The 123,207-nt window shown below is 45.9% G+C and overlaps 3 protein-coding genes and 1 long non-coding RNA gene across 8 annotated transcripts in view; 1 reads left to right on the top strand and 3 right to left on the bottom strand.

Annotated features, from left to right (window-relative positions):
• Positions 1-4,718: 4,718 nt before the first annotated feature.
• Positions 4,719-22,111, top strand: SUMF2 (sulfatase modifying factor 2). 5 transcript variants are annotated; one of them, XM_075589922.1, is made up of 11 exons: positions 4,721-4,885; positions 6,276-6,423; positions 7,892-8,006; positions 11,170-11,214; positions 11,611-11,761; positions 13,051-13,106; positions 13,197-13,321; positions 13,542-13,593; positions 15,515-15,599; positions 15,904-16,060; positions 21,783-22,111. In XM_075589922.1, the coding sequence occupies exons 1-11, from the start codon at positions 4,819-4,821 to the stop codon at positions 21,877-21,879; spliced, it is 1,098 nt and encodes a 365-aa protein (XP_075446037.1). In that variant the 5' UTR covers positions 4,721-4,818; the 3' UTR covers positions 21,880-22,111. The 5 variants fall into 5 exon arrangements, with proteins under 5 accessions (XP_075446042.1, XP_075446037.1, XP_075446038.1 ...); XM_075589926.1 differs by lacking the exon at positions 4,721-4,885 and adding an exon at positions 7,094-7,151 and having other exon boundaries at positions 6,388-6,423; XM_075589925.1 differs by lacking the exon at positions 4,721-4,885 and adding an exon at positions 7,091-7,151 and having other exon boundaries at positions 6,388-6,423.
• Positions 22,112-32,672: 10,561 nt separating this feature from the next.
• On the bottom strand, positions 32,673-89,704 carry PHKG1 (phosphorylase kinase catalytic subunit gamma 1). Its single transcript, XM_075589940.1, has 10 exons — positions 89,542-89,704; positions 78,467-78,629; positions 75,409-75,584; positions 51,461-51,515; positions 42,932-42,997; positions 37,808-37,971; positions 35,833-35,923; positions 35,132-35,285; positions 34,808-34,933; positions 32,673-33,855 (listed from the first exon to the last, which is right to left on the bottom strand). The coding sequence occupies exons 2-10, from the start codon at positions 78,547-78,549 to the stop codon at positions 33,604-33,606; spliced, it is 1,167 nt and encodes a 388-aa protein (XP_075446055.1). The 5' UTR covers positions 78,550-78,629; positions 89,542-89,704; the 3' UTR covers positions 32,673-33,603.
• Positions 89,705-92,011: 2,307 nt separating this feature from the next.
• On the bottom strand, positions 92,012-100,432 carry CHCHD2 (coiled-coil-helix-coiled-coil-helix domain containing 2). Its single transcript, XM_075589947.1, has 4 exons — positions 100,270-100,432; positions 97,014-97,263; positions 95,204-95,366; positions 92,012-92,451 (listed from the first exon to the last, which is right to left on the bottom strand). The coding sequence occupies exons 1-4, from the start codon at positions 100,317-100,319 to the stop codon at positions 92,441-92,443; spliced, it is 474 nt and encodes a 157-aa protein (XP_075446062.1). The 5' UTR covers positions 100,320-100,432; the 3' UTR covers positions 92,012-92,440.
• A 14,522-nt stretch (positions 100,433-114,954) lies between these two features.
• LOC142489348 (uncharacterized) overlaps positions 114,955-123,207 on the bottom strand; it is a 13,421-nt gene continuing 5,168 nt past the window's right edge. Inside the window, exon 2 of the long non-coding RNA XR_012799845.1 lies at positions 114,955-116,367. This is a non-coding gene — a long non-coding RNA (uncharacterized LOC142489348). The remainder of the gene's footprint in view (positions 116,368-123,207) is intronic.

Below are 123,207 nucleotides of genomic sequence, written 5' to 3'. Positions count from 1 at the left end.
CTAGAAATTCCCTTTGCCCTGCATGTCAGACCTGGTAGCTACAGGCAGTGCCGGGTTTAAGTCCTCACAAGGCTCTAACAGTGGTTAAGATACAATTATGTTTCTTTAATGTTTCACTTCCCCAGCAAGTCTAGCCTTGTGCTTCTCTAGAAGTTGCTAGAGGATCACATGCCTAGTGGTGTGACCAAGTGGCAACAGTTAATCTGCCCAGATACTGGAGCAGAGTGTTGGCCATGCCTTGAGTATTAAGGTGGGGACCCACCCTTTTTATACCCAGACCTCCAGGGACCCAAAGATCTTCAGACCCCAATTATCATCAGGGAGGTCTCCAGGCTGCCCTAGCCTGTGGGGCAGGTAAAGCAGCCAAACACCTTTGTATTGTTTTCAGTCAGGGACAGTATCCTAATGTTAAGGGCCACAAAGAGGTGTTAGACATCTACATTGTTGTAGGAAGAAGTTAATTCCCAGGTTTAAGTAGGGACCTGGGGTGGATTGACCTGTACTCACTTGAGGTTTAAGTAGGGACCTGGGGTGGATTGACCTGTACTCACTTGAGGTTTAAGTAGGGATCTGGGGTGGATTGACCTGTACTCACTTGAGGTTTAAGTAGGGACCTGGGGTGGATTGACCTGTACTCACTTGAGGTTTAAGTAGGGACCTGGGGTGGATCTATGCTACGTTCCATCCTAAGGCTGCGCTTATAGACCTGGCTACTGCGACGGGACCGCGTGACGTCATCCGTCGCCGTTGTAATAGCGATTCCTGCTTATAGTGCAGGAGACAAGAGAGGGCGACCGGGGGGCATGGCGGAGGCATGGCCGTGAGCGGTTCGCCCTCATTGGCTGTGCCGCTGACGTCACGTGGCGATTGCCGAAAAAATCAAATTCTATTGACTTCAGCGATTTTGGTTGGGCCGTCGCGCCCACTATAGGCGCACGCAACGGATTACATCATCTTGTTTTGATGCGGCGCACCATCGCCAGGACTATAAACCCAGCCTAAGGATTTAAGTAGGGATCAAAGATGGACTTGCTATCAATGCAAGAGATTGTGGATATGTATGCTGTATGGATGCTGTATGTATGCTGTATGCTGTATGTATGCTGTATGTATGCTGTATGCTGTATGTATGCTGTATGCTGTATGTATGCTGTATGTATGCTGTATTGATGTACAGTATGCTGAAAACAAGTTCCGATTGTTCTGGACTATGCTGCTGGTTCTGAATAAAGACAAGTTACAAAGTATAAAAAGTTCCTGGCGCCCTCTTCTGTTCACTGACTCCCCTTACACAAGATGGCACGAACTCACCATCTACTGGAGATGCACAAGGTAAACTGCTGAGCTACTACACCTTTGAACAGGTATAAACACTGTCAAAACTCCAGAGACTGGACTATCTTCCTAATATTACAAATACATTTTTGAAGTGAAACTTCTTTAGCGGCATTAGTGTATTCATTGGAGAAGGCAGTCAGTGGTGACGGAAGTGACATCACTCCTGGCACTTCCACCAGGAGGAGTCAGTGCTGGACGGAACGGGGAAACACACACACACACACAAACCCCCACCCTGGGCCACCTGGCCCCCACCCCCTGTCGAGTGATGCACCTCCACCACCTTCCCTCTTCAGTTGAGACCTCCACCGGTGAGAGGAGGGGCCGAACCCCCCACACACTGACACACTGACTAACACACCCCACCTGTGATTCGCCGAACACCGCCCCCTCGAGGGATGCGCGCCCCCACCCGTGAGCCGCCAAGCACCCCTTCCCCCCCACCCCCCCGTGTCCCCGTAGCTTCGCTGGGAGGCTGGCTGCAGCAGGACACACATCCGTGACTGCTGCTCCATCGGGGGGAGACTCAGACAGAGCCACCCCCATGTCCGCAGCTCCGCCGGGGGTGGGGGGTGTCAGGAGATAGAGGGGAGCAGGACACAGAGAGACACACACACTGACTGACACACACACAAGGAATTCGGTTACTATAAATATAAAAGTGCAAATAGCTAAAACATGCGTTCTAATTCAAACTTCTTTGCGTTTTGGCACTAAAATTGTGTTTTGATTTTTAGTTACAAACATCACCATTACAAATACAATTTCTGTGACAAAACAGTGACAAAAGACAAAGAAGTTTCACTTAAAATACGCGTGATCGGCACACACAGAATTTTTTTTGTCTTATTGTAACCCCCTTCCCACTCTCACCCCCTTCACTTTACCCGCTGGCGAGTGTTACCTGCGGTGGGGTGCTGCGTCTCCCGGCATTCTCCTGCGTCTCTCATTCAAACTCGTGTCTCCCCTGCAACACATGTGAAAATGGCTGCGCCGCGTTGCCATGACAATGGGACGCTCTGTGCCGTTTTGAAGTCGGCATCACAGCTGACGAAACGCGTTGGGTATACGTCATCATGTTGACACTGAATCAGCTGTGTGAGGAGTTCCCCTTGGAGGAATAGGGTTGGTGTGAGCTGTTTCCTGCTGGAGTTTTTCCCTGTGGAGGATGTGACGGACGAACTATTGAGCCCTGCCGTTCTATATTCAGCACACACCCGTTACTAACACAGAGCTTCACGGCATCGCTGTACAACAGCGTTTAATACATTTACCAGCAAGGATTTCTGGCTCGCAATATATCGGTGCTAGCAGATTTCAAGTATATATCCGGGTTCCCAAATCAACTCCATTCCATTGCGGAGGATCCAGCTGACGGGCACGATGCTGACGTTATTCCCGAATCAGCATACTTGGCTTCCCCGCTTTAGGAGTACGAGGGCCGGTACATCTGCACCACTGATGAACTGTTGAACCGGTAATATATCCATCACATCTCCATTCGCCACACGGAATGTTTACGGGACTCTGGTTGGAATACACCTGGGAGATCGCGTGGGGTTGCAGAGGCCCAGCATTCTCCCCCAAGGCATTTAATTTAATGCCGGGGGGATCCCGTGAGGACTCTGCAACTCTCAATTTATCGGGATTCAGAAGCGTGGTGATAACGCCGCGGGACCATGTGACATTACATGACCCGTCGCCGTTGCAACGCGGAGTCAAATGACGCCGCGGGGTCACAGCGTGATGTCACATGACCCCGCGGCATCATTTGATGCCGGAAAACTAGCTGGGGGGGCGAGCACCGGGGGGAACAGACAGGGGGGGCGCAGCGCCAATAGTTTGCGCACCCCTGGAATACACCATACAGTGCTGATAATTGCTAGTCATTCACACTGACTTTAATCTCTGCCCCAGAGACATTTGAGCCCACAAGGCTATATACATTCTCCTCCTCCCATTATGGAGATCCCAGCCTCATTTAGTGTCTTACTGATATCTCTTTAATTATATGTATTTTTATTGTGTTTTATATCTAGTGGACATAGGATGTCCTATTTTTAATAAATTGTTACATATATTTACGCACTAGCAGTGTGTGCTTTTCCTACTCGTTTCTACACATATATTATATGTGAGCAGGGCAGTTGGCACTCTGGTAGGTAAAGTTATAGTCTTGGTGCGTGTCACATAAAAATAATATGGGTATACGTTTCCGATGGTGAGACCGGAAACCACGAAACAGCACTCAGTAATGTTATTACTTAGTTATTACCAAGTGCTGTTTCGGGATTTCCGGTCTCACCATTGGTATGAGCATTCGTGAGGCCGCGATTTTCAAATTAGCTCACACCAGGACTCGAGTTTACCGTCCGGAGTTTCCAGCTGATCGCCCGTTGAGACTCACGCCGTGAGATCTTGCAAGTGGATCACGATTTCTGGAACCTGTTGTGGAATGCTGCGGACCAAACACCACTACTAGGGCTGCTTTCTGTTTCCACTGCTGGCAGTGATTATATCATGAGACGCATATTTTTCACCTACACTTGTGAGTGTATTTGTTTCCCCCCCTCACTCCCATCCCTTCATTAAATGTAAGTTTTATACGCCATGGGGCTTGCGCTTTCTTTTCTGATATATAATGTTCTTCAGTATTAGATGATACCTTTTTTATTTGGACCAATTTATCACCAATAATCAGATTTATTTAGAAGTATGCTGATTGTGTTTGGTAACTGCCAGGCCTGACATCTAGTCCACAATAATAAACAAATGTAGTCATGTCATTTTTGGAGAGCTCCGGTGATAGTTTATGTATAAAGATGCACCGTTTCGCGTGAATACCTCCCCCTTCAAGATGGCGGCTTCTCGCACGCGAACCCTCGCTGTATTACCTCCCCCTGCAAGATGGCGGCTTCTCGCACGCAAACCCTCGCTGTATTACCCCCCCCCCCCTGCAAGATGGCGGCTTCTCGCACGCAAACCCTCGCTGTATTACCCCCCCCCTGCAAGATGGCGGCTTCTCGCACGCAAACCACCCTCGCTGTATTACCTCCCCCTGCAAGGTGGCGGCTTCTCGCACGCAAACCCTCGCTGTATTACCTCCCTCTGCAAGGTGGCGGCTTCTCGCACGCAAACCATCGCTGTATTACCTCCCCCTGCAAGGTGGCGGCTTCTCGCACGCAAACCCTCGCTGTATTACCTCCCCCTGCAAGGTGGCGGCTTCTCGCACACAAACCCTCGCTGTATTACCTCCCCCTGCAATGTGGCGGCTTCTCGCACACAAACCCTCGTAATCTCCCCCCCTTCAAGATGGCGATTGCAGCTAGTCGCATAACTACAGCAGACGTTTCCCCCCGGTAATATGGCAGGAGATCAGTTTCCGGGTCAGTCAGGGGGCGGGCTCATGGCGGAGCTGGGCTGGGGCTCTGGTTCCTGGTTGGTCGGGTTGGGAAGGCAGAGGTCCCCTTCCCACTGAAGATGTGCAGTGGTCTGACAACTGTGCTGCTGCTGTCCCTGGTTGTGACTGGGACCCGGGCCTCGCAGGGTGAGTGCTGCAGAGGGACAGGACCCTCAGTGGTGCTGCAGTGTCCTGCAAATCCATAGACAGGCTGCTGCGTGAGAAACCATCAGTTATTAAACAAGAGAAGGACTTCAGATTCATGCAGTAAAGTGCATTGTATTGTATAAGGGCCAATAACCCACATTGCTGACATTTTGGGTTTATTATGAGTCAAATAAAAGTGTACAGATAGTCCTGTCTATCCAACATTTCACTTTATAAAGCATGGCATATCCAACTCTTTACAATGCAACCCTATGGGCCATTTTTCGACGCCAGAATGCGTTATCCAACGCTCACCGCCACTGGTTAACATGGGACTCACTTTACAACGGTTTCACTATCCAACGCTACTACCAGAACGGGTTCCGTTGGATAACTGAGGACAGTCTGTATATTGAACAGTTAATGGGGACTCTGTGACATGCCACTGAATTGATTGCGTTTTGGGGTTCACAGGGAGTTAAAAAAAAACAGACAGAGGGGCAAGTGTGAGAGGAGGAAGAAGAGGATGCTAAAAATACTTATTTTGCAATCGGCAACGATAACATAGAAATCATTTTACAATCTATTTCAATAAAGACTTTGGCAGCACCAGTGATCTAAGTGTATGTAGAAATTGTATTTCAAATCACTATTTAAAAACAATACACTATATATAATTTAGATTGCTGTTACATGAACAGCTGTGCTTTTAAAGCAGCGGTCCAAGCTGCTTTAATATGTGCATCAATACAATCCACAAAAATGATAAGTAATTAGCTAAGTTGCTGATCCGTTCTTCTGTGATTGATTGATTGAAGCTTTGACTCAGGTTCACTAAATGGCTGTCAGTGCAGCAGAAGAGGACCAAAGATGCAAAGTTCTGTGGGGGAAGATGATGTGACCAGGCAGTCACTATATATAATTGGTGCTCTGCTTGAGAGACGGCAGGGCTCAAAAAGGGGTGTGCCAGACCTGTTTCAGAAGTATTTCTCATAGTACAGAACAGATTTTTTTTTTTAAACACCTGAAGGATATTCTTTGGTCTGCAGCTTTAAGCATTACAATAATAAGAAATACTAATCAGACTGTTGTAGATGGATGTTAGAGCATAGTATCAACATTATATAGCAATGTGTTTATAGGTAATCTAGAATCAATATTGATTGATATAAACTGGCCTTTTGAGGCTTAAAATTGCCAGCAGACAAGTCATAGGTTGTGTTCCTAGATCACCTGCACTACGTGTTACCCTTGTTACTGTGTATAGGTGATAGGTAAGAAGAACACACAAGATGCACAGTGGAAAACCTGAGTTTAATACAGCACGTTTAGTAGACCTTTCAGCACCACAGCCTGAATTATATCCATATATCCATATAATTCACCACAGGACATGAAGAAGATGGCAGCATGGTGCAGCTTCCTGGGGGAAAGTTCCAGATGGGAACAAATGCTCCTGACAGTGAAGGTCCAGCCAGGCAGGTGACAGCGAGACCCTTTGCTATTGACAAGTATCCAGTCACCAACAAGGATTTCAGGTAAGGGTTAACACAGCTAATGCTCACTTATGATGAATGGTGCGCAAACAGGGTTGTGTGTAGACCATATTTGCCACAAGTCAGATAAGTCCCATCAATGTATCCACTCCTTATTCCTGGAGCGTAAGTAGCACACACATGGACTTGAGAAATGGGGGAAAAAGTGAATGTGAAGGATGATCGTTTCGGTCCTACACATGGACCATTCATCTTGAGGAATGTCCATGTGTGGGACGGAAACGTTGATTTGTTTTAGTTGCATTTCACAAGTCCATGTGAGTGCTGCGTATGTTCCTGTGTTCGTCACGCTTTTAGCCAGCTGAACACCAATATTTCATTCCTTGGAGTTAGAATTTTAACAAAGACCACTTCTTATTCCCACCTTCTTACTAAATCAAACTGACCATTCAAGTTCAACTCAGGAGGTGTATTTATTGAAGTGTGTGCAGTCCTGTTATCTGTTGATCTACTACAGCGGTATATGTGCTAAAGTTAGATAACTATTGCTCATTAATAGCCATTCAAATGAGTAACCACTATCATGTTCTAATGGTTATAACACCTCAATAAATATACCCCACCACATTTAATTCTGATAGTGAAACGGAGGTAAGGTTTTCTAATAATCTCATAACATACATTCCAATTATATTTCTTTGGTGTCCAGCAGGAAATCTGATCCATGTCTTGCGTGTGTACGCTGGCTATGCTGAAACAAGAGGATCAATGTGAGACGTGTGTGTGTGTGCGGACAATAAAGATTACTTGGATTTAACGTTCCTTCAGAAAATAAAATACAAAAAATGAACTTTTTGTTACCATTATACCTGCTGGGTAACTCGAAAAGTAAAGCCAGATACCCCACCACAACTAGAATAATGATGACGATACCAATGTATCTTATTTAGAGAAAAGCAAACTGCAATCTGTGTGGTTTTTTTTGTTTTTTTTTCTCACTGAAATCAAGCATGGGGATCCTTCATTGTACATAGGAAACCAAGGCAATAAAAAATGAAATAACGTTGGTGGAACCCAGTAGTTTTTAAGGCGCATTAACATTTTTAAATTTTTTTTTATTTATTTGTTATTGTTTATGCTTTAAAAAAAAAATTTCATCAATTTTTTTCTATTGTGAACTTATCTATTAGTTTTCTATTTTATGAGAAATATTAATATAAAAAATAACTCTTGAGTGGACTCTTAGACAAGGCTTCTGCTTTGTAACACATTGTTGCCCTTTGACGAAGCAATGGATTAAAAAAAAAAAAAAAAACTAGTATGTATAGTATGTAGTAATCACATAAACAGGAAAACATAAATTACCCAGAGGCCATCACTTCTAAGTGATATATCGGGATGCCCTGTGACGGACGGTAGTGAGTCACAAAACAGACATTGGTACAAGTTTGCAACCCTGAAAGTGTAAACCTGCCAGAAAAGAGCACATCATCTTATTTAATCTTTCCAGGGACTTTGTACGGGCAAAGAAGTACAAGACTGAAGCGGAGGCGTTTGGGTGGAGTTTTGTGTTTGAGGATTTTGTATCAGAAGAGCTAAAGAAGAAAGTGACCCAGAAACTGGAGGTGAATTTAACACTCTGGATGTGGGCTTATTTATTCGATATAAAAATGTTTTACCAGGAAATAATACATTGAGCGTTACCTCTCGTTTTCACGGATGTCCCGGGCACAGAGTTATGGTGGCAATACATGAAATGAACAGAGGTTATACGTTATATTTACAGGCATTTCATGGACAGTTCGAGAATATCATTATGGGCGTATGTAACTGTTATAGACCAGATTGTAATAATCTGCATAATATATACAGTGTAGTGAAGTATGTATATTTGCCTTAATTGTTAGTCTTGCAAATCCCTTTAATATTTTGTGATACTGCATTTCTCAAATTACAATTGCAATATACCTCAGGATGGATGGATTTGTAAGCAAACAACTTCTTATTTCGTATCTCTTTTCTGTACTTCACAAGCATAGAATGCCATAATATTAATCAGATGTAATTATACAAAAACCTTGGCGATGGACACAAAAAGAGATGAAGGAAAAACCCTACCTGCAGTTTAGTGCAAGGAACACAAACTTTGAGCAGAACATGCAATCTTTTCTTTATACATTAAACTGTTTTTCTTTATCTGGCACCAGTTTTTAATAGTCTGTTTATGGCTGTTTTCAATTAAATTTGACAGTGGGTCAGATCTGGTTCCCTGTTCTGTTCTTTCATTCCATGCATGAGCAATCCTTTGATCACAGGAGGTAGCTGCCACTAAGCAAATAGTCTTACAAGTTAGATCAGATGTCTTCAGTAGATACTGATTGGTCAGAGTAAACATTTTTTTATACTGATTCTGCTTCTTGATTAACCTTACGTTGGTGACAAAAGATGCTTTCTAATTGGCTGCTGGTTTTCTTTACCCAGCCTTGCATAGTAAGCAATACTGTAGAATTAGATTCCTATTGGTACAATTGCTATTTTGTACATGCTATCTCTGGTGACCTGTTGCAATTAGTCACGCTTATTTATGGCTGCTTTTAGGTTCTAGCTTGAGTTATTATAGTAAGAACAGGTGGCATCAGAAAAGTGCAATCCCTCCAATTTTGAAAAGTATATTTTGTTGTTCATGTCTCCATTTATGTAAAACTTTAAGTTCTTTACATTGCAGAGGTATCTCCTTGATTTATTTATTTTATTTCTGGGGATAAAACAAAATGGCTATATCGTTGGAAATGATGGTTTTGATTCAATGGCTATAAAATACATTCTAATGAGAGAGGAAATCTAAAACTAAGCAATAAATACTTTTTGGCTGCATTTTAATTCCTGTGTCTTTGTCGTACGTTTTTGGAGAGGTTAAACCTAGAATAAGATATGAAGGCCGAACTTTTGCAGAATTCTTTTGAGAGCAACACTTACGAGGAGAAAGCTAATCAGAAACATCAAATTTTTTTTTAATTAGATTTTCATAGGTAATGAAGTATAAATAAGGAGGGAGGGAAACCAAGCTTACAACATTATGCTCTTTTACAAACAGGGTAACCATTTAGTTATGTTCAGAAAAATAAATACTGTTAATATTTCTTCAATCCTAAAAAAAAAAAAACCCCACAATTATAAAAGAGGGGGTGGGGAGGTCATATATGCAGAAACCGTGGAGGGGACGGGCGGAAGGTAGGGTCAGAGGGTTGCAAAACACCAGGGATGAGTGTTGGAGTACATAGAGGGTGTCGGGTAAAATCATGTTCTCTCATCATGTTCTCATGTTCAATCACGAACTCTCAAGAGTTCTCCACCAGTAGCTCACGTCTCAATTGGTTTGTGTTTTAGCCTCTTTATTTGAATCTCTTTGGTTATAAGACAAGGGGTCGTCTTATCAAATGAGCAAGGGAGCATGTTTTTCTAACCACGGTTCCCATATCCTCGTAAATGAATCGGTTGTGTCGGTTTTTCCAAGCTTAATATATTTCATACTTTTTCTATTACCGAAGGTAGCTTAGGAATGGGGTCCCAGGCGGCTGCTACAACACATCTCGTTTGTGATTTATTAGTTTGCTATGTTTAAAAGAAGGTGTTGTCGGGTTTTTTATGTAGCAGAGCTACCCATGTAGAAGGATGCACTGGGTAACCTAAAGTTGTACTGATGAGCTGAAACACATCGTAGGGAGGGGATTCGTAACCGTGGTCACAGCACTCCACACAACCAACGCTTGAAAAAAGTAAAAAACTTTATTTAAATTCCGCAGTGAGCATACAAGCACCACTCTGACGCGTTTCGTCTATGGAAAGACTTTTTCAAAGTACTCCATGGGTTGAGTACCCAAGTGTTCCTGAAACACATCGACCCGTAGTTTTTGAATTACCGGGTGTTGCCACCAGATGTGGGACATGGTACCTGCCTGGTTACAGCCCCAGTAGCAGAGCGGTGAGATCTGCTTCTTGTTTTTCTGTATCCTTGATGGGGTCAGATACCACCTATACTGCAGTTTATAACTATTTTCTTTTATCTATGTGTTGATGGATATTCTGGAAATGGTGTCCCATATATTTGACAACAACTGCAGCGCTAACTGTTCCCGCATGTCCTCCCATTTTATTACGTGGTGATGTTCAATGCCGTTTGTGGAAGGAAGTAAGGCGGGATAAAGTGATGAGATTAGGCCTTTTTTTACAATGAGTTTGACCTGCATGATCTCACAAATTGAGTATTCTCCTGTGGTGCTTGTATGCTATACTGACTAATGAGGAAATGTCTGGTTTGTGCATATCGGAGAAACTCACTGTCGAGTATATGAAAAGCCTCTTTCAGACATGCAAAGGATTTAATCCTAGAGCCCACCAGCAAATCTTGAGCTCTGGTAAATTTGTTTTTAGTCCACCAGGGGGAAATCTGGGTTTCCTAATATTGGCAGCATGCTAGAGTAGCCTGTTGTTATACCTCTATCTAGGCCTTCTCTATCCCAAATTTCCAGAGTGGGCTATTACCGGCAGGGTTTGACTTAATGTTAGTCTGGATTTTCTTTTTAGCCAAATTATTGACAAATTATTGATGTAGATAAATATTTGTACATTATTATACAACATTTACACACAATCATTAGGGATTAACATCCGGGCAACGCCGGGTCTCTCAGCTAGTCTGTTATAAAAACAAACTTTTTTTTTTTTATAGATTTTTATCATATATTGTTTTTTATAATTGCTGTCTTTTTTTGTTTTTTTTGTGTGTAGTCTGCTCCCTGGTGGCTCCCTATAGAAAGGGCATTTTGGCGTCAGGTGAGTACTTTCTGCCTTGTTCTATCCAATGTTATTAGATGGAGGGGATGCAAAGCTTGCTGAGGAGATCCGTGTTATGATAAACCTAACTTGCTAGAATGTATTTCTATTCTACAATACAACGAAGCTCTTTAAAAAGGCTGGCTTTTGCCAGTGCTTCTTGCAACCCCTGTGCTGCTAAGCCATGCATTGGAGCCTCTCCAAGAGCTCAAGGTTTTTATTCACATTCCTTGATATAAAAGCCTGAGTTACTCACAGCTTCTGATCATGGAGGGGGGGGGGGGGTTCGTCCGACCTTGAGGGGAAGGAAAGTGAGGCGGGCAGGCAGAGCCCAGTGTGCGACCTCCAGAATGTAATGAAAAGGGAACCTTGAACACTTCTTGTTGCTATTTCCAGCCAACTGGCCCAGGTTCGGGCATTAAAGAGAAGCTGGATTACCCGGTGCTACAAGTGAGCTGGAACGATGCACAGGCCTTCTGCGAGTGGCATGGGAAGAGGCTGCCCACTGAGGAGGAGTGGGAATTCGCTGCTCGGGGAGGGCTTCAGGGTACGTAAGAAACCTACTTCAAATGCCTATTTTATGAGCGTGTGTGTCAATAGATTGTTGCAATTTGTTTATTACTGGTCTAAATAATTATACCATACCTTTTTATCTGTGTAAATCACTAGAATATTATAATTATATAAATACACAAATATTCTTTGTGGGGGGAGAAAAAAAAATATATATATATATATTATAACATTCCCCAATTAGACATTCATGTCATGGCAATGGCACAAGGCTGAAGCCTTCGTATGATGGCTTAGGTCAGCAGTGCGCAAACTGGAGGGCGGGAGATTTGTCTGGGGGGGCGAGGGCGGTGGCAGAGGTCCCGCGCTCCTCCCCAAGGCATTTAAATGAATGCCGGGGGATCGCGTGAGTCCTCTGCGACACTAAAACTTACCGGGATTCAGACGCGTCTCCATGGCAACGCTCATGTGATGTGGCGTCAAATGACGCAGCGGGCCACGTGACCTGACGTCACCTGACCCCGGAGCGTCATTTGACGCTGCTGCCAAGTAGCAGGGGGGGGCGTGAGACCGGGGGAGGCCAGTCAGGGGGGGCGCAGCATCTAAGTTTGCGCTCTCCTGGCTTAGGTATCTGTTTGGCTGTAAAGAGCTGGGTGTGTTATGTGGTTGACCCAAAGAGGCGTATTAAAACTGCATTTCCACCAATACACCCAGGTGTACAGGTATTAGAGCAGTGTTTTTGAACCAGGGTTCCTAGGAACCCCTGGGTTGCCCAGGTATCCCTAAAATGTTCCCTGTAATTTTTAAAATTGTACCAAATACAGAAGAATTTAAAATGTATCTGATGTCAGACGCGCTATTAGAGAGGGTTGGGGTTCCTTACAATGCATGTGATCTCAGACACGCTATTAGAGAGGGTTGGGGTTCCTTACAATGCATCTGATCTCAGACACGCTATTAGAGAGGGTTGGGGTTCCTTACAATGCATCTGATCTCAGACGCGCTATTAGAGAGGGTTGGGGTTCCTTACAATGCATCTGATCTCAGACACGCTATTAGAGAGGGTTGGGGTTCCTTACAATGCATGTGATCTCAGACACGCTATTAGAGAGGGTTGGGGTTCCTTACAATGCATCTGATCTCAGACACGCTATTAGAGGGGGTTGGGGTTCCTTACAATGCATCTGATCTCAGACGCTATTAGAGAGAGTTGGGGCTTCCTCAGAATTTGACATAGGGGTCCTTAGCCAAAAAAAGGTTGAAAGCCACTGTATTAGAGCAATCATAACATTGTAATCTGTAATAACCAAACTGTACTTGCAGACAGAGTGTACCCGTGGGGGAACATGTTTCAACCGAACCGCAGCAATCTGTGGCAGGTAATATTTCTTAATCAGCTGCGTATGCGATTTCCTGGCTAGGTAACTCCACTCTTAGTTCTCACTCCCCCATTGTTTTTAACAACATAGGTCCATATTTCCAAGCAGTCTCCTGCAATAAGACACCCTTTGACCCTGGAAGATACTGATAGCCAAATCAAGCGAATGTCCTCGGGCAGAAGACTGCTTCCTAAATATGAGCCTTCATATTTCAGGTCTGTCCGTGTAGTTTTATGAATAGTGCACACACTGTCAGTAGTGCAATGCAAGAGTTTGGTAGCCAACAAATACTGGTTTCTGGCAACAAAGCAATGTTTAAGCTAACGGGCACATAATATTGTATGTACTTTTAGATAGAGATGAGCAAAACCGGGTATGTAATCACTGGATGGATAGAGATGGATACTCCTTTTTTTTTTTTCTTTCTATTATTAGCAATGATCAATCAATTGGGAATCTGGATGCTGACACACCTAGTCTACTAAGGGTTTGTATAAGGAATTAGAAGTCAGTCCAATGTAATGTTTCTAAAGGTTTGACAGTAAATAACCACGTAGGGTTTGTCTCAGTATAGAATTTATTCTGCCTCTCACAAGCAAGGAAACTGCGGGACAGGAATAAACGGATACAAAGAAATTATATGAAAGCAATCAAACTTATACACTATTCATTACTATATAATTCTGATCATATTATGGTTATGCATTTTGGGAAACACCTCTTAGTCCAATATTATAATTTCAATAGTTCACTAGAGTTTATTCTTATGTCTGAGACACTAAAGTGTCTGTTTTCTGTTCTGTCCCTCCTTGTCTGGTATATTGCTCATCTTGACCGTGCTTTTACCAGTTTCCCAGCTCTGTTCTATCCTTATCTTTGTTTTACATTGCACTCGTCTTACTGAAATATGTTGCAGATACGAGGGGCCTATGAAAATGTTAGAATACTAGTGTAAGATCTTTTCTGCAAATAGAAATTACTAATACAGGCATACCCCGCATTAACGTACGCAATGGGACCGGAGCATGTATGTAAAGCGAAAATGTACTTAAAGTGAAGCACTACCTTTTCCCACTTATCGATGCATGTACTGTACTGCAATCGTCATATACGTGCATAACTGATGTAAATAAGGCATTTGTAAAAGGCTCTATAGTCTCCCCGCTTGCGCACAGCTTTGGTACAGGTAGGGAGCCGGTATTGCTGTTCAGGACGTGCTGACAGGCGCATGCGCGAGCTGCAGTTTGCCTGTTGGGCGACATGTCCTTACTCGCGAGTGTACTTAAAGTGAGTGTACTTAAACCGGGGTATGCCTGTACTGAGCTAAAGCAATCACTACACTAATAATGTGTGTGTATGTGTACACACACACACACACACACACACACACACACACACACACACACACACACACACACACACATATCTATATGTATATATATCACACACATACACACACACCCTTTTATCATGCAGTCCGTCAACGCTCTCCAATTGACAATCACAACTCCCCATAACATTATATTCCAAATCACAAGGCCCTTTAAGATTTTTTTTTTTTTTTTTTTTTAAGAACCAAAATCCCAGTATTTTTTTATGTTTGACGAAAACCAGAACACTAAGCCAAATGCCCATTTTTCCAGTTATATTATAGTCTCATGGTTTTTGTGATGTTATTCTGAGCCTTTTCTATGCTTTAATATTATTCTATTTTAGCATTTTACTATTTACTTTGAGTTCCTTCCAAAATTTGGTAACAATTCGAAACAAAGCGGGTTGTGGCAAAATCCAAAACATTAACAACTTTTAGAAACTGAAACCAAACCACGAGAGTTGAATTGCCCAGTCTTACCTTTACATCTATTTTGCAAGACCAAGGCTGCTGTGTGCTTATACAGTATGCTCCATGCATTTTACAGCAGCCCAAGGATTGCTGAGCTTAATATTATCTATGCTTCCCTGATGGTCAGAATGTATTTGTGTAGCCTGGATTTTCATACACTTTTAATGTCAAAATGTTGGGACTTTAATAGAACACTGGGGTAGGTGGGGGGGGGGGGTGGTTACCTTACAGGATCTTCTTCTCCTAAGAGAGGGTGTTTCATTAAAAATAGAGGAGAAGGCTTTCATTATAGCACAGTATGAAACTACTTCCCAGTTTGCGATTTCCACTTTTTCTCTCCTTGGTTAATGTACTATTTGATTTATTTTTTTCTGCAATATTCATTACTTAGCAAGGCTCTTCAAAAGCAAATGTGTTTACTAAATGTATCCCCCCTCATTCGGTGCATGATGTGCTCTTTTTTGTCTTGCGTGATCTCCTTCACAATACTATGCACATACAATGACAGCTATGGCAGTTTCTGTGTTCTCCTGGTGAGGTCTCTAACAGAGTGACTCTGATGCAGGGAAAGTTTCCTGGGCTGGATGCTGGAGAGGATGGATATCATGGTGCATCACCAGTAGCTGTGTTCCCTGCACAGAATGATTATGGTAAGGAATCTGCACCCCTCTCCAGCCTCTTTTCCTGAACATACTAACCCTTCTTTAAAGGGGCAGTCCCTCCGAGTACTAAACTGGACCAATGGCAAAGAAGTGTCCGATTTGATACCTTTTTAAGAAATGTTTTATAACTAATATGGCAAGTAAGTTTGATAGCGTCATTAGATTCCTGTTGTGTTTCCAAGGCAAAAAGTTATCCGTCACCGCTATTTGAAGAATTAGTCAGGATTACTCTGTGCTAGGGTTACACCAGTAAATGTGTATGTGTGCCATGACGCTGTAACGTGTATAACAGGCCTGTATGACATGCTGGGGAACACGTGGGAATGGACAGCCTCAGAATACACGGCAGCTGGAGAGACGAAAAGGCAGAAGATGTACGTCCTTCGTGGGGGTTCTTGGATTGACACGGTGGATGGTTCCGCAAATCACAAAGCTCGGGTAACCACCAGGTAAGAGTCTGTGCATCCACTGAGTGGTCCTGACCTCTAGTGATTTTCATCAAACCACTTTTCCTTTTGGGGCATGAAATACCAGAGATCAGATGGTAAGCTCTGCAGAGAGGGTGTAGTGCTGAATTCATTAGCCGTGTAACGTTGCAATTCATGTGAATACCTATACCCAGCTAGTGTTACTGTGTACTCCACAAATCCAGTATATTAAGATGCAGGTACTAATCCTTAATTTTATGCCATGCTCATCCTACATAAACAATACTTACAAAGCTTTTGAACTACATAATACTGGCATGAATGCTACTGGGTGGGACCAATGTATGCAATTGCAAAAAGACCCTCTAAGCTTTATCTAGTCGGCATGGCAATTCAGTGTAATGATAGACCTTTCCCTAAATCATCATGAAAGATGTTGTTTTTTTTATTATGCTACTGTACATATTTAGACCAAAAACGAGACCCCTGCCACCACACTGATATAGTTATGCAGTTATACATTTTAATCTGTACTTATCAGCTGAGCCCCCAAGCCGCACGTTTCACTTTTCCGGAGTCAGACTTACATTTGCAATGTATGTCCTGTACAATCCCCACGTGGAGGGAGGACTGCATCAGTGGGAGTGATACACGTATGAGGGACAGATCTTATACTATATTAGTGAAAGCACTGTATGTTTGCCTGCCTGCCTGGATGTCCGGTGTCCCTAGGGGAAATCTCATTGGTCCCTTGGCCCGCCCCCGCACACCTCTCATTGGCCTGAGGCGGAGTGACGGGCCAAAGGACACACACACACACAGGGAACACAGGGACACACACACACACAGGGAACACAGGGACACACACACAGGGGGACACACACACACACACACACACACGGACACACACACACACACACAGGGACACACACACACACACACAGGGACACACACACACAGTGACAGACACACACACAGTGACACACACACACACACACACACACACACACACACACTGTTACATACATTAGCGGGGCTCACAGTGTTAGCAGCACCCGCGCGCACCTCCTCCTCTCCCCGTGTCTCCCGCTCATTCACCCCGACCCCCCCCCACCCCCCCGGCGCCGCTACAGTCAGCGGGACACACACACTATTATTACCCCTTCAGCGCCCCCCCCCCCCCCCCACCCAGTGTCAGCGGCCGTGCGAGACCCCCCCTCTATATCTCCCACCTCTCCCCCCCCACACATATACATGCCCCCCCCCCCTCCCCGGCGCTACAACTCACCCCTCCCCGGCGGCGGAACAGCCAGTGGCCAGGCAGGCTGCCTCGCGGCGCCGAGTGCCCAAGATGGCGGCGCCCGGGACACAGCGGGGGAGCGGCCACAACACGCTGCCTCCCGCCTCAGATCCACGTGGGACCTGCCGGATGGGTGAGTGAGCGGCCTTCACCTCCCCTCCACCCCCCCTCCACCCTCCCCTCCAGTGTCCGTGTCTCCCCGATACCCCCCCCCCGGCGCCGCTACAGTCAGCGGGGGAGCGAGCGAGCGCCCGGGACACAGCGGGAGAGCGGCCACAACACGCTGCCTCCCGCCTCAGATCCACGTGGGACCTGCCGGACGGGTGAGTGAGCGGCCTTCACCTCCCCTCACCCACCCCTCACCCCCCATCACCTCCCCTCACCCCCTTTCACCTCCCCTCACTCCACTTCTCCCTTCCACCCCCCTTCACCTCCCCATTTACCTCCCCCCCTCCACCCCCCCTTCACCTCCCCTCCACCCCCCCTTCACCTCCCCTCCACCCCCCCACCTTCACCTCCCCTCCACCCCTTCACCTCCCCTCCACCCCCCCCCCTTCACCTCCCCTCCACCCCCCCTTCCCACCACCTCCCCCCCTTCCCACCGCTTCCCACCGCCTCCCCCCCCCCCCTTCCCACTGCCTCCCCCCCTTCCCACCGCCTCCCCCCCCCTTCCCACCGCCTCCCCCCCCCTTCCCTCCACCTTCCCACCGCCTCCCACCGCCCTTCCCACCCCCTTCCCCCCCTTCCCACCGCCTCCCCCCCCCTTCCCACCGCCTCCCAGCCCCCCTTCCCACCGCCTCCCCCCACCGCTTCCCACCGCCTCCCACCCCCCCTTCCCACCGCCTCCCACCCCCCCTTCCCACCGCCTCCCTACCCCCCTTCCCACCGCCTCCCCCCCCTTCTCTTCTCCCCTTCCCCCCCCGCTCCCCTTCCCCCCCCCCGCTCCCCTTCCCCCCCCCCGCTCCCCTTCCCCCCCCCGCTCCCCTTCCCCCCCTCCGCTCCCCTTCCCCCCCTCCGCTCCCCTTCCCCCCCCTCCGCTCCCCTTCCCCCCCCTCCGCTCCCCTCCCCCCCCTCCGCTCCCCTTCCCCCCCCTCCGCTCCCCTTCACCCCCCCTCCGCTCCCCTTCACCCCCCCTCCGCTCCCCTTTCCACCCCCCCCTCCGCTCCTCTTCCCCCCCCCCCTCCACCTCTTCTTTTTCCCCTTTCCCCTCCCACCCCCTGCCACACTTCCACCCCCTCCTCTAACCCTTCCCCCCCCTCCTCTAACCCTTCCCCCCCCCTCCTCTAACCCTTCCCCCCCCCTCCTCTAACCCTTCCCCCCCCTCCTCTAACCCTTCCCCCCTCCTCTAACCCTTGCCCCCCTCCTCCACCCCTTGCCCCCCTCCTCCACCCCTTGCCCCCCTCCTCCACCCCCTCCTCCCCTTCCCGCCGCCCTTCGCCTTCATGCCCGCCTTACCGCCTCCCCACCCCCGCCTCTGCCTTTCACCCGCCCTTACTCCGGCCGCCTCTGCCTTTCACCCACCGCCTCACAGCCGCTGCACGCACTCAACAGACACCCGCCACACTCGACACATACCTGCCGCCACACACACCTGCTGCCTCCCGCCCCTACGCACCGACATCACTGACCCACCGCCTCACACCCTAGCAGGACCCCCACTCACAGACAGCACTCACAACCCACGCGCCAGCCGCCGCCTCACACCCTTGCAGGACCCCCACTCACAGACAGCACTCACAACCCACGCACCACCCGCCGCCTCACACCCTAGCAGGACCCCCACTCGCACACAGCACTCACAACCCACGCGCCACCCGCCGCCTCACACCCTAGCAGGACACACGACTCAGATTTTTACATCACTTATGCCACCAAAATATACATTGTACTGTGGTGTGGTTACAATAAACCATTTTTATACAACATCGTATTACATTTTCTTCCATCTTTCTTTTCAATATTATTATCCAACCTTTACAACAAACAGTCACCTATTGTTCCACGATTTATAAATAATACTACCTATTACGCATTTACATCCCGGGCAACGCCGGGTCTCTCAGCTAGTGCTCTATAAATATGTATCTGTGCACTTCAGGCAAACCCAGTATAGACTTCCCTAGTGAGAATCTGTAGCATAGGCTTATCACAGAGTTCTGTTATCAGTGAGATCTTTAAACAATCACATCTTACTTGTTACTTCTGACACATTTTATCATCTTACATGGTCCCTAGGATAGCAGTGGGCATGTGTAAACCCGAAGGGATCACCCAAGTCCATTTCAGTCCAGTGTTCCCCACTCGCTCTGACCAAAGGCGCAGTGGAGAGAGAGTTTGGGGGGTTTGTCCCTGACAAAAGGGGAAAGAGGGTCCCCTAATGGTGCAGCCCATTTTTTCTGGCACTAGTGGTGGAAGCTATAAATGGTTGCATCTCAGCACACTCACATGTAATGAAATTAGGTAGTTGAAGTAACGTCCATCTTGGTTCTGAGATGATCCACCCATGTACCCTGTCTTGGCACTTTCACCTGTAGTTCTCCAATTGGTAGTAAGGGCGATCGCTTCAGGAATTTACACCACACTGGTTTACTCCAAATATTTTCCTCTTTATTGTGTACTTTACCAAGGTGCCAAAATCATAAATGCCACATTGTGTCGGGGGTGGGGCACACCTCCACCTGATGAAGGAGAACTAGTGGTAGGCCAAAAATGGGAGGCAGCCCACCTCCTAAATATAATTGTGAAACCCTAACCACAGTAATCTGTCAAATGTGATGTGGTTTTCTATTGAATATTTTATGGTGGAATTACTTATTCAGATACATTAACTCTGTTATGACGGGGTCGCTGGGGCGTATGTGAAGGTCACACACGTTGCTCTGAATAGTTTGGGTAGAAGTTTAGATGGACGAACGCTGTTATAGAGTGTTCATTCTTTTTCTGTACCATAAAACTTATGTTTTCTTTAAACTCTTGCTCTCCAAGGCCTTCTCTCATCCCCTTTGTATATTCGCAGCTGTTATCTTGGAAAGCATCCACAAGTTCCTTATCCCACAGTTTGCTCATATTATGCAGAAGTATTTAAAATGGCAAAAGCAGGGACGAAAAGATAACCGAACCTTTTAGTAAAGGCAAACATGTAATGAAGGTGCTTGCCTGCGATGCAGTGTGGTTACAATAAATGTGTATTTCTTTGTACACTGCACTCTACAGATATAGCCAACGTTATTGCAAATTGTGGGGGAGGAAATAGAGCAATAGCCCCGCCCCTTTCTCTGTAGCATCTAATTTAAAACAATGGCCGCTTCTCCTGCTGGGGCATTGTGTATGCCGGGCTGCAGCATGCCACGGGTTGAAATAGCGTTGGCTACATCTGTACTTATCATAACATTATTTAGAAGGAGCCTGACACTGGTTAGAAAAGTGCCGCTTTTGCAGTCACAATGACTGTTTCTCTCAAAAGTACCTCTGACATGCTGTAACACCGCTGAATAAATTAATACACCTTCGTTACTTGAAAAACTTATATTCTCTTTATTTGCCTAATATAAATCCATTGCTCTTGTGTTTTTCTTTGTGTTCATAATGTACAGTACATTAATAGTCTGATCAAAAACAACTGTCAAAACAAACTTTAGTTTCCACGCAAAGCGAGACACGTTTATGATTTCTTTTCGGGGTTGTCGGAGCCTGACTCCTCCCTTCTCCAACCTGCATCCACGGTGTAATTTGCACACACTGACAATCGCGCGACAGCGTGCCTACAAATGAGACTAAAACCCATTAATGCACGCAGCCTTTTATAGCAGTAATCCACCCAGGGGCCTATAGGAACTGCACTCCTATAATGTTGGCATTTAGCCCACTGACCATGTCCTGCTCTTTTAAAAATCAGATTTAATAAATAAAGGTTTTGGAAAGGACAAGATATCTCTTAAAGGTGCAGTCCCACCTTGAACCCCCTCCCCCTTTTTATATAGGTGAAAAGCAGGGGGTGCCCAGAGCTGGTTTCCGAGATACAGGAAAAGGTGCTGCCGGGTACTTCATGGAGGTTTAAAACCCCTGCGTGACGTGGGTTATGGGAAGCCGCAAACGGATGATGCAGGAGACTTGAACCTCCATGTTATTTTCCCTGGAGGGGAGCACCTTCCCCGCTATGTATCTCTGGAAGCAGGGGGTACCCGGAGTTGAAATTAATGCGGTTCTACGCCAGAGACCCCCTGCTTCCTATCTATGTGAAAAGAAAACAGATTAGGCAGAACTGCTCCTCCTGAAGTAAAACAGAAAAGATGACCAGTGAGCTGCTGCTTTAATAAATATGTCCCCAACTGTTTAGAGACTATTTCATTGCAAGTGGAGTCACCACTCCTCTCTGTCTTTCTATTTCAAATCAGCAATGGTGCAATGTAACCGTAATCACCATGTTTTGTTTTTGTGCGGCAGAATGGGGAACACCCCGGATTCAGCATCCGACAACCTGAGCTTCCGATGTGCACGAAACACCAGCCCAACAAAAGCGCAACGTAAAGTGGACTTGTGACGAACCAGCTACAATAACTAAAGGACTACAGAGGGTTTCCCTGGGAGACCAGCACAGACACCTCTCACACAACTGGCTGGTGGGCGAGTGGTGCTTCCCTGCAATATAGCCCTCCGCTGCCAGAGGAACAGCATTGTAAAGTGGTGCGGAGTAATAGGGCGCTATTGAAGTCAACAATATAATATTATTTCTGTTTAAAAGCAAGCTACATCCCAATTAAAAAAAAAACTAAGTTGTGTTATTACTAGTAATTACGGTTTGAGTTTAATATAACGAGAGGCATAAATATTCAAATGTTAAAATATACGAAGTAATCAAGGTAAATTATAGCAAATAATGCACGTGATGATCTTCCTCTGTGTGCTGCCATGCTCGGTGCTGGGCATTTCCATGCTGCACATCAGTCATCATGTCATTTAGAGACTATTTGATTACCACAGGAGAGCAGTGTTTAAAAGGTTGTGATTTTAATCTAAACATGTTATTTTAAGGTAGCAATCCAGGGTGCCCCAGCGCTAAAAGAAGCACTACATGCGGCATTGCGTTTTGTTGTGGTTTTTAATTACAGGATTGAAATAGGAGGTCTCCGGAGCTAAACTGTGTTCATTTCAGCTCTGGGGACCCCCTGCTTCCAGAGATACCATAATAGGGGGTGCCAGTACAGCTGTGAAGTTTTAAACGTAGACACTAAATCTTCAGCGGTAAGTATCTTGGACATGGAGGGGGGTGGGGGGCAGAGCTGTAGATGGCACAGGTCCAAGGACTGTCCAGTTAATAACCCCGTATACTAAAAAAAATGGTGAGTTGGGAGGGGGGTAGGGGGGAAACAAAAAAAAAGCCGCTGACATTACTTTCTTTAGAGCAGCAGTCTTTGCTGATTGCCGTTTAGTTCATCATTCCATGTATTTTTTTTAATCCGATGTTTTTGAAATGTTGTGGCAGGGCAGTCAAAATGGATGTCTCTCCAGAGCCCAATGCAGTATAGAGGTTACCGTGGTAACCTCGCTGGCGAGACGTGAATCAATGATTTTTAACAAAATCCTAACAATATTGGAGTAAAAGGGTTAAAAATAGTTATGCCACCTTGTTTATGGTATTTTCCTGTACCATAAATGGCATCACCAAAGAGGCAACAGGGCAGCCCCCTTCAATATGCTTTTAAAAGAAAAAGTGGGCGACTATTTTTTGGGGCTATAGCTTGCCATGTAATAGGCCTCTAAGCAACATTGACAGGTACTCCAAATAAATTAATCACCCACATCATGACAGCGACAAGATGCTTTATAGCCGCTCTCTGCATGAGGCCAGGCCTTCCACCCCTCCTACAAATGAAATATCTGGTACACCCTTAGGCTGCGCTTATAGTGCCGGCTACGGGTGACGTCACCCGTCTCCGTAGCCCTTGCGAAAGTTGTACTTTGAGTTTTGGAGATCGTCTCTGGCTACAAGGGGAGTGACGTCAGGCAAGGGGGAAGGCAGAGGGGCGGAGACGAGAGCAAGGGGGAAGGCAGAGGGGCGGAGACAAGAGCAAGGGGGAAGGCAGAGGGGTGGAGATAGGAGCAAGGGGGAAGGCAGAGGGGCGGAGACGAGAGCAAGGGGGAAGGCAGAGGGGCGGAGACGAGAGCAAGGTGGAAGGCAGAGGGGCGGAGACGAGAGCAAGGGGGAAGGCAGAGGGGCGGAGACGAGAGCAAGGGGGAAGGCAGAGGGGCGGAGACAGGAGCAAGGGGGAAGGCAGAGGGGCGGAGACGAGAGCAAGGGGGAAGGCAGAGGGGCGGAGACAGGAGCAAGGGGGAAGGCAGAGGGGCGGAGACAGGAGCAAGAGGGAAGGCAGAGGGGCGGAGACGAGAGCAAGGGGGAAGGCAGAGAGGCGGAGACGAGAGCAAGGGGAAGGCAGAGGGGCGGAGACGAGAGCAAGGGGGAAGGCAGAGGGGCGGAGACGAGAGCAAGGGGGAAGGCAGAGGGGCGGAGACAAGAGCAAGGGGGAAGGCAGAGGGGCGGAGACAAGAGCAAGGGGGAAGGCAGAGGGGCGGAGACGAGAGCAAGGGGGAAGGCAGAGGGGCGGAGACAAGAGCAAGGGGAAGGCAGAGGGGCGGAGACGAGAGCAAGGGGGAAGGCAGAGGGGCGGAGATCAGAGCAAGGGGGAAGGCAGAGGGGCGGAGATCAGAGCAAGGGGGAAGGGTGAAACAGAGAGGAGTTGTAATTTCTGTTTGTATGCTGAATTTACTTTCACTTTAAATTACGGTTGAATTTACTATTTTAAAGTTGTTAATATAGTGTGTTTCACTTGACAGACACACAATCACACACACGCACACACACACAATCAGGGCCGCCAACAGAAATCATGGGGCCCAGGACAAATGAAAGGAGCAGGACCTCCCCCCCGAACCCATAGCGCCCCTACCACGAAAAAAATATTTTTAGTCCACAACTTTTACTTAACTGTTTTCTTCTTATTGTAATACGGAAAAAACATAACAGTGCAATCTGTTTATTTTTATATTTTCAACAAAAGACGGGACTGACTGACTGCGTGGGTGGCTGAGTGACTGGGTGAGTTGGGTGGTTAACTGCCTGGGTGGGTGAGTGACTGGGTGACTGCCTGGGTGGGTAGGTGACTGTCCTTGACCGGGTGAGTGCTGCTTCCTTGCCCGCCAGATGCTCCCCCCCACCCTGCCCCCGATATCTCCGGGGATGCTGCCTAGGGTGAGAGGTAGGCTCGGCGGGGTGAGGGGAGGGGGGTGAGGGAGGTAGGTGGCTGGGGGGGAGAGACTGGCGGGCTAATTCCGTAGCTGCTGCCTGGGGCAGGAGGCGGGCACAGGGGGGAGCTGGGTTGGTGGGCGCGGGCTCCATCCCACAGTGGGAGCGGGGCAGCAGGCCGGACACCCTGCTTTCCATGCTCATGCGCACTGGGACCTCGGCTCTGCGCATGCGCATGGGAATCGCCGGCTTTTTTTTTTTTTACTTTTTAAAAATAAATAAAACGGGCACGGCCGGGCCCCCTGACTCACGGAGCCTGGGACCCCAACCCCGGCAGACCCCCCAAGCTGGCGGGCCTGATCCCTCGATCTCTCTCTCTCCACACATCCTCTCTCTCCACACATCCTCTCTCTCCACACGTCCTCTCTCTCTCCACACCGCGCGCACACTCATCCCCCCTCTCCCTACACATCACACTCATCCCCCCTCTCCCTGCACACACACACACATCCCCCCTCTCCCGGCATCAGTAGCTATCTGATTGGTTTATAGCCTGTCACATGGTGAGACCGCTGTAAAAATCAAATTCTACTGACTACAGAGATTTATGTTGCGCCTACTATAAGTGCATGCTACAGATTCAATGCATTTGTTTTGGTGCGACGTCGCCGTCACTATAAGCGCCGCCTTAAAATGGAGAAACTGACAGGTATACTCATGGACGCCTCGAATTTTGAGCAGTCTGGCAACCTTGGCTGATTTTACAGGCTCCTCTCGCCCGCCCCTTAATCAGTCCACTGTCCTGTAGGGGTGCCCCATAGAGCACCAGAGCGCCTCCCCGCAGTCATGCTACAGGTACAAATGTAGGTCTTATTTTATATGTATTACGATTGTTTCTAATGGTTGTAATGTATCCCTATAACCTCACCAATGTCCAAAATTGCTGTACCCCTCCCTAATCACCCTTCTTTCTGTCCCTCTTACCTTGTCTGACTGCTAAAATCAATAAAACATTTGAGTGAGAAAAAAAAGTAATCCATTACATACATATGTGTTTTTTTTATTATTATTATTTGTAGGGAAAACTGAATTAATTTATACAATACACAAGTCAGACTCAACAAGCATCATCCAAACCTGGTTCTTTTTTCATCAATGGTATAATAAAGCATCTGTTGTTCTGCAATGTGTCACCAGCCCGGCTAGCAACAAAGGGGTTTAGTAGCCTGTGTCTAATGCACTTTCTCTGTTCTGTGTATGAATGCAGAGATCAGTAGGTTGGCACTTGGCATATAGTAGTGTGACCCAACGCACAGCAAACATTATATACTTTATGCATCAAGTGTCTTCCATACCCTAAACACCCGGCGATGAAGGGAGCTAGGTACAGAATCCAATTTTTATTTTTTTTAAAAGACGTTATCTTTACTGCACCCAGAGTTTATTGAACCCAATGTTTATTTTACTCTTCGCCTGAAACCGAAATGTAAAAAGTAATATCTGGAGCAGGGAGTTGTTCTAACTGCAGCTTAACCAATTTATCATTGTTGGTAGTTTGAACATTTACCTAATCTATCATAAAAAAAACAATTTAACACATTAAAGCAGCACCCCTCCCTTCCAAAGTTAAGTATTTGTGTTGACCTTTTATGAACGAGGGGATCCTGCAGAGACTCTCCAACGCCTTGATGTTAACGTTTTTATCAATGAATATGAGTACTCGTGCACCTCACTCCATAAGGTAAAATGTGGGAGAAAATTGGATAGAAACTAAATTCTAATAAATGAAGGAACTGCCATCAAGTGAATAAATAGAACACAAGACAGGAATCGCCAGTGCTACATCCATTATGACAAATGATATAGTTAAATACTTATCCGTCGCTCTTCTCATAAGTGAGGGTCATTTAGTCAAATTCTTTGGCCAAAGTCTTTCTAAGCTTATGCCCTTTACAAGTCCTAACACTATCTCTGGGAATGTTCTCTTTACCTCTCTGGTAGAGGCAGACGTCTGCTCATTCACAGCTGCATCACATGATCTGCTATTTAAAGGTGGGATGGGCGAGCTTAAAACGCGTGCGTGCATGTTTTCGGTTCATTTACCCAAGGTGTCCACCTGCAATATTTCTTCTATTATCTTCCTCTTTAGATGTATATGATATCATTTAAATGATCTTTTTGTGATGTTTTGTATTCATGATATTTTTGGCTTTGTAATATGATCATAGTAAAAGTATCCTGACCACACAATGTGATTTTTGTATTCAATAAATATTTTCTGGAATATTTGCTGGTGTCTTATCTTTATTTTTGCCTCGAGCTCCATTGAACTTTCTAAGTGTTTTACTTTTAGCCCTACTTGCAAGGAAAAACGAAGATGGCCGGGGGTCACCCAGCCAGAAGCTACAGTCATGTCAATATGATGTCATGGCTTTCTATTGGCCGTCAGAGAGAGGCTTACCCCAGAGGCCATTTGGTTACTCCCAGGCAAGAATTAATGTAAGGGAATATAAAAATGAAATATCTCGGAAGCCGGTCGGTCACTGTAACTCGGAGTGATGCTGTTCATTAAAAATAAAAAGGTAGTAAACAAACAGGCAGCACAGATCAGTGTTTTCATTTAACCACTTGTATCCAGCTTTGGCAGCAATACATTGCAAAGCGCAGTGCTCCTCTGGCACTCAAGGTGTCCCCTTTTCTCAGAGTGCTGCATTGATCTTGGCATTTGGAGACTACCTATTAATTGTATACCAGATAGTAGGAAATATTTCACCCCCCTTTGAAAGGTTTCAACACAATGTACCTCAGAAAACAAAAGCGCCAAGACATTGATTTATATTTAGTGATCAAATTACTCTAGTGTCCGTGTTATGTTACTTAGCACAGCGATGACGACAAGTTGGTGGTTACAGTAACCGAAACACTTTAACATATTAAACTGCTTGTTTGGACGGGTACATTATACTTTTGTGCTGATTTTCAGGAGCTAGTACTTTAAGACGGGTGGGGAACCTTTTTTCTGCCAAGGGCCATTTGGATATTTATAACATCATTCGCGGGCTATATAAAATTATCAACTTAAAAATTAGCCTGCTATATTTGGTCAAACATTTAATTAAATCACCCCTAATGTGATGGCTGGAACTGCTTCTCTTTGGTGAGGCGTGTGATGTTAGCTGGTATTGATGATGTTGCTACTCGCAACTGCTTTTCCAGGTTTGCGTCGGTCAGTGTGGAGCGCAGTCGACTCTTTGCGATGGTAAGTTTTGAAAACTGCTCGCAGCAGTAAGTTGTTCCGAACGCAGATGCATATTTCAATCCATGTCTCCTCAAAGTGGACACACTACACACACACACACACACACTCAGGGAGAAATCGGAGCTGGGGAGTGGGGGGAAATCACACTCACACACTCTCAGACCCTCTAACTCATATACACTCTCACTCTCAGACACTCACACACACGAGGGGCCATCGGAGTAAGGGGGGTGGGAGAATTCGGAGCAGGGAATTCGGAGCGGGGGGGGGGGGGGAAATCCCACACACTCGCACACACGGGTGGGGGGGAAATCACACACTCACACACACAAGGGGGGGGAATCGGAGCAGGGGGGGAAATCACACACACACTCTCTGACACACACTCACTAAGACACTCATACACACGGAGGAAATCGGAGCAAGGGGGGGGAATCGGAGCAGGGGGGGGAAATCGGGGCAAGGGGGAAGCAAAGGAGGCATGGTGCAGACTTACCACTTGCTCCATGCAGGAAGAGGCGGGCCTCGCTTTGCAAGCTCGGATAGAGCTTGCTGCGGGCCAAAAAAAAAAATCTTGGCAGTGTGCCAACACGCGGCAGCCAATGAGGAGGTGGGAGTGCCAGCACGTGGCAGCCAATCAGGAGAGAGGGAGGTTTTTTTTCCTTTCTTTCTTTGTGCAGGCGCATCGTGAGCGAGCTAAAACCTGTCACCCAGTGGTAACCGGGCGACGGGATTTATCGAGGGGCACGGCCGCGCAGGGGGCCGGACTCATGGGGCCCGGGACGCCTGCGGTTGCCTTGGCAGGGCCAGACCAAATTATATAAGGCCCGCGGGCCGGACGTTCCCCACCCCTGCTTTAAGCTGTGATTGCATGGTAACCCTTTCACTGCCAAATGGGCATGAAGCTATATGTGAGTGAGAGGTGCCTGCACAGAGCACGAAGGTGTTGGTAAGGACGGCAACATTTATAGTTACATGGTCACTTGGGATATTAGATGGGTCGGTAAATCCCAATGTCTAGTCACATGTGCATATGGAAGAAATGTGAATTTTTAAAACGCTCTGATTACTAAGTGGTAACAAAGTCCTTTCATTCTGAATGGGGTATAAGGTGTTCCAGAGCTTGTCAGTAAGGCTGGAGTGGGCAAACTTTGCATGCTGCCCCCTCCCTCCCCCCGCTCGCACCCCCTGACCCTGCAGCGTAATATGATGCCGCGTCGTTGGAAGCCCAGGTGGGTTCGAGGCCTCCCATTTGTCCTATTGACTGGTATCATTTGGCACTGTTGCGTGCCCTGGAGGGAGCGGCGGTGACTTTGCTGTCGGCGTATTTGTTTGCGATCTGCGCTACGGAGGAGGATCAAACAGTCCCTGCTGTAGCCGGGAAGGGTTAGTGCGTCACGTCCGGCAGTGACGCCATACCCGGAAACCCGGAGGGCTGGATACAGTCGGTCTCTAACACCTGAGACTCGGAGGAGCTGGTTGGGGAGGAATCCACTAACCACTCTATATCAACAATTGGAGGTTGGGTGAGCTCATTCAGCAGTGGCTCATTAACGGCCCGTATACACTCCCCCCTTACTAACTTTTCCATCCCCCAACGATCTGTGCATTTATCTGGTCCTGGAAAGTTTGATCTTGCACCGGGTTTATTTACCTGTTGTTATCCTTTTGACTTTTTTTCTGCAGCAGCCGGCTATGATCGCCGCTCATCAGTGATTCCAATCATATGGACATTATTCCAATACTGATTTTATTATAACATTTGTTGTTTATTGTTCATTTTGTGTTATATATTCATTATAAAGTTGTCATTTTGCCATCACCCGTTTTGCTGCGCTTCCCTATTTTTCTTTTCTTTGAGTTAGAGGCCTCGCTCGGTCCCCCGATGCCTTGGGGAAGAGTGCGTGACCTCTGTAACTGCCTGCCCCCCAGTTTGCGCATCCCTGCCGTAAGGGAGGAATTGCATTTGTTTCAGGGTCACGTCCTTGTCATACCTTTATTCTACCACTGAAGGTCAGTCAGAGTCTGTGTGTATATAAAATCTCCAGAGATGTCACCTTCCAGTGCCCCAAATCAGGGCCATTTTGGAGTACCAGACCAAGTCAATCATACAAATTAGACAATATAGACACCTTTTTAATGAAACAGTACTGACTCTGTGAGTGTCTCCATTGACATTTCCGAGACTACTGATGCTAAAAAGTAGTGAGACACAGTATAATCAATACGTGGTGAAATATCTGAATCTCTAAGTTGTCAATGGCAGTGTTCTCTTTGTGCAGAAAAAATAAACACATTTTAAATGCCTGTGACTATTGTTTTTTTCTTTTCTTCTGCAGTACTTTAAAAAAAATTGCATGTTAAAGGCGTCTCAGAGGTATCGACAAGGCTGTTTTCTTTATACAAACTAAGAAGAATCCTTCCTGTGGCTACCAGAATAAGAATCGGAGTGTGCATAATTCAAACGTCCTCTATTTTTAGCACACCCAGGTTGATCATGTACCTGCAGTCCAGATCAGGGTCCTGTGGTTAACCACTGACTCAAAATGTGTTTGCCATGTAATAGAAAACCCATTAGTAACTATCTATTAGTCCAGTGGTTGCCAACATTTTGTTTTGGTTTAAGAACCCTATAATTATATTGTGAAATACTGTAGAACCCCCCACCCTCCCTAATAGCGAGTATCAGATCCAATGTAAGGAACCGCAACCCTCTCTAATAGCGTGTGTCAGATCACATATATTATAAGTGTAACGGTACGACCCCCACCCAATCTCATATTGGCCCCTGTGGGTGTAATCTGTCCCCAGTTACATGTGTGTGTCATGTGGTGCACCTGCTGGCTCACAGGACTCCTGAGTCTCCCGCTTGTTGTGGTTGGGGATATCACCATGACAGGCGTCTGAGGTAGTATTCTGAGTCCTACTCACATTTGGTACAGCGCCTCCACCCCATCCAGATCCCCACGATAGCAGGGAGGAGTTTCTGACGGGGAACTCCTGGGTGCACCTTCTCCCTGAGTAACTCCACGCACAGGCAAGAAGGGTCTTTTCATAGGCATCTTTATTGACATGTCTTTTGGCAGACTGCCCATCACAGCGGCCGACACTTAGCCGCACATCTTGTAGTGGCCCTCCATTCAGAAGATTCCTCCTGTACTCTAATTAAGTTGTCTTTCCACCTCTCCCCTAAGGGAGACCACCAGCTGTGCCAGAGCCCTGGACACAGTGTGTAATCAGATTGTCCCTTTGCCACTCTGACAGACAGACTTGAACTGCTGCAGACACTTAGTGACACAGAGGTGGGTCTTTCTGGAACCTATATATTACACCTCACTTCCTAAAGTTAGTGGTTCAGTGCAAGGTGTTCATCCTAACAGTGGACACACAGCATGCTGTCACTTCCTTTGCTACATATGACACATCACAGGGGCTTGAGGGCAAACCTCCATGATCACTACTGGCAACCCTGCCTTCTTACCAGGATTATTGCCAGCAAGAGAGAGAGATCTGTACACCAATTTTACACATGGCTACATAAGGAACCCCAACCCTCTCTAATAGCGCGTCTGCGATCAGATGCATTGTAAGTTCTTCTGTATTGGTACAATTTTGAATTGACCTGAAGATTGCAGGGAATCCTTTAGGGATTCCCTGGAACACCGGTTTAAAAACACTGTTAGGCCCTCATCAGCTATTAGTTTTGGACCTGCAATGGGGCTAGATTTCATTTCAACAGTTCGCTGCATTCCATTGTATACTTAACATTAAATATTCAGCACCTGTAGTTTTTGGGAAATTAACTTCGGAAGGAAATGTACATTTTGCAGCAAGAGGGCTTTATAAAATACTCAAAAGGTAAATGTAAATACAGTAGTCCAATGTGGCCGTTCGGGATGTTTTAGTCCAAAAAAACTAGAGAGATCAAGAATAAACTACATAAAATAAGGCCATAAAAGCACTACTGCCTGAAGCTCAGGGCCGGCTTGTAACTTGGCAGGGTTCGGTGCTGGGGGAGAGTGCGGGACCTCTTACCTTGTCTCTGGGAATCTCCTCCTGCTCCTCATCTCTGCGGCGTCACAGTGTCATGGCAATGCGTTGCCATTTGACTTTTCGGCATCATTTGACGCTGTGTTGTCATGGCGACGCATCATGGCAATCAGAAGATGCTGGAGAGAAAGTAAAAGGCCCCGCGCTCTCCCCAGGCAATCAGTTTAGATGTTTTGGGGAACAGTGCGAGGCCTCTGTAAGTGCGGGGCTCAGTATGACGGCAACGATGGAACCACTACCAAGACCACCCTGCAGAAGCTAAAAGCACAGTCTCTAATGAGCAATCAATCCTTTTTTTATTTGTGTAATAAAAATAAATAAAACAAGACAACTGTGCTAAAATATTTTATACTTTTCGGCAGCAGGGAAATAATTATTCTGCCACAGACAGAAACACGAGAAATGTTTTGCAAGAATGCCATGTTAAAACTGGCTACATGGATACTTCTAAATATTGTGTAAATTAATTTGGAATTGAAAGGCAAATAAATGATCATGTTTGTTTAGCAGCAAATCTTATGTAAGAAAAGTGAGGGGTTAAAATACAAACGTGTGTGTGTAATTATATATATATATATATATATATATATATATATATATATATATATAATCAAAAAATAAATAGATGATACCGTTCTGTGGCTAACGAAATGCTTTTATTTGTGCGAGCTTTCGAGATACACTGATCTCTTCTTCTAGCGATGTTACCTTCGCCGGAAGAAGAGATCAGTGTATCTCGAAAGCTCGCACAAATAAAAGCATTTCGTTAGCCACAGAACGGTATCATCTATTTATTTTTTGATTATTGAAGCTCGGCTAACACGGTACTGATACCTCTACATATATATATATATATATATATATATATATATATATATATATATATATAATATCTCTGTATATCCTAACTGTAGGCAATATAATCCAGAGAATTTAAAAAAATTCTGTGATTTTATATTAAATTATCAATCCTGCAGGTTATTTTTTTAAAACACTTAAGTAGTTATACCCTGGAATAAACCCTGACTCTAGAGATGGCTAAAACTATTTTTCGGCCTACTTTAAACCCAGTGGGGGTTTCTGCAACTTCCTGGACTGAGAGGCAATCGTACAAATCTATTTATTTTTAGGGTGACTTGGTGAAACGTTTGATTGAAGGGTCAAAAACTGTGTGCATTTCAATGTCTTTTTTGTTCATACTCGCCACTATTTCTTGAAAAATGAAAGTTAGTGACAAGTAAAGATGTTTTGTGGTTGGCAGGTTTTGCCGAAGTTTCCGTTTTGGAACTTCTTTGCCAGCTGCGTATGTTCAACATTTCTCAGGTTTGCCAAGTTCTGCACAAGTTTTTGCTCATATGTCAGTAAAGCTGACATATCAGACAGCGCTGGTGCTTGGAACACATACATTGGGTGTGTGTTCCCCTGACATTGCTGTTACTGATTAACTTGCTGGCAGGAAGTGGCAGCCAGTTGTTCCTCTCTGGGAAATCTGTGCGGTGGTAAAACTTTAATATAAAATAATCGTCTGTATTGGAGGGTTCTCCTAATGTCGTGTACCAAGAGCCCCTGCGGCTCTATGAAGAGTAGGCCTGAAGCATTACCACATGCATTTTGTCAACTTCTATAGCATAAATATATTTACATACACACACTTCTGTATTCATGTTGCCGTTGTTTGAGGGCTGGAGATCGCCTGACTGTTAACATCCATCAGTTTAAGACATCTCGGTCTCTGCTGCCAGGGACAGCAGCATGGCTTTCGCAGTGTTCTCAAATAGTGCCGCTCTGTTCTGCTGTTCACCCTTCTTCACCCAGTGTCCATAGATCCTGAATGCACAGGCATCAATCAGCTTCCGGATGGGCTTAATGGCATAGGGATCCCTAGCAATGATCTCAGTGGTCACCGGCTTCACTCGGCGGTAGTAGTGGTAGATTCGGACCGACGCCAGCACTGTCAGACAGACCACCTGTGAAGAGATGATATCTTAGCCCTTTCATTCTCCTGAGACGTGTCTTTGGCAGAGAAAGAGGAGCGCTAAATCAGAAGCTAGAGGATTGTAGGTTTAGGTGTAACGTGGAGTAGTACTTAATCACTGAAAATGGATCAGTGGGTTCAGCCTGCCAAGAGAGGTATTGGAGGCTAGTATGGTAAAGGGAGTGAGAACTGCTTGGTGTAGATCCCAAGGTTACTATGAATAATGGGGGACAAAAAACAAGGATCACATGTGCTTTTAACACATGGGCAGGCTTGCAGGTCCACGTGGTCTTTATCTGCCGAGACTGCGTATATTGTTTCTATTGCAGGGCTGAATTCTATATGCTTTTGCCTGCCAAAGATTTTGTCTGGGATTACACAGGGATATTGTAGCCAACAGCAGGAGTCACCTCGCTGGCCCAGCACTTTGTGAGTGAACAAAAGGATTACCATCCGTTTGGAGTATTTCTCTTCACATTGTACTGCACTGTGTCAAATGTATGCATGCATTGCTGTGATGTCTCCATTGCTGCACCTAGGCTCATGGCCAGTGTTTTATAATTACTTCAGAAATATCACGGTGTGAAAAAGGAGCACTAATCCAGGCAAAATAAGGGGATCATAAGAGGACGACAGGCACGCACCAAGGAGGTTTAAAGTTGCTGGCACTTGGATGTACATATTTACCACATAGTCCTTCATATTGCCTTAAAGAGTACCATTTCATAGTACAATAGCCACACTTGTGAGTACTGATGCTTGTCTCACTAGGCTGAAAATATACCTCAATACTGAGTTTGTACTTGAGGTGCCTATTTAACCCCATTGTACAGTATGCTGTCCCAGTGGCAGCTGCTTCATTACAATTACTGTGGAGAAGGCTCTTACTTGCTGAGCACCATTCCCATTTTTCTGGACTTTACTTTTTTTTTATAATTACTTGCCTTAAATTTCCTGTAAGGGCTGAAATGGCGCACTTCCTCCACTACGTATTGCTGGAAAAAAGGATGAGCTAGGGCCTCCTCTGCTGTGAGACGTCTGTCCGGGTTCACCACTAAAAGTCTGGCGATCTGGGAAATGGAAGAAAATATTTCAGTGTCTTCCTTGAGATGTGGAGATAACGCTCTGTGACTGCAGACCCATATCCTTCTGCTACATGCATCAATTCACATATCATGCCCAAATCTCAGGGCAATGTAAAAGGGGTGGGATAGGGTTTCTGCAGCCAATTGCTACCCAAGTTATCACAGCTGGAGGTTGAACCGTACCAGATCTTTCACTGTGTCTGATCGATCGTCCCACTCTGGAGAGCCAAACTGGTAGTCTCCATTCATAATCATCCGTAACATCAGCATCTGCTTCCTGTGCCAGAACGGTGGGGAGCCAGCCAGGAGGGTGTACATTATAACTCCAGAACTCCACCTGCAGTGGGCAAATAGTCACCATGCAGCTTTTAGATTTGCTGTTTGTTGTACCAGTGACAAGCTAACAGCTAGAGGATCCTGAAACACATTGCAGCATATTTTAATACTAGCAGGAAATACAAAAGGAAAACAGACTGGTGCCTGATTGTTTTGTTATAATAATGTTATAATACCACCCAATTATTGATAGTGCACCTGTATAAGAAAATTAGGAGGCCTCCCAAAGCTTGTACCGTTATATTAAGAAGAACATCCCACGATTAAAGACATCGAAGCTTTCAATTAATCTGCATTTCTCTTTAACTCTTTCGTTGTCAAGTGCCAACATGGCTAATGACTAATACGTTGCATTAATATTATGATTTGCTAATAATACAACAAGTGGCGAGTGTGTGACAGTCACATTACATAAAGGAAAGACCAGACTGTTTCAGGGCTACATTACTTTGTAGTGTGCGTGTGGTTATGGATATACCTGATCGAAGACTTCAGGTCCTCTTTAACAGAAGGAGTACAAAAATAAATAAATGAATGGTATGACTTACATATCCACTTCTTTACCATATCCTGGGTGGTATTCATCCATGGAGCACTGCAAGATTTCAGGGGCCAGGTAGCCTGGAGTACCACATATTTCTAAAAGAGGGGAACGTTTTAAATGACTTTAGACCCTGCTGAGTATATGGTGCTAGCACCAGGATTCACTAACAGTATGGGTTAGGCCCGTAATATAGTGGGCGCGCGTGCCTGTGCAAACGCTCGTGCATGTGACGCACGCTATTTGTGTGTACGGTCCGTGCTGCTGTGAGTGACAGGCTTTGAAGGTACTGTGTGTGTGTCACTGTGTGTGTGTGTCTCACTGTGTTTGTGTGTCACTGGGGAAGCTGTGTGTGTGTGTTTGTGTGACGATGGGGAGGATTTGGCCCGGGATTAAAGGGGTTACACCCCAATTGGCCACCCTCTACCCTCACCTGGGAAGCAAGGGGTTAACTGGACTGAGGTCCAGTAATGTGTTTTTACCTCGCTTCAATATCCAAATGCTTATTCCCCTGTGTAACTGTATTGTGTTATCCTAGTGTCTGCACCACGCACACACTGGGGCTTAAGGGGTTAATGAGCTACAGTTTAAGAAAATACAAATGTGGTGTATCTTTTCAGAAATATCTGAGCTTCAAAAGGCTTGATTGAAGTTTGGGTGTGAAAAGGTACAGAGGGGGTTTGGTGTATGTTAACATATATTGCTGGGAGACAGCTAGGAAAGGAGGTCTGGGGCATTGGGTGTGAAATCTAACACCAGGTGATAAATGTCCACTACCCAGGGGTCCCTGCTTCAAAGGATGTATTGATGGGGGGCAGGGGTGCGGTTACGCTAGGAGATATCAGAATGAGTGACCATATTAAATATAAGAATATTATGAGATGTCCTCGGCTGAACATGCTAAGAGTTACATATGTGTATTCCTGGGACTGATTCGCACATAAGGAATACAAACACCTGATGTTTAGCCAGTTCAAAGAGACAGATATTAATATCTCTCTTAATTTTAGTATTACACGGTAATATTTAGTCTCATTGGGAGCGTCATGCGTGTCGAAATGTATTAATATGTCTCGCGTGCCAGTAAGTATACTGAACTGAAGTTATGAAGTTATTTAGATAGGAAAAGCAGTTTGTAAACGTCCTTGGGTGGGAGGAGTTTTACTCTGAGGAAAACTGTCAACTTCACCGCTGATTTATGAGAGGGGTTGGGTTTAGGTTGTGTTCAATGGGAAATAATTGTATAAGAACCAGGCTCAGCCTATGGCTATTGTCTTTCATGTCTTTCGTGTCTTGATGATTATGAAGATTGCTGTATGAACTGCCAGTCCAGATGGGACTGTTTCATCATTCCATTTTAAGTAAGTGTCCATATTTTGCCTGTTATTTGTATATCTTGTGTGTTCACCTTTATCAAGGAATAAATTCTATTTTATCATATCTAAGTCTCGTACCAGTTCAACCCAGTTATATATATTTGGTGTGTATTATTAATAGCTTGTCACAAAGCTCCCGTCAGTGTGTATATATTAAAAATAAAAAAAAAGACATGCTGTGAGAATAAATTATTTATTAATATTGTGCACACAAAAAAATACATACACACATACATCCACACATATCCACACATACATACATTGCAGACACTGGGCGGTAGCGGCGCGAATCCATACTTTTCTGAGTCTTCCCACCGACCGCCGGGCTCCACGCTCACTGCCGTGCGCGCGTGCGGCCCTACCATACAATGGCTGGCTTACCACAGACAATTATAACTTCCGCGCGCGCGCCCACTATATTACGGGCCTTATGCACTACGACCCTGCGTTAACCACTCTTTACTCTTTTGCTATAGCTGAGATATAATACCTCTGGGACTGTATGTCACTTTCCACATTATTTTGCTCTGTAAAGCCCCACCGGGACAGATGCTATCAATCTGTTCTCATGTTTATGAAAGAGTTTGAAGACCTGGCCCGGCATACCTTTCAGCTTTTCCCCCTCACGGATTTGACAAGAGAAGCCAAAGTCGGTCAGTTTGATGTTCATGTTGTCATCCAGGAGAATGTTCTCTGGTTTCAGGTCTCTGTGAACAATGTTCTGGGAATGGAGGCAGGAGACGACTTCCAGCAACGCGCGCATTATCTTCCTAGCACCCAGAGGAGAAGGCAGAGTTTAATGGCTTATCTAGACCTGGCTGAGTCTATGGTGCTAGCCCTGGTCATTAAACTGCACTGTGTACCTCATCCATCATTAAAATGAAAATGTACCTCATCCATCATGCAGGGAATACACTTATCCAGCGGTGAGCAAACTGGGGGGCGCGAGACTGCCTAAGGGGGGGGGGGGGCGCAGTTTACAGAGGCCCCGCGCGCTTCCCGAAGGCACTTAAATTAAGTGCCGGGGGAGCTGCAGGGCCTCTTTAAACCTTTAATTACCTTGGCTCCACACGCATCGCCATAGCAACAAGGTCATGTGATGTCACATTGCTATGGCAATGTGACGTCATGACGCCGGAGCCGAGGTAAGTGGGTGGTGGGGGGGGGGGGGGGGGCGGGGGTGAGGTGACCATCGGAAACAGGGTGCTGGGAAAATGTTTGCGCCCCCTTGCATTTATAAATACATTAAAATACCTAAAGCAGCTGAGTAAACAATAATATATATATAAAAAAAAAATATATATATATATCTATATATATATATAGATATATATATATATATAGATATATATATCTATATATACAGTGTTCGACAAATCACCCAAAAATCTACTTGCCCAACCAAAAAATCTACTCGCCACCTAGTCCCACCCCCAACCCTGCCCCTAGTCCCGCCCCCAACCCTAGTCCCGCCCCCAACCCCGCTTTAAAATAAAATATATAAATAAAATACATTTAATAAATTCCTAGTCAGAACAACATTCGTTTTTGACATAAATATATTTATTGTATTACATTATACTACAATTAGTCCATGTTACGTGTGTGTGTGTGTGTGTGTGTGTGTGTGTGTGTGTGTGTGTGTGTGTGTGTGTGTGTGTGTGTGTGTGTGTGTGTGTGTGTGTGTGTGTGTGTGTGTGTGTGTGTGTGTCAATATCGATCTAGAAATAAAAGCCAGGTGTGAATGACTAGTTTCCTGAACACCTTAACCAGTGTCTGGACGTCCCCGCTTCACAATATCTAAAGCAGCAATCCCGCCTGGGATCTTGATTGGGTGGGGTGACTGGGGTGATTGGGGGGGTGGGGTGATGTGACACTTCTGGTATCCTACACACACACTCCCATACACACACTCTCTCCCATGCACACACTCTCTCCCATGCACACACAAACACTCTCCCATGCACACACACACACACTCTCCCACGCACACACACTCTCCCATGCACACACACTCTCCCATGCACACACACTCTCCCATACACACACAAACACACTCTCCCATACACACACACACACTCTCCCATATACACACACTCTCCCATATACACACACTCCCATATACACACACTCCCATATACACACACTCGACAGGGGGAAGAAGAGGAAAGGCAGCGCGACCGAGCACCACCACCACCACTCACTGCCCCCCCCCCCGCGACCATCTCCCGGCCTGCTCGGAGCGGAGACCAAGGAGGTAAGGGAGGAACACCCCCGCTACCATCTCCAGCCCCGCGCGGGGATCGGGGAGAGAAGGGGGGGAGGACACCCCCACTACCATCACCACCGGCGCGAGTATCGGGGGAAGCGGGAAGTGGCGCGGGACCGGGGAGAGAAGGGGGGTACACCCCCACTACCTTCACCCACGGCGCGAGTATCGGGGGAAGCAGGAAGTGGCGCGGGACCGGGGAGAGAAGGGGGGTACACCCCCACTACCATCACCCGCGGCGCAAGTATCTGGGGAAGCGGGAAGTAGCGCGGGACCAGGGAGAGAAGGGGGGGGGGACACCCCCACTACCATCACCCGCCCCACGGCGCGAGTATGGGGGGGGGAAGCGGGGAAACACCTTGGCTTGCAGGGACGGAGCAGAGGGGCCAGAGGATTAGAGTACTTACTCTGCAACATATCTCCGGCCAGAAAGAATGGCCGCTCGTTGGGGGCGGGCTCATATAGAGCCTGGCCGCGCGCCCACACAGCCTGGGAGCGCGCACCAATCAGCTGTCAGGTAGGGGGAGTTTTTTTATTTTCAGGCAGCGCGAGCCGGGAAAATTTCAGCGCGAACAGGGAAAATGTAAAAAAACAAACACGTGTGCTGCTTGGGCCAATATTTACTCGCCCGGAGGTTAAATCCACTCGCCCCGGGCGTGTAAATGTATAGGATTGTCGAACACTATATATATATATATATATATGATATCTGTACCGTGTTAGCCAATCTTAATAATCAAAAACAAATACCTCGCCAGGGTATCTCCTATTTTGTAAGGCCTGACACAGCTATACCTGCATAAAACTCTCATAACCTCTATAATGGAGGGAGGTTTGTAGATTTCAATTATTAAACAATTTGGAGGTTTGCGACCCCTCCTCCCTGGTTTTTAAGCTCACTCATCCCACATCTAAATGACTGGTCATTCACAGGTGCATGACAAGACCTGTTTTTAAGACAGTTCTCCCCCATTAGAGAGGGTAGGAGAGCTTATGCAGGTACAGCAGTGTTAGGACTTGCAAAAAAGGGGATACCTTGGTGAGGTTTGCAAGCTTAAAATGCTTTGGCCAAATAATGTAACTAAATGATCCTCACTTATAAAAAGAAAAGCGTAAGTATTTAACTATATTTATATAGCGCCATTAATATACATAGATCTTCACAGCAGTAATACACGTGACATAATCATATAAATAACAAATAATACATAATGGTAAGAAGTGCTTCAGACATAAAAGTAACATTTAGAAAAAGGAGTCCCAGCTCCGAAGAGCTTACAATCTAATTATAATTTGTCATATTAGATGTAGCACTGGGGCTTTGTCTTTTGTTGTATACATGAGGTTGCAATCCCAGTAGAACTCCTTTTTGACACAAATATATATGGTGTGGTGGGTTTGCGTTCTGTGCTTGCAGGGTCTGTGTGTTTGGACATTTATTTTCAACTTAAATGCAGCCAACACATTCAGTACAGAAGGAGGTTAAAGAGAGGTTGGGGATATTTGCACCAACGTTTCAGTTACCTGGTCTCCAGTTTTCAACGTAGCCCTGTTGTGACAACCTTCATGCAGTGGGTTTCAATTTGGTAATGATGTCAACTGTAGAGCTCCTACATACAGTGTCTTCGTGTAGCCCAGTCAATGTCACACTGGCCTTGTGGTGAAGCTTGAAAAGTGGCGGATTGATGGCCTGAGATGTGATTACTTCCATGATATACAGTACCTACTCTTCAGCATACTTTACTGAGGCTTGGACACTTGGTCCCCAGAGACTGCATTATATTATTTGGATCATATTGGGTATGCTCAGCCATGTGGATAAGTGTGATATACATGTTGTATTATCTTTTGCTGTGATTACTTTGCTGTGACAGTTTTTTTTGCCTATTATTTAGCAAAATACATGTTTTCAATTCCCTTTATTTAGTGCATTTACTTTTTTTGAGTACTGGAGTACAACGACATTTTATTTGTGGACTGGGTGATTGGGGACGCCCAGAGATCCATGCACCAGAGCCTGAATACATATTCCTTACTCTCTGTAGCTCTAACCGAGAGCTGGCCAATGTTCTATACCTAACACTCGTGTTGAAGCATCTCAGACGTTTACTTTCAAGGGTTAGCAAGATCCTTGGGTGCAGTCTAGATAGTGTGACCAGAGTTAGTTTCATACATTTACCTGGAAATTAGACAATCTCTAAAATTACATTTCCCTTCCATCAACAAGGTAACTGTCAACTGCTGCGAGATCCGCAGAGACACAGGAACTTCAAGGGGGTGGAGGGGAACGTTTGTATTAGATCTATATCTATATATGCTTCTATGCTATGTGTTTCGTCAACACCCCCGCCCCTCCCGCAGTGTTTATGTCTGAACAAAGGAATTTCCAAGCCTAGCCCAGTCCCTGCATTGTCCCAAATGCATACAGCCTTTGGCAGGAACCGAATGGCAGCCAAAGTGTGTCCACCGTTTTCTGCCATTAACTGCTGTTTGGTAATGTTACAGCTACAGTACTCTATTACTTCTGAAACTCACCAGCACTCTCTCCCCCTGTACCCATTGCCTACTTACCCTGCCTATAGATGGTTCTTGAGGTAGGGCCTCTTCTAACACATTGAAGGTCTATGCTACCTCTTCTAACACAAATGGTATCCTCTCTGTAAATGTTACTTATGCCCATTATCATATCTCTCACGGTACATGAAATATCTGTAAATTGAATGTATAACCTTTGTTCATTTAATGCAACCATTTGTTATTATAACTCTGGCTTTTCTTGTCTGTCTTGTGTACAGAAACTAACTCTGTAACTAAATAATTGTAGTTGTTGTTGCCAAACTGACTGTAAAGTATGGCGATGCCCCCTCAAGTGGAGGTCTGCATTTACTTAAAAAATAAATGATGATGTTTGTACTGGAATTTATCTTAAACAATTACCTTAAAAAAGGAAGACTGTTGAAATGACAGATCGTCATAGTGCAACAAACATTTTGGTTAAGTAATTTGTCAGTGCCCTACTATTTACTTCATGCGTTGATGACAGGCGGCTCTCCAGTAGTGAGTACCTATTTAATTCTAGATTTCCTGGCTTTTAGTAATAACTGTAGAGTGCACAAGCTTTTTTTTTTTTATATATATATCATTTTGCTAAAGCTTAAAATTACCACAGCATTACTGCATCCACACCATAAACACAGCAAAAGTCTGCTAATGCACATCTCAAACGAGTAATGCAATAAACATGGTCTGGTTTACAGGTCAGTGCTAACAGTAGTATCCTCCAGTGTGATACCATCTCTGCTCCCTACCCTTGTTATCCCACTTATCCCACTATTCATCGTGCCGTGAGTTGATGCACAGGTCACTATCCATTCAACGGTGTAGCAGTGAGTTACTACACGAGGTTACCATTTCATCCACCCCACTTTCCACCACACTGGCTAGGGGAATTGACCTCTTACCTTGTTTCCTTCTCACTTAAGGTGACTTGCTCTGTGAGATAGTCAAACAGCTCCCCTCTCTTCATCCTGCGACAGAAAGAGAAGCGGAATATTATTATGCAGAACCATTTACAGTATTTACGTTCTCTGTATACAAAAAGTAAATGACACCAAACAATCTGTGTATCACGCTTTGGCCAACGACTGTAACTAAATGACTCTTACGTATGAGAAGAGAGACAGATAAGTATTTCCCTATTGAATGTGTCATATTAGATGTAGCACTGGGGCTTTTTGTCTTTTGTTATATACATGAGGTCACAATCCTAGTAGCGCTCCTTTTGACACAATTATATACGTTGTGGTGAGTTTAGGTTCCGCAGGGGTTCTGTGTGATTGTAAATTTCAATTGGTAAACAATTGTTTGGAGGTTTGTGCCTCCTCCTCCCTGGTTTTATGCTCACCCAGCACATTTTTATATACAGTAGCAAGTCTTGTGAATGATCCGTCTATTAAGACTTCTTCCTCCATCAGAGAGGTAAAAAGAGCGTGTGCAGAGATAATGTTGGGACTTGCAAAAGAGGGGATACCATGGCGAGGTTTACCAGCTTAAAATGCTTTGGCCAAATAATGTAACTAAATGACCCTCACCTATATGAAGAAAGACAGATAAGTATTTAACTATATGATTTGTCATGTTGGATGTCGCACTGGGGCTTCCTGTCTTTTGTTATACACAAAGTATCCCTGCCCCAAAAACCTTGATGTTTGATTTCATATACAGTCTGTGACCCAGGGTAGAAAAATACTTTTTATTAAAGTTATTATCTGTATAGCATCAACAATAAGCAAGAGAATATAAAATGTAATCGCAATATATGTGCATTTCTGTTATGTGTTTGTGATGCTATATGTTTTTTTACCAATTTTAATTTCTGTCTGCAAAGAGACAGTTCTAGCACTTTACAGGTTACAGTGAGAGAGAGACAAACACTGCCTTGTGTTTTGTCAAAGTTGCCTGTCAGCTGAAATGTCTGTATGCCTTTCACAGGTCAAGCTTCTTACAGGGTATGGTTTGGTGTTATTGTGCAGAACAAATAGTGACTGCTCACATGCCGTTCTGCACATTCTATTATTTACATACTGGTGACCCAGCATTCTATCTGCTTATGGTTTACCTCCCTTCCTCACAATTTCACCAGCAATGCCCTATATACTCAGGGGATTGTTTTGTTCTTTAATATATTTTGTTCTCAATTTATCTGAAACTCCCCCCGAGCAAAAACAGATGTTTTCTTATAACTCGGAATCCTGGATTCATGGACATTTTGCACAGATTTCCTAGGTGAAGCAACTATGTATTGGGACCGGTCATACCTTGCTAAGGAGTATTGGTGGTTTAGACTCTCCTAAAATGTCAAGTTATTAATGAGCACTAAATTGCACCCTAGAAAGCAGACTAAGCAGAATGTAAAAATAACCGGCACAGATACATTTAGCTGGCCAAAGAAAGGTTACAGGGAAACATAAGCTTGCAGAAGCTGCCTGTGAGAGGGTTGTGTGCGCAGCTGCTACGTATATAAACATCTGAATGTAAGCTGCTTCAAACAGACAGGTACCTAACAATACTAAGAACTCCACAGGGCAAATTAAGCATGACAATTTGGCATTGAGCATCTACACACATTTTCCAGAGCCCATGTAAAATCCCATCCATAAGCCCTTGGTCAAAGATTATTCATTGCACTGCTGATGTGCCTAAGCTAAGTCTTTGAGATTTGGTATATATTTCGGAAGAGAAATGCAATGGAAGGAATTTCTAGGTTTGCCACCTGACTTCTGATCACATGAAGAAGTTTATCCAGGTCGGGATTAGAAACTGGTTGGTTGTTGCAAAAAGCCCAGATGGTCTCAAGTGTCCCTTATGAGATGTGGTATGACTCCATATCGTCATGAGATTTCCCTCCAGTGCATGTTTTCTAACATTCAAATGCACAATAGTCTGCATTTCTTTGGTCGGTGAACAAGGCCTAACATCTGTTGATGACATCGATGTAGATTGGCAATGTTATGGGCTTTAGTCATTAAATAGCCGTAAGTGATAGATAATGGCTATCATACTGTAGAGTACGGTTATATCAACCATCACAATCTCAGAAAACAGTCTAGCTAGAATCTCCTGGCAACCAAGAGTCAAGGAGCTATTCTGAGAATCGAATAATTTAACCTCTTCATTAGCTGTCTTAAGAGTATAAAGATTGTTTTATTTATAGAGTATAAAGATTTGACCTCTTTGTATACTTCTCCGTATGACCTTTCAGCAACAACTTGCATGAATAAAGCCACTCTACCTCCCATGATACTTACAACGTGGCTCCAAATGAAAAAGACACTGTCCCAATATAGAATTGATAAGGTTCCATTTTGTGCGCGCTATACATAAGGGGTTAGCCTTTTTGCTAAGCATGTTCTTTCATTTCTGCCTTGCAATGGGGTCTGTGTAAGAAAACATGAAGGTTTTTGCATTGCTTATATTGCAGGCCTGGGTAATCAAACAATTAAAGAGATACTTTGTTTTCTCAAAACAAGAGTTCTGTAACTAATTTTCCCTGTTTACACTTAAGTGACAAGGGAGGGGTGACTTGTTCCAGGTACTCCAAAAGTGTTATTGTGAGAGATGCCATTTTCCTCAAAGGTTATCAAAAAGACATTGCTACCTCTATCAACAGGCTAACAGGAAGTGTTACTTCTAAGGGCTGAAGGACATGTGTGACTTTGCAACACTGCGTGGCTGAGTGCGCGTGCGCGGGCCTCCGTCTGCTGGGCAATGTGTGATCATCCCCAGCAGATGGAATGTTCCGACACACCACGCCCCCACGTGACGCACTCAGCCTCCTACCCTGAGGGAGCAGGAAGCCTGGGGGTGTGAGCAGCGGGGATCGGGGGTGTGAGCAGCAGGGACCGGGGGTGTGAGCAGCAGGGACCGGGGGTGTGAGCAGCGGGGACCACGGGTGTGAGCAAGTGGTGACACCGCTATTAGAGATCTTTATTGTATTATTGCAGCTCTGAGCATTATGTCTCCTCCCTCATGTACACATCTCATTTCCATGTTATCAGTTCACCGTTGCCCTTGCTCACACCGGTGAAAAAAACTCAACATACAAAGTCTCAGAAAGTTAAACCTTGACCCTTTTTGAGAGACATTGCAATCAGTGATTTTTCTAGTGTTTCTGTTATTGCTTTAATCATTTGCTGTAGTCCCGTCCCCCGTCCCAATTTCAGCAGCCAATCAATGAAAACGCCTGCACATTGATTGGCTGCTGAAACTGACGTCACGCTGCTGCAGCCTGGAATCACAGATTTGAAAGACTCCCGCTACAGCAGAAGCGCCGCCGCCGTGCTGCACAGCCAATGGTAGTTTCAACAATGAACACTACCATTGGCCGCCAGGGGTCGGTGACAAACGCCGGTGTGTGCTCCAGCCTTTAGTATGCAGAACATGACCAGAATCGGTTGTCATTGCTTATAAACTACTAGATAGCAAAAGAAAATACAGCACAGCCATAAACACTCACGATTACAGCATCATAGGTTTCCCACAAAAATATTCATTGTAAATGCAACATCTTGTAGTGAAATTCAAATGCCTTTTTAGTTTTCAAAGAACAAGGCAATACATCAAAAACACAACGTTTCAGGTCTAGACATGGCATTTCTTCAGCTACTCGAACACCACTATGACAAATAGTGGATAGTGCATTTCACCCTGAAGGTTACAAAGTGGCTTATTACATTTAATATATGTACAGCCGGGTGGTTCCCCTAAATTTGATGACGCTGGTACCATGATTGTGGTAATTACTGGGAGAGAGCTATTGAGTCTTTTATACTCTTTGATTTCAATTGAAATCAAATAATTCCCCTCTCCCAGACATCATAAAGGTCATACAATTGTTGCATCGCTAAGGGACAGTGACAGACGGCTGTCAGGACAGATCCCTACAGGCCTGTGAGCGGTGTTGGCACAGATCATAAGAGAAATTGGGTATAAAGTTTCAGGTTTGATAATTACATTTTAGACTCATCTTGTAGGATACACTCTATGTGAGAGGGTCACATCTTCTTCCCATACCCCCCTGGAACATTGTATTTGAGATGCCAGTTTCGTAACAGCATCATTTGGTAAAGTATAGCTTTCTGATTAATTCTCTCTTATTTTAAACTGTCTGACCTTACTTGTACTGTATATCATTTTGTATTCTTTGTATTTAAAGCACTGTAACTTTTCTTATATAAAATGTAATCTGTGAAAATTAAATATAGTACTGTCTGTGAGCTACAACTGAACTATTTTACCATCCTGTTATGTTAAGGGTTTTAGTTACATGTGTATAGTCTAAGGGACCAGGGACCTGGGGGTGTCCATGCCCATTTTAGTGCCCAGCAGGATGGTGAATAATACAGCTTAGCAGACAGTTTATTGCTAATCCCATTAATACAACAAAAAAACAAAGAAGCCCAAAAGTACATCCAATATGACAAAAATACACAGTGAAATAGACCTATATATCTCTTGAAAAATGGTCATTTAGTTAAACCTATTGGCTAAAGCATTTTAAACCTGCTAGCCACATCAAGGCATGACCAAATATTGCAGGTCCCAACACTGATTCAAATTCTTATTTACCTCTATAATTAGAGGAAGAATGATTGCATTGGATCTGTCCCAACCAGCTGCATGAAAAAGACCTGCTTACTTGGAAAGTGGGGAAAGGCGAGCTTAAACCCTGGGAGGGAGGGGCCACTAACCTCCAAAACAGCTGAGACCAGCTGGACAAAGTTAATAAACACCCAGATACCCAGTGAGCGCTAAGAAACCCCCAAAATTACCACATAATATATATATGTATATAAGTGTCAATTGGAGTGCTACTGGGCATGTCAAAATGTATACAATAAAAAAACAAAGAAGCCCAAAGCTATATCCAATATGACAAAAATACACAGTGAAATACTTATATATCTCTTGCAAAGGGTCATTTAGTTAAACCCTTTGGCCAAAGCATTTTAAGCCTGCAAGCCACATCAAGACATGACCAAATATTGCAGGTCCTAACACTAACTGATTCAAATTCTTATTTACCTCTATAATTAGAGGAAGAATGACTCAGACATACGTCCACGTGGTTGATGAGTGAACGTGACAGATAGCTTCACACTGTACTGAGATGAAACATTGTAAGAACTGAATAGGCTAACCTTCCATCAGTTGTTTATACATATTTTCTGCTCACTAACTGGGATTGCCTATTTTTCTAACAAAAATGTAAAACCGGAGTTTAACTAACGGAGCCTGTCCCTAATAGTCTAAAATCACCCATAAATACATTGGCACAGAGCAGGGGTGGGTAACTCCAGTGCTCAAGGGCCACCAACAGGTCGGGTTTTCAGGATTTCACTACAGCCCAGGTGGCTCAATCAGTGGCTCGTCAAACACTGTACCACCGGTGCTGAAGCAGGGATATCCTGAACACCTGACTTGTTCGGGGGGCCCTTGGACTGGAGTTTCCAACCCCTGGCCTAGAGTCATCAAGCTGAGATGCAATGGCGATCTACCAGGAACCAATGTTGAATTGAATGGCAGTTACCGCCAGTTTGGGAGCGATAATCTGCATGGCACTTTGAGAACTCCCAGCCATTGTGGGGTCAGTCTGTGATTGCCGAGTAGGCTGCCTGACTATCTGCTGATGTAGCTGCAAACTACTTTTGCTCTCAGTCACCATGCCAATTCATTATATAATAGGAAGGGATATTACACTGTTTGGACCTGGAAATAGGTGAGCTATCATGGTAGGTATTTTTCTTCTGCTATGTTCAACTCCCCCCCCCCCCCTACTTTTACTCTCTTAATGCAGCATTTTGGTCATGTGAAGAGTAATAGTTTGTGGTGTACAAAGCTCAGAACATGTACATAAATCTATAATGACATATTGTATTGATGTACATGCTATTTGACTCCAAAGCTCTTTACAATTATACTTTACGTACACACAGCCTGAGGAATTAATTCTACCAAGTTCCACTCCTTGGGTGTTAATCTGCTATCTTATTTCTGGCATGATCTGACCTGCTTCCAAAGGGACACACACAGCCCCTGCAAGGTCAGAACCAAACTCACCACACCATATGTATTTGTGTCGAAAGAAGCGCTACTAGGATTGTGACCTCATGTATATACTGTAACAAAAGACAAAAAGCCATAATGTTACATCCAATATGATAAATGATATAGTTAAATACTTAACTGTCTCTCTTTCTCATAAGTAATAATAATAAAAAAAAATATTGGGCCTATTTTCCAGATCTTCAAAGCTGGGGCAAAATCACACCAGATTCATCAAACAAAACAAAATCTCATGCCTACTAGTGGTCATATATAACTTAAGAAGGTATCGCAACTTCCCGTGTGAAGCCTTTGTGGTCATATACAGTTTGATGCAAGCAAAATATCGTGTCTGCAAAGTACAAACAGTAGTCACATTTTAACTACTCCATCTTCAAACCAATGAACTATTTAACTATTCCCCAGAATATGTGCATGGAGCATGTTTATAGAGTACAACATATAAGCTATTCACATTGTAGAGTACAGGGTGCACGAGTGCTGCTACATGCATGGTTCTAGATTGGAAGAACCCAGGGCTATTTTGGGGAAAGAACACAGAGGAACGGGGTTCCACCGCCAATTTTTAGGGATTTGCAAGAAACTCCATATAGTGATTTGGAAATGATTAGGAGTAGCACTGGACTACTAATTGGAAGGGGCTGAATGCTTTTTGTACCATATTTCTTTAATTAAAGGTGGATTATTTATTATATTTTAGTCTAGTTTAGATATAATATAATTTGTATTTCCTTACGAGGTTTGCAGCCTAGAATAACAACACCCTTCCCTGGCAGAAGAGCCTGCAACACATTTCTCTGTAGGTTTAAAAATACTTCCCACTTAGAGTCTATTCAACTCAATATTTAAGACCACAAACTTACAGCACAGAAGTTACAATATAAAGACTAAATGCTGACTACATTGATTCGATACACTGTTTACATAACATTGTTAACCATTTTGACCAATATGTATGATGTATCAATGTACTGAACATGTATTCATCTGTTCTAGTCATTCGTGGTTTAGTGACCATTATAAATGCACATTATCAACTTTTGACTGTGCCATATATACTCTTTATCACGCTACATACAGACAGGGTGTCCATTTATTTCCCGTTTAATAAAAATAGGTTTCGGCTGTTTCTGCTTCTCACAGGGGTGCATTTTATGTGAGAAATACTCCCTCTGTTTGAAACCAAATGATAAATGTACTACTGGGTTAATTGATGTCTCCTGTCTCGTTAAGATGCCATAGAGCTAGTTTAAGAAAACTAAATTCTTAAGCACATACATAATTTTGAACTGTTGCATTTGTTTCCAATTGTGTAGAACTATTGCTTTATAAACAACTATTGAGGGACAGCAAATACAATTCCTTTGTAGCTCAGCATCTGTGCAGTTGGTTAAATCTGTGGATTTGCAGAATACATTATGTTTTAGATAGGGACAGTGCCCCTTCAGATAGGGTCGTCAGTTATGGCCAAGGTGAATCCAGCGGTTCACAGAAGAGGAAGCAGAGGTCCCCATGAGGAAGGGCCGAGTTCCATAGGATCAGCTCTCCAGGCAGATCCACACATGCCTCAATCCTAGTCTGTCTAGAAGTGGCAGTTCACAGACAGGATTGGGCCCGACAAGGGGCCTGTAGTGACAGAGCATAACAAATTATGCAGAACGGGGACAGGTCAATAAAGGAGAATCCAGTCAAGTGTCCGCACCTCTCCAAGGTGTTAAGTGAGGGTGCCTGGGGATGGACCTAGAGTATTAAAAGTACAGACAAGCAAAATAAAAGGTATCCAACTGTGTACTGAGTATTAATGAGAACAGCCCTAGTAACAAGGGGCACAAATACAGAGTTGTAGTACAAACAACAAAGTTCCTGGCGCCCATCAATTCCATATGTGCTACCTCATCGCCCAGCCGCACGAAGCCAGACCCTGAAGAAGGTTAAAGCCTTCTGAGTAGTCAATATATAGACTGATGTAAACTCCCCAGGGCGGGTTACGCATATTTCAATGCTTCTAATCATGAGTGTAGTGTAGAAATTCAGAGCACACAAAATTGCAAACAAAATAAAATGAATTAAATTGCATCTTGCAAACATATAAATAACCAATGATCGAAGAAACGTTTGTTATTTTTGTGCAAGGCTGTCTGCATTTCCACCACGTACTGGACGGTAACCCTATCTATTACATGCCTATTATATGTTTCCTGCTAACTTTCTTCTTGTGATTTGTTGAGGGTGTGCCTTGATGTTTCTGTGTACAGTCTTCCAAGCATACCATGGGTGCTGAATAGAAGTGGCCCATCTTAGTTTCAAAGCATTGCCCAATTGTTGAACACATTTTTCAAAGTGCAGAAACAAGACAATGTACTCACAAGTCAAACACCAGGAAGAAAAACGTGTTGGACTCAAAGCTGTCCTTGAGCTGGACTGGAATAAACAAAAACAAAAAATACATGTAAATACAGTAAAAATTGTCAATGTACGTAAAGGTTGAACAACTGACATGGGGGGGGAATAAAAAAAATGAACACTTGAGGAAGTCTAAAGCAGAGCTTGGTTTTAATGGTTTTAACGAGACTTTTGTGTTGTTTACAGTTATTTCTGCTTATCTACAAACCTGTGCATTCCGTGCCTGCCCCAGATAAACCATGACTGCTGGTAGCTTTAGGATGTATCTACTTCTATTAGGAGAATTGTCACACGCCCCATAAAAAAAGACAAGGCGATCGAGCAAAGAGTACTGTGGAAATAGGTTATTTTAAGACACAATGGCCAGGATTCATTAAGCTCAGATGAGGGGTACTGGAGCTCAATCCAGCAGTAAATGCTGTTTAAGTCAATGGCAGGTAACATAGGATCGAGTTTGATAGCCCTTATTGGAGCTTAGTAAATTTCCATGAGTGGGGATTTTTTTTACAAACGACACTAGCTGCATGCAGTAAGTCAGGGCTGTGAATGGGCATTATTGTACTGTGTAAATGGTTTTACTGTGGAAACGAAGGATAGCTTCACTATCCCTTATATTATTTCTTATTTAGTGCTGCAGAGTTTACACAGCCTGTGCATAGCTATAAGTCCCTAGTCCATAGAGCTTACCATCACATTTGTAGTGCCTGTAGCACAAGGGGATGAAGTGACTTTGTCAAAATTACAAGGAACTAACCAGTCCCACCGGGGCAGGAGGAATAGCACTCCCCTGTCTCCTCTCATATTATAGGGCTGCCCAAGCAAGTCACTGGGTAGCATGGCACGCAGATCAGTCACTTAGGAGATGGGTCGCCTTGGAGGCACATCTTGTATACCCTGCTCCAATAGAAAATATTATATGGTTACCTAACCGAAAAGGTCTCTTGGAACACCCGATCTTGCCATCGATCACACACTCCCTCAAGCTGTGGGATAGACTTAAGTTTAAATATAAGCTTAAAAACCCGAACTCCCTAATGACGCCTTTTTTCGGAAATAGGGATTTTACCCCGGGACTACCCAGACAATCGTTAAGGTTTTGGCGGCAAGCAAACATTTGTAGACATTTGGATATTAGCCACGCTCTCAAAGTGACGCATTTTGATGAGTTGGTTCAAAACAAAGGGATCCCATCAGGAGAAATCTTTCGCTACCTCCAATTAAAAGCTTTTTTTGCCAAAGTTAAACCCACTAGCCCTGTCTCCCGGTTTGAGAGACTCTGTCTGGAAGCCGACTCAAAAGAGATGTTGATATCGACACTATACGGCCAATTTGCCCTACCGGTCGAAGATCAAATAAAACTTAAATTTATGGAGAAATGGGAAGCTGATCTAGGCGAGGAATTGGAGGACGAGGACTGGGAGGACATTTTCAAAGCAGTAGCCAAAAGCTCAATCTGTTCAACCATTCGGGAAAATGCATATAAAGTAATGACACGTTGGTAAAATACACCAGAAAATATTACTAAATATGTACCAGACTACTCCCCTATATGTCCTAAGGTTTGTGGCGAGGTAGCTTCTTTTCTGCATATGTGGTGGTCATGTCCCTATGTACAGGCTCTTTGGACACAAGTGAGATCCTGGATCAGCCAGATTTTGGGCAGGGATATCCCCCTAGATCCTTGGCTGTTTTTATTAATCAAACCCCTCCAGGGCCACACCAGGGCGGAGAATAAGCTAATAACCCACATTATCACCGCGGCAAGATGTACCCTGGCAGGTCTTTGGAAACAGGACAAACTGCCATCAATCCCGCAAATCAGAAACAAGGTATGGTTTATATGCACAATGGAAAGCTCACAAGCTTTTTGAACGATACATATGATAAATTTCAGAAGGTATGGCTACCCTGGCAGAAGGTATGGCTACCCTGGCAGAAGGTATGGCTACCCTGGCAGAAGGTATGGCTACCCTGGCAGAAGGTATGGCTACCCTGGCAGAAGGTATGGCTACCCTGGCAGAAGGTATGGCTACCCTGGCAGAAGGTATGGCTACCCTGGATAATGTTTATAGGAAACAGAAATGTATCCCAAAATTCCCTCAGCCTATAATATTACAAATCCTCCCCTTTTTCAAACTCAGCTGATAATTTCGGCTGTTACCCCCGGCTTGTGCTTACAAGTTATATAATGTCTTAACTTAGGAATTCTATATCCCTCAATATCACAGCAGTTTACCTAGAAATACCCTAAGAAAGAGGTTGCCCCAGATTTTTTCTTATCACTGTACGAAATGTAGTAAGTGTGGTTATATGGAAGTGTACTATGTTATTGTTGCTTCACCAAAAGGCTGTTCTCCTCCCTATCCCCCCTCCCCTTTTTAATTTTGTACCCATCCCCCCTGATAATTTTCCCTTTATTCAAATTGTATTTCTGTATAATTTTGCATAATGTAATAAAAATGCCAAGTTTAAAAAAAAAAAAAAAAATTACAAGGAACCTGGGGTCACCCAGTTCAAAGGCAGTAACCTTACCACTGTATGACGGATTCTCCAAGTACAGCTACCACTACTTTTTAATAGCTAATAGCACTCTTACTGTTACTTAGAGGTAGCCGGTCCTCACCCTTACAAATGATGCATGGGGATTGGTCTTTACTCCTTTAACTGCAAAAGGGACCTTGCAAGCTTCTCTGTCACTATACAGTAGGTTTTGATTCTGCAATGAAGCAGACACCCGAAGATTAATTTATTTCACAGGTGCAAGGCTCGTGTCACATACTTCAATACATTTGCAAGCATTTATCATACCTGAATTATATATATTTATATTAACTTAGTGAATTTTAGTCAATAGTTATCTTCACGCATCAAGTATTCCTAAGAGCCAATTCTATCGGCTAAAGAGGAACTGCTCATCTCAGAAAGATTTTGAAATTCAGGGACAGGAATTGGTTTCTAAATTTATTCATAAGGGCTACAAGGAGGAGATTGTCATTGGTGCTCTCAATGAGGTCAAGAATATAAACAGGGATGTTCTTCTTGCTCAATCTAAATCAAAAGTCACTACCTATCCCCTTACTAAACATGATACTGGTTCATGTCAGGACAAGTGTCCTAGATTCATCACTAAATTCAATCAGTCTGAGTATAAAATTAAACAGATATTGAACAACCATTGGGATATTCTCAGGAATGATCCTGTTTTGGGACCCATTTTACCTGCATATATTCCAGTCACCTATAAAAAAGCTAGGAACATCAAAAACATTGTGGCCCCATGTCGATTGAGAATGATCAAGGTAGGAGTTTCAGTTTCTTCTGACCGTCTCTCCGGCAACTTTTCATGTGGACGTACTAGGTGTCTCACATGTAAACATCTCATTGCCGGTGATAAATTCTGTTCTTTCTCCAACAAGGGAGAGCATGATATAAAGGGCAGGATAAACTGTCTCTCCACCTACATAGTGTACCTTGTCTCATGTTCCTGTGGTCCACAGTACATAGGGAGAACAATTCGACCTATGAGTACCAGGTTTCTAGAGCACAGACGTAACATCATCAATGGTAATCTGGCTCACAGTCTCTCCAAACATTTCTCTATCTGTCACAATAAAGATCCTGCATCTCTAACTATTAGGGGTATTGAACACATACCAGTGCCTCTCATTGGGGGGGATAGATTCAGGAGGTTATGTTTGCGAGAGACCTTCTGGATCTATACCCTGGACACTCTGTCACCTAAGGGGTTTAATGAACATATAGATACCAGCACACTGGTATAGTGTTCTGGGTGCCCCTGTTCATTTTATGACTACATCACCTTATTACAATATCACTTTCATTTTCATTTATATTTTCATTTTCATTTTTATTTCTATTTTGACAATTCTTTTTCATCCATTCTATTTTTATTAATATCACTACTTTTATTTGTGTTGAAGTAATATGCTCTTCAGGTATCATATTTCATACTTATGTATATATTTATGTATGTTTTAAGAAATTCATACATACAATTTTATTAGATTATTGTGTATCATTCATCATATTTGTGTTTAGCAACATCAATATGTATATCAATTTTGAACATGTATATGTATACACACATCTTTTATGATTATAGTTTTTGTAATGTTTCATGTACCATGTATTTTCCCATGTTACCCCTATGTTTCATTCCCTTTTTCCCTTTCCAGCCCTTTAAGAGTTAATGATTATCAATTTGTATTCAGGTGTTTTTAATGTGCTCTATTTAATTATGGATCCATGGCATCCTTGTTAGTACAGCTTTATCCCCTGAGGAAGTTGCATATCGCGACGAAACGCGTAGGGAAGTAGCTAGCACTGGACCTTCATTGTACACTATTCAATCTTTGAGCAGTTTTGTCTTTTGCTCGTTTTGGATCCGGTCCGTCGTCTATTATACTTGGGATCCTATGCAGGAAGTCTGACTGCTGTGTCAGTATCCCGTATCATCGGAGGACACGTACTCTCGCGGGATTTACATCCAGGGGGAGACCGGGTGCGCGCGCATCCTCCTGGCATCCACAACGGGAGTGTGTTGGACTCCATACACAGCAACCATCCACGGAGGCTCCATCGGGTGACTGTAAAGACCTTACTCATTGTTTTATTTCATTTTGCACAATGTAAGTGTCCATGATTCTCTTGCACGTTCATTTTAAATATTAAATCACAGTATTATGCTATGGGAGCCGCGCTGTCTTCTTTTCGTTCTACAGATCAAGAGGAAGGAGTTTTGTTCCTGAAGACTGGCAGCGACACCCAGTAGCTGTTGAAAGACACTTTCATTTTTATTTTCATTTTCATTCATTTATTCACCGCATTTCTTGGGGCTTTTTAACCCTCTTCCTTCCCCATACCCTCATATTCACCCCTTCCCCTTCATTGTTTATGTTGTATGTTTATTTATGTCTTGTTCTATTCTTAGCAGCTATTTTATACACACAGGTACTAGTGTTTTTAGTGTTTTTAGTGTGGACACCTATTTTTATGCAATCATCTCCTTTGTTGTGTATTATTCCGGCTAGCGCAGCAGTGTTTTTTTCTTTCTTTATATATATTTATATTAACTTAGTGAATTTTAGTGTGAAAAAAATTGCACTTAGCTGCCTGAGCAACTGTAATAACATGAGCAGAAGCAGATGGGTCAAAGACTGCTCCAACCCCTTGGCAGGCTGGATTTGGTCCCCGGAGCACCAGTTAAAGAGCCATGGCATGTGCCATTCATGTGATCCTGTAGAGCTCAGACAGGCACACAGATAACATGTTGAAATACAGAGCAGCGGGACATCAACATAGATACAAAAAGGGAAAGTAACCAAAAAGCTGTAAAGACACAAAATGAGGTTAAAATCGTGCCATAAGAAAGTAGTATGTGCATTGGTTAAAGAGCATTACAAAGTAGTAGTAACCTGCTTGCATGCAGGAGAACATAGTCCATATAAACAAGCATAGTTTTAGTACATGAGAAAAGAAAGGTATAGGTTCCATATTTTTTCACATATGTCCCTTGTGTGCCCGAGCCGGGGTGGCTCCATTTTGGGCAGGTGCCATCCTGCCCGACAGCGTGCGGCTGGTTACAAATTCATCAGCCAGGCTGGCTGCGTCCCTGCAAGTGATGGGTTTGCGATCAAACACCCAATTTTCACCTCAGGCTGGCACTGTTGTAAAAACTGTTCCTTGAACATCAAGTCCAGCAAGCTGTGGTATTTTGTGGCTTTGCACCATTCCACCCACTGGGTGCCATGCTGGTTGAGCTGGGCGACGAACATCATGCGAGTGTCCTGGACGGTCTTTTCTCCAGACCGGAACATTCCCTGGTATGCCTCTGGAGCGAGGGCATACTGGTGCAGTAAAAGGGCCTTTACATGCTGGTAATCATTGCTGTCTGCTGTCGGGATCCCCTGGAAGGTCTTCAGGGCTCTCCCAGTCAACAGCGGGGACAAACGCAAAATCCAGTCCCGTTCTGGAACACGGAACCGGTGACACTTATCCTCAAACACCTTGAGATAGCCATCAATTTCGTCAGTACAATCTTCAAACTTGCTGAAGATGTAGTGTGACACCCTTGGTGGTGGAGGTTGGTCAGGGTCCCACCGGGGTCAGGGGGACTGCACACCTTGAGTAGCCGCAATCAGCTGCAACCTCTGCTCAAAGGTGACCCCTCTCCCCAAACGGCGAGGAGAGAGGTAAGATCTGTGGTACGGAGACCTGTAGCAATTGGGACTACTACGGCTGCACTCCCGGGCTCACGCTCACCCTCTGGGTCCTCTTCTTCCCCGTTCTACTCCACCTCCTCCTCTGCCTGCACTTCCTTCAGGTCCGGAAGAACCTCCTGGACCCTGGCCGGAATAGTTGCCCCTGAATCTGCAGGTGAAGCTATGCTCGCTTCATGGTGCTCTAGATCCTCCTCCAACTGAGTCTTTGCCCGACCCGCTGTCGGGAATCCATACCCCTCACACCGGGCTATGATTCTGGGATATTCCCAGGTCCGGAACTGACCTGAACATTTATCCATCTTCACCTGGTGGCACTAAACTTAAAGCGCAGGTTTACACACGTTACACAAAGCAGTTAAAGTGACGAGAGAAGTCACTACTTGTTTTGCGAGCTTGCAATCTATGAGTTCGTCTTTCTGCTATAAATCCCCACAGGACTTTATAGCATAAAGCTGAATGATCCCACTTCTGCCACCAGTAAATAAGCCTATCACGGGAGACCAGGTTATTTACACATTTTTACCAGGATCATTCATTGAGCAAAATAAGGTAGAGAAATAAATTGTCATTTATTCGGCATAAATTCGTATACAGACAGTGAAACACAAAATACAGATGAAAAAACACACTTACTGGGGGTCTGGGGTCAAAAACTAGACTTTCCAAGGTGGAGGGGACTGTATGGGAGAGTTTTACCCTGACCCTGACTTAGCCCGGAATCTCCTGGAACTCAAATCGGCATGAAATCCCAGCCGTGATCGCTAAGTTAGTTTCTGAGAACTTGGGCGCAAAATTCGGGACATAGTCTCTACAGGCATTTGAGGCTTGAAATCAAAGCCGGTTGCCTTGCTATTTCGAACAAAGCAACCTTGAAAAGCCCGCCCACGCTCCTTCGGCTCTGACTCAAGGGAACACCCAATCTGATTGGCTCACGGCTTGTTATAGTATTCCCTGTTTCATTCATAGAATAGAAGCAGACCGGACAGCCAATCAGCGCGTGGGAACTTTCTCAAGCAGCCAAATCAGAACCAAGCCGGGTCAGTGGGAAATTTGAAATAGCCAAGGGACATGTGCAAGTCTGCCACATCTCCCCCCAGCTATCCCAATGCCACCCGCTGGGCAGGCACCCCATGGTCTGGCAGAACAAGTGGCATACTGGAGGACTGCCATTGATCTCCAGACCTAGCACTCCGCCTTTCCCCGCTAAGCAAATGCTGTTCGCACCTCTGGGCATCCTCTGGCTGCTTTGAAATCCGATGTCCAGCAGACATACTGGTGTCTATGGGTTTGCACGAGCTGCCTGTGTGGACATGGGTTCCGAATATTAAAACATATTAAAAATACATTTTAATACACTCTGAGTCTCTGGGTACAGGGGACAGAAAAGGGAAAAATGTACTCTTTTTATTTCTGTCTACATGATGCCCCCCCCATGCTTTCACTTTGACTCAGGTTGGACTCTCAGAGTCCCCCCAACCTTATGTACGGTTGGGTACCCACAAGCCTTTTCCTTTTTGTTGGTCGGCTTGTGTCATGATCGGGGTATGAGGGGTTAATGGGATCTGTGTACATGTTGATCTGCATCCCCCTGCTTCAGCAGAATTGCCCCAGGTCTTAGATTTATTTCCACAGCAGTCTGTGTTATATTCCTGTATGTGTAGAAATCATGTCGGGAGGGAAAGGGTTAACCATATTGGGTATATGTTGATCTGCATCCCCCTGCTTCAGTAGAATTAATTGCTATGTTATGTATTAACATAGAGAGAGGGTTAACTGTGTATTTGTCATAATGTAAACCCCATAGAACCATATCTCTGTATGTGTTTGTGCTACAAGGCTGAAATTTGGATATGCTTTACCAATGCAACGAACACAGGTTGCATACATATTGTTAATCTGATTTAAAATATGGGAAAAATAGTTATGTTATCACTGTTTTTACTATAACTTTGGAAGCTCGCCAAATGGCCCCTTTGATATGTAATTGTACAATCAAAGGAGGCCACTTGAAAGGCTCATTGCATATGTAGCCAGGTCTCAACTAGGTGATAACCATTTCACCTGTCAAAAGTGACACCCTACATAAAAGACTCTTTCCCAAAAAGCATTTTTTGCTAGACAGGATGGCAACGAAGGCATCATGTCATAGTTTTTTATAAATGGGCTGGCCAAGTAGCTACAGGGGAGGGTTGTATTAATGAGGGGCTGGGTAAACCCAGCTTTTTGCGTTACCTGGCAACCTGTGATTGGGTCAAGATTTTTGTTCACCAATAACTGAACTGCCATGGTAGGAATGGGGGTCTGCGTCTATATAGTTGCTTGCACCCCTTATTCCTGTGTTGGTTGCTTGTTGCTGTCGTTTTGTCGTGCTTGTTGTGACCTATAACAACTAAGGAGCTGCTATTCGGCTGAATATCTCCTTGTCCAACCTCAGCAAGTGTATATATTTCTGTAATGTTATTTGCTTGATGTATTGTCTGTTCTGCTCATAGGAAATAAACTCATTCAGTTTACTATATCCTAGTCTTGTTCAATCTGGCCCGGTTATTGTATATATGTGCTGTTTTCTCGTGACACCTTGGCACTAGCTAGCTGGGGTACACCCCTTAACCTAGGGATTCCCTCAGCTACAGGAATACATTTTTAATCCTGTGCCTCATTCTCCTTTCCAAGTTGTGCTGAAGCAGGGCACCATAGTGGTGACATTTTCAAGGGGAAGTATTGCCGGGACAATGTGCCTACATGTATCCGATAATCAGGCATGATTCCTGGGTACATTTGCTGGGGAACCGGTAACTCTGGACCACAACCTCCTAGGCAAATTCGGACAACTGTTCCTCCGCAAAACCCCCCTTGAAACTCACACACCAGCAATCCCTGCTTGAAGGCATGCCCGGAAAGGGAAAAACACAAAAAATTGTATTATTACACAAAGTACAATGTGATCATACAATGTTACTGGGTCCCCTGGACCCTTATACACGGAACTGGGGTAACCAAACAGGCTTGACCTTTATTATATAGCCTGGTTACCCCCTCCCATCACATGGACAAACTAACTTCTCAAACAATAGAGTCACAAGATCAAGGAAAATGGCAGGTGAATGTTCTCATATAGTTAGAGTGACCAGATTTTCAAAATGAAAAACCGGGACACTTAAAAAAATTATTTATAAAACAATGTACATCACGTCACGCCCCCCGTTGCCATGACAACAAGACACTAACGTCAGGCGGTGACATGTTGCCATGACAATGAGGCATCACGTGATGCCTCATCACCATAAGGCTGAGTCCCCAGTCTTCACTGTGGCACGCGCGCCCGGCGGGGGGGCCATGGTCAAAAAGACCGTGCTGAACCGCGCTGAGGGGAAACATTATCCCTATCAACATGGCTTTAGACGGCGCTTCCGCACGCTTCCGCAGGCGTGCGGAGGCGTGTGGAATTGCAGCCGACAGACAAATTTACGTTTTTCCGCTGAGGGAAGCGCAGGGCCTGTCACGTGACTGCCAAAAGCCAATGGCAGTCCGTGACGTCGGCGCGCTAGCCCCGCCTCCCGCCCGACTCCCACCCGGCTCACAAGCGCGCACACTGACGCTCATGCAAGGACACAAAAAAGCTCCTGCTTGAGCAGGAGAGCATGAGCGTCAGCGCTGCTCAGCGCTCTTCTTATCACCATGTCCGAGGCCTTAGGTTAATTTCACACCTCACGAGCCCCCTTTATTTTCCACCCTCTACCCATGAATTTCTCTCTCCCTTCCGTCTCACTCACTCTTCCCCACTTCCGCCTCACATGTATTTATCTCCCCTGTCTTACTCCCTCTTTTCCTCACTCACTCCCCCCCTCTCCTCTCACTCACCCCTACCTTCCATCAATTACCCCACTCTGCTCACTCAATCCCCACAAAATACATACCAAAAAACCCCACCCCGCAATACATAATAAAAATACCCGACCCCGCCAATACATTTTTAAAAGACTTCCACCCCCCATAAATATTTTAAAAAATTGTGCCGCACAGGTCTCTTCCCCCCCCTCTGCATCTCCCATCTCTCTCCCCCACCCCTGCATCTCCCATCTCTCTCCCCCCACCCCTGCATCTCCCATCTCTCTCCCCCCACCCCTGCATCTTCCAGCTCCCTCCCCTCACCCCTGCATCTTCCAGCTCTCTCCCCCCACCCCTGCATCTTCCAGCTCTCTCCCCCCACCCCTGCATCTTCCATCTCTCTCCCCCCACCCCTGCATCTTCCATATCTCTCCCCCCACCCCTGCATCTTCCAGCTCTCTCCCCCCACCCCTGCATCTTTCAGCTCTCCCCCCACCCCTGCATCTTCCAGCTCTCTCCTCCCACCCCTGCATCTTCCAGCTCTCTCCCCCACCCCTGCATCTTCCAGCTCTCTCCCCCCACCCCTGCATCTTCCATCTCTCTCCTCCCACCCCTGCATCTTCCATCTCTCTCCCCCCACCCCTGCATCTTCCAGCTCTCTCCCCCCACCCCTGCATCTTCTAGCTCGCTCCCCCCACCCCTGCATCTTCCAGCTCTCTCCTCCCACCCCTGCATCTTCCAGCTCTCACCCCCCACCCCTGCATCTTCCAGCCCTCTCCCCCCACCCCTGCATCTTCCAGCCCTCTCCCCCCACCCCTGCATCTTACATCTCTCTCCTCCCACCCCTGCATCTTACATCTCTCTCCCCCCACCCCTGCATCTTACAGCCCTCTCCCCCCATATCCTACCTCAGACTGCTGCAGGTTCGGCGGAGGCGGCTGATTCGGCGGAGGCGGCACGCGCTCACTAGCAGCACTGCTAGCAAACGGCTGTGAGCGGGCTCTTGGGGGGGGGGGGAGTGAGCTCTTGGGGGGGGCAAGCTCTTGGGGGGGGGAGCGAGCTCTTGGGGGGGAGCGGGCTCTGGGGTGGGGGGAGCGAGCCGGGGTGCCAGGGGGAGGGAAAGCCGAGATGCCTTGGGGGGAGAGCCGGGGAGCGGGTGCCTGAGGGCGAGCCGGGGGGCGGGTGCCGGAGGGAGAGCCGGGGAGCCAGAGGAAGGACCCGGGAGCCAGAGGGAGAACCGGGGAGCCGTAGGGAGAACCGGGGAGTCGGAGGGAGAACCGGGGAGTTGGAGGGAGGGCTGGGGCGCCAGAGTGTCGGGGGAGGGAAGGCCGTGCAGCCAGAGTGCCGGGGGAGGGAAGGCCATGCAGCCAGAGTGCTGGGGGAGGGAAGGCCGTGCAGCCAGAGTGCCGGGGGAGGGAAGGCAAGGGAGAGCGGGAGGCCACGTGGCCACCCCTGCGACTGCTTTTTTTGACAAAGCCCCGCCCCGGCATCTCATCCAATCCCCTGCGGCCCGGCATTCTAGAGCCCCGCCCCCAGCATCCCATCCAATCCCCTGCGGCCCAGCATGTTTAACTAAAGAAGCCCAACCCCCGGGCATTCTCAAAATACCCGCTGCTGCCGCCGCCGCATCCTCCTCCTCGCCGCCGCCGACTCGTGCAGCGCCGACACAGAAAACGGGACCAGGGAGAAAATCCGGGACATTACCGGGACGGACCAGCAACCGGGACAAGGGAGAAAAAAACGGGACTGTCCCGGCAAAACCGGGACACCTGGTCACCCTACATATAGTCCACAAAGGGCGTAAATAAAGTCACTGTACTACTCAAACTGTAGGCTACTTGGGTGACAAAAAAAAGCAGCATCGGCCCTAACGTGCTGATCCAGCCCAACGAGCGTTTAGTTTGCAGTATTGGAGGCTTTTTTTATGTGCTGCTTTATTTTTTTATAGCTAAAGCTCTCTTCAATTTAAACCATGTGTCATTAATAAATGTGACTTTTGAATGAAATATTGGAATACCTTATTTTCTTCATTGAGAATTTCTATGCACCACCTCGAATGTGGGTTTAGAGTGACAAAAACTGAGGCCTAAGCTAGACTCTAATTTTTTCTTTTTTGGGTTCTTATTTTGATTGGCATTATACTGTATATTTTAGTGGTTGTAGTGTCCCTCTTAGTTAGGGAGCCCATATTTTTTCCGGGACAAATGTTGCGCATGTGCGAACGGAGTGTAGCAACCACGCATTTGCAAATGGCGCGTGCCGATCATGCATGAGCGGCCGTAAACCAGTACATTTAGATACATTTAGGGACACCGGAAACTGGAGGACAAAAAAACGGGATGTCTGGTCACTCTTAGGTCCAGACCCACAAAGCTCCTTTAAAAATACTTAACGTGACGTTGGTTTAAATGACGTTAAGACCAACTGTGTATTTTCAAATGACAATAACATAAGGTTAAGCCATGTTTTCTCCCAAAAAAAGCATTGCGTTATCTATAATGGTTCTTAGTGATCATGCCATGCAAATGATCTGTTAATGAGGTGTTATAACATCGCATTTCCACCAAAGTCTGTTAAAGTGAACGCTGGAACTTGACTTTACGTTAGTTAAGTTGTAGGTGAAACTTGCGTTGCTTCCATCCGGACTCTGAAATAGGGCGTTTGCAGGGTCTGGACGGGTGCACCAAAGATGGGTATGATTTAACCTCTGCCTGGCAGCCGCAGCGCACACGCGCCCCCCCATCTCCAAGGCCCTGGCGTCAAATGACGCTGTGGGTCATGTGACGTCACGTGATGCTGCAGCGTTATTTGATGCGCGTTGCCATGGCGACGCGACACATGACCCCACGGCATTACTTGACGCATCGTTGCCATGGCAACAAGTCGCTGAAGAGCTGGCAGAGAGCAGGTAAGGGAGTTACAGAGGCCTCACGCCTCCCCCGGCATTTCATTTAAATGCCTTGGGGAAGAGCGCGGGGCCTCTGTAACCGCCGCGCCACCTTCTAGAAATTCTCGCGCCCCCGATTTAATTAACAGCATTACTTCCCTCTCCTCTCTCAACTCGCGCTACAGACCTATCTCTGGGCCTGGATCGGAGTAACAGTAAGACATATTTAACATCACCTTACTGGAATACCATATTGGCCCGAATATAGTGCTATGTTTTTTTCCAAAAACTGTACTCGTATTATATGCGCAGCCTAACACCTTTTATTTTTCATGTAGAACACCTTCAAAACTTTAGAGTCGTGTTATGTGTGAGGCCGTACTATATCCGGCCCAATACGGTATAACTCAACGTTATGATAACGTCATATTAAGCCTATGCTAAAGAGGAGTAGTTTGGATGTTGTTTTTGACATATAACTCAATTAACATACAATATGATCTTGTTTTAGTTAATGTTTCTTCGTTCCCCAACGAAGAATGCTTAGGGCATCTGGGCCTTAATATAGAGCTTGTCTCCTAGGACAGCTTTAGCCAATCTGGGATCTCAATTCTGACATACCAATGAAAACATCTTGATTAGTCGGGTGCAAGTAATTTAGAACCAGGTGATTTCACAAACAAATTAAACGTTTAGCTCCCAGAGGGTTTATAGATTTGAACTGATCATGTAACACTTGATAGTCTACTCTCTACTGTATGAATCAAGGCAATAAAATGATATCTATTTTTCATTTTAAAGCAGCAGTTCAAGCAATATCCTACGTGTTTTTTTTTTTTTTTATGAAATCATTTCTTTACTATGAGAAAATACTTGCAGCACTAAAAAAAATGATTTTTTTTTTTTAATCAATCTTTTTTTATTGGCAACAAACACATACAGGCATGGGTACAGTGATGACATGGGCACATGACAACATAACTTAACTGGGTTCAGCGAGGTGTTGGCCAATAGAATTTTCCTTTTATGAAGAAAGAAAGAAGGAAGGGGGGAGGGGGAGATTTCCTTGGGAGTCTCCGACCTCTTCACCCGCCAGCGTCCGCACACTCCAGGCCTAGTGCAGGCCCAGACCCTGCGGTCCGATCCAGGGATCCCAAATGTTATAGAACTGCGGCATTTTTTTGTGGAGCATGGCTGTGAGTTTTTCCATAGACATTACTTCGTCTATCCTTCTGATTACTGTGCTTCTCGCAGGAGCGTTGGTCTGCTTCCAGGCCGCCACAACCGAGCATCTGGCCGCAGTCAGAATGGATGAAACCAACATGGATAGTGGCGGGGGAAGGTCATCAATAGGTTTGCTCAGCACAAAGGTCAAAGGGTCCAGGGGGAAAAGAAGCCCCGAGGTCTCTCGGAGAAGCGTCTGGATCATGGTCCAGAACCTCTGGATCTCTGGACATGACTACCAAATATGGGCCATGTCGCCCTTTTGACCACATCCCCTCCAGCACAGGTCAGGCGTGCCGGGGAAGATCTGGCTCAGCCTAGCCGGGGTCAGGTACCACTGGAATAAAATTTTGTAGATGTTCTCTTTTGTCACTGTACAAATTGAAGTTTTAGCGGCCAACTCCCAGACATCCTCCCAGTCGTCCATATCTATTGGTATGTTAAGGTCTTCGGACCATTTTTGCATGTAATGGTGGGTCGGGGGGGGGGTCGGATGCCGACTCCATCCCCCTATAGATCTCCGAAATCAGACCCCTCTGGTAGGTGCCTTTAATGCATAGAGACTCAAATCTAGATAGTGTGGGGAATTTGGAATTTTGGGAAAGTGATAATAGAAAATGCCTAATTTGCAGGAACTTGAACAGATGTAGATCTTGGGATTGATATTTGTCTCGGAGTTCCTGGAAGGACAGGATCTCTCCCTTCTTCAGCTGATCGGCAACCAGCCTTATACCGAGACCCTGGAACTGGTGAAATTGTCTTTGAGAACACCCGGGCGGGAAGTTTGGGTTTCCAAAGATAGGGGTGAGTTGAGAGGAGGTAGCTAACAGACCGTACTTCCCTTTGCTTTTTAGCCAGACGTCCTACGTGCATCTCATTGCCCCTAGGTCAAACCTCCGCGGTCCTCCCTCCTTTCCTCCCGAGGACCACAATAAAACCTGGAGAGGAAGGGGAGCCGCATAATGTGATTCTATTGCGAGCCAACAGGCGGAGGCTGGGTCGTAATTCCAAACTACAGCCCGCTTCAGCTGGGCCGCAAGATAGTATATGACCACGTCGGGGACCCCCAGCCCTCCCCCCTCATTTTTGGGGAAAGCATCACCGATCTTGGGACCCTCGCTCTCCTATCATTTCAGATAAATTGGAACATAAGGGACTGAATGTTTTTCAGGGCCGCCAGTGGAAGAGCTATGGGAAGGGTTTGGAAGGTATAGAGTAGTCTCGGAAGGACATTCATTTTGATTGAGACTATTATTCCGAACCAGGAAATTTGGAGCTTGTTCCACGATTCCAGGTCTTTTTTGATCTGGTCAAATAAAGGGGTAGTTATGCTGGTATAGGGACCCGTAGGAGCTTGAGATTTTCACTCCAAGGTATTTGATGTGAGTAGTACTCCACTTATATATATAATTAGACTAGCTGAGAGCCCTGGCGTTGCCCGGGATGTTTGTGGCGTGGGGGTGGCATTTGGGTGGGGAGTGGTCCACGCGGCCCATGGCGGTGTGCGGTGGTACTGCTGCTGTGGCTGTACTGATGGTGATTGTATCGGTGTGCTGATTTGGGAGGGTTTGTTGCTGATGTAGGGGTGCGGATGTGGGTGTGCCGATGGGGGAGGTGCGAAGGTGCCAATGTGTGGGTGCTGATGGTGTTGATGGGGGCTGGGAATGGTGGGGAGCCGAGAATGGCAGTGTGCTGGGGGGGCATGGGATACCGGTATACACGTGTGTGTGTGTATACATGTGTGTATACATGTTTGTGTGTGTATACATTGTATGTGTGTGTATAAGTGTGTACGTGTGTGTGTACGTGTGTGTATACATGTGTGTGTATACATGTGTGTGTATACATTTGTGTGTGTGTATACATTTGTGTGTGTGTATACATTTGTGTGTGTGTATACATGTGTGTGTATACATGTGTGTGTGTGTATACGTATGTGTGTGTGTATACATGTGTGTGTATACATGATGTGTATGTATATGTGTGTGTGTGTATACGTGTGTGTGTGTGTGTATACGTGTGTGTGTATGTCTACATGTGTGTGTGTATGTCTACATGTGTGTGTGTATGACTCCATGTGTGTGTGTATGACTCCATGTGTGTGTGTATGACTCCATGTGTGTGTGTACGTGTACATGTGTGTGTGTGTACGTGTGTACGTGTGTGCGTGTGTGTGTACGTGTCTACGTGTCTACGTGCGTGCGCGTGTCTCCGTGCGCGTGCGTGTCTCCGTGCGCGTGCGTGTGCGTGTCTCCGTGCGTGTGCGTGTCTCCGTGCGTGTGCGTGTCTCCGTGCGTGTGCGTGTCTACGTGCGTGTCTACGTGCGTGTCTACGTGCGTGTCTACGTGCGTGTGCGTGTCTACGTGCGTGTGCGTGTCTACGTGCGTGTGCGTGTCTACGTGCGTGTGCGTGTGCGTGTCTACGTGCGTGTGCGTGTCTGCGTGCGTTTGCACGTGCGTGTCTCCGTGCGTGTGCGTGTCTCCGTGCGTGTGCGTGTCTCCGTGCGTGTGCGTGTCTCCGTGCGTGTGCGTGTCTACGTGCGTGTGCGTGTCTATGTACGTGCGCCTGCGTGTATACGTGCGCCTGCGTGTATACGTGCGCCTGCGTGTATACGTGTGCCTGCGTGTATACGTGTGTGTGTCTGCGTGTATACGTGTGTGTACGTGTGTGTGTGTGTGTATATGTGTGTCTACGTGTGTGTGTGTGTATACGTGTGCCTACGTGTGTGTGTGTGTATACGTGTGCCTACGTGTGTGTGTGTATACGTGTGTGTGTATACATGTGTATACGTGTGTCTGTGTGTATACGTGTGTCTGTGTGTATACGTGTGTCTGCTGTGTGTATACGTGTGTCTGCTGTGTATACGTGTGTCTGCTGTGTGTATACGTGTGTCTGCTGTGTGTATACGTGTGTCTGGTGTGTGTATACGTGTGTCTGCTGTGTGTATACGTGTGTCTGCTGTGTGTATACGTGTGTCTGCTGTGTGTATACGTGTGTCTGCTTTGTGTATACGTGTGTCTGTATAGGTGTGTGTGTGTGTACGTGTGTGTCTGTGTACGTGTGTGTTTGTGTGTGTGTGCCTACATGTGTGTGTCTACATCTGTGTGTGTGTGTCTACATGTGTGTGTGTCTACATGTGTGTGTGTCTACATGTGTGTGTGTCTACATCTGTGTGTGTGTGTCTACATGTGTGTGTGTCTACATGTGTGTGTGTGTGTCTTATGTATAGAGATATATATAGTGTGTGTGTGTGTGTGTGTGTGTGTGTGTGTGTGTGTGTGTGTACGGAGGGATCAGGCTGGAGATGAAGGAATGTGTGGGGGGGGGAGGTGATTACCTTACAGTCGGCAGCATCTTCCTCGTGCAGGCCGGGAGACGGACCCTGCAGTCATCTGGTACGGAGGGGCAGGGATCGGACGGGAGCCGGACAGAGGGCATGTGGAGGGGGGGGGGGGGAGCTGCAGGGAGAGCAGCACGGGGAATGTGGAGGGGGGGGAGAGCAGCACGGGGCATGTGGAGGGGGGGAGAGCAGCACGGGGCATATGGAGGGGGGAGAGCAGCACGGGGCATGTGGAGGGGGGGGAGAGCAGCACGGGGCATGTGGAGGGGGGGAGAGCAGCACGGGGCATGTGGAGGGGGGGAGAGCAGCACGGGGCATGTGGATGGGGGGAGAGCAGCACGGGGCATGTGGAGGGGGGGAGAGCAGCACGGGGCATGTGGAGGGGGGAGAGCAGCACGGGGCATGTGGAGGGGGGGAGAGCAGCACGGGGCATGTGGAGGGGGGAGGGGGGAGAGCAGCACGGGGCATGTGGAGGGGGGAGAGCAGCACGGGGCATGTGGAGGGGGGAGGGGGGAGAGCAGCACGGGGCATGTGGAGGGGGAGGGGGGAGAGCAGCACGGGGCATGTGGAGGGGGGAGGGGGGAAAGCAGCACGGGGCATGTGGAGGGGGGAGGGGGGAGAGCAGCACGGGGCATGTGGAGGGGGGAGAGCAGCACGGGGCATGTGGAGGGGGGAGAGCAGCACGGGGCATGTGGAGGGGGGAGGGGGGAGGGGGAAGGGGGGAGAGCAGCACGGGGCATGTGGAGGGGGGGAGAGCAGCACGGGGCATGTGGAGGGGGGGAGAGCAGCACGGGGCATGTGGGGGGGGGGGAGAGCAGCACGGGGCATGTGGAGGGGGGGAGAGCAGCACGGGGCATGTGGAGGGGGGAGAGCAGCACGGGGCATGTGGAGGGGGGGAGAGCAGCACGGGGCATGTGGAGGGGGGGAGAGCAGCACGGGGCATGTGGAGGGGGGGAGAGCAGCACGGGGCATGTGGAGGGGGGGAGAGCAGCACGGGGCATGTGGAGGGGGGGAGAGCAGCACGGGGCATGTGGAGGGGGGGAGAGCAGCACGGGGCATGTGGAGGGGGGGAGAGCAGCACGGGGCATGTGGAGGGGGGAGAGCAGCACGGGGCATGTGGAGGGGGGAGAGCAGCACGGGGCATGTGGAGGGGGGAGAGCAGCACGGGGCATGTGGAGGGGGGAGGGGGGAGAGCAGCACGGGGCATGTGGAGGGGGGAGGGGGGAGAGCAGCACGGGGCATGTGGAGGGGGGAGGGGGGAGAGCAGCACGGGGCATGTGGAGGGGGGAGGGGGGAGAGCAGCACGGGGCATGTGGAGGGGGGAGAGCAGCACGGGGCATGTGGAGGGGGGAGGGGGGAGAGCAGCACGGGGCATGTGGAGGGGGGAGGGGGGAGAGCAGCACGGGGCATGTGGAGGGGGGAGGGGGAAGGGGGGAGGGGGGAGAGCAGCACGGGGCATGTGGAGGGGGGAGAGCAGCAAGGGGCATGTGGAGGGGGGGAGAGCAGCACGGGGCATGTGGAGGGGGGGAGAGCAGCACGGGGCATGTGGAGGGGGGAGAGCAGCACGGGGCATGTGGGGGGGGGGAGAGCAGCACGGGGCATGTGGGGGGGGGTGAGCAGCACGGGGCATGTGGAGGGGGGGTGAGCAGCACGGGGCATGTGGAGGGTCCCTCCTGCAAGGCTGGCGGGAGCCCCCCCCGCTGGCCTCCGCCTCGAGGTGAGGCAGCGGTGCCGAGGAGCGTTGCAGGCGGCGCCGGGTAGGCTGGGCTTTGCTGTGAGGGGGGGTGGGAGAGGTGAGGCGGTGCCGAGGGGGCCAAAGGGGGTGAAGGGCAGGGCCGGGGGGGAAGGGCATGCCTGAGGGGGGTGGGGGGTGAAGGGCATGGCCAGGGGGGGGGTGAAGGGCATGGCCAGGGGGGGGGGGTGAAGGGCATGGCCAGGGGGGGGGTGAAGGGCATGGCTGGGGGGGGGGTGAAGGGCATGGCTGGGGGGGGGTGAAGAGCATGGCTGGGGGGGGGTGAAGGGCATGGCTGGGGGGGGGGTGAAGGGCATGGCTGGGGGGGGGGTGAAGGGCATGGCTGGGGGGGGGGTGAAGGGCATGGCTGGGGGGGGTGAAGGGCATGGCTGGGGTGGGGGTGAAGGGCATGGCCGGGGGGGGGGTGAAGGGCATGGCCGGGGGGGGGGGTGAAGGGCATGGCCGGGGGGGGGGTGAAGGGCATGCCCGGGGGGGGGTGAAGGGCATGCCCGGGGGGGGGGTGAAGGGCATGGCCGGGGGGGTGGTGAAGGGCATGGCCGGGGGGGGGGGGTGAAGGGCATGGCCGGGGGGGGGGGGTGAAGGGCATGGCCAGGGGGGGGGGTGAAGGGCATGGCCAGGGGGGGGTGAAGGGCATGGGTGGGGGGTGGGGGATGAAGGGCATGGCCAGGGGGGGGGTGAAGGGCATGGCGAGGGGGGGGGGTGAAGGGCATGGCCAGGGGGGGGGTGAAGGACATGGCCAGGGGGGGGGTGAAGGGCATGGCCAGGGGGGGGGGGTGAAGGGCATGGCCAGGGGGGGGGGGTGAAGGGCATGGCCAGGGGGGGGGGGTGAAGGGCATGGCCAGGGGGGGGGTGAAGGGCATGGCCAGGGGGGGGGGGGGTGAAGGGCATGGCCAGGGGGGGGGGTGAAGGGCATGGCCAGGGGGGGGGGTGAAGGGCATGGCCAGGGGGGGGGGGGTGAAGGGCATGGCCAGGGGGGGGGTGTGAAGGGCCTGGCCGGGGGGGGTGAAGGGCCGGGCCGGGTCAGGTGAAGGGCCAGGCCGGGGGGGGTGAAGCGCTGGTCCGGGTGAAGCGCCAGGCCGGGGGGGGGGGGGGTGAAGGACCGGGCCGGGTGACGGACCGGGCCGGGTGAAGGGCCGGGGGGGGGGGGGGGGTGAAGGGCCGGGGTGGGGGGGGGTGAAGGGCCGGGGGGGGGGGGTGAAGGGCCGGGCCGGGGTGAAAGATCCCTTCCCCTGTGGTTACTTACCTCGCACCGGGCCGCGCTCCTCCTCCTCCTCCTCCTCGGGTTCCTCAGCGGTCTCCGTTCCCCCCGGCGAGGCGGAGCTGAGACGCTCAGGTGAGGGGGGTGTATGGGCCGCGGCCCGTGCAGCTCCCGACAGAGACAGCTAGGCCTGAGAGAGCCGGAGCAGCGCGCGCGGGGATGGGGAGCTGGGGGCGCGGCCTCTAGGCCTGAAGGTGAGAGCGTGCTCTGCGGGGGGGGGGGGGGAGCACCGGGGGAGAGAGGGAGCACCGGGAGAGAGGGTGATGTTGAGGTCCCGCGGAGTGGTGATAGGGGGGGTTCCGTTGTTGCGGGTCAGCCGCCGGGAAGGGCGGGGGGGTCAAGGTCGGGCAGCCGTTAGGAGGGTGGAGTGTGTGTGTGTTGAGGAGGGTGGAGTGTGTGTGTGTTGAGGAGGGTGTGTGTGTGTGTGTGTGTGTGTGTGTGTGTGTGTGTGTGTGTGTGTGTTGAGGAGGGTGTGTGTGTGTGTGTGTGTGTGTGTGTGTGTGTGTGTGTGTGTGTGTGTGTGTGTGTGTGTGTGTGTGTGTTGAGGAGTGTGTGTGTGTGTGTTGAGGAGTGTGTGTGTGTGTGTGCGTTGAGGAGTGTGTGTGTGTGTGTGTCCGCCCCTTTGGCCCGTCACTCCGCCTCAGGCCAATGAGAAGTGTGCGGGGGCGGCCCAAGGGACCAATGAGATTTCCCCTAGGGACACCGGACATCCAGGCAGGCAGGCAGGCAGGCAGGCAGGCATACAGTGCTTTCACTAATATAGTATAAAGATTGTGAGAGTTTCCACGTCGGGTCTGGAAGGGATATATTGAGGGCTTCTGACTTATCCATGTTAACTTTATAGTCAGAGACTGTACCAAATTGGTCCAATAACCTTTGAAGATTAGGGAGGGAGATATGGGGGTCAGCGAGGGTCAGAATCACATCATCCGCGAACAGGGAAATTTGATATTCTTTTTCGGTAATTCGAATCCCCTTGATGCTTTTTTCTTCTCTTATTTTGGCCGCTAGAGGTTCGATTGTTAGAGCAAATAGCAACAGGGAAAGCGGGCAACCCTTTCTGGTCCTGTTCCTAATAGTGATTGGGTCCGAAAAAACGGCCGAAAGTTTAACAGACGCTGTAGGGTTTTGGTAGAGGGCTCTAACCCCCTCTAGGAAAGGACCACAGAAACCAAACCTCAGCATTGTTTGGTCTAAGAAGAACCATTTGATTCTATCGAACGCTTTTTCTGCATCGAGGCTCAGAATCATTGCTTTGGTTCCTGTGAGATGCACATGGTCGATGATATCCACAATTTTGCAGGTATTGTCAGAGGCCTGTCTACCTGACACAACGCCTAAAAAAAGATATTTTTAAGGTTTCTAATGTAGGAAGCATTTACAAAGTGACAGCTCCCTTCCCCTTCTGATAGACTCTGGCTCTTGAGCCCCGCCCCCTCTCTCTAGCAGTGAACCAATTGTATCTAGTAACTCCCCAGTCAATTATATTCCAGGACTACATTTCCCATAATGCTGTGCAAGAACTGAATTAAATAACCCGGAGCAAGCGATCGATTACAGGAGAACGGATCGATCTGCAGCTTAGCTAATCACTTGTCAGTGTGCAGATTGTATTGATGCACATATTGAATGGGAAAATATATATATATTTTTTAAAACGACAGCTTGAACTGCAGCTTTAATCCTTGACGCTGAAGCTAATGTAATCATTTTTTTAGTGAAATGCATTATTTTTAAATACAGATTGTTAGCCAGAACTGTTTAAGATTTCTTAAAATAGGCAACGTTTTTGGCAGAAGAAACCACACATTATATAATGTATGGTTGGGTAAATAAAAGTGACAAATACTCTCCACTGTACAGCATACAGCACACACAAATACCACTTGTGAGCGCATTCACATGTCTCCGACAGGTCTGTAAAGCGCTACATAAAACTAGCAGCGCTATACAAGAACATGCTATTATTATTATTATTATTATCTCTTAGCATATTCACTGCAGCCAGGGATTCTGAGAAATGACATGCAAATGAGCTCACCTTTTGCTTCAAATTAATTTGAACATGGAACCCTAAAACCCTATAATACCTGCCATATTACATAGCTTTAAGCATAAGTGCATAGGGCTCCACGTTAAAATGGATTTGAAGCAAAAGGTGACACTGTATACTCATTTGCATGTCATTTCCCAGAATCCCTCACTACAGTGGAAGCATTGTTTGATAAGAGATCAGGTGGAAAAGCAGGATTGCAGACCTGCCTGAGACGTGAATGTGCTCACAAGCGGTATTTATATTTGCTATGGCAGTATAAAAAAAAGGGGGGGGGAAAGGTTAATGGGCACAGCCAGATATTGTAATACATTGCATAATAATGTGTGTTATTTAACACCTTGCTATCTTTTCTTATCAATAGAGATGGGCACATTTTTCACCAAAATTGGAATTAGCTGCAAAATGTTAGTTTTTTTATGTATTTTTAAATGCTCGCAAATGTGTTGAAGTTCATAAAAAGCCGCTATTAGATTTTTAAAAATGAGAATTCTCAAAAATGTGAAAATTAGCTAATTTGGGGCAAATTCACAATGAGAATATTTGAAAATGAGAGAATATTTGCATCCCCTCCCCCCCACCCCTCAAACCCCCTCCCACCCCTCAAACACCCCCCATATATACATTTTAAAAAAAATGGAGATTTAAAAAAAAAAAAAATCCGGACTCTAAAGAAAAGCCTGAGAATCGAAATTCAATTACTTCGCCCATTCTCTGCTTATCATGCTTCTCAAATTGCCAGCGTAGTATCTTGATACATTGTTGCTTAAAAATGACGAAAATGCCTCTGTTAGTGGCTATGAAATGACAAATTGCCATGGTTCAGAAATGGTTCATGATCATGGTAGGGCGCCATTTTATACCTTTAATCCAGGGGTGCGCACGTGAGCCCGCAGCTTCATTTGACGTCGGAGACAAGGTACGGGAAGCAGGCAGAGGGCGCAGCGGGTTACGACTGCGCACCCCTGCCGTAATACATACACTGTATGTCTTGTGAAGTCCTGTTTATAAGATGTCACCACTGGAGGGACCTGCCGTGCCCTCGTACACTATTTGTGCTCTGGGGGTTCCCTATTGTGCCGTGAAACCAGATTTCGGCCCCATTCAAATAAATGAATCTGAAAACAAGCATACTGAATAAAGTCTCTAGGGTGGGATTGTGTATGGATCACTGCCTTTGCAGCAGGGCTCAAATCCCAGTATCGGCTCCTTGTGATTCGATTTTTAGGCTTTTTCGGGGCATGGATATACTGCGCATGCGAAATCCTTTATCCAGCACTAAGTACTCTTCCCGCGCTATAAGAAACAAATAGTATTATTACTTACTGACATTATGGTGTCCACAAACTTTCCTCAGGATTTCAATTTCCTTGATAGTGGAGTCCCGCAGCTCCAAAATCTGCTCCGCTGTCAAGTGATCCCCAGTGATGTCTATGATCTTCACCGCAAAGTCTTCACTGGTGGGCTTGAAGATGCACCGTCGTACCACGCTGCTCACCCCTCTGCACGTCAAGACACAGGACAAACATTCATATGCATATGCTTCTCTAGAACTCAGAATAGCATAAAACACGTGTGTGTGTGTGTACTGTATGTATGTATGTATTGATTATTAAGCTCGGCTAACACGGTACACATGTTCAGTGTTATTATTGTGTCATGATTCTGTTTATCTGTGTTTCTTGACATCTTTCCTGGTCGGCTTACACCACACATTCCTTCTTATATTTTGGAGTTTAGGGCATTAGCCTTTATTGTTTTTTCATATCATCTCATTGTATGACCGGCCGGGTGTAAATCACTATGGGTACTTGGTCCCCATAGTGGTTTCATAGATTGAGGTTTTGTTTATTTTTCTCCTTATTTTTGTGTTGTAAGAATTAGTCCCATTTTTATTTTTTGTCCATTGATACTCTTTGAGTCCAGTAGTTAGGGTTTCAGTCAGTTTTCTGTTTTTTTCTTTATATATTGATTCAATAAATTTATTATTATTTTGCATTATAAGTCTGAGTGCTTTTTGTGAGATATCCCACTTTCTTTTTTACACGGCGGGAAGCAGAGCATCCCTGGAGCTGAACGACCTCATATTCAGCTCCAGTGACTTAATAACCCCTTACCCTAATCCCCTACCCTAAAAACCTTAACCTGTTACCCTAATCCCCTACCCTAAAAACCTTAACCTGTTACCCTAATCCCCTACCCTAAAAACCTTAACCTGTTACCCTAATCCCCTACCGTAAAAAGCTTAACCTGTTACCCTAATCCCCTACCCTAAAAACCTTAACCTGTTACCCTAATTCCCTACCCTAAAAACCTTAAACCGTTACCCTAAAAACCTTAACCCCTTACCCAAATCCAATACCCTAAAAATGTAACCCTTTACCCTAATCCCCTAACCTAAAAACCATAACCCTTTACCTTAATCCCCAACCGCTAAAACCCCATCAATTAATTTACCGTGGCGACGTGGCCAACGCCTCAGTGGCCAGACGCCGGCAGAGACGTGGTTACGGCGAGACGAAAATTACCAAATGTCCGATTCCAGTATTAAAGTAGCTTTTATCTTGTTCTTTACATAAAGGGCAATTCCTCCTCTAAGCTGTCTTTAAATAGAGAATGACCTGGTATAGCTGTGTCCCAGTCTTGATTTACATTGTACACTGACATAGCCACAGTATCCAAGTCATCCTTTGTCCTTATTTTATTTTTAGAAAAAAACGCATTTGTGCAAATAGCCCTAAAAGTTGATTCATTTTTCTAAACCCTCTTATTTAAAGCAGCACTCCCTGCTGAACACCATTTGGTTGTGCCCTTTTAGAATATCATGATTTTTAACACTAAAAGGGCATTATTTTTTAAGGTGCAGGTGAAACTCATGGAGGCTTCCTGGAAGGGAGGGGGGGGGGGGGGGGGGAATGCTGCTTTAATCTGTATTCTGATATGGGAGGACAGAGGATTTTATAGTAGTAATTAGTCGATTGTCTGCTCCTTGTAATAAATGACACGGTTCTTTGTGACAGGGAACACTGTGTGGCGTTAGCAAAGATTTACATCATGTTTGGATTTTCTCCAAAATAAAAAACTACCAAACAGTCTTGCCGTGCGGAGGATGCTCAGAATAAAAAGAAAACGTTATCCGCACAAACGTGTATATATATATATATATATTTTTAAATATTATTATTTTACCTTTTTTATTTACATTTCCTTTACCTTTTCTGCATGCTATACCTTTACACGTTTTTCATTCTAATAACATATATCAGGGGTGCGCAGAGAGGGGGACAGCGGCACGGGGGCACGGGGAAAAAAAGATTGTGTTCCCGTGACATATATCATTGTGAAATCCTCCACTGGTTTTCTATTTTACATAGATGAGTATTATATATATATATAATAAAAATATATAAAATAAAATTCACAAGATTTTTTTTTTTTAAGATTAAAAAACACATTAAATATGAAATATACCAGTTTTCAATTTTACACAGTGTTATATACTGTATATATATATATATATATATATAAAAAAATCAACCCCACACTGATGAGACCCATCAAGGTCGAAACAGCTGTCTGTGGGTGGTTTTCTGGGTATGCACCTTAACCCTGGCTGTGCTCAAAGCTGTGACCATGCAGCAAGCTTAAGCCTATAGGGCAGGGGAGCGCAAACTTTTTGTGCTGCGCCCCCCTGTCTCTCTGCCCCCGGCTCTCGCGCCCCCCTGCCTTCCTTCAGCCGCGTCAGATGACGCTGCGTGGGCGTGTGACGTCAGGTCACATGGTGCCGCGGCGTCTATTGACGCCGCGTTGCCATGGCGACGCAACACAGGCGGCTGAATCCCGGTAAGTAAACAGTTGCAGGGGCCTCACGCGATCCCCCGGCATTTAATTTAAATGCCTGGGGGAAGAGCGCGGGGCCTCTGCAACTGCCCGCGCCCCCCCAGCACAATCTCCCGCCCCCCCTGGGGGTCGCGCCCCCCACTTTGCGCACCGCTGCTATAGGGAACCATGTTAAAAATGGTTATTGAGGCAAAAAGTGACACTGTGTGCTCATTTGCATGTCATTTCCCAGAATCCCTTGCTGCAGTGGAAGTGCTGTATGCTGGGTGATAATGGGGAAAGGCGGGGTTGCAGACCTGCCTAAGACATGCAGATGAGCATACAGTTATATTTGCATATATATATATATATATATATATATATATATATATATAACACTGTGTAAAATTGAAAACTGGTATATTTCATATTTAATGTGTTTTTTAATCTTAAAAAAAAAAAATCTTGTGAATTTTCATAATATCACTATTAATGCTGTTTTATATTCACATGTTAGTTATTATCTGTGGAATTTGTTATCGGTATTTTCAAATAGCCACTTTACCTTCCCAGGATCTCTTTGGGTTCATATTTTTCATAAAACTCCTGTGAACACTGCCAGTCCGGTAACTCTTCTTCGCGCGTCATCGTCTTTTTCCCCGGTTAGTGATGCACTGCACGTCCTCTGCACATCTGTACGCTGGTATAGGAGTGGGCGCTTCGGGGACCTAGAATTTAGACCCCCAGAGCTTAGAGAGCAATATGAGCTGCGCAAGCATTCTACATTCTCCTGCGTACAAGAGACAGATAGGAATAACCTGGCACAGCGCATGCATTCATCACAAAGAGAACTCTAGGCATCATGAAACCGAGCATGCCCATTTCCCCTGAGCACAGCTCATGCGCCATCTGTTCTGTTCCTGTTGGATACATTATTTTAAAGCCTTTACTCCTTGAGGGACTTGAAATGCAAAACAGGCCATTCTGGACTAGATCGCCAAAGCTCAATTAAATGAGGGCGTATATAAAAGAATAATGGACGTTATGTTCCCAGGGCTGTAGTAAAAAAAAGCCAGAGGGTAAGCCGTACCACGCCATGTGAAGGTTCAACATTTTTTTTTAAAGGGCCCGCACAAATAGAAAACACAAAATACATCTCTCGCCCCCTTCTCATCCTCTCCCTTCTGCCATGTATTTATCCTCCTTCACCCTCTCCCCCCTTTCTTACTCTTCCTCCCCCTCTCCCCGTCTCTCACACTCTTCTCTCTTCCTTGTTGCTCCGCTCTCACTCCCCCACCTCCCTTACCCCCCTCTCCTTCTCTCCCCCTACCTCTCTTACACCCCCTCTCTCACGCCTCCTCTTCCTTCTCTCTCATTCCCCCACCTATCTCCCTCACACTCAACCCTCCACACACACAATTTCCTCCCTCCCCCACACACACACTCAATTCACCCACCCCCCACCACCCCCACACACAAATTCCCCCCCCCCCCCGCTACCCTGGCAGCAGAGAGGCTGCAGAGGCCCCAGTTGAGCTGCAGAGGTTGGGCTCAACTTCCAGCGCCAGCCGTGGCCCCCACACACTCTCGGGCCCCCGGCATTGTGGGGTTTTAGCGGCGCGCTACTTACGTGCCCAAGTTCAGTTATTTCCCAACCATAGGGCAATAGTTTTGAACAGTTTATTCTCTCGAGGCCCCTAATTACAGTGCTCAGTTACTGCTGAAGGACCCCCACAACAGGACAGTCACTCACAGAAGTTGCTATGGACAAAGGGAAACCTTATGGTGTCCAGACATCACGTCCTGTTGTCATGGCAACGTGAAGCCACGTAACGTCCCGTTGTCATGGCAATGCGACGCCATTTGTGCCATGTTGACGGGACCCTGCAGGGGGAGGTACCAATGCTGTCCCACATGGAGATTTCACAGGTGAACCCGTAGCCCGGAGATACGTGGCCAAAACCCGTAGTCTCCAGGTCAAACTCTGAGTGGTGGCAAACCTGGCTTACCCTAAAAACCCATACCCTAATTCCCTACCCTAAAAACCTAACCCCTTACCCTAAAACCCCTATCTTTAACCCCCTACCCTAACTGCTAAAACCCCTTACGTTAACTTATTGACAAAACGGCCGGTGGGTGAGTGTGCAGCGCTGGAGCAGCTGCAGTGAAGGCTCCCTCAGTGGCCAGGCCCGACTAAATATTCGATTCCGGAAAGCAAAGGGGAAATTAGGATTTCAAGTTTTTTCCTCTCAAACTTTTGGTGTTATTTAGTTTCAGTTTAGCTATTCATTTAAACCGGATGTTGGAGCAGTGGTACAGCATTCTTCCAAAAGATGTGTACCCATTTATTGTCACGCCTGAAGAAAAGGTTAGCCACCCCAGAATTAGGCTGGTATTATACTAAGCGCTGGCACGCGTGTGAGGCAATTATAAATACCTGTCTCCCTATGACAGTTTATCCAGTGCTGACGCGCGCGCACAGCAGACAGCGTTGGCGCGGCAGCTGTGCGGAAATACAAAGAAATATTTTTTTCAAACGGCTGCCGTGCCACGTGACACTGTGAGCCAATCACAGTCCGGCCAACCGTTGTGACGTCAGGGCCACACCTCCTAGCCGTGTGTGTCACCGTTTGGCCTATAGGCACTAAATGCACGTGCACGCACAACGCTGTGCACGCGCCCGCACGCCTGCGCTTACTATATTATATGCCTTAAGTTAATGTCACTTTGCCCAGATCCGAGCTTTGTGAATCTGGGCCTCTGAGCACAAAGTGGAGCATTGCATGGAAATACTTTTTGTATCCTTACAAAACAAAGAAGAGGGGACGAGAAAAGTGGGACTGCACGGAGACATACACTGAAAATACAGCTACATACAAGTGCAATGTAATACATCCAATAGAACTTAACAATTATGGTGACTATACGCTGTGCAAATCGTGGAAACCGGGAGTCACAGAACTTTGAGTGATTGATTATCAAAATGCTGGGCGGCTTCTCCACTTTGCAAATTTGCAAATTTCCCAGATCTTATTCATGAAACATGAGAGAATTCAAGGATCCGGCGGCCTCTGCTTTTTTGCAATTACATACTTGGTGACAAAACAAATTTTGGTGACCAAGAGATCCTTATGTAGCAAAGTCCTAGAGTGGACAGTTAGCCAAAGGGCCTAATTTTAGGGGAATAGAGTCACCATCAGGGTTGACACCACTCCATGTTTGACTTGGAGACTACGGGTTTTAGCCACGTATCTCCGGGCCACGGGTTTACCTGAAAAATCTCCAGGTGGCGGCATCTCCCCCTGCAAATCCCGTCAACATAGCTGCGCGCTGTCAAATGGCGCCACGTTGCCATGACAACGGGGCGTTATGTGACACCTTGTGCCATAAGGCGTCCCGTTGTCATTTGACGTTGTGGAGCCATGCTGACTGGACCTTGCATGGGGAGATCCCGCCGAAGGCAAGAAAAATAAATATATAAATAAAATAAATGTAAAAAATGTTATTGCAAAAAGTCTCCGGGTTAGCCTTCAATAGAAGGTGGCAACCCTGGCCAGCATACGTGGGTGGGTGTGCCTTTCTGATTGCAACCACATCAACAGGGAGGTAGACACATTTGGGTTCAGTGTTTCCACTTCATGGGAAGTTTCTCGATTCCTGAGAAATTTGACCCCTGACCGGGATCAAATTAAAACACTGAGAAAAAGAAGTGATCGGGAGCTCCAACTGCAGCAGAGGCACCATAGAGATGGTAGAGAAGAGGCCAGAGCGCCACCTAAGAACTCTTATGGACCTGTGACTTCTGGTGCACTCCCAAGCAAGGTAGGCGAGTGTAAACCCTGCTGAGAGCTCCAGGTGGTGCTGGCTGTGGACTGGAGAGAAAACTATGGTCAATTACCTCTCTGACATCCTGGTTTCCCCCTTATCCCGTCACACCCCTTTGTCCCCCCCACTACCCCCTTTCTTCCCCCGTGTCCCCCATTGCTCCCCATGTCATCTCCCATTTCCCCCACTTCCTCCCCTGTCATGTGCCGCCCCCTCTTCCCCCTCCCTCCCACTTGTACTCTGTCAGGTTATACTGTGCTGATGTATAATGCGGTCTGGTTATATACTCTGGGTCTGTGTGTAGTGTGGTGTGGTTATATACTCTGGGCCTGTGTGTAGTGTGGTGTGGTTATATACTCTGGGTCTGTGTGTAGTGTGGTGTGGTTATATACTCTGGGTCGGTGTATAGTGCCAACTCCATTCCTCAAGGGCCACAAACAGGTCAGGTTTCAGGATATCCCTGCTTCCACAGGCGGCTCAATCAGTGGCTCGGTCAAACACTGCACCACCTGTGCTGAAGCAGGGATATCCTGAAAACCTGACCTTTTGGTGGCCCTTGAGTACTGGAATTGGGCACCCCTGGTCTAGACCAGGCCAAGTCCTGAGCTGTGAAGCAGAGAGGGCGGCCGGAGGAAACTGCTCCTATAACCTCTTTTGGGGTTCAGGTAAAATGAGCACAAGTCTGCACCTGGACCAGAGTTTATCCTTTGTGTAGCCGTGATCTAGGTTGGCAATAAATATGTAACAGGGTATGTCTCTTTCTACCTGTCTTTCCCCCTGTTAGGCCTGGGACATAGTAGGATGAGCCTTGCTGAGCCGCGCTGAGCAGGTGCACTTATCCCCTGCACCTGTCATCAGCGCGGCTTTAGCAGCCGCTTCCGCATGCGTGCGGAGGCTGAGAAAATTTGCAGAGGCAGGCAAGTTTAAAATTTGCTGCTCGGGGAAGCGGAGGAGCGGTCACGTGACCGCTCACATCCAATGTGAGCGAGGGATTAGCCCCGCCTCCCGCTCCGCCTCCTGACACGCCTCCGCTCTGCCCGCCCCCAAAGCGCGCTCACTGCCTCGTCTGCCAGGACACAAAAAAGCTCCAGTTTGAGCAGGCGAGGCAGAGCAGGAGCGCTGATCAGCGCGACTCGAGGCACCATGCCCGAGGCCTAATGTAAGTCCTGCTAGATGCAGGCAGTAACAGGTTAAATCTGTGGGCTTTTGCCCCCCCCCCCCTCATGCTCCTCCTATGAGTGATAGAAGTAAGGTGGTGACTCATGGTCTGTTTAAGCCTATCTGGTATAGATATAGTCCATGAGCCCGCCCCTTCTTGTTTCTCCTAGGAAGGAGTGGCCAATATTGTTTAGTCCTGCTCTGGAAGCAGAGAGCTGTCAGTCTCTCCTATGGCAGGATAAGCGTGCTCACCCTCAGTCTTTGGACTGAGGGAACATCAGACTCAGCCACAGAGGCCCTGTAAGATCGGATGCCTTCACCATCCAGAGGTCTGGGACCTCTGAGACTCTGCATCGTCGCTGTATGAAGATCTGCAGTGGATGCCTGCCCTGCAATAAAGACCCTTGTTATGACACTGCTGTCTGAGTATCAGTCCTTGGGCAGGAGGGAGAGAACGCAATAGTGGGGACTGGCTTCTGGACACCCTGGAACCCACTACGGCTGGAGGCCCTGAACACCAAGAGAACGAACCTAAGCCTGTCCTGATCTCCACTATATCGCAGATCAGACTCCTGGTCCTCACAGGTATTGCACCACACTAGGTAGCAGAGACTGTGTATCTCCCAGAGGGGGGGTGGGGGGAGAACAGTGCTACAAATAATAAAGTGTGAGAGCATATGTTGGGCCATATCTGACTAACAATGGTGCTGGATGGAATGAAGATGTCAGAAATATGGACTGACCCAGGGCCAGTTTAACCACTAGGCAAGCTTTGCCACTCAAGGAGACCGCCTAGTTTGCCTAGTGACCAAAAAGAGATGAGGAGGATGGCGATGATGATGGTGGCTGCGCTGCAGCAGAGGAAGAGGGCGGCGGCAGCAAGAGGATGGCAGGGGGCGGAGCCTGCTCCTGAGGTCTGACCCGAGAAGTCAGTGAAAATGTCGGGTATATGGATGAGGGGGTGAGAGAGAATAGGGGTGAGAGAGAATAGGGGCGAGGGGGTGAGAGAGAATAGGGGTGAGGGGATGAGAGAGAATGGGGGGGAGGGAGAGAGAATGGGGGGGAGGGAGAGAGATGGAATGGGGGTGAGGGAGAGAGAATGAGGGAGAGGAAGAGAGAATGGGGGGAGTGAGGAAGAGAGAATGGGGGGGAGTGAGGAAGAGAGAATGGGGGGGAGTGAGGAAGAGAGAATGGGGGGGAGTGAGGAAGAGAGAATGGGGGAGAGGGAGAGAGAATGGGGGGAGTGAGGAAGAGAGAATGGGGGGGGAGAGAGACAATGGGGGAGGGAGAAAAGAATGTGGGAGATAGAGAAGGGGGAGTGTATGTGATGTATATTTCTTCTAATACATATCATGTGATAAGTGAATTTGGGGAGGGTGCAAGCCTGAAGGTTTCATGCATCGCCCTGGACTAACCCTTTGACAGCCAGAGGGTCCTGCAATGCATTGCAACAATAAAGAACTCTTCCTCTCACCTTCTTGCTCAAGCTGCGTTTCCTTATGTTAGTTCAGCAAACTTTTTTTTCTTTTTAATCCCTGGCAAAAGAGGATGGTCTTCTTCAGTGATCCTTGAAGACCTGTGTATCTAATGACCTGTACATTTACAGCTCATTCCGACAGAGGCTGACTGGGCTGTGTCTTTCTACTAATCGGTTTCAAATATTACATAAGCTGTTTCCTGAGGGATATGACATCATTCCATTTCCTGACTAACATACGCTGTGTGTAAGAAATAACCCTTGGCTGGCTAAACATCTAAGGCTGCGCTTATAGTGCCGGCGCCGGCGACAGCGACGTCGCTTCAAAACAAATGCATTGAATCTGTAGCATGCGCTTATAGTAGGGACGACGGCGACGGAGCGACGAAGAGACATGAATCTCTGTAGTCAGTAGAATTTGATTTTTACAGAGACGGTCTCCTCATGTGACAACCTGTAACCAATCAGATAGACACATTTCCCCTCTCCTTGCATCAGATCAGAAGCTGTGTGTGAGTGCAGGGAGAGGGGTGTGTGTGTGTGGGATTGTGTGTGGGATTGTGTGTGTGTGTGAAGGGGGATTGTGTGTGTGATTGTGTGATTGCGTGTGTGTGTATGAGTGATTGTGATTGATTGTGAGTGTGTGGGATTGTGTGTGTGTGTATTTGTGTGCGATTGTGAGTTTGTGGGATTGATTGTGTGGGATTGTGTGAATGTGTGTGTGTGGGATTGATTATGTGGGATTGTGTGAATGTGTGTGTGTGGGATTGTGTGTGGGGGGGATTGTGTGTGTGTGGGATTGTGAGTATGTGTGTGTGTGTGTGTGTGTGTGTGTGGGTTTGTGTGTGTGCATGGGATTGTTTGTGATTGTGTGTGGGAGTGTGATTGTGTGTGTGAGATCAGGGCCGTCAACAGAAATCATGGGGCCCAGGACAAATGAAAGGAGCAGCCCCACCCTCCCCCAACCCATAGCGCACCTACCACGGAAATATTATTGGGGGTGTATTTTTATATGTATTGGGGGGTTGGGGTGTATTTTTATATGTATTGGGGGGTTGGGGTGTATTTTTATATGTGTTGGGGGGTTGGGGGTGTATTTTTATATGTGTTGGGGGGTTGAGGGTGTATTTTTATATGTGTTGGGGGGTTGGGGGTGTATTTTTATATGTGTTGGGGGGTTGGGGGTGTATTTTTATATGTATTGGGGGGTTGGGGTGTATTTTTATATGTATTGGGGGGTTAAGTAAAAGTTGTACGCTAAAATTTGTTTTTCCGTGGTAGGTGCGCTATGGGTTGGGGGGGGGGGGCTGCTCCTTTCATTTGTCCTGGGCCCCATGATTTCTGTTGGCGGCTCTGATTGTGTGTGTGTGTGTGTGTGTGTCTGTCAAGTGAAACACTATATGAACAACTTTAAAATAGTAAATTCTCCCGTAATTTAAAGTAAAAGTAAAGTAAATTCAGCATACAAACAGAAATTACAACTCCTCTCCATTTCAGCCGTCCCCCTTGCTCTTGTCTCCCCTCCTCTGCCTTCCGTCACTCCCCTTGTAGCAAGACACGTCTCCCAAACTCAAATTACAACTTTCGCTTGGGCTACGGAGACGGGAGACGTCATCCGTAGCCGTAGCTGTAGCCGGCACTATAAGCGCAGCCTAAGGCTGCGGCACCGCTAGCGCTGAGCGCGCGGTGCTTGCTGCTTTTAGTTACATAAATGTATATGGGCAAGTCCCCGCTCACGCGGTGCGCACATTCGCAGGCACGCACGCTCACTCAAGCTTTGCGCTTGAGTAAACAAAAAAATTTAACTTTCCAGCGCGCTCAATTTGTCCGCAACGCCCCCCCCCCCTGCGCGCGCTTCCGAATAGCGAGGACACCCGGCGCTCATGCTTGGAGAGTTGGTGACGTCACCGCTTTCAAGCATGAGCGTGCTCACCGGCAGTAACTGTTCCTTCTATTCTGCCTTGGAAGATGGTCACAAAAAACATGCACCCTTAATATAAACTTCACTTCTCACTGTGGAGCAATACATGTATGTATACATAGTTACATATTACATACTTACATACTGTACTTAGTAGATGAGTTTGAAAAAAAGACATAGGTCCATCAAGTTCAACATATGCTAAATTTAGACGACATACTTTATCCTATATCCGTACTTACAGTATATTGATCCAGAGGAAGGCAAACAAAAAACCCCAGTAAAAAATCATCCAATGATATCTCAAAAGGGGAAACATAAATTCCTTCCTGACTCCAAGAATTGTCAATCAGATTATTCCCTGGATCAACATTCTTCCCATGTTTACTTATTTGATATATCCCTGTATACCTTTCCTTTCTAAAAAGATGTCCAACTTTTTTTTGAACAAATCTATTGTATCTGCCATCACAGTCTCCATGGGTAATGAATTCCACATTTAAAACTGCCCTTACTGTAAAGAACCCTTTCCTTTGTTGCTGGTGAAATCTCCTTAACTCTAACCTTAAGGGATGTTATAACTTTATATAGCACCAATAGTGTACACGACGCTTAACAAACACAACTAAGGGAAAATAAAGTACAAATAAGGGGTTAAAAACAGCAAGTAAATGATAACATAAGGCAAATGGAGACCCTGCTCTGAAGAGCTTACAATCTAAAGGTAGGAGTAGAAGCGCAATGCAAGGAAGGTCAAGTGCAGCTGGAATCAGTAGTGTAATACGCGAGAGAGCTGTAAAGTTACAGTAACAGATGGAAAGACGAGACATCCGTGGGTTACAGTGTGTGTTAAAAGCGCGTAGGGGTGTAATTAGAGATCAGAGTTAAGATACAATGAGGTGCAGAGGAGGATATAGACTTAAAGGAAAGGAGCAGCATTGTGTACTTTATTACTAGGATTAATAGGAAGCCAGCAGGGAGATTTCAGGTCACAGGCAGATATGAGTCATAGGAGGGATTGCAGTGATTAGGGATTAACCCTTTTGCCCAAACCCCCTGGCACTTAAAGTGGCTAAATCATTGAGTCACTGGAAAGGTTTATGAGTATTTTCTCAAGGGCAGTCCAGTTAACGTGTAAGTAATATTTATTATAGCATGGGCCAGTGATCCAATTAAATATTACGTCCTTCTTTAGGAGCAACACGAACGAATTGCTGTGACAGTAACAGGTTAAATCTGGTTGAAATAGAGTAAAGAGGGATCGGTTTGACATCAAAAAACCCTGGACAAAAAGTGGAACTCACCGGCCAAAAATTAAGTTAAAAACATCTTTATTGGACTACATAAAAATGTGATACGTCCACATGAAAAACAAGCTCCTCCTCCACAGCTTTTACTTTATATATTTTTCTTCTTAGTCATCATTTAACCGTTGTGGTTTTTGGTTATTGGGGTTTCATTTTTGTTTCCTGTTTTCATTGTCCTTACCCTCCCCAGAGTCCCATAATTTCTCAAATAAAAAAAATTGGACACGAGTAAGGGGATTTAGCACAGGTTAAGGACAGAGGAAGCACTTTATTGGCGTGCTTTTCCAGGACTGCTCATTAAAAGAAACTTTATTTCCCTTTCTTAGTTGCTTTGGAAATAGTTTTGCATCAAGAATGTTTACACAATGGCGTAGTGGGACTGCCCCTTTAGTGAAACAGGCTTTACCACACCCAGCCTGGATTGCAATGTAGGCTTTATTTAAAGAGCAAGCCATTGTGACGAATCTTATTGCTTTAAAAGTGCCAGCTGAATTTCTTAGGGGCCTCTGAACGGGGAAGTGTTTGTCAATCACATGTTTTCTTTACCCTTATCCCACCCTGTCCTTATCAGAGAGCCAATAAAGTTAGGGGGAGGTGAGGAGGGGGAGACTTCTGGCTGCAAAGCACCTGCTGATCACACAGTGACATCATCCAAAACGAGCAGCCAGAGGAAATCAAATCCCTCCCAAAAATAACTGTAAAAAGTTTACAAGAAATACAGCTCGACCCTGTTATAACGCGAATCCGCTTATAACGCGATGCAAGCGTGGCTCCCAATTTTCGTATATATGAATACTTTACACCACGATTATTGGTATCTTAAATACTTTATTGTACAATGCGTTATAAATAATGTACAATTGTATGCAATGGGATTCTTTGGACCCCAAGCATAGCGTTATAAAGGGGTTGAGCTGTACTTGTGTCCAATGAGGGATTGCCCCTATAACTGCTTACTGTGACAAGTGACTACCTGAGGACCAGCTAGTCCAGGGGGTTCCAACCTTTTTTTGGTTAAGGAACTCAAAGTGAAATTCTGAGGAACCCCCAACCCTCTCTAATAGCGCGTCTGAGATCGATGCATTGTAAGGGACCCCAACCCTCTCTAATAGCGCCTCTGAGATCAGATGCATTGTAAGGAACCCCAACCCTCTCTAACAGCGCGTCTGAGATCGATGCATTGTAAGGAACCCCGACCCTCTCTAATAGCGCGTCTGAGATCGATGCATTGTAAATTATTCTGTATTTGGTACCATTTTCAACTGACCAGAAAATTGCAGGGAACCCTTTATGGATGCCCAGGGAACCCTGGTTGAAAAACACTGAGCTAGTCTGTGGAATAGCCAATAGAAACACAGCCCCCCATTCACTGTGCTGTGAATAAGCCTGGTTAGAGCATTATATTCTGAGCAAGTGACTGACGGCAAAGACTGCGCCGTCCTTTTTATTCCCATCAAGTTTACATAGGCTCCATTTTCACATTTGCTCCTAAAACCTATTCCAATCAGATATATAACAGATATCAATCATAGATCATAAACAGCACTGCAGCGGGGTTTTTTTTTTTTAAATTAGTTTCCCTGGGTTTATTCTCATTTTTTTTAGCATTAGTTTTTCATTTCAAATGATGTTTCTTCTATATCTCACTTGCATTATTCAGGGAAATAAATGACAAGTAAGACAACATAACATAAAAAAGGGAGGAAACCACGGTTTGAGATGAAAGCTGCCCGATACAATAACTCTTCTGCAACCTATTGACCGCAGCTGTTTGTTTTTACCTTTTTCATTAGGAAACACAGAACTGCAGATCCCCACATGCTTAGAAAAACAAAACCTGGTTCAAATTCCGCTTCCTTTTTCAATCTATGCCCACGATCTGCAGCTGTTTCGTAGCTTTAATTTAGATTCGTGGCAGCAATCCCTGCCTTCACATATAAACCCCCACTTACCTCTAGTAAATCACAGATCTCCAGTAGTTCTGCAATTTGTATGCAAGAAACATGCAGAAATCTCAAGCTTGGGGTCCAGGTTTGAAGCATACGCTGCTGTGCTTCAGCTGAGCAGTTCACACCACACTGCAGGTCTGAGCATATGTTGTGTGCCGTGATGCCAAAAATAAATTAATTTGCAATGCAGCCTGGCAAAGGACCAGCCACACCAAGCTTTGACATGTGTCCGGCCCTGCTTGGCTGTCATTGTGCCTGTTATGTAGTCAGAGCAACATGCGGAACCTGATCAAGGGTGAACGGCAATCTCGTGCAAGTAAACAAATCAGAATCTGAATGGTACTGTCACGACTTATACGTAGAGCATTATGTGGGTTTGCTTGCAGATGCTGCATTGCAGGGTTTGCAAGGTTAGCAGTAAAAAAGTCAATTATAGGGGCAGTCCAACTTCTCAACACATTGTAATAATTAATTGAAAGAACTCAGTCATACACCTTCTTGTATTTTAAACAATTGTTTCAGAATTTATTATAATAATTTTATGTTTCTTAGCAACGCACAATGCCAAATACCGCATTACCAAATATATAAGCCATTTTTGCTTTTGGTAAGGTCTAGTTATGAACTCATAGTGAACCAAGGACAGAATGACAAAAGAATGCAGAGAGGATGCCATGTTTGTCGGAGAAATCTATGTCTGTTTAAAAAGGTGTAAAAGCAGGTGTGGTTTTTCATGGAATAAATGTATAAATCCAATGCCTCTATAGCTGCATATTTTTCAAGGATCATAAACAAGTATAGGGCTTATCAAGGTCCACAACTCAGTGTTCTGGGTCATTGTTATATCGGGCATGATCTGTATTTGCTTTTGGAGATATATCTAATATGTATTCCCCCCCACCCAAATCATCACGAGGTGTAATGGACTGGTCATGAAAATTAACGTTTTTTTTAACCATGTGGTGTATTACTGTAGACTTACATTTTTTTCATACACATACATTCAATGCAAAACAAACTGCAAAACATTGATTCCGTCTGTTCTGGCAAAGAGAATGACTTGTCGCTTTTTCGCAAGGCGTTGCTCTATTTGAGATTTATTGTTGTGTAGTTTAGTAACACAAGTTACTTCTAGAAAATTCTTATTGGTTGGGAACATTACATCTCTGGGGATAAAGCTTCTGCATAGCAATGTGGGGTTGGCCATCTTACAGGGAATAGGCCAATGATGACCGTTGCCTTTTATTGCTGCTCACGCGTAAAGCCAGCACCACGGTATAATTAACTACCACACATTGTACGGAGATAGGCACAGGCCCACAAGTGGTTATACAATGTTACTTATTGAAACATGTGCTTTTCTGCCTATAGGGAAGATGCAGAGGTGCAAGACATTAATTCAGTTATGTCACTCAAATAGTATTTCTTAGCATTTGTTTTAGTTTCATAAAATTGCCCAAAGTGTTTCTTATTAGTTACATATCTGTAAATGAGGAAATTGATGTCATGGTTGAGATCATTGAAGAGGAAGCCACTGCAATACAGGGAATCTAATCACAAAGCAATGTCTGCTGTGTTTGCATTTGTCTGTACTGAAATGTGAATAGTTAGTGGGATTCCTTGCCCTTGATCGGGAATCCCCCAAAACGCTGTGTGCACTTCTCTGTATTATGCAATGCAGACATTGTTGTATGTGACAAGATACCCTGTTGTGTGGGGGACATCCTTTTTTTTTTCTTCATTGAAGATTCAGAAATGGGCAATCTATAGGATGCTATTTGAAGTAACCAGCACCGGGACTGCAGGAGTCAGGCCATGACGTATTGAATAGCCATGTTCAATACCTCATAGCCTGTGCTGTTACATGTGGAAATGTCTATGTATTTAACGTAAAGGGTTGAGGTTCAGGAGTCTAATTTCTGTTTTGGAGCAAGTTAACTCCACATTATGAACTTGCTCCTTTTCCATTCGTCTCTCTTGATTGTGGATCACAACACACTATGGGCCAGATCCACAAAAGTGTGCGTGGGGAAAAAACAAACAAAAAAAACACACCAAACCACCCCTTTACTCCGATGCATATAAACAGGGGAGTAAAAAAGGTGTGCTAAAGCTTCGCACGCTTTTATGGAAACAAGCCTACCGGGTTATTCTTCATAGTTCGAAGAGGCCATCAAGGCCATTTTCAACCGAAAATATCTATTGAATTCAATGTGGATCTCTTTCTGAATAAGGTGCTATATATGCTTAAAACAGAATAACACAAATGATAGTCTCTTTGTGCAAGTGTTATACTTAGTGAAATTGTGAGACTAAAACCTGCACGTTTATAAAAGTATGATTGTGGCCCAGACTTGTATACAGTGATGACAAGTACTAGAGTTTTGTATTGTAGGTCTGAAATGTTATCTAGCAGAATGAGCACCACCTGGTGGTCACAAGACAGACTGGTATTCAAAAAAAATGCCAGAACTTCAGATTGAGACAATTTATTTAAAATAGAAAATAAAATAAAATCACAACCTAACGAACGACAGCAAAAATATATCAGGTGGGAGAATTCAATCTTCATATCCATGACCTCGCAGCTGTGCGACCTTTTCCTATCCAGTGTATAAGTGGTCTCATTCCTTTACCTACTGTATCATTTGAAGCACTGTGCTGCATAAGGATTATTAGAAAGCACACTTTCCAACAGGAAGAACTGAAAAGGAAATCTAGTCAGAGGGCTAAAATCCACAGTTTAATTCAACTGAAAAGGAAATCGTCAGAGGGCTAAAATCCACAGTTTAATTCATGTAAATTGTAATATGATAGTTTCTGTAGGTCATGTTTTCCATTCGATACCAATGCTTCTCATCCAACAACGTGGAAATTCCTCAAATGCCTGTCTTGAAAGGGTTTATGATAAACCTAAAAATAAACAGACAATTTGTAAAATATATGTTTGCATGAAGACCCATATTTACAAGACTTCTGCCTCTATTCACCTGCTACTAGATAGAGCAGGGGGGCGCAAACTTTTTTCCTTGCGCCCCCCTGCCAGCGTTTCTCCACGCCCCCCACCCCCGCTTACCTTGGCTCCGGCGGCATGACGTCACATTGCCATAGCAACGTGACGTCACTTGAAATGACGCCACGTTGCCATGGCGACGAGTCCAAGACGACACCGGAGCCAAGGTAAGCAAGGTTTACAGAGGCCCTGCAGCTCCCCCAGCACTTAATTTAAGTGCCTTCGGGGAAGCATGCTGGGCCTCTGTAAACCCCCCGCAACCCGCAGTCAGTCTCGCACCCCCCTGGGGGTCGTGCCCCCCACTTTGCGCACCGCTGAGATAGAGCATCTCCAAATAAAACACATTTAATTTATAAAAGTTAGAAACACCCTGATGAAAGTTCTGCACAGCAAAGACAACATATCACATACTACCTTGTCTGTTTTAGGAATGCAGCACAGAGAATGTTTTAACAGCCCTGTACTCCCCCCCCCCCCCCCTCCCACCCAGACTATAACCTATCCTTTTCTCTCACCTCGTAAAACAAAAATATTGCTAACTTGAGCTTTTTAATGTTATTCTCACTTCTGATCACAGAACCTAAGAGGGAATATGATAACTACTGTATCTACAAACATATTCACAGTTAATACACGGAGATTTCATAATCAGCCTCTCCCCTGTGTGAGCTGCTTTCCTCAAGTGGGGGAAGGCACTATGGAATTTGGGGCAGCACTGTCCTTAAGTACTGCCAGGAGGAGGGCACCAGGTCTGGTTCATGATTGGTTATGCCCAGGCCTGATGTCACCACCTCCCGCTGTCACTCAAGTGCAGCTCCTCGGAAGGAGAAAACCCCCATATCAACTTCTGGCAGCCTGATCATACCAGGGCTTACTGCCAGGAGGGAAGCAAACTAGTAGCCACATATGGCATGGCTACAAAGATAAATGCAAGGTTATGCATTTGGGAAGCAAGAATAAAAAGGCAACTTACAAATAACATTGGGGGTATCCTTGATTGCGAAGGATTTAGGAGTGCTTGTAGACAGCAGGCTTAGCAATAGTGCCCAAAGTCATGCAGTAGCTGCAAAAGCAAACAAGATCTTATCTTGCATTAAATAGGCAATGGATGGAAGGGAAGTAAACATAATTATGACCCTTTATAAAGCAGTCGTAAGACCACACCTTGATGGAGGCGGTGCACTGCTAAAGAGATATGTAGGTTATGAACCTCAGAAGCCTAGTCCTGTGTCCCCACTACCACAGGAGACAGAAGAGAGAACCCCCGCAGCTGTCTGGATGTATATGTGTCGGTGCTCCCTAGGTAAGTGCATATAACAACAAACCAAAGAAAAAGGAACCTAGTAAGGGCACTCTAAACACGTGGTGATATGGTGAACACTTTAAAACATACACTTTATTCTAATAATTTAAAATAATGGGTGATAAAACAAGAATTAAACGCTTGGATCCTTAATATGAACACTAAATGTGGTGTTCTGGATTAATGGAGGTATGACTGCAAATATCCTCTACTAATGTATGCTGCAGTTTGGACCAGTGGGTATGGTGAGTCACTGTCCAGATGAACCAAAGCCCCTATTTAATCGCTGCTGTAACAGTATGTGCCAGTATATACAAACCCTAGTAAGTAAAATGTACAGCACTCTAGCATACAAAAAGGACCCTAGCCAGGTCTGCCAAAAAACAGTGAGGTAGTATAACTGGCTAAATGAATGGGATCCTGGCTATTAATGTAGCTGATATAGGGCTAGGGATACTGTAAATAGATAGTTGAATGTAGGGTTTGTACATAATCAGCTCAATATCACTGGCTATGAATATAACCCTAGGAAAAGTGAAGTTGAGTCTAGGGAGCATAACAATAAGTCCCTATCCACATTGTGGGCATAACATACAGGGCTCACACACTTAGTACAACGGTAAGGCTGACTCAGATCAGGTAGGTATATAGTCTGTTCAGCGTCTCTCAGGTAGGTGGGGTAGTAAACAGCACTGATCCAACACCAACTCTGTTGTCAGAGTTGATCTCTAAAGGATCAATATTCAGTGAGAGGTAAAAGATATAAATACATGGTAATGCTGAAATGGGATATACAGCTTACTGCTACCGTGTGACAGCAGGGAGGAGAGTATCTGTCCATTACCTTTTTTTAAAATGTTTCTTATTATTATTAATAAAAATATTATTATTATATACAGTATACCTGTGTTTCCTTTTTAAATATCCTGTTCTAGGATCATTCATTAGTTACCTGGAGGAAGTTTAATGAAAGCTGCAGTGAAGCTTATTGCTCTCCTGAAAATATATACACTGCACGGTTTAACAAGGAGGCCCAGAATTTACTAAACTATTGCACTATTAAGCTTCTTCATGTGGGTGGGCAATAGTGTGCTGAGGCATAACACCATCTAATAAATTATGTCCAGTGACAGTCATTTGTTTGGAAAGTTGAAGCGCAAAAGGTCATGAACAATAAATTAAAGTTCAAGGAGTGATGGTGCATCAGTGAAAAAAGGGCTTGATGAGGGTCCAAGCACTCCCATGAATTCTACTGTGAACCTTCGTTAAGATGATTATCCAAATTTGGATTCAGAGTACTCCCCCATCCACGTGGAAGACATCACTGCCGCTTTAAAGCGAGCACTTACCATTTGCAAAGCGGCACTGTTTCAGCACCTCTCCGAATCCCTCACACAGTTTCAGGTCGCTCTGGTTCTGAGCACACTCCAGGAATTGCTTCATCTCATACTGGCAGGGTGGGTACTGCTGCTGTTGCGGCTGCTGGTACATGGGCTGGGCAGCAGAGGGCTCCTGGGTAGGAAACCATAAAAAAAAGTTACACCAGTCAATTAATTCAGTTACGATGGATGAAATTAAACTAGATAGAAAAATTGGCAAAAGCGCTCCAATGCCAGGACAATAAGGTATAATGATGCCAGAACCACCTTCCAAAGGTATCCGTAATAACCAATATTGATAGTGATATATAACAACCAGAATGGGTACTATCCTCCTGAAGACAGGTGGTGGGTAGTACAAGCCCACCCACAATCAGTCTCATTGGCAGGTTCCCCTCAATGGGTGGGTCTCATGACACATTAAAGTGCCCTTTTAATCATTTTTTATACTCTGGGTCCTTCCTGCTCCATTTGGTTTGTGCGCTCCGCCAACTTTTTTTCACTTATGAAATTAAACTAGTCATGATACATATAAAAAAAATTGAAAATAAAGTGTGGATTGTAAGCTTGAATGGAAAGTGTCCATACAAAAAGCATAAGTGGACACCAGTAAACATTGGGGTGCCCTTCAGCACTAGTTGGCTATGACCAACATACTTTAGTCTGAATGTCTTCTTTGCTTGAAGAGTTGGATCAAGTTTTGTTTATATTTAGGGAGAGCAATAGCAAAAATACAAAGTATTTCCCAAAACTGATAGAGCCAGTAATATTAACACATTGCAGGCTTCAATCAAAAAGTTATATTTGATAATGCTGTCAAATATCAAAACTGATTGTGCACCCCTGCTATAAGCAAACTGGGGGGCGCGGCGGTCGCAGAGGCCCCGCGCTATTCCCCAAGGCATTGACATTAAATGCCAGGAGAACGCATAAGGCCTTTGCAACTACCCTGACCTGGTCTTTGCGACGAGTCAAATGACGCAGCGGGGTCACGTGACGTCACCCCGGTTGCGTCATTTGACGCCAAAGACAAGGTAAGGAGCGTGACGCGAGCAGGCAGGGGGAAAAGTTTGCGCACCCCTGGCTTATAGCAAATGCCACTATTTCAGAAAGCTTGTAAAATGTAAGCACACTACTTCTTTAATTATATTTATATAGGCATCAAGTGCACCAAATGCTTTTCAGTGCATCACAAAGTGTAGATAATGTCCAAGTTGAAAGCGGAGGAGGGGGGGGGGGGGGGGGTAGGAGAGGTTAGTTTCTACCGTCCTGAAGACCGCGCTGAGGCGTGCGCGACGTCACTCGCATTTAGTGGGAGCATTTTCTGGCCAGGTTAGACATGATTGGGGGGGAGGGGGGCACGTGTCTGACGGCACGGAGTTGGTTTGCCCTCATTGGGCAAAATGCTCACGTGACCTGGCGGCACGCCCTGGAATCAAATGTAACTGATTCCTCGCGCCCACACGCGTGGTCCATGGCTGCAATCATCGCCTTAAGGCAGCGGTGCACAAACTGGGGGGCGCAGGGTTTAGAGGCACCGCACGCTTCCCGAAGGCGCCGGGGAAGGCCTCTGTAAACTGCACTTACCTTGCTTCTGGAGACGCGTTGCCATGGCAATGCGACGCCAGAGCCAAGGTAAGGGGGGGGGGAGGGGGCGCGAGGCGAAAAATAAATAAATAGATTACACTCCCCTGCCTTAAGGCATTGTGATTGCACTGCGCTTGTACACCTCCGCGCAGTCTACCGGAGCATGGACACAGCCCAAGCCTTTAGATGTTACCTGGTAAGTGATGTCTGCCCTTGCTGGCTCAGAACTGTTTCCTCCACCAAATCCTCCAGTCATGGCATGGCCTAGAGTATGTCCCACTGCAGAGCCGACTGCCACTCCAGCGGCTGTGGTAGCCATCTGTGCCATCAGACCTGGCTGTCTGGGTGCTGCTGCTGCTGGGCCTACTGCAGAAGGAGCAGGTGCTACCGGGGCAGGCGGGCGAGCTGCTGGAGGGGGTGCGGACCTCATTACTGGTGCTCGGCTGTAAAAATAGAAGAAATACAGGCTTGTCAAATGTTCCAGTTGTATCCAACAAACTACCTTCCATTTAATCAAATTATTACAATTAAGACTCCTTGAGATGTACAAATGTGGAGAGCTTCCATGGGATTCAATGGCCATGTTGCTGTAGATCATGACACATCACAACTAAATGCACCCGAGAGGACAAAGATGGCAGCTACATCTGTAATGGAGGACAACGTCCTCACTCAAAACTGTGCTGTCTCATTTCAAGAACCTCACCTGGTCAAGGTACTCTAAAGTCAATATTTTATTCGAACGAAATGAGATGTCTTAGGCTACGGCCCCGCTGCCTGCGCTGCACACGCGCCTGCCAGGCTGTAAGACGGGGGCATGACAGCCGGCAAGTTCGACCTCATTGGCTGAACCGCTGGGGGACGTGGCCACCACGCTCATCGCCAGTATTGAACTCAATTTTCCTGTCTCCAGGAAAAACTGGCTGTACAGCAGCCACCCCTTGTAGCGGGCACAGCCCCATTGAGGGGCGGCTCTTGCCCCTGCAGTGCCCACCATAGCTGGCCTTAAGCTGCGGTCCCAGAGAGCCACAGCACACGCCTCTGGGGGGACGGTGCTTGTTCGCACAGTGCACGCCGTCACTCAGGGCCGAGTACGTGCGTCAGCGCACATTCAGCAGCCGCGCTGTACTGCAAGATTCCACACACAAAAAAATTGTGTGGAACTTGCGACGGAGCCGTGGCCACGCCCCCGCCGGCGGTTCAACCAATGAGGACTAACCAGCCGCGTGAGGTCATGGCCACGCCCCCAAAAAAACCCGACAATGCTCCCTCCCGTCGCAACTTCTCTCTCTCTTCTGAAGACTGCAGATCGCGGTTAGCGCTGTGCACGCGTCTCCCCCCCCCCTCCGGGCACCCGTGTCACAGTGATGACTGGGACCGCTCCTTAAGCGGAGAACATGGCTGCAATAATTGCCATGGAAAACATTAACGTTTGTGAAGAACTCATTCTGGTCCTTTATAAAGGCATCACAAGCACTTGAAGAAGAGATTTGTGAGGTCTTGAAAACTTGTGCACAACTACATGTATGAGGAACTCGCTGTGGTGCATTAAGAGGGACCACAACCTGCAACAATGTCTTCAACAAAACAGAAGCCCAGACATTCAATGCTTCAAATGGTGAAGCCCTGGCAGCCATCCCATCATGTCTGTCTTTTACCAGAGGAAATGAAATTAATCATTTATGTTTGATCATGTCACGAGGCAAGGAAGAATTGCCTGAATTAAAAAATGTTGAGGTCTATTCCGACAAAAACATGTTGGTAGAAACTATAGCATCGGTTCAATACACTTCTCCAGCACAGGGAAGCGGATTAATAACAAAATAGGGACCAATTGTAAAGAAAAAACTAAATACAATTAGAAATGTATATTCAGGGGCAGACAAAAATAGATTAAAAAAAACTTAGGAGTCAAAAAGGAGGAAGAGGAAGGAGAGCATGTTTAGGGAATTTATGGGGTATGTTGATTGGAGAGGGGGGAGCTTATGGGCAAAAAATAAAAAAAAAAAAATAATCTACGAGACTAAAACAAATTACATAAAGTCCTATTTTTTGGTTATAACAAAAGACAGGGGTGCACAATGCTACATCCAATTGACAAAACGTGTTTAGCTTCTACAATTTCTTTCTTGCTAGAGATTAAAATCCATGTTCTCACTCAAACTGTATTCAGACATGTATAATGACTGTACGTGTCAACACCACAATTTGGAAGGTGAGAAATAACCAGTTCTGTGTTGGTGACCAATCCAACTCTAGTTGCTCCACTGTTACATCACACACAATATTACACAACGACCTTGTCTACAACTGTTCTCACCTGCCAACGATCACCAGACATTGTCAGTGGGTAAAACCACAAACTCAAAATGCACACTTTGCTGAACTGTTATAACCAAGGATAAAAAAAAATGGTACTTGCCTGCACCAGCCCACTGTGGGAAAGACCATGGGAGCTCCAGAAGCTCTAAGGCAGCAGATTGTCATAAAACCACTTTTGAAACTTTGTCAGTCTCAGTATTTGAGCTGTAAAATTCACCCCCAATTTGCCAATAACCCCGGCAAATAGACAAAATTAGTTTCCCAGCCCAACTGATAACATTTCTGTAATAACCTCCTACATTTGTTTATGAAATGCTAACCACGTATGAAAAGCTTACAACATAATACGCTTAATTACCATAACAAATCATTAGAAGGTACTCTAAGAGCTTAATGTCCAAGACCAATACCACCATTGGCAATATAAAGATGTCAGGGGGCACCAAACGTAAATCTTGTTAGCAAGGTAACATATTGATAGCGATTGATTACTTTGATCAATAATTGGGGCTTTACTATCATAATATAGTGGGCCTTGGCTTTCACCATTTTGTAATGCAATTTGTGGGAAAATCCGGCAAGACTAACTTCACCATTTGCCTTGTAGCAGACTGGTGTTCGTTGCACTGCGTGTTCGGTGGTCCAGGTGGGCATGTATTGCTACTTTTTTATTTTATTTAACTCTAATGATAGAGGCCTGCAACATTTCTGTTTCAACTATAATCACAATATGACGTGTCTTAACACAACCCCCCTTTTTCAATGCCAGGAAAAGCCTGCAAATGAAGCAGTATGTTATGTGGAGCATTGTCACATGCTTGGCAAAGCTTTGGCACTCACTGACCTGCCCCAGTATGTAAGAGCAGGCTTGTCTGAGGCCTTGTCCTCTTAGGCTCATGTCATCATATGATTCAGCGAGACCCCCGTGTGTAACGCGGCCATACAGTATAATGAGGCACTGCAGCAAGCAGTACAGGAACGATTGATTTTTCGTGAGGGTATTGCATATGCGCAAATACTAAGTGACAAATACATTGTCATAATGAACAAGCTTTATTAAAGCGCGGTGGGCTGCAGCACTTGTAGTGCCAGTCCCCATAACCGCAGCCTTAATGTGTCATTATTACCTGGCAGGGGGCGCCATCCTGGAGGTGCGGCTCCTGCTTCCCCGCGGCATGGTGTCGGAAGCTAAGCGCTGAAGGGCCGGGGCACCGAATAACAACTTCGTCCTTGACAACGCCGGTGTCGTTCTGGTTGCGTCACTGCCCGTGACCTCCACTTATATAAACTCAATGGGGTTTAGCCCCGCCCTCCAGCACCTCTACGTCACATAACGTTTCCTCAGCCAGTCAGCGCGTCTCCTTTCCTCTGCACACGCGATACTGTGAAGGTCACCAGTGACGCAGCACGAGCGCTGTCGCTACGTGAGGCGTCTCCGCAGTGCATGATGGGAGTTGTGGTCCCGTGGAATAAAACATTACTGGCGCACATGTAACACGCTGTCTGCCTTGCAGGGCTCCTAGTTAAATAGTTCATTTTGTTTTAGGCAAGAACATGTCATGTGATATTTCTTGATTGGCATTAAAGTAAATAAGGTCACTGATGCTGGGAGACTAATTGTAACCCTTTCATTCAACATTATTCTGGGCAGTGTCGGATAGCTAAACATTTCCTCCCCCATTCCCTGAACCAGGGTCACTAAACTTCTGCCTGAGAATCCCCAATTCCCCAGGTATAGCAATACATTAACCCTCTCACTGCAAGGGACCAGCAATGCGGACACCACCAGCATTTAAGAGGGTTACTTCAATTATCCAAGCTATTTAACAAATGGCCATTTTTAGGTCACCATAAGTGAAATAGAGACTCTGAAAAAAAATCCCAATTTAGGCACGCCAAAACCCCCCCCCACTAATTTGTAGAGGAATGTTTTGATTTTGTCCAATTTGTATTGGCCTGATAAACATTGCAATTGGAATGGAGGCCTGGCTGGAACCTGTATTAGGTTTAGTCACCACACCCATCTTACCTTTACATATCACAACCCTGAAGGGCAGGAAAGCAGGAACATTTTTTTTTGGGATGGTGGGTGCTGTACATACATAATCATTAACATACATAATAATTGTAGCGGGTATACCCCTGGGGTACTATAACTACTTGTGCTGCTTTCAACTGTGAGGCTAACAAGAGGCCTGAGCCTCCGCCACTGGGAGCCTGGGGTATACTTACACACAGTGCAGCCCCTCCACTGCTAAGGGAACACTCCCACCACATTGGAATCCCTCATCAGAACCAACATATACAGTAAACACACACAGTTGGATAAAACAGTATTTACTAAGCATCATAATAATAACCTTTGCATAACTCTCATTACAGCATTGCATCATCACACATGTCAATCATTGCATCCCTTTGTCCTTTAAGTAGCAATGTGCCTGGGCACTTAACCTCAGTGTCCACAAACTGTAAAGTGAGTGTGAGGGATATCGCTTCCCTGTGTTGGGGCCCGTTGGTGCACTTAATATACCTTCCTGGTCATGGTCCTGACCAGGATAATCCTTGGTAATCAGCAGCTCCGCAACGTGATCCCACAGCGCGACACTCCTTGCAGGAATGATTACCGTCTGACTCAGAGGAGGGGTCCCCAACCGAATGATCCTTTGAGAACAGTCTCCCCTATGGAGTCAGATACTCTTTCAGCTCTCACGCTGCACGGTCTTTCATGCTATGTCCTGCAGCATCTCTCTCTCTCTCTATGAATACAGTGAAGGAGTCCCTGTCTTAAGGCAGTTCCCTATACCATACAGTTACGTCTCTACAGTGGCTCAGGGGACTAACTGGGCTCTGGGGGTATACCTCTGGCCTAGTCCCTGGAGCACTGCTCCGTGGACACTACCTGCACCTTTAGTGTCCATGTCTTGACTCCTCACTTCCTGTCCCAGCAGGCAGTAGTCTTTCCTTTCTTCAGAAGCAATCCAGCCATCCCATTGGCTATCGTGTCACCAGGCAGCTTTCTCCCTAAGCATCATGGGAGTTGTAGTCTCTGCTGCACACTTAACATTAGGAGCCTCGTGCTCTCCCTCTAATGTCCTGCCACTCTGCACCTTGCACTTCTGCAACCCCTGAAATGGCCGCCGTGGGGTTGCCCTGCGCATGCGCAACCTTTCCTGCCCTCTGTCGGCTCCGCGCATGCACGACTCTCGTGCACGCCCAACATGGCGGCGCCCTGCTGCGAGAGCCACCGGCGACTCTGTCACCCTGCCTACACACACGGAGGGTAAGTAGGGGGAAAACGGGAGCGCGGGGAGACCGGAGGGTACCTGGCTAAATAATAATAATAATAAATAAAATAAAGAATAAACCAACGTGGGCTGCAGCACCCATGCTAAGAGGAACTTGCTTCTTCATACTGCACTTATAGGCTTTTCATATATTCATGAACATGGAATGCTTGGTTTAATTTTTTATCATATCACCATACTTATTTTTCATTAGCCTTGTTCCACAATATTTTAACATACAGTAGCTAACACATGGACCAAAAATAATTATTTGTGAACGAGTTTCTCTTAGATGATACATGTCCCAGCAAAAATGTTAACTCTTTTCCCCCAGAAACCAGACCACGTTGTTGGGAAAAGAACAACAAGCTGGGATACCTGCTCAACCTATATAAGTGCACTGTTGAATAGAGGGTCGTGCACTAGTGGGAAAACAACAGATATCTGTCCGGCAGGGCCTTTTCTTTGCTTATATCTCCTAGGTGAAGAGAAGACAGGAAAGACACCAATTTTGTGCACTCATACTCCTCAGTATATTACAGAAGGACTAAGTTGAAGTAGAATCTATGAGAATTTCACTGAGAGGGGATGGATAAAAACGATGCACCTATATAGTAGAGACTAAACAACCGTGTCCCCCAAATTACTGAGTATGGAAGCCTGTTAATATTACAAATCAATTTTATTAAGGCTAGATTAAAAAGAAGGGGGGGGGGGGCAAAATTGTTAAACAATGATGTGACAATAACATAAAAAGATGACCTTAGTCTGGTTAACCACACTAGTCAGGAGATTATAAATATCTAGCTGTGAGGATCAGGCTCAAGCTCTGCCTGCATCAAGCTCCAGTCGCCTGCTTGGTTCTAGCTTCTCTCCCGCCTGCAGGAGTAATTCTGCATCTGATTCACTGACCCTGCTATTTAGTATCAGCCTCTACCACCAGGAAGTTGACTGGGCATAAACTTCTTGTGACGTTATGCTGGTCGCAAGCCCTCTGTCTCGTCCTGTTTTTTGACTCCTGACTTCTCCTATAAAATAAAAGCAAAAGAACCTGGGCGCTAACCTACAAAAACAGATCCCACAAAAAGTAATAAAGTGTGTAAAATACCAATGCAGGAAGAGGTGCCCCATGACAATAATGAGGGGAGACTTGGGTGGATAACAAACCCTTCTGCTGCAACCCCAATAGGGATTATCCAAACCCTAGACAAGAGCAGTAAAACAAAGAACAAGGGGAGCAAGGGTTAAAGAGCAATATCAATCAGAGTTCTATACACATAGAATACAGATACCTGACGTACAATGAGGTCAGGTACAATGGCGGGAGGAGGAAAAATATATATATTTCAAACGATACTTACACGGCCAGATGTAAGTACAGGTACAGCGAGGGGTATCTGTGATGATCGGTCTGTCCTTCCCCAATCCAAACAGCGGGGGAACCGTGATTGCTGCCTGGCAATGAAGACCTTCACTCTGTCAGTCTTTTCAAAGCTCCTGCATGTGGTGGTATAAAGATGGTGAGGCAGACGTGTTATCAACAAATCGATATATTTATTGGTAGGATATACAAATAACAATACACTCACATAACAACAAACTCCCAGGTCGTTTGTTGCCACTCTACTGCGGGCGCCGACCTGGGAGTTTGTTGTTATGTGAGTGCATTGTTATTTGTATATCCTACCAATAAATATATCGATTTGTTGATAACACGTCTGCCTCACCATCTTTATACCGGGAGCTTTGAAAAGACTGACAGAGTGAATGTCTTCATTGCCAGGCAGCAATCACGGTTCCCCCGCTGTTTGGATTGGGGAAGGACAGACCGATCATCACAGATACCCCTCGCTGTACCTGTACTTACACTTGGCCGTGTAGGTATCGTTTGAGATATATATATATTTCCCCTCCTCCCTCCATTGTACCTGACCTCATTGTAGGTCAAGTTTGTGTATTCTATGTGTATAGAACTCTGATATTGCTCTTTAACCCTTGCTCCCCTTGTTCTTTGTTTTACTTCTCCTATAAAATGACCACGGCTAGTGACCCCTACGATCCATTCCTCTCCAATCCTCGTCCTCGGCTAGTGACCCCTACGATCTGCAGCTCTCCAACCCTGACCTGGCTACACAACTATGCAAGCCGGACGCGGCTTCAGGTCGGTGTATCCTATCCCCACCTTGGTCTCGCGGTACCGTCCTGTTTGCGGATAGCATTCATTACACTAGCCGACCCTGGTGAACACCTTCAAAACTGCCTACAAAGTGGGGCACAAAGGTGTACTCCCTTGCGAGACTGCAGAGGGGAGATAATGAATGGCTACCTTTTAGGTTAATTAACCCCATGTAGTCCTGGCAGCTCTATATTTAAATAGCAGTCTACAGTACTTTGCCTAAAATACTCCAGATCCGCTGAAGCGACAGCGAAACGTACATCATCAGTAACGTCACGCACTACGCGATAGATTGCACCCCGAGACCGTTTCACAAGCTGCCAGCTGATGAGCTAAGTTCCCTGTTTAAAACATGTTATGGTCTCAATTGTTCCGCAAACGCTTGCATCTAGACCCACAGCGGCCCATCCTAGTTGGGACCCAGGGTAAGCTTAGCCAAAGTGTTTTGTCCACCTTTCCCCCTCCCCATGTGTCGGCAACCTGCGGCTCCCGAGCTGCAAGCGGCTTTCTGAACCTTCATGCGGTTCTCCGCCGTCCACAAGTTGCCACCTTTCTCCCTCACTGTCCTGCTGGTGGCTGCGGGGGGGGGGGGGGGGGCCGAGCCGGGCATCTCCCCAGTTTCTGGCCTGCCTCCTGCACGGTCCCACACCATTTGTAAATGATGGTTTTGCACAGAAAAAAAAGGGGTGTATGGTGTTTATGGGGGTGTAATATTCATGCATGTTTGGCAACTTTCGGAATATTTTGGACAAATACATTGTTTCTTCCTTGAAAGGTTGCAGAGCCCTGATCTAGCAGATATCTGTCCGACAAGGCCTTATCTTTGCTTATACAGGTTGTTGGGTAACAAAAAACTTCACAATTCTAAAAGAAGTGCATTACCGACTGTGGATTTGGTGTTACTGTACACGTGTGCAGTGTTACTCAACTTGGGGTAACTGGCACCGAGAGGATCAAACGGGTGCCAAGATTTCCGTGATCTTCCAGAGAAGTGAGAAAGCAGGGCAGTAGGTTAGGGGCTTGGCAGTTTACTCCATCCTGATTGGCTGCTGATGGGTAATGTCAGGAGCCTAGGGGGCAGGGCCAGCAGAAGAGGAAGGTGCATGTGTAGTAGAGGTGAGGACTGGTGTCTGTTCTGTGGTGGGTGTATGCAGGGACAGATTGTACTTACCTGCCGGACCACGTGATTCCTTGAAGAGCAGTCTTCCGCCTGCTCTCATTGTCCTCCATCCTCCTCCCATTGTCATGGCAACGCATCGCCATGTGGCACTTCAACGTCATATGACGTTGGGTCGACATGACAATGCGATGCTGCAGGAGGAGGGCCCCTCTGGAGCAGGTAAACCCCCCTCTCACCACTCACTCCAACACACGTACCTTAGGGTGAGGAGTGGACCTGTCTGGGGACTCACCAGCTCTCTCCTCCGGTCAGGCGAAAGTTGGATCCTTGAGCTGACAGGAGGAAGAGGATGCAGGCGATCAGGAAACTGGGAAGCTGCTGGCCGTCGCTGGGGAGTCACAGCACCAGGCCACTACACCTACCCTAATCGCCCGATAGGGCAATCTGCCCATTAGTGTGTCTTTTTTCTTCTTCCTTTGACTGATCTGTGTATTTTTCTGTCTAGCTGGGCTGTTTGTACTATTGTAAAGGTGTCTTGTGAGAAAAAAAAAAAAAGGTCGAGAACCACTGCAGTAGTTATCTCAGCCTTGCTAAGCTTGAGGAATGTTTTAAATAGATGTTTGATAAACATAATTTTCCTAATTTCTAGGGTCTGGGGTTAACTATCCATCTATTTTTGATGGAAAGAAATTACTCACTTTAAAAAATACATGCAAAGTCTTTCTGCCGGCATCGGTAAGGGATTCATCATGGATGTGAAAATATATAGATTTTCAGTACTATATGGACTATTTCCCTTGCAAGACTGGTTAGAATAACTGTTTCAGACAGAAAGCAACCGAAGATGACACCACTAATTATGAACTTAAACAGGACCTCTCTTTTTGCGTTCTTAACAGATATCTCCTGGGTAGAAGAAAACAGGAAAGGCCCCAAATAACATGCACTCAAACACCTCTTTTTAAGCAATAGGACTGGTTGAAGGCAGAGACAAGCAGAATGACCATGTACTAACAAGGGATTTGCTAGTGAGAGAAGGGAGTAGCACAATGTGTAAATATACTGAAGACCAAGCTAATTTGTCCCCCAAATATCAGCGGATATGAAAGAGAATTAAAAACCTGCTGGGACGCCCAATTGTGTCGGATTTGTGGAGCCTTACTGAAAATGCTAGTACAGTATATGTAAATACGGTCTTACGGCCCTTTGTGGCAAAACTCCCCTCATACTTACAAGGCACAAAAGGACGTCCTACAGAGACTAGAGGGCATCTCTTTGGACAACCATTTTCTATTAGTGGGATTCGATGTTGAGGCCTGTGGCAGGAGGGCCTGTAGCCGAGGTCAGGGAACAGTCCACACGTATAGTTTCAGGATAAATAAAAACGTTCAGTGGCTTTATTTCTCCACAGTAACATAACATGCGGGTACACTGTCCCTTTAACAAAATAAATCCTGCTCCACTTTGGGAGAAAAACTGACTAATAACACAGCAGACCTATCTAGCAGGCTGGCTGGCTAAACCAGAACCAAACCATAAGGGTACTTTAAGCAGTCAGTAAACAAATGAATAATCCTTACTTTAGTTGAAGTAGTCTTTCGTGAAATCCCTCTGGCTAAGGGCTCACGCAGCAGTGTGCTTCTCTCTCTCTCTCTCTCTCTGGCAGCTACTGCCAGTCACATGATCCTTTATCTACCTTGCTGGCTCTCAGGTGTCAGCTAAAGAGTTCTGATTTCCTAACTTCCACCTGAGTTAACCCTTATGAGTGCTGGATGAAGCACTCAGACATATGTCTCCCAGGCGTAACTGATAGGAGTTGACTTCACTCTGTCACAAGGCCCTTTATACTAGTATACCACATCTGGCTGGGGTCAACGTCACCGTGCATTTTCTTAGGAGCAGAGGGTCACACTTAAGTCTCCATGACTGCTCTAGACCTTTTGGAATTCGTTCTGTCATGGGAGAGGGGCTTTGGCCCGGCATTAAAGGGGTTACACCCCATTTGGCCACCCCCTGCTCTCACTTGGGAAGCAAGGGGTTAACTGGACTGTGGTCCAGTAATGTGTTTTTACCTTGCTTCAGCATCCAACTGTATATTCCCCTGAAAAAATGTATTGTTCTCATCCCAGTGTTTGCACCAACACATATACACTGGGGTTGATGCGGGAGGGAAGGGGTTAATGTTAATTCAGGGATTATAGCCCTTTGTTCCCTTTTCCCGCCTTTTCAGGCTCCATTTTGCAGCCTTCCATAGGTCGCCATTGCAGCTCCATTGATTCCAATGGCAGATCGGGCGGTTTTTGACCTGTTTCCAGTGGAGACCAGCAGGGGGCGTCCGAGAGGAGCGGCGGTTTCCCATTGACTTCAATGGGGATTCCTCAACGCCGACCTCCAGGAACAGGTTGGCAGCCATCCAAACCGCAGACCACAAAAGCGGATACCTTGTCTTTGAAGAGAGCTTTATCACCGAGTTCAAGTTCACCGACAATTGGCGTGGGAACCTTAGGTTCTAGGGCACCTAGAAATAAAATTCCTTTTGCCCCTAGTTCCTAGGCCTCCCCACACTCAACCACCACTGGGTCCGAGAATCCAGGACCCCCCGAAAATGGGTCGAGCTCAATAAGAGGGTCGCGCCATTGACTTCAATGGCGGAGCGGAGGTCCCATTGAATCTAATGGCGGCGCTAGCCCATGCATTTCCTATGGCGGCGCCGGCCATTGATTCCAATGGGAGAAAAACGCGTGGCGTGAAAACGGCTAAGTCCGAAACAGTAAAAAGTGTAAGTCCGTATCTCCGGTTCTGGGAGGACCAGAGGGCTGGGATTTGGGTCACATGTAGCCAAGGTGCCGGCATGAATCCCAGCCCTCTCCGAACAACCAGACGGAGTGTGGGCAAAGATAAAGTTTGGTGAGTTTCCCCATAGCCGTCAATGGCGGCGTTTCCCCATTGAAAGGCTATGGCGGAGAAGCCCCATAGACGTCAATGGCGGAGTTGCTCCATTGAAAGTCTATGGCGGCGGAGTCCGTTGATTTCAATGGGGAAAAAGTGAAAAGCAGAGATTTATTTTTAAAGGGAAGAATCCTGTATTAAAAAAAGTGTTTTAATCTGCATTGGTGTATATCCGGTTCTGGGGGTCGCAGGGAGCTGAAACTTGGCCACTATGTAGAACCCCCTCCGGCATGAGGGATTGGCAAGTATCAGCCCACTGGGCCCAACAGAACCGATTATTTTGATATGTGAAGATATTAAACTAAGAATTGTATTTTGGGTCTGGTATGAGAACATCTGCTATGTTAATAGGTCAGAATGGCAGACAAATGGTCGATCATAAAACTCCTGATCAAAGACTCCCCCACCCTGCTTGTGTATGCAAGCACAACTGAATGCAGAACATGGGTGCTTGAGATTAAGTGTGGTAATTCACACCTTAGAACAAAGGGTATCCTGGCCCAGCTAGACTGGAAGACGCAAGGCTTGTGGGAGGGGGGCTGAGGAAGTAAGCCCCCTGTTTAGAATATTACCCACTCAGTGGGTGGGTGTTAAGGTGCCCCTCAGGTGAGGTGGCAAGGACAGATTGGGTGCAGGTAATTGTTCTCCAATAGCCTGCACTCAATAAGGTATAGACTGGAGATTGCATATAAACCAGTGTCCAGTCTATCCTCAGTGGTTCGTGTTCCTCGTGTTTTTTATGTATCTTCGTGATTGCTGATGAATTGCTAATCCTGGTTCCTAATTACTTCATCATCCTCATTCCAACCCTAAGAGTATATTTTGCCTGTTATTTGTATATCTTGTGTGTTCACCTTCTTTAAGGAATAAAACTCTAATTTATCATATCTAAGTCGTGTTCAATACAACCCAGTTATATTTTTGGTGTGTATATTATAACCTTGTCATAAGTTACCGTGACACTATCCAATAACTATTTTCTGTTTAATGGCCGCATCTACCACCATATCCAGGGTACAGCGATGGGCACAACGTGCGCACCATCATATGCCAACCTGTACCTTGGTTGGTGGGAGGAGACCGTGGTGTTCCATGAGGAACTTATTCCATACACTCAGTACATTGATCTCTGGTGTTGCTACATAGATGATAGTCTAATTCTGTGGCACGGCACCAGAGATTCTCCTGGAGTTCATTACCATTTTCAACGCCAATAAGCTAAACCTTAAATTTAATAGCGAAATACAGAGAAACTGTACTTTCTCAACATAACCATTTATAAGGATGGTACGGGTGAGCTGGTTACTACCAGCTATCGTAAGAGTAGAGCTACAAATAGCCTCTTACATGCCGAAACTCACCATCCCACACACCTTATTAGGAACATACCTGTTGGTCAAAACCTCCGTATCCGGAGGAATTGTTCCACAGATGTTTAATTCGAGGAGCAGTCACAGCTCATGACCTCACATTTTTTGCAGAGCCAAGAATTATAAACGTAGCAACCTTTTGGCCCTCAAAAAATCTCCAATCATTGCCAACAAAGTCATCAGATTTATTGGCACTTTTAACAGATGGACTCTAATTGTTCACATTTAAAAAAAAACCATTGGCATCTTCTTCTTGAGAACGAGTATCTCAGGCAGGTATTAAAGCCTACCCCTACCTTAGTCGAAGAGCACCCAATCTGAGGGATCACCTTGTTTACAGCCACCTCACCAATTTTGTCACTGAAACATGGCTTCCCCAGAGACCTAAGGGTACATTCAAATGCAGCACATATCGAAGGTGTGCGCGCATTTATCATTCCATAAAAACCTTTCACCAACTGAACAGTATGCACTAATATTCAATTAAACACTTAATTAACTGCAATGGTACAGGCATAATCTAGCTAGCAACCTGTATGTGCGGGACGAAGTATGTGGGCAAGAACAGCCGCGAGTTTAGGCGTCAAATCTTGGAACACCTGGGTGCGGTGCATAACAGTCTTGAGACCCCTCTAGCTTGTCATATTAATGATGCTCATCAGGGGGATGTCTGTGGTCTTAGGTTCTGTGGCATAGACCATATGACCAAGAAAGGCAGACTGGGATAGACTACTCCTGCAAAGAGAATGGCGCTGGATTTATGACCTCCACACTCAGTCCGAATGGCTTGAATGAAGGATTTCTTTATTCATCATTTCTATAAATAACTTATCAGATTTTTCAAATAGGTCACTCCTGTTTAGTATCTGGTTAATACATAAGAGTACAGCAGTCCACATCTGTCACAATATGCTAGTTTCCGTTTTCAATACACTCTATTCATAAGTGTGCATACTAACTATTCAATGCCACCTGGCACTGTACCATCTTCTAGCCTTGTGACTATTATGGTCAATTTATTACATATTTCCTACCTCCACCCCCCTCCCCCATTCATTTTTCCGTGCGCAGTGGAAATAGTAAATACTATTTAGAATGGCTAATTCTTACTACCATTTAATTCTAATGGGAAGTGTACCACCAACAATGCATATTTATCCATTTAAAGCCCAGTGCACCAGTTTTCAACACTATACCACTAATCTGGATCAGAAGGGGTTAATTATATCCCTGCAATTATTTGAATTCCTCCCTGCCACATGGGGATTCTCCCATAAATATCAGGAGGCAAAGGGGTGTGGTAACTTCTCTCTGATGAAGCGACAGACATAGGCGTCACCTATGATGTCACGTATTATGCATTAGACTATCGCCACAACTAGTACACCAGCTGATTAGCTCGCTTCCTGAACTCCACGTGTTTTTCAGTGGTCAGTAACTAGCCTACAGCAGTGCAACCAGATTGAAACCTAGGGTAAGCTTAGCAGTGTTTAGTTACTCTCTTTGATTCTTTATTCCCTACCCCTACCCTGCCCGATATTGTAGGGTTATGTACCTAGGGAAAGTTACCGAACTGTGATTCGACATTTATTTACCATGTTACACTGAATTACCTGTAGTTTCTTTGGGTATATTAGTAACGGGGACAGTGTACAATATTTACCTATGTCTCCCTGACCACCAAGCACCAATTATATTACTCCACCATTATAATTGGTCAAAATATACAACTGAGGAGCGTGACAAATTTGCTATATGCTACTCAGAGCACCATAGAGTGTCCTTTAAAATACTAGCTAGGACCATTAACCTGTGTGGTCTTGTCAGCATTATGGAGGCAGTTATTTCTGTTATACTTCCCTCTTTGCTCCAGTAGGGGAGTACACATAAGGCTTCGTCCCCGCTGTCGGCGCTGCACGTGCGCCTGCCAGGCTGGCGGCACATGCAGCTCTATTCTCCGGTCTGTGTAGAGCTGCAGGGGGAAAGACAGGGGGGGGGGGAAGAGGGGGGGCGACCATGACGTCAGCCGGCATTCTCATCCTCATTGGCTGAACCGCTGGGGGCATGGTCATTGCTCCATCGCCAGATCTGAACACAGTTTTTCTGTCTTCAGAAATATCTGGTCGCACAACACACTGGCAAACCCTGGTAGTGGGCCCGGCACCATTGAGGGGCGGCTCTTGTCCCTGCAACGCATACCATAGCGGTGGCTGCAGCAGGCACATAGCCGTAGGCTGAGTCCATGCTCCCTGCGGCGCGCTGAGGCTCCGGGAAAGCGGGTGCTTTCCCTGGCCTTGCGGTTGCATACCGCACGCGCCGTCAGGGGGCGGGCGCGTCACGGAGCTGGTTCGCCCTCATTGGGCGAACCGCTCAAGTGACCGGCTTGTCGCGCCGACAAGCGGGGGAATTTTAAATTCCCCTAAGACCTGCACTTATGTAAGCGCGCGGAAACGCAGGTGAGCCCCTACTAAAGCCGCTCTAATTGCGGCTGTAGGGGCCCAGTGCTGAGCGGGAGCGCGCGTGAGCACACTTCCGCCAGCAAGCAGTAAACATGGCCGAGGCCTTATGTAGCCATTCTCCTAGGGCAGGGGTCTGCAACCTCTCAAGGAAGAAAAGCCATTTAATAAAAAAAAATGTCTCTCCAAAATATTCAGAGAGCCGCACCACATGCATGAATATTACACTCCCACAAACACATACTGTACACACACTAATAGGTATATACTGTATAAGCATTAATATACGACAAAATATGTGGGGAAATAAAATGCATCTCACAATAAAAAGTCCCTTTTAGTTCTCCCCCTCCCCCCATTGTTTGCGTGCAAAACAGTGTCATTTACAAATACACACATACATACACTACCCTCCCCAAAAAACACCTACACGACATCCTCCCCCTCCAACCCCCCCAAATACATACACACAAAACACTGGACCCCTCTCACTCATATCCTGGCAGTGGCTGCAGGGAGCCCAGCCGGTGCTGGTTGGGCCTCTTGGTCCCTAGCTGCTTGCCTGCCTCTCTCCTGTACTGTCCCATGCCGATCTCTGTGACGCCGGAAGTTGAGACACGCACTTTTGGCACACACTGGCTTGAGAGCTCGGCGTGGGACAGTACAGGAGAGGCAGGCATGCAGCTGAGGAGACACTGGATCCGGTGGCAACAAGAGGCCCGACCAGCGTCCCCCGCAGCCACCGCCAGGATAGTGAGGGAGAGAGGCAGCAGCTGGGGGTCGGCAACCTGCAGAGAACCACAAGTAGGAGCGGAAAGAGCTGCAGGTTGCCGACCCCTGTCCTAGAGGGATACTCTTTCTATTTAAGTTACACTACACCCAGGAGAGATTTTTGGTTATAGTGTTGCAAATACAAGACTTATTTAGAGTTCTTGTAGTTTACAGTGCTCTCATGTCAGCAATAAGAGTTCAAAGGTGTTCATCAGAGTAAGGTAGATATGATTACCTTCTGACCCTAGTGCAGTTGACCATACAACAGTCTTACATACATTTTTATGCCATGTGTTAACAATTGTGTCCCCCCCATTCTTTTAGTTTGAAATAAATGGGTTTTACATTTTCTTTCATATCTGCTGATATTTGAGGGACAAATTAGCTTGGTTTTCAGTATATTTGCACCTTGTCCTACTCCATTCTCAGTAACGAATCCCAAGTTCGTATGTAGAGTCATTATGCTTGTCTCGGCCTTCAACCAGTCCTATTGCTTAAAAAAGAGGTGTTTGAGTGCATGTTATTTGGGGGCCTTTCCTGTTTTCTTCTACCCATGAGATATCTGTTAAACAGGACCACTCTTTTTGCGTTCTTAAGTTCACTTTACCCTAGTGCACGACCTTTTATCGATTTACATTTTTGCAATTTGTATAGGTCGAGCGGGTATCATTATCCTCTGCACGAATTGCAAACGGTAAGAAAACCATTCTCTCTTCCCCCCCCCCCTGACCTCACAGTTGCTTTAAAGCAGAAATCCCGTTTTTTAAACCGTGCTATTCCTAGCTCTGGAAAGTTCACGCTTCCTGAGATATTTACCGTTGTGCCAGTCAAGTAAAAATAAAATATCAAAAGATGTATACCAGGGTCTTCCAGTAAAAAGCAGTTATGTCAAGCTGAGGGAATTGTGGCTTCCTTTTTATTGGCCATGGGAATGAAGCTTGGATAGTAGCCAAATTGATTTACCAGGAGGAAACAAACATTAGCACATAAAAAGTTAAATATTTCCAGAACGGAGTGTCCCTGGAGAGAAAATTAGAGTAATGCAACTAAAGTCGAGTAGGGGAATGCTTCTCACATTTCATCATAGTTTAAAAGTAATCTTTTTGCAATACAGATTATGTGTTATTATGTGAATTTGGGTTCTTAACACCTTCAAATGTACAGTCTTTACTGAAATGTGAAGAAACTAGGGAGGTATGAGTAAGATACTATAATATATGTATGTACAGCCTATCCAATAATAATAAACTGAATAATACATAGCTTGCTGAAGGTTTCAGTTGGGAAACTGCATCTTTACTGCTATACTGTATGTTAGGCCTTAGAATGCAGCCTCCACCGTAAAATATGGTTGAAATGATTTATAGCAATACATCTACCCCACAGTGCATGTGTGTACGTTAATGATATAACAATGCGCACTTTGCAAGGTCATGTTTTAGTAATCATTTTATTGTATTTTTTTGTAATTAACTTAATTTATAAGGTGGCAACTATCTGGGGCAGATTTAGTTTTACTTTAGATATTCTTACTATGCCTCTTAAAAACAAAAAGTGAGTTTATGTTCTCTGGACATTTTTTCGACCGTCTGACTCAATTGTTACTATATTTATTGCAATTGTATGTGGTTGGTGCACAGAGTAGGGAATATGGATCAAGAACTTATCTGAAAAACACAAATATTTTATTTGTGTGCATGTCTTTATTTATATAGCGCCATTAATATACATAGCGCATCACAGTAGAAATACACGTGACAATGGGAATAAGTGCTTCAGACATAAATGTAACATTGTGGAAGAGGAGTCCTTGCTCCGAAGAACTTATAATCTAATTGGTAGGTAGGAAAAACGTACAGAGACAGTAGGAGGGCTTTCTGTTAAGTGCGTCTTCAAGGGGCCAAGCTTTATGTATCATGTGACTGTATAGTATTAGCCACCGAGCTACTCCTATGCTTCGTTAAGCAGGTATGTCTTAAGGTTGGGCTTAAAAGGTGAATAGAGAGGGTGCTAGTCGGGTATTAAAGGTAGGGGTATTCCAGAGGTGTGGGGCAGTAAGTGGAGAAAGGTTTAAGGCGGGAGGGGGCTCTAGATACAAAAAGGGGGTAGAGAGAAGACATCCTTGAACGGAATGCAAGAGTCGGGATGGTGCATAGCGAGAAATTAGGGCTGAGATGTACGGAGGGGCAGAAGAGTGTAAAGCTTTAAAAGTGAGGAGGAGAATGGAGTGTGAGATGCGGGATTTGATTGGAAGCCAGGAGACGGATTTCATCAGGGGAGACGCTGAGACAGATTTAGGAAAGAGTAGAGTGATTTTGGCAGCAGTGTTTTGGATAGATTGTAGGGGAGACAGGCGAGAGGCAGGAAGGCCGGACAGCAGGAGGTTACAGTAATCGAGACGGGAGAGAATGAGGGCCTGAGTCAGAGTTTTAGCAATGGAGCAACAGAGGAAAGGGCTTATCTTTGTAATATTGAGGAGGAAAAAGCGACAGGTTTTAGAAACATTTTGAATATGAGAGAGGACTAGAGTGTGACCCCTAGGCAGCGTGCTTGCGCTTCTGGGTGTATGACAGAACTTTGAACATTAATGTGGAAGGAGGTAGTGGGATCAGGTTTGGGATGGAATATGAGGAGCTGTTTTTGACACATTGAGTTTAAAATTTCTTAGCCACTACAGCATAAAATATAGTATATAAAAAGGCTCCTTATATAAATCTGACCATTATATATACAACTACTAAACTACTGTATAAGAAATTAATTCCCAGCACAAAACAAAATACTGTAGTTACACAACAGGCACATTACCAAAAATCCAATGGCAATGGTCCAAGCCTAACTAATAACTCCATTTAATTTACAGATCAATTTACCATCATTGGATAGTTATCATCAATGAAAAAGAGAGCAGCAAAGATCTGTTTGGAAGCTACAAGTAATTTAGTGTCCGACATGTGGTCTATAGTACTGTACTGAGGACACATTACAAGAAGACCCAGCTGTGCATTCTTCTACAAGACGTGGGGGGTTTAATAAGAGAGAACGTAAAAACACCAGCAGGCAAGTCATGTCAGATGAGAAGAAATCGCGTTCTGCCTGTAAAAGAAAAAGGTAAAGGTTTCTGTTAGCCAGGGAAGGTAGAATGGCATAAGATTCTTAGCACCATCTGAAAACCATATACTGTACCTGGGATCCTTAAGTAGAGAACATGGAAATGTAACTCTCCGAAAGCTTCCAACTGGTAGTTGGCAGAACCATGTCTACATTTTAAGTTTTAAGAACCCCAGACAGTTTTTTCTTGTTGCAAAATAATAATTAGCTGGATGCAAAGGACAAGCAGTCAATTATTGTACTTGCATGTGAAAAGACAAAGAGAACATATAGAAAACTGTTTAGTTACTATAATACCTTTTTATTGGTCCAACAGAGCCTGAAATGTAAAAGCAAGACAATCCTGATATTACCAGGTTACTGCCTCCTCGGGATAATTATTATATAGCTACTGTACATACATAAATTACAATTACCTGTAAACAAAGGGTTGTACGCTGAAAACTATTCATTGATTCAATAAAGCTGTATCCTACTAGCTACATTTGTTACTAGTACCACAGACATCCTTTTATTATCTCACATAAATGAAAGATGTGGCTCGACATCACGTTTCTTTGAAAGGTTTGTGGACTAACAGTGAACAACACCAGCACTATTGTTTGATGGAAAAATTAAACCCGACTGATATGGTTTGTGCATCTAGTCACCTTTTAGTGAGAAATTCTATAATGCCCAACTGTACCTATACTCGCATAGATCACAACATGTGATCCCAGGGAATGTAATGAGGGCCGGCGCACCTGGGACCCTTGTGACTTTGGGGAAAATCGTGCTATTAATGCTTATTTTCTATGGAGAGATTGCGCTCACCGCTCCATCAAAATCACTGGAGCCGGTTTCAAGTACGAGGTTGCTACCCCAAACAATGATGTATTCGCGACTCCGGAAGACCAAAAGCATTTGGGTGCCATCAATCTTCTGGCAGCAAAGGGTTAAAACAGCAATTTCGCCTCCAAATCATGTATTTTATTTCCTTCCGGAACCAGAGCAGAAGCAGGACATTCAAAGCTCGGAGTATGCTTGAATTAGCTATATTTAAAAAAATATATATATCTTTTACCAAGTACTTTAAAGGAAAAACAAGATGGATGTTGGGTCACACCCAATCAGAAGCTGCAATGTCAACTTAAGATGTCACTGCTTTCTATTGGCCACCAGTGAGGATGACACCAGTGGCCATATTGCTTTTCCTGGACAATAATTCTTGTATTTAATTTTGAAATGCCCTTACATCAGAAACCGATTAGTGCTGCAGTCCAGCTCTTTGGGGACTCCTGGTTTCAAACAAGCTACAAGAAAATATGTAAAAACCCACAAAGAAAAAGCAATACAGTTTTTGGATTTAAAAAGGAGCAATCCTCGGCCGGACGAACCCCTTCCCCCACCACATGTATAGGAAGCAGAGGTTCCCTAGAATGGAATCGCATTAATTTCAGCTCTGGGGACCCTATGGTTCCCTAGATACATAAAAATCGGGAGAGGCGCCGCCCGTTACTTCCTGGTATTTTATTTCCTGCGTCATGTAGGCCGAAAGATGAAATCGATAAATCTGATCCATAATTAAATATGCGTAGTAAACCGGGTCATGGTTTCTGCGAATAGTGTACACTCCTCCGGCCAGCTTAAATAAAGATTTGCATACGAGGGGGCACAGGTAGTGCCCGTACCTTCTATTTGGTAGTATATTCTTTTGTTAAATACATTGTGTTGGGCTCCAAGTGTACTTTGCACGTTTTGAAGAGAATAACTGCATTTTCTAACATTTTGCTACAATAGGTTTTTGCTAGTTAACAGGGGGCCGAGGACTCCTAATGGTCAGACTTAAATTATCCTTGGTGGTGGCAGCAAATTAATGATATCCCATCCAATTTCATGAGAATATCTTTGCTATCCTTTAGGTGGAAGGGCAGAGATGTTCCAAAAGTTCTCAAGATTGGATCTACCTATGCTGCTACTCTGCTCTGTCAGGTCGCCAATACCCAAAACTATAGGGTGACCCAGTGGTGGCAACTGTTTCTTGTGCACTCTTGTTGATTATAAAAGGGTTGCCATTTTAGGTGCCGTAGGCCTAGGACATAGTAAAATCAGCGTCGCTGAGGCGGGCTGAGCCGCGCTGAACAGATGCACAAAGCCCCTGCATCTGTAATCAGCGCGGCTATAGTTTCTCCCTCCGCATGCGTGCTGATGCGTGCGGAGGCTGAGAAAATCGGAAGAGACAGGCAATTTTGAAATTTTGCCGCTTGGCGGAGCGGAGGAGCGGTCACGTGACCGCTCCCATCCAATGGGGCTGCAGCCTTTTTTTTCCCTACTGTGTCAGTGTTCTGAGATAGCAGAGCCACCAGACCAGACAGAGTAGAGGCAGCACAGAGGTGTATGTGTGTGTGTGTGTGTGTGTGTGTGTGATGTATGTGTGTGAATATATTTATCAAAGTTGCACACTGTTAATAATTTATTCTCACATGTCTTTTTTTTAATTTTTTTTAAATATTATATAATACACACACACACACACACACACACACACACACACACACACACACACACACACACACAAACACACAGTCCACTTCAAAGTGACACACACACTGACAGCTACCAAGTGACACACACACACAGTGATACCCGCCTCCCAAGCGCGCTTGCTGTCTCCTCTGCCAGGACAGCAAAAAGCTCCTGGTAGAGCGAGCGGCAGCGAGCAACAGCACCTAAGTCTTTACTATGTCCCAGGCCTTAACGAGCACAAAAAGTCACTCTTGTTTAGCCATAACTTTAGTTTGAAGCCTTCATTTAGTATTATTGATAGTGTTTTTTCCATAGGCGACAGATGAATCGATCAAGTAGCTCATAACATGATCTGTCAGGAGGAATCTTTCATATTTCCCCCAACAATCTTCAGTTCGCAAGATGACAATATTTCCCTTGTTATGCTGCTTTCATTTTCAAGTTCTTTCAGAGCTTTGTGTTCATGAATATTTAAGTTATCCATTCCCTTGTTGTTTCGGGAGACATTCAATATCTCTAGTCACCCGATTGACTCATTTCTATGTTAGCACATTGGACAGATGGAGTGAATTTTGATTTGGGTCTAAGATTTGTTAAGGGTGTCCTCTCAGTCTCTTCCAGCAAAGATAGGGAGATCTTTGATATAATCTAAATCACTTTGTTCCAAATTTGGCGCTCGTGGAGTTCTTTAAAAGGATCTGTTTCTTTTCTTGTTTCCACAAACTTTTATTACACACGTCATCCAACCGGACACGGAAGACAGCGTAGTTGGAAGGCGACCTGCAGCCACGCTGATAGGAGTGTCACGGGGTGCCTTAAACTTCATTTTGTGAGTTTTTTTCCTGTTTATTTGCTGAATAAAACTTTAATTTTTACTGAGGACTGTCACTGACGCCCTGCTATTATTTTACCTCGCGCATCCTCGTTTCCTGAATCGGGGAGAGGGGGAGAATTGGAAGGAGTGAGGGAAGGGGAACCGCCAGCCAATATACTGCCCGCCAGCAGCTGAATACACGTTGCCACGGGAGACACCACGGACGGGTCTATCAGAGGCAACCCCATATTATTCTCTCCCAGGATTGAGCTTACACATGGCCGTGTAAGTTATATATGATTATTATTCAAAAGACCCCCCCCCCCCCTCTATTTCCATCTATACATTATCAGTCTTTTGGGCTAAGAAGCAGCTACCAGAAGCAAGATACCTTTACACATATGTGCTCACACAGGGCCGTGTGAGTATTTGATTATCAACTACTGTCATTTCATCACCACACCTTTATTAAACAGCTAGATATGCTATGAAGTCATCTTAGTACCGTTAATACAGGTCAATCTCCTCTAATCCCTTGCTCCCCCTTTTTTTTCTCTTCGTTCTCCTACACGTCATCCAAGCCTGCATCTTTAATCCACTCAAAAGTGTTAATATTCGATGCTGGGGAAAAGGAGAGGCCCTTGTATAAAATATTAGTATGATGGTCATTGAGGGTCAAATCTGAGAGATTAATTAATCTGTGTACTTGTATTCACCGGGTTCTCTAAAGATGTTAATATTGAGAACGTTAAAAAACAAACAAAAAAAAAAACCCGCTAGTGAAAACCTGTATTCGTGGGAATGTAGTGGTGTGTTCATTTCATGGTAAACTACAAATACCGGTTGTGTAATGGTTACTAAGAGAACCATAATGGTAATTATATAACTAAATAAAAAAAGGTGTTTAACCATGTTAAGAAGCATTTTCTCACACACTAAACACACACAGTGTTAGTCCTGGTTTCCCTTTAAACTACAACTTCAATTTATCTTTCCAAATAGTATTTTATTTTTGCAATAAGAGAGTCTGGATCAGGCCATCCAGTGTTAAACATGTCAAACTGTTTAAGCAGAATAGAGTTTCTACTCTATAGCAGCGATTCAACAAATTAAGTTTTATAACTCATGGCTCTTTGACAAAGAGCCTGTAAGGAATCGGGGAACGCGTCCCCCGTGACGCGCTCCCTCCTTACCTGCAACCTCAAGAAGCTCCGCGGACATCACCACACGCGCACGGAGGGGTACTCGTGACATCACGGGGACTGGCCCAGACTCCCATTCACGTCACCGCGCACACGTGACGCGTGTGCACCGCTCCCTAGCTGCGTGTCAACATCCACTGATCACCTAATCACTCCCACCTGTCTCCTGCACCGCTCCACCTATCCCTGCCTCCGCTAAGTCCGCACCTCCCTCTGCCTGATTGGATCTCTTCCTTTATATATGCTTTGCTTTGACACTGGCACTTTGGCTGAGCATAGTTCTTTGTAGCCTTGCTGTTCCCACGTTCCCTGCTTTGCCTTGCCTTGTCCTGCCTTATCTTGTTTACAGTTTGACTTCCAGTGTACCGACCTGGCCTGACTCTTGGACTATGTTCTCTGGACTACTGACCCCGGCTTACCTCTCACCTTCCGCATCTCTCCAACCCAGACCACGGCACGCGGACATCAACAATTCTACTGTCTCCTACCCTCGACCTCAGCAAGTACCAAGAACCTCCTTATATCTCCAACCCTAAAGCGGCTACCTTGACCATTCACTCTCCAGGCGTGCCCTAATTGCTGTGGGTGGTGCTTATACTCTTCCCACCTCAGTACCGGGGACCTGCCTTATTCGTGGTGAGCACAAGTGTTACAGAGCCCAACACGCACGAAACGCGTCAGAGTATCGTTGCCCAACATATCCCTGATGTAACCTCTTTAATAAATTGTTTTTAATTTATCTGATGTGCTGAGCGCCATCATTTTTTTTATGTTGCTGTGCACTGCTGATCCTCATCTTGGAACAATAACAGTGCCTTTCTTTGCTGGGAGCACGTTAAGAAGGAGTCAAGATCTACATCCAGCGAGTACTACCCACACACCTGGTTATCACTTCATCCACTGTATCCTGATTTATGCTATAAACACACTAAGTTGTTACTCCATATAAAGTAGCGTGGAGAACAAGTCAGACCGGTCTTACAGGCCACACCTGTCCCCAATATCCATAAATCCCCACTTAGAGAGAACATCTGCTTCATCTTGTCCACTATGCAATGAGTGATATCTACACATTATTGATCAGGTGGATTTAAGGAGTTCATTTAATACCCTGCAAAATACAACCGCCACTTGACTCGTATGGGACATACATACACACTCGATTCGGGACATCTGTTCTCTAAGTTTAGAACATTTTACAGCCTCTGCCTCCTGTTAAACTGCTTGTATCATACAGCCACTTCCTTTGCAAGCTACTCACCTTTAAGTTAAAACAAAATCACTACAGTACAGTATTAATAATTACTTTATTCCATTTCAGAAGGTGCACAATTTGTGATCTGGAACATAATTAAATTATATACACACACACACACACACAAGGTCTAAGCGTTTTCCAAATAAAAACACACGGCTGTAAAGACTGGCAGGGTGCAGATAACCACATAGCTAAGGTTAGCACACGTGATCTCCTGGTGTTATGCTTTTCGCAAAAAAAATTAAAATAAAAAAAGTCAATAGTGCTGCCACGTGGCTGCTCAGCACACAAGGACTTATTTATATACTGCCACAAAATATGGCTCAAGGAATTTGTGTTGTATAGGGCAGTGGTTTTCGACCCTTTTTTGGTTAAGGAACTCCAAAATTAGATATTGAAATTCTGAGGAACCCTAACTCTCTCTCTCTTCTCTCCTCCTCCCCTCTCAATCATCACACACACAGCAAAAATCTTCTTACCCGAACCTTCCTCTCCCTCCTGTCAGCTGGAAGTTGAACGCAACTTCCGGCACTGTCAGGAGCGGGGAGAGGAAGCATAGCAGCAACCAGGCGGTTGCTGAGCTCAGTAGTCGCCGGGAGAGTAGTTGTCACAGCTCTCCCCACCCCTGGTGGCCACAGAACCCCAGTGGAAATGCACTGTTCTAGGGTCTCATGTACAGAGCAGCTGTGAGCTGTGATCTGCACTGTGACTGTGCAGAGGCCATTTAAAAGTGCAATGCTTAACAAGACTCATTTGAGTTGCAATAGAAAAAAAAAAAGTTGTGCTGAGCACACACATTGCACGTGAAACTTCGTGTTTTGTAACTGTTGTGTCACAGAAATTGTATTTGTGATGGTGATGTTTTTAATTCAATGAAAGAGGAGTATAATTTATTTTATGTGTGTTGAAATTTCCATACCATCACTGAATACATGATATAATTGACTTATGACAACTAAAGTAAGATACATATATTTTGGACAGTAAAGTATCTAAATGGCGTTACTCAAGTCTTTTTCATTCATTCAATGTAAATCACCATAAAA

Source organism: Ascaphus truei, chromosome 3 (genome assembly GCF_040206685.1).
Source record: "Ascaphus truei isolate aAscTru1 chromosome 3, aAscTru1.hap1, whole genome shotgun sequence".
NCBI lineage: Eukaryota > Metazoa > Chordata > Amphibia > Anura > Ascaphidae > Ascaphus > Ascaphus truei.
The sequence above is the reverse complement of the archived record's forward strand: the minus strand, read 5'-3'. Positions and strand labels throughout refer to the sequence as shown.

Bases quoted from the DNA above. Each gene is read 5' to 3' on its own strand.
- SUMF2 (XM_075589922.1), top strand. From the start codon at position 4,819: ATGTGCAGTGGTCTGACAACTGTGCTGCTGCTGTCCCTGGTTGTGACT. The intron at 4,886-6,275 runs GTGAGTGCTGCA...AATTCACCACAG, and splicing joins TGGGACCCGGGCCTCGCAGG to GACATGAAGAAGATGGCAGC. The intron at 13,594-15,514 runs GTTTGTATAAGG...ACTCTGATGCAG, and splicing joins ACACACCTAGTCTACTAAGG to GGAAAGTTTCCTGGGCTGGA.
- PHKG1 (XM_075589940.1), bottom strand. From the start codon at position 78,549: ATGACGCGCGAAGAAGAGTTACCGGACTGGCAGTGTTCACAGGAGTTT. The intron at 35,924-37,807 runs GTATGCCGGGCC...CCCCTCTTTTAG, and splicing joins TGAGGGGGAAAAGCTGAAAG to AAATATGTGGTACTCCAGGC. The intron at 35,286-35,832 runs GTAAGTCATACC...TGCCCACTGCAG, and splicing joins TATGGTAAAGAAGTGGATAT to GTGGAGTTCTGGAGTTATAA.
- CHCHD2 (XM_075589947.1), bottom strand. From the start codon at position 100,319: ATGCCGCGGGGAAGCAGGAGCCGCACCTCCAGGATGGCGCCCCCTGCC. The intron at 97,264-100,269 runs GTAATAATGACA...CTATTTTTACAG, and splicing joins AGGATGGCGCCCCCTGCCAG to CCGAGCACCAGTAATGAGGT. The intron at 95,367-97,013 runs GTAACATCTAAA...TTTCCTACCCAG, and splicing joins GGGCAGACATCACTTACCAG to GAGCCCTCTGCTGCCCAGCC.